This window comes from Delphinapterus leucas, chromosome 10, assembly GCF_059928025.1.
Source record: "Delphinapterus leucas isolate spDelLeu-1000000601 "Yukka" chromosome 10, BTC_Dleu_Yukka2, whole genome shotgun sequence".
Lineage (NCBI taxonomy): Eukaryota > Metazoa > Chordata > Mammalia > Artiodactyla > Monodontidae > Delphinapterus > Delphinapterus leucas.
In genome coordinates, this window is record NC_143138.1 from 93,771,911 (window position 1) to 93,916,089 (window position 144,179).

Genomic DNA, 144,179 nt, shown 5'->3' on the forward strand with positions numbered 1-144,179 from the left:
ACCCTACCTGGTGTCCCCAACAAGGAAATGTCAGGAGTAGCAAAGTAAGGCAGTCAGCCAGCCTTCAGGTTTGCCTCACTGGCTTCTAAGCCCGCCGGTTGGTAGTTCTCATATGAGATCTCAGGGATTGTCATAAGGGAACCTTGGGTGGCTTGAATCCTGATAAAATACCCTGCAAGGCTAAAGCGAAAGAACAGCGCAGGCACACAAGGTACCAAGGGAAAGCTTGTGAAGGAAGTGGGGGAGGCTTTGGCCTCTCCCGTCAGCCACCCTAAACAAACAAAACAGTAAAGGTAGTAATCTGCTCCATCACGGTCCCAACTTTAGCCATCCGAAGGAACTAACAGTTAACATTTTCAACTTCCATTTTCATCCTGAATCCATCACTCACTCTTAGAGATGGCCATTTTTTTTTTTAAAGATATTTTTTGATGTGGACCATTTTTACAGTCTTTTGATTGAATTTGTTACAGTATTACTTCTGTTTTGTTTCTTTTTTGGCCACGAGGCATGTGGGATCTTAGCTCCCCTGCCAGGGATTGAACCCTCACGCCCTGCATTGGAAGGCGAAGTCTTAACCACCGGAGTGCCAGGGAAGTCCAGAGATGGCCATTTTTAATGATTTTTAAGTTCCGAAAGTAGTTAACATTTATTTTCAACAGTATACATATTCATGTCCTGTTTTATCGACTGTAGATGGTATCTATTGCCTTCAGGCCATGAGTTATGAAGAACTCAGTGCAGTTTCTTTACTACCTTTATACCCACCACTCTCCCTTCCCTCTTTTTTTTTTTTTTTTTTTTTTTTTTGCGGTACGCGGGTCTCTTTCTGTTGTGGCCTCTCCCATTTCGGAGCACAGGCTCCGGATGCACAGGCTCAGCGGCCATGGCTCACGGGCCCAGCCGCTCCGCGGCATGTGGGATCTTCCCGGACCGGGGCACGAAGTCGTGTCCCCTGCATCGGCAGGCGGACTCTCAACCACTGCGCCACCAGGGAAGCCTTCACCAGTACGGTACTTTTAAAAAAAATCAGCGTGACCCTACAGTGACACATCATAATCACCCACAGTCCATAGTTTACATTATGGTTCACTCCTGGTGTTGTATATTCTATGGGTTTGGGCAAACGTATAAGGATACGTATCCATCATTGCAATATCATACAGTTATTTTCACTGCTCTAAAAATCCTCTGTGCTTTGCCTGTTCATCCCTCCTTCCCCTCAAGCCCTGGTGATCACTGATCTTTTTTACTGTCTCAGTTTTGCGTTTCGCAGAATGTCATATAGTTGGAATCACACTGTATGTAACCTTTTCAGATGGGCTTCTTTCACTTAGTAATGTGCATTTAAGGTACCTCCTTGTCTTTTCGTGGCTTAATAGCTCATTTCTTTTTAGTGCTGAATAATAACCCATTGTCTGGGTGTACCACAGTCTATTTACCCATTCACTTACTGAAGGACATCTTGGTTGCTTCCAAGTTTTGGCAGTTGTGAATAAAGCTGCTATAAACATCTCTATGCAAGTTACTGTATAGACATAAGTTTTCAACTCCTCTGGTTAAAGACCAGCTTTTAAAAAATAGAGTTTTCACTCTTTGCTTTTTGCTCTACATCGTAGGGGATTTTTTCAAGATTATCTTCTAGGTTGCTGTCTTGGTCCTCACTGTACCTTTTCTATTATCCAGCCAGTCCATCCAATAATTAACTTTGGTCAGATTCTTTTATTTGGCTTATGTCTTTCTCATATCAGCCTATATTATTTTATGGATGTAACATATTCTCAAGTAATTTTGATGGTCCTAATCAGTTTTTATTAAAAAATTAAATCTGCGTTTCCTGAATTTTTTTGCTTCCTTCCCGGGTCAGTTGTGTTTGTTCATCTTGACCCTTCACTGTTTTGGTTTTCCGTAATTATCTGGTGCAGCTGGTCTAAACGTAATTTGTGGCAGTTTGTATTTTCCAAAGATGGGCACACGAAACTATCCCCTCTCATATACTCTTCTTTTTTTTTTTTTTTTTTTTTTTTTTTTTTGCGGTACGCGGACCTTTCACTGTTGTGGCCTCTCCCGTTGCGGAGCACAGGCTCCGGACGCGCAGGCTCAGCGGCCATGGCTCATGGGCCCAGCCGCTCCGCGGCATGTGGGATCTTCCCGGACCGGGGCACGAAGCCGTGTCCCCTGCATCGGCAGGCGGACTCTCAACCACTGCACCACCAGGGAAGCCCTAATATACTCTTCTTAAACCTGATGCTTACACTGTTCCATCAAGAAGTGGGTCTATGTTCTTTCCCCTTGAACTGTCTGCAGTGGAAGTGATGCTATACGACTTCCAAAGCTAAGTCATAAAGACAATTCAGTATCTGCCTGGCTATTTCTCAGGATATGTCCCTTTGGAGCCCTGAGCTGCCATGTAAGAAGCCAAACTGCCCTGAAGCCACCACACTGGAGAGACCATCTGTAGAAATCACACAGAGATACCAAGCAGCCCCTGGTGATCTAGCCCCCATGTTTGAACTGCTCCAGTGCTGAGAAGAGCAGACACAGCTGTCTCCAGTGAATTCTGCCTCAACTGTAGATTTGTAAGCAAATAAATATTGTCATTGTTTTAAGTGAATTCTGCCTCAACTGTAGATTTGTAAGCAAATAAATATTGTCATTGTTTTAAGTTTTTGGTCGTTTGCAGCCCAGCAATACATGGCCAGAACACTGCTGTTAATCCCGTGATGGCCTCCCAGCTGCCCTTCCCTGTGGACTCCCACCCTCAAGCTTCTCTCATCCTTGGGAAGGATTGCTCTTTATCTGAGTGATTCCTCTCTATTCTTTTCTGTCTTCACCAAATTCCATTTTGCTTCTACCTTTTAGAATTCCGCCCCGCCCCCCCCCGCCCCCAGTTTTAGCTCTGCTCCTGGCTCCTTTATTTTGTTTTCCTTCATAGTTGTGGTTTCAGTGGTATAAAAAAATTTCTTTTATCTTCTCAACAGACCTTGGGTGGCTAAATTCTGTGCACCATTGACCAGAAGCCTTGAAAAAGTAACACACACACACACACACACACACACACACACGTATGTTTTCAAAATGGAACAAAAACTCTGAGTAGAAGTAACAAAGAAAAATTTTTGGTCATTCACACACAATGAGTTTTTAAGTACTGGGCTGAGAATTGAAGGAGGAAGTGAACGTTCAGCATGATGGAAAGCAAGGTTCCGGTATGAAAAGACTCCTTTATTTTGGTAAGAACACTTAACATGAGATCTATCCTCTTGGCAAGTTTTCAGTGTATAGTATATTATTGTTGACTGTTGGTACAATGTTATAGTGCACATCTCTTCTTACTTAACTAATTCTTCTTAACTGAAACGTCATGCCTGTTGACGAATAACTCCCCATATCCCCCTCCTCCTGGCCCCTGGTAACTGCTCTTCCAGTCACTGCTTTTATGAATTTGACTGTTTTAGAAATGTCATAGAAGTGGAATCATGCAATACGTGTCTCTCTGTAATGGCTATTGCGCTTGGTATAGTATCCTCTAGGTCCGCCCATGTTGTCACACATGGTATAATCTCCTTCTTTTCAAAGGCTGAATAGTATTCTGATGTATGTATATACCACGTGCCCCCAGTCAATGGAGAACACACGGAGAAGCCAAGAGTTTTCCATGAACCTTCAAGAGCCTGCTTGCCCTTATCTCCTTCTGGGGAAAATATTCCTACAAGGGGCTTTCTTCCAAGAGTTGTCGTATAATTTGAAAAATGAACTCACGTCTCAGGTCATGTGTCATTGGATCAGAAATGGCACCAAAGCTGTCTGAACATGAGAAACTCCACCCTCTGAGGCTGTGTGGGGTGTGAAACTGTTCAGAAGAGCATTCCACTCTGCTCGGTGAAGAGCTGACCAATCATAAGCCCTTTGGGGGGAAATATATATTCTAAATGAACAAACATAAAGATGGGTACTTGACTCGGGCTATCTCCTGAGCCTCAAGTCTCCGTGAACATTGATCAAAGAAGCATTGGGATGTAGATAGATTACATGGTTGGGGAAAAGTACCATGCTACCTCAGATTCCCTTGTATCCTTGCAATAACCTCCAATCTCAAAAGGAATCTCTGGGCATGTTTGCCAGGGACGACTTAAAGGAAACAGACTAATAGGGTGAGTGTAACAACCAAATTTAGAGTTTATGATTTACTTCTCTGTTCAGCATTAGGGCTTTGGAGAGGGCAACACACCTGTCATTGTTTGCAAAACACAAAGTGATTTGTAAATGGAGCTGAAGTCCTTGTTGAGGAACAGTGGGTGTTTGTTTTCGTCTGACCATCTGCCTCAGAGCCAATTGTTGAGAGGTGTCTTGTTTAAAATACAAAAATCTGTGTCGCACTGGATACCTGATTAACTAGACTCTTGAGGGAGGGAGTCCTGGAAATTTGCATTTTACGTTTCCTGAAGTTTGAGAACCCGTAAAATACAGGGAGCTTTCTTCAGAGGGTGTGTGTGTGTGTGTCTGGCATATGCACATCTGTGTGCCAAGGGTTTGTGGTAGCCATTCTTAGAAGAGATGGGGCCAATGCCATTGCCTAGAAAATATGGTGAAATCAGCATTTTATATCCAAAAGCTCAAATGACTCTTTGGGAAGCTCCCTTTGGGAATAAGAAGGAGGCAAGTGATGTCAGTTCCACCAGACTGCAGAGCCCACGCAGAGGCAGACCCTTTGAGGAGGGATGACCTCATGGGAGCATGTCTGTAAGAACTGGGTTCAAATATTGTGGAGTGCAGTGAAGGGCTCCGTGGGTCAAGGAAAGGAACAGACATCATCTACCTTTCTTCAGGGATGCACTGTCTAGGGCATGGAATTGGGCAAGCAAGAATCCACTCCCACCCTCAGCAACCCCACTTGACAGACCATGAGCTGGGCTATTTACCTGCCCACACAGGTGTGGCTCTATGGGTGGTCGACATATTGGAATACGTTTGTAATGGCGGCTCATTAGCCACTGCCTCAATCCTCCGCCTACTCAAGTGTCCCCTCTACCGCGATGACTCTGACCTGGCTTCCCCACCCTCCCCTCCAGTATCCATGATCTAATGAACAAAGGTTAGGTTCAGGAATGATGGGGGTCCCAGCACCCTGCACTGGCACTGCAGCTTGCTTGTCCTCTGATCGGTTGATACCCATGGTATACAGATGGTTCAATATTTTGGGTCACCCCATGTAGTGGGTGGCTCATTTCTGACAATGACATCAAGTAGTAGCTTGGAACATTAGCAGCTCTGGTCAACTCTGGACTCAGAAGTCAGGATGCTTCCTGTTGGAAGTCGAGCAGACCCCCTTCTTGGATCCTAAGATCCCCTCTAGAATCCTGCATGCCAAGGTAGAGAGAGCACCTCAACAGACAGATACCAGACTCCCTTCTAATCTTGATATATAAGGCTGTGAACGGGTCCTAATTCAATTTCAAAAATAAAGACATAAAGTTTCTGCTAACCCAGGGATCAGGAAGCAATTCATACTGGTTAAATAAGCATAAGGAATTATTATTCTTATTAAATTACCACATATGTCGCAGAAAGGTTACTGACAACAGATCATCAGGGACTGTGGTTTTCCTGGCCCATTTGAAGATCAGACCAGTAGAACAAACACTTCAAGAGGGTTTTGTTTTTTTCTGTTTTGTTCACTGAGATCCCAATGCCTAGGACCTAGGACAGTGCCTGACGCATAAGTGAGTCCTTGATCCATTTTTGCTATTATTATTACTTTTACTACCACGATTACCATTACTGACGAAAACTCACCAAACTGTCTAATAATGATTACCTCTCTGGAGAGGGAGTGAAGCTGGGGTGCCAGGGAGGGGATAGTGATTCATATTTTCTACTTTATACACATCTGGGTTGTTCAAAGTATTTACGCCAATCAGAAGCTACTTCTATTATATATATATTACGTAAATTATTTTATAAAAAATGCCTCTCATGTCAAAATTTATTTCCCCACGTGCCTTTATCTTCTCTTACAAGCAACCAGTGCAATAACAATGAACCCTTTTCAAAAAAATCTGAAAGGTCGATTCAAGTGTTTCTGTTCCACAGCATATTTTTGGCCCCAGAGCGGTATGTGGAACCCCATGTTATTAACAAAGTTTTCTTTGGATGCCCTGAGTCAGTCTTCCCTCAGCACATCCGCAGGGCAGACCACCTGCCTGGGTCTGGTCAACGCCGGTGGCGTTTTGGACGGACGTGTCTATCCTGAAAGCTTCCAGGCCGCCTTTGAACTTGTCTTGGCAGCCAATGAAAATCTCCCGGAGCATCCCAGACGATCCCGCTGCGCGTGGGAGCAGTGGTCCCTCCTCCCGCAGCCAGGAGGAGCCCTGCAGTGCGCCCGGCAGCCGCCAGCTGGAGCTCAAAGGCAGCGGCGCCTCTCCGAGACCGCGGGGAGCCTCGCAGCGGGGGGCGCGTCTGCTCCGCCCGCCCCTCTGCCTGTGTGCATCCCGCCTGCCCGAATCAGAGGCATCCTTTCCGAAGCTGGACGAAGTTCACCTCCATCTCCCTTTTCTACGCTTGTCTCTTTATTCCATTACCAAAGGTTGCTTTAGGACTTTAATAAAACCAAACTGAAACGTTGTCAGAGAAGAGGGATCCGAACGTGGAGAGGACTGGAAACTGGCGTTCATTCATTGGGAAACATTTACAGATCCCCCTACCAGGGGTCAGACCCGCAGCTGGAGGCTTGGGACGCCAAGTTGAGTAAGACAATCCCTGCTTTCAGAGGGCCTCAGCCTTGTAAATAATAGGGTAAAAGACGGTTCAGGGAAACCATCTGGTTCTGCTTTTGACTGAAACACCAAAATAATAGATGTCACATGTCAAGGAGATGTGTCAGGTCGCCGTGCAGGATGTGCAAAAAGGGATGGCTTGGAGGTGCTGAACTCCTCCCACTGAGGGTAGGAAAGGGACCCAGAGGGGGAAATTAAAGGAAAAAGTGTTTGGAGAGAGAACCGTGGATGAGTTGAGTCCTTTCGTTCTCATTAACTTAAACCTAGGGAAAGGGGCTTTAAAGGGACCCCTTGGAGAGGCCGCCTGGGAAATCTAAAACGTGTGGCACTGGGTTGACTAGCTGTTCTGACCGAAGAGAAAAAGGTGTTACCACACTGGGGGCAATCTTATCCCCACAGTTTGTGAAGGCAAATTTCAGTGAGTGTTCTCAGGGGACCAGATGTGGATCCCCTGTGGAGAGAACGGCAGTGGAGCTGTCTTAGGTCTTGTCTGTGGCGACCTCCTGGTGGAGTGAGGAGATCTCAGCAGAAAAAAGGCTCCTGGGTGCTCTGATTCTAAAAGAAGGCAACCTTAAGCCACCTGCTGAAATAGAGATGCACTTGCCTGAATCCAGTGAACTGCAGGTGAGATGTTTCCAGTGCTCCGTGAGGGAAACCATCAGCCTGAAATATCTACCGCACCCAGAGAGTGCCAGCACCTACTGTGGCCTCGTGGGTCAAGTCAACACTTTCCAGCCCCCCACACCCGGCTCCCTGCGTCCAGAGAGGCCTGGAACAGATGCTCCCTCACATCCCTCAGAAGGAACCAGCCCAGCTGACACCTTGATCTCAGACTTCCAGCCTCCAGACTGTAAAACAAAACATTGCTGTTGTTTAAGCCACCCAGTCTGTGATCCTTTTTCACAGCGGCCCTGGGAAGCGAATACACCGGGAAACAGAAGCAGGCAATCTTGTCCTATATCCCTTCCCAAAGGTCCAGTCTGCAGCTGGCTCAAACTAGGCAGCAGGAGAAATTTTACCTGAAATAATTTTTTTGGTCAGTTTCTTAAAACTGAATATATTTGTTACTGAACCTGAAGTGTGCGCAGCCATTTAAAGTGACAGCAGGTTGTTTTTTATGGTGTAAGAATAACGGGTGCAGGGGAAGAAGCACTGCACCGAGCAATGGCCTAGCAAGGGGGAGGGATGCTGGGTGCCGCAATAAAGGGGTGCATTTCCTGGTGAGAAGATAAACCCGATAACAAACCAACAGTAATTTATTTGCTTTTTAGTACTGCTGTGCTGCAGTATTGAAAATGTCAGTGATAAAATACTCCTCCTACCTGGGGGGCCCCTCCTGCCACTCCCACCATTGCCCCAGATTGGATTTGAAGGACAGGACAGTGGGAAATAGGAAAAAAACAAAAGAACGAATGTCGAATCTGGTGGTTTTTCAGCTGGGGGCAATCTTGTCCCCGAGGAATATCTGGCCGTGTCTGGAGCCGTTTTTGATTGTCATAACGGGGCGAGGGTGAAAGGTCAACATCATCATTCCTTGGGTTCTGACCAGTCTGGGATCTCAGCATGTTGTTAACATCCTCCACCGCGGTGGGGCCTTAGTTTCTGCAAAACTTCGAGATCTGTGTCAGGTTGTTAGGTATATCCCTTGAGGAGGAACTAGGACTCTGTTTTGTTGCTGAACTATTGTTTTCTTGACTGCTTTTCTTTTGTTCCTGTCTTCCCTTGTTTACTTCAGATCATTAGTTACTGAGACCTGCTCAAAGATCAACATTGTGGCCAGGCTGAGATCACAAAATGGCTTAGGCCAAAAATGGCTTCTCTTAGGTCAAGAAAGCCAGGCCTAGTTCTCTTTCTCCAGGACCGCCACCCCCTTCCCTATCTGCTTACACTTTTACCCCCGAGACCATAACACTGACCAGTAATCAAATCCACCAAAAAGCACAGATGACCTGGATGAAGGAGAGATCTATTTGAAAAAAGTTAATGCTTCTATCCAGTACCTGTATTCTTTTCTTTTTCTATTGTTTCTTCTACTTTGTTGCATTTTATTTCATTTCTTTACCTCACTTGGTTCCTTTCATAGACAGTTGAAACTAAAGCCCAGAAGAGGAAAGTGACTTGCCCAAGGTCACTGTTTAGGTTTTAAAGCCAGAATAAGAACTTTTTATTCAAGGTAAGGCTTTTCCTTGCCAGCAGAGTGCTCTTTGCATCACCCTGAGCATCTGTTTAGTATCTGTTTTCCACCCTTGGAATTCTCAAATCATTGACTTTTCTTACAACGGGGTTGACGAGTTCAGTTTTAGAATAATGAGGAGTGTTCCTTCTAAAGAGAATTCCCTAACTGGTTCTTGCTTTCCTTTTCCCGAGGTTGACGCTCTCTTTTTAAAAGACAAAGCTGGCATTCTGCCCCTTGTCAATTTTGAAGGGCTCTCTCTGTGACCTGGGCTGACGTCCATGGCTAAGGAAAGATTCTGGCTCTTTGACTGACTTGGCCAAGATGCGGCCATGTCCTGTGGAGAAGGCTCAGGTGCTGTCATTTTAAAATGCTGTGAAACTGATAATTAGGCCAGTGGGAGCATATGGAATGTGTCACACCCGTCTTATTCCTTGTCCAAAACTATTATCTCATTAGACAAATATGAGGCTGACAAAACAGACAGCTAAGAGATGAGACCCTAACTACTCATTTTCTCAGAATGACTTTATTAGTTTAAGTAGAAATGGTCCCTGTTCTTAAGATTACAACTGAAAATCATGTCGCTAGCTGTGATATTTCCTCCTCCGTGCCTCAGTTTTCTTCTCTCTCTCTCTCTTTTTTTGAGATCGACACAGCACAAGCTTTATTCAGTGGCCAAAGAATGGAGGATCTGGAACTAAGTTCACAGATCAACTTCTCACCCACCTGGGGAGAGTTATTTATTTTATTGTATTTATTTATTTTTTAATTTTTTAAACTTTTTATTTTATATTAGAGTATAGTTGATTAACAATGTTGTGTTAGTTTCAAGTGTACAGCAAAGTGATTCAGCTATACACATACATGTATCTATTCTTTTTCAAATTCTTTTTCTGATAGCCAAAACTAGAATGGTCTTCAAGGATGCGTCCAGGTCTGATGCCATTTCTTATACAACAGCCATGTAGCAAACACATGGGTTATTCTGATCACTTGCCTTGTCCTCTTCATCCACATTCCCAGGACAATGGGATTCCTGACCTTTACGCATGACTTGGGAATATATCTGAGCACATGATCCTGCATTCCCATTTTTATTATTTATTTATTTACATATTTTTTAACATCTTTATTGCAGTATAATTGCCTTACATTCTTGTTTTAGTTTCTGCTGTATAACAAAGTGAATCAGCTCTACGTATACATATATCCCCATATCCCCTCCCTCTTGCATCTCCCTCCCACTCTCCATATCCCACCCTTCTAGGTGGTCACAAAGCACCGTGCTGATCTCCCTGTGCTATGTGGCTGCTTCCCACTAGATAGCTATTTTACACTTGGTAGTGTATATATGTCCATGCCACTCCCTCACTTCGTCCCAGCTTACCCTTCCCCCTCCCGGTGTCCTCAAGTCCATTCTCTACATCTGTGTCTTTATTCCTGTCCTGCCCCAAGGTTCTTCAGAACCTTTTATTTTTTTTTCTTTTTAGATTCCATATATATGTGTTAGCATACGGTATTTGTTTGTCACTTTCTGACTTACATCACTCTGTATGACAGATTCTGGGTCCATCCACCTCACTACAAATAACTCAACTTCGTTTCTTTTTATGGCTGAGTAATATTCCATTGTATATATGTGCCACATCTTTATCCATTCATCTGTCGATGGACACTTAGGTTGCTTCCATGTCCTGGGTATTGTGAATAAAGCTGCAGTGAACATTGTGGTACATAACTCTTTTTGAATTATGGTTTTCTCAGGGTATATGCCCAGTAGTGGGGTTGCTGGGCCATATGGTAGTTCTACTTTTAGTTTTTTAAGGAACCTCCATACTGTTCTCCATAGTGGCTGTATCAATTTGCATTCCCACCAACAGTGTAGAAGGGTTCTTTTTTCTCCACATCCTCTCCAGCATTTACTGTTTGTAGATTTTTTGATGATGGCCATTCTGATTGGTGTGAAGTGATACCTCATTGTAGTTTTGATTTGCATTTCTCTAATGATTAGTGATGTTGAGCATCCTTTGATGTGTTTGTTGGCAATCTGTATATCTTCTTTGGAGAAATGTCTATTTATGTCTTCTGCCCATTTTTGGGTTGGGTTGTTTGTTTTTTTGATATTGAGCTGCATAGGCTGCTTGTATATTTTGGAGAATAATCCTTTGTCAGTTGCTTCATTGGCAAATATTTTCTCCCATTCTGAGGGTTGTCTTTTCGTCTTGTGTATGCTTTGCTTTGCTTTGCAAAAGCTTTTAAGTTTCATTAGGTCCCATTTGTTTATTTTTGTTTCCATTTCTCTAGGAGGTGGGTCGAAAAGGATCTTGCTGTGATTTATGTCTTAGAGTATTCTGCCTATGTTTTCCTCTAAGAGTTTTACAGTGTCTGACCTTACATTTAGGTCTTTAATCCATTTTGAGTTTATTTTTGTGTATGGTGTTAGGGAGTGTTCTAATTTCATTCTTTTACATGTAGCTGTCCAGTTTTCCCAGCACCACTTATTGAAGAGGCTTTCTTTTCTCCACTCTATATTCTTGCCTCCTTTATCAAAGATAAGGTGACCATAGATGTGTGGGTTTATGTCTGGGCTTTCTATCCTGTTCCATTGATCTATCTTTCTGTTTTTGTGCCAGTACCATACTGTCTTGATTACTGTAGCTTTGTAGTATAGTCTGAAGCCAGGGAGCCTGATTCCTCCAGCTCCGTTTCTCTTTCTCAAGATTGCTTTGGCCATTCGGGGTCCTTTGTGTTTCCATACAAATTGTGAAATTGTTTGTCCTAGTTCTGTGAAAAATGCCATTGGTAGTTTGATAAGGATTGCATTGAATCTGTAGATTGCTTTGGGTAGTATAGTCATTTTCACAATGTTGATTCTTCCAATCCAAGAACATGGTATATCTCTCCATCTCTTTGTATAATTTTAATTTCTTTCATCAGTGTCTTATAGTTTTCTGTGTACAGGTCTTTTTTCTCCTTAGGTATGTTTATTCCTAGGTATTTTATCCTTTTTGTTGCAGTGGTAAATGGGAGTGTTTCCTTAATTCCTCTTACAGATTTTTCATCTTTAGTGTATAGGAAGAATTCCCATTTTTAAAACTTAACTCTAGATAAAGTTCAAAGGGAAGAGTACCCACAGGACTTTGTATATGATGGACTGACTCCAGAAGAAAATGCCTCTTCAGTTAAAATATCAAATAAGGGTGGTATCCTTACCCCTATTTTACAAATGAGAAACTGAGCGCCTGAATTGCTAACCAAATGTCCTGAGTCGCTATGTTCCAGAAATAATAACTAGCATTTAGTGAATGTGAATGCTGCACCGGGTGCTATAATAAGAGTTTCATGTGAATTCATTTACTCTTCACAATAACCTTTTTTATTTGCTGATAGCAATATTACCTCCCTTTACAGTAATTAGAGGCACAGAGAGGTTAGACAGCTTGCACAGTTCACACAGCTGATAGGTAGAGGAGCTGTGATCAGAAGGTTCATTCTATACTATGAACACTATACACAAAAAGTATATCATCTTGCCTTTCATTATCTTACTTAATATAATTTACTATTATTTTATTTAATTCTCACTTTAGTGCTATGAATTAGGTACTATCAGTAGTGTGCCAGTAAATGTCTAACAACTGGCTCTCCAGGGAAGGGTAAATTGTAGCCTAAATTGTAGTGTTTGCCAATTTCCATGGTGCAAATACTCCCAGAGTGGTTAATTTCAAGCTACCAATGAGAATCGATGAACTCGGAGTTGGGAAGAAATGTTCTCCATTATATGGTATTTCCATCCTATGGATACACTACTTGTAAATAGCTTCAAGAATATAGCCAAGGGCTTCCCTGGTGGCACAGTGGTTAGGAATCTGCCTGCCAATGCAGGGAACACGGGTTCGAGCCCTGGTCTGGGAAGGTCCCACATGCCGTGGAGCGGCTAGGCCTGTGAGCCACAACCACTGAGCCTGTGCGTCTGGAGCCTGTGCTCCGCAACGGGAGAGGCCGCGACAGTGAGAGGCCCGTGCACCGCGTTGAAGAGTGGCCCCTGCTCGCCACAACTGGAGAAAGCCCTCACACAGAAATGAAGACTCAACACAGCAAAATAAATAAATAAATAAATTTATTTTAAAAAGAAAAGAATATAGCTAATAGTAAACTGTATTAAAGTGATTAGGAAATGATAAGTTTTGAATATCTATTTGAATATTTATGCCTTTCTTTTTAATGAAATGTATTTAACTATAACTGAACAAAGGAAGCTCTAGAATAATACCTACAACATGTTCCCATTTTTGTGCATAAGAGAAAATTCTCTACCCCGTATATGTGTATAAATGTTTGTTTGATCAAAAAAGAGTAAACTCTTAAAATGGGTTTTTCAGAGATGGGGAATTGAGGATGCCAATAGACAGATTCTCTTTTTCTTATCATACCTCTCTACTAGTTGATGGTTTTACAACCATCATATTGTGCTTTTATGATAAAAAATAATTTATAAAGTTTTCTTTTCTTTTTTTTTTTTTTTTGGCCCTGCTGCGTGGCTTGCGGGATCTCAGTTCCCCGACCAGGGATTGAACTCGATTGAACTTGGGCAGTGGAAGTGCTGAGTCCTCACCACTGGGAACACCTGATAAAAGGGGTTTTGTGTTTTTTTACTGTGAAACTAGAATCGGGAGGTAAGAAGTGACTTTTCTATTAAATGGTTTTAGAGGTGAAGGAAATTATGATAATTGTAAAGGTTGAGGAGTGTTCAACTTTTCATTTTGAAATTAGTTTGTTGACTTGTTCACTGTCTTTCTCTCTAGAACGGAAGGTCCGTGGCAGCCGACACCTAAGTGTGTCCAAAGTCTTGGGCCCAGCCACCAGCATCACTCCCTTACACTAGTATAAGAGCTTCTGAACCCACCTCACTGCTTCTGCTCTTTCCCTCTGTATTAATTTGCTAGGGCTGCCATACCAAAGGACCACAGACTGGGTGGCTCAAAACCACATATATGTATTGCCTCACAGTTCTGGAGGCCAGAAGTCCAAGATCAAGGTATTGGCAAGGTTGGGTCCTTCTGAGGCTGTGAGAGAGAATCTGTTCCAGTTTCTGGTGCCTCTCTTCCAATTCCTGGTGCCTCTCTTCCAGTTCCTGGTGGTTTGCTGGCAATTCCTTGGTGTTCCCTGGCTTGCAAGCTGCAACACTTCAGTCTCTGCTTCTGTTGTCCCATGGGTCTCTCCCCTCCTGTGTCTGTGTATCTTCTAGTCTTCTTGAGGAGAAGAAGTCATTTTGGATTAAGGGTCCACCATACTCCACTAAGACCATCTTAACTGATTACATTGGCAATGGCCCTGTTTCCAAAGAAGGCCACTCTCTGAGGTACTGGGAGTTAGGACTCCAATGTATCTTTCGTGGGGACACACTTCAACCCATAATGCCTTCCTACAGTCAGTTCTGCACGGAGCTGCCAGAGAAAACTTTTAAAAATATAAACTGGTTCACTCTCCGAGTTCCCCATCATATCAAGACCTGAACTAGGGCGACCATACCCTACTTCCTCTGGTCCCTGCATCTTTCTCCATCCATATCTCTTAGTATTAGGATTCTGAGCTAACCACACGGACTGTCTTTCTCTTCCTAGAGCATTCCATGTGCCTTTCCCCTTCAGAGTCTGTGCTGTTCCTTCTGTCTGAAACGTGCTTCCACCAGATGTGTGCCTGCCTCTCATTCTCATGTCCTCCAGGTCTTCCCATCCAGGGCCAACTCCTTTGAGAGGTCTACTCTGACCCTAACCCCTAGAACAGGGACCACTCCTGTGTCTTCTTGTTCAGTTTTCTTTATAATGCTCAGTACTACCTGGCATTATATCTTATATTTATTTGTTTATTATGTTACATATCTCCCCCCTGGAATGTAAGCTCCTCAGGGGAAGGTATTTTTTAAAATTTGAAAACCTTGCAGATATTTTAGTGTACTTTTTAGTTAAATTAAACTTTTGAACAGGTGACTCATTTACATGGTTGAAAGTGAAAATGATATAAAAAGATATCCAGAGAAGGCTCATTCCCATTTCTGGGAACTATCCAGTTTTTGACTATCCAGTTTCCCTGACCCCCATAGAAAACCATTTTTACTAGTCTCCCAGTATCTCTTTATGCAACTACATTACGTATTTGTATATATGTACATATATATTCTTGTTTTCCCATCTTATACTGAAGATGTCATTTAATACATAGTTGGCCTCTTGCATTTATGTTCCTTCAAAATATTTCCTGGACATCATTCCATATCAGTTTATATAGAACTTTCTCATTCTTTTTTAAACAGCTCTATAGTATTCCCTTTTGGAAACATACTGGAGTTATCACTTCTCTACTGATAAATACTTGTGGCTTCCATCTTTTATTACATACGACAGGGATTTCCATGCTGTATCCCCAGAGTTTTGAAGTCTTTCTGCACAGAGCGGACTGTCAATAAACAATTGTAGAGAGGATGAAAGATGAATGAACCAATATGAATGAGCCAAGGAGGGTAGTAGGAAAGGAGCCCAAGGGCGGCTCGCAGGTACGCGGTGCTGCACGGAGGCCCCAACAGGTGGCGCTGTAGGCGGCGGGCGCGCCTGGCCGGGGGGTGGGGGTGGGGGCCCGCCGCTCTTGCCGTGGGCGCAGACGGCAGCGCGGGGACAAGCGTGGGGGGTAGGGCAAGTCATATGACCCGTTCGGCTTCCTGGCTTCGGCCGCTGCCGCCGCCAGCCCGTGCCTGCCAGCGTCGAGCCGGGGTCCCGAGGAGCCGTTGGGGGGTTCGGGCCGAGGCCCACTTGTGTGGAGGTCGTCGTCACCGCTGCCTGCCCGCTCGCCCGTCTGTCCTTCCTCCCGGCCGCCATCATGCTGGCTCTCATCTCTCGCCTGCTGGACTGGTTCCGCTCGCTCTTCTGGAAGGAGGAGATGGAGCTGACGCTCGTAGGGCTGCAGTACTCGGGCAAGACCACCTTCGTCAATGTCATCGCGGTGAGTGCCCTCCCGCTCACCCGCCCGGGGCGCCGCAGCCCGCGCGTCCGGCGCGGGGTCCGCGGGCAGGCCTGGCTTGGGGGTCCCCTCTGCGCGGCGGGGCTCTTGGGAGTGTGTGTGTGTTGGGGGAGGGAGTAGCCATGCTTGTCACCTCCCCTAGGGTCAGGACTCGGAGCTTCGCGTGTGTTGGTGGCTGAAGTGTAGCGCTGAGATCGGCAGCTGAAGGGTTAATTCCATTTAGTAGTCTTCTTCCAAGCGCCGTGTTCTTAACGCGGCCGGGGTTTGGAAAGGGTGGAATTGGGCTTGTCACATTTTTAAGGCGCTTGGGGGATTGGGGTTTCCTTCGGGTTTGGTCTGTGAGGGCAGCGGAAGGGTTAACTCCAGCTTGTCACTTTCCTGAAGGGTGGGATTTGGCGACTCCGTGTGTCCCGTGAGAAAGCATAAAAATTGAGATCCTCTTAACTAGCCACTCGGGACGAAGAGCCCCGATGTAGGAAAGCAGGGGACCGGTGGGGACTCATTCCTGAATTCTGTGGGCAGCTTCTCCGCTGTAATTCAGTTACTGGTTTTCACCCGTTCCCCGAGGGGCCAAGATCAAGTTGATTGTGCTGCGCTCACCGGTAAAGCTGGGGAGGGACATTTCCAGCCAGTCCAAAGTAGTGCATAGCTTTTATTTTATTTTACTTTATTCTGTACTTTACATATCTAATTGAAGTATAATTGATTTATAAATGCACAGCTTTTATTAAGCCGAGCAATTAGGGGGTCTTTGCATTTCTAGAGCTAAATGTCCTCATCTAGGGGGTAAGATTTGCAGCCAGCGTAAAGTTAACTACGTTGAAAAAGCGGAGGTGGTCTTTTGTGATGGTGCTTCTTAAATGAAGGGAGGGGAAGGGTCTGGGCAGGAACGTAGCTTATTCCACGCCCAGGGAATGGGTGTCTGGGAGGGAAATTGCCCTGGGAACCTATATATAATGTGGTGTTTATTCAGCAGTGATTGAGGGGAAGGAGGATGATTCAATATTGCTTGTTTGGTTGGCTGGGGAAGAAATAAGAGCGAAAGATTCTCGTCAATCTTTATTTACAGCCCAGGAGTTGCTGTGCCTCAGTCTTAGCTGATAGGGGCTTGTGCTTGCCCAGCTACTCCAAAGAGAGATGGCAGCAGTTCCTCCACCGTTTAGATGATGGGTGAAAAAATAGGCGACTAGCTGTCCAACTGGTTGGGTTACTGGAATTATTCAAACACGCCTTCCTTGTTAGGGAACACAACTTGTGTAACTCGTGACTCTCAGTCCTTGCAGTTATAGAGCAACAGGAATGAGTAAGACTTCGAGAAATAGAGATAAGCAGAAATCCAAACCTCCTTTGAGGAATGTTGCATGGCCTACTTTTTGGGCTCTTTTTGTATAATATGATTGGGGGGGGTGCTTGAGATGACTTTTTTCAACAGTCATAGAAAAGTGGAATGTGTGTCTAGTACCACTAAAATTAGTAAGGAAAAACTTTGGGCTAAGTATCCATATTCTAACTTTTTTATGATGTGGAAAAGATCAGCCTGAGTGCAGCTGAGCTCATTTAACTGTAAATTTTCTGATATTCCTTTCAGATAAGAATTGGTGTCTCCTCCTAAATTCTATCTTTTTGACAAGACTGAATTAATTTATAGTGTATATAGGTGTATTACTACAGTCAGTCTTGTTTGTTGCAGAGAAGTAGTTATTCTTGGGAAACCTAAAAAAAGTTTAGTAAATCTTTGAGGAACTTCTAAAAATACAAGCTCGATTTTCATGCTTATGTTTCCAGTAGACAGTGTAGTTTAATATAATGAGCATGAACTTTGAAGTCAAGCATCCCTGGGTTTGCAGTCCGGCTCTGCCACTTAGCAGCCTTGTATCCTCTTTCAGTCCTTGATTTCCCATCTATTAAGAGGAGATAATAATGTGTTTCTTACAGAGTTGCTGTGAGTACATGAAATGACAGATGTTAAGTGACTTCAATCATGCCTGCCTATAGAAGGGGTTAGATAAATAGTAACTGATGTTATTATTTGTAGTGGGTATACTCGTTTAATGCAGAAACGATATTTTGAAAAATATTCAGGAAGGAATTAGCTGGGGTCATTTCCGTCTTTGAATTTGTGTATGTATCCAAATGTGGACTGCTGTAGTGGATTCCTAGATTGTGGCAAGTAATCACATCATGTCCTCCCCATTCCCCCCTTTTTTGCATTAGATTATTTTAACATCTGGAAAGCTGTTGAACTCAAAGTGAACTATTATTTTAACGTTAGACTCTTGGTTGCGTTTTGTTTTGGCCGCGTGGTGCGAGTTGGGGGATCTTAGTTCCCCGACCAGGGATTGAACTTGGATCTATGGCAGTGAGAGCTCTGAGTCCTAACCCCTGGACCGCCAGGGAATTCCCTATACCATTCTTTTTGAATGATACGATGTGGGTAGGTTCTGTTAAGAAAAAATAGTGACGGTAATTGTCCGTGGCCTTTAAGATGCTGGAAAAAAAGAGACCTCGGTAAATTTCATGCCTTTTTTTAAACCTCAGACTTTAATCTAATCTGTGGTTCCTATAGAATATTATTGAGGGTGAGGAAAAAGTTAGTAATTAAAAGTGAATTTACAGAGTTTTAGATAGAAACAGTGTGTCCAAAATAGTAAATTTAGCTTTATCTTAAAAAAAATCAACTGCATTATTCTTTGTATAAAGTGTTTGATTTATAGACTCAGAAATTCAGACGCGTTGACTCCTACGTGTTACTTTAGAAAGTTGGCCATTTATTTCTCAAATTCAACAAGTAACTTTCCAGGTAGGAAAAGCTTCAGGTGAAGCCAATTTTCTTAGGTAAAAATCAACTTTTTGTAAACGTCAAATTAAAATGTGTCTTTATTTTCTGCCTTAAAAGTTAAGAAAACTTTGAGTGATGTCATTTAACTTACTCAAAAGGTTTGTGAAGCTGAATTACTTATATGCAGGGTTTGGTCCATTCTGAAATTAGGCAGTTTGCTTACAGAGAGTTTCAGCCCTCAAATTCATATTCTTATGGTTTCAAACCCCAAATGATACTTCATGTTATCTAATGTTTTATGTAGAGACACTTAATATACATAGTGTTCTCTTTGTTTTGAACATTAAAAAACGAAAAGAAACACATCTAGTCTTTAATTTTTTTGATTAGTGTTAGGAAATGAAATACTGCCCATTGCTAAGTATTATGGCAGTTATTACGTAATAAAGCATGTGTCTTGTATGTGTAATGTATGTTGAGTAATCTTTATTTTTAACTGAGACCCTTAGATGGGTTATAGGATACTTATGAAGAAATGTTTAATAGGATTTACCAAAATGTTATGGGATAAGTTTTATAGACATTGTGTATTTTGAAATTAGTAGTATTATAAAAATTTGTCTACATTTTTGTGAAGTATCGAGAGCTCAAAGGTTAATCCAAGGAAAAGTTTATTACTGCTGAGAATTAGAAAAAGGAGATATTTGGAAAAATGGTAGAAATCTGGACCTAGAATAATTTTTTTAAGAGTTTGTAAAAACCTTAATTAAGTGGTCTAATTTTACCCTCGTTTTATAGTTGTAGGTAGGAGATCCAGAAAGGTTAAGTGAAATTCCTAAGGCTAATTAGTAGCAGAGATAAAATTAGAACCCATGGCCAGTGCACTTTCTGCTTATCTGCGTCTGTAGATTTACCTGAGGTTAGAACCATAGAGCTGTGAATTGGGAGCTCTTAATCCTTTAAACATCTTTTTTGAATATAAATATACTCCTCTTACGAATCTGGATAGCTTTTTAGATCCAGCCTTCTTAAGCATATTGACTAACATTTGAGGAATATACACACACACACACACACACACACACACACAGTGTTTGTGTATTTGAGGACATCAATTAGAGGAAAGAATGATAATCTATGGAAAGTAGCAATAGTGGAATATTATAATACTATGTTTGGACATTTAAATAACTGACTAACAGGCATTGTTGGGTTATTGAACTACGTTTAATATCTTTTAAGAGCAGAAATAGTTCTGTGATCAGAGTGCCTCTTATTGAATTACTTTGGGGTAAGAAGGGCAAAAATAGTTTTTAAAGAAAACATGCTCACCTGTAAAGTTTAGCAAATCTGAAACTTGACTGTAGGAGCTGGCCTTCCAGTGAGGTCATCTTCAGATACAGATTCAGAGTTGTGGAACAGGAGGCATCCTGCCAAGGAGCATTTCTTCAAAGTTCTTTACCCCCTTCCCCTTGTGTTTTCCATGCAGGCTTAGAATCTCAAAACAAAATGTTCTCGTTAAGAAGCTGTTAAGAGTGCATTAAGGCACTTTAAATCACTAACTTAGAGGATATTTCACAACTTAAAGCACTGTGTTTCTCAGAGATAAAGTGGAATGTCAGTGAACATGGATACAAAATGCATTGCACCTATTAAAGAATATTTACATATTATTTTTAGAAGGTCTTTTTTTTCCCTAATTATCAAAATAGCACAGGGTCATTAGTAGAAATTTGAAAAGAATACTATAAAATAGAAGAAACCGCTTGTTATCTCCACCATCCAAAGTTAACTACTGTCAGCATACCAGAGTATTTCCTTTTCATCTTTTTTTTTTTAAAAAAAAGTATGTATCTAAACGGCTAAAAAAGTCTTGAGATAATGTTTATAATGTTTGTATCCTGGTTTGTTTTCTTTTAATTACGGTGTACACATTTTTCTGTGTCTAAAACCATCTTTAATTCCTTCATAATTTATCCTGTTATAGCATATCGTGGATATACCACGTATATTTGATCATTTCCTCATTATTGGACAGTTGAGTGGTTTGCAGGGTTTTGCTGTTGTACATCAGTTTGATCTGCATTTCCTGAGGATGGGTTCCAGAGTTGGCGTCACTGGGTCAAGGGTGTGAACATATTTCATGTCAAATGGCCAAATTGCTTTCCAGAAAGTATGCACTCCTACTGAGAAGGTCTTCTGAACAAAACTTGGACTTCGTTTAAGCACTTTGTCCTGTGGTATTTTTAGGGCATACTTAGTTTTGTTGGTAAGGTAAAGTTAACCAGCAGTATTTTAAAACTATCCTGTCAGATAACTGCTCTGTTTCTTTGTTTAATGTTTTAAGAAGTACCTATTTATGCTTCAGCAACTGCTAAGACTGAGACTATAGAGAACATAATTCCTTTTTCAATTTTCTTTTTTACTAAACTTTGCAGGCAAGCCATATAAATACAGCTCATCCCCTTTAGCTATCACAGCCTAATTTGTTTTAAACTTCCTGGTGGATTGTCTTAGGGGTTTGTACTCCAGAATTACGGCATGTTTCCGTGCAGTCCTTACCTAATCTTGCCTATTATAGTGGGATGCTGCTCACTTTTTTTGCGGGGGGTGTATGAAAAGCAGTTTTTCCTAAACCAGAGTCTAAGAAAGTTTGCCAGGTAGACCACTTTTTGAAGCTATAGCATATGAAATTTTTACGTTTATAACTTGAGTATCATTTATACTTGTAAAAGTTTATTTATGTCTTTTGAACTCTTGTACGAAAAAAACAAAGGAAAGAAATATTAACCTGTCTGCTGAATAGGTCAAAATCAAACGATAATTTAAGGCATTTAGTTTTTCTGAGACAGGACAAACCAAAATTGAAATCTGTAATGGAGTGATTTGAGTTAATTTCTTTCTTCAAAGTAAAAACCACAAGTCTTACACTCTATTGTGCTATTTTTTTAAAGGTTACATTGTTTTTTGTTTTTAATAAATTTATTTATTTTATTTATTTATTTTTGATTGTGTTGGGTCTTCGTTGCTGTGCACAGGCTTTCTCTAGTTGTGGTGAGCAGGGGCTACTCTTCATTGCAGTGCGGGGGCTTCTCATTGCGGTGCTTCTCTTGTTGCGGAGCGCGGGCTCTTGGCGTGTGGGCTTCAGTAGTTGTGGCTCGCAGGCTCTAGAGCACAGGCTTAGTAGTTGTGGCACACGGACTCAGTTGCTCTGTGGCATGTGGGATCTTGCCAGACCAGGGCTCGAACCTGTGTCCCTTGCATTGGCAGGCGGATTCTTAACCACTCTCCCACCAGGGAAGTCCCGTTATATTGTTTCCTAAAATTAGATATTGGATCTTGTATTTGGATCTGATTTCATAGTTTTCCCAGTTTTATATAATAGAATAAGATTCTTTCTTCATATCCGGACAAACTTTTTTAAAAAATTAAAATATTAATAAAGCTTTAGGGTTCATTTAGAAATTATCTCTAAGAATACTGTATTTTTAAAAAATTATAATACTGGCAAAATAATTTTAGGATTCAGGTACCTAAGTAGTGACACTTCTCTTGAAAATTGAGGCCTTTCCTCTTAAACTGGGCTAGAAAAGTAATCATTTGTTGTTAAAATAAAATTGTATGATGATTGGCAAAATGCTTCTAAAAATGTCTTTTGTATCAATTTACTTGATGACAGTTACTTAAGCATCTACCAAAATAGTGTTACTATAAGAATATATTTTGAGCCTAAATTTGTTGGTATATGAATGTGGTATGGTTGAGTTTATTTGGAATATGTGTAAGTGGCTACATGAATTAGAATGCATGGAGGTTGGGAGTTGAAAGCCAGATTATTTAGGTCCAGATCCTGACTCTTAACACCTGTACTATTTTTGGCAAGTTATTTAACCGCTCAGTATCTGCTTCCTTACTTGTAAAATAGGAATAACAGTAGTTTCTACCTCATGGAGTTATTACGGGTTTATACTTCTAAAACACTGAACAGTGATCAAAATAAGGCATGTGTTAGCTGCTAGGTTACTATAACGTGATCTCCTGGAGAGCAGGGAATTCTCTCTTTTTTGTTACTGATGTGTTCCAAGTGTCTTAAACAGTTTCTGGCATACACTGGGTGCTAACATGTATTTTGCAATGGACAAATATTACATTTAAAATATAAAATTAAGAACAAGTGTCTTTATGAACCCATATTCATATTTCAGTATGCAAAGTGTAGCATAATGTTAGGAATGAGAGTTTTGGAGTCTGATAGATTTGGATTTGAATGTTGACTTGGCTATATATCACTTGTATTAGCATCTGTGTGTTTCATTTTTTCCTCCTCTGTAAAATGTAGATGGTCAAAGAACTGCCTCCTGGAGTGGTTTTCAGAATTAAACGAATGTATGTAAGGTGCTTAGCACTGTGCCTGGCACATAGAGAGCGCTCTAACTGGTAACTGTTACGTGTCAGCGGTGACATTTGATGTAATCATCAGCCTTTATGTTCAATTATTTTTTAGATTCCTCTTACTTATATTTAAATATTTGTAGCTTTTGTTTAGGAAGTAAGGTTTGGTTTTGTTTAATTCTTGGAAAAGTTTTGAGCACGTTATATTTTATCATGTTGAATTTTTTTGATAGCTGAGATGGGCTGGTAGAAAAAATGTTTTAGCCTCCTGGATAGGCTAGTTATTTTTGATGGACCTACTCATATAATTCTTCCTTTTAGAAAATGAGGTTAATAGATCTATATACTTCTCTTTGGACTGTGTGTGTGTGTCTGTGTATATATAATTGTATTATTTGTTATGGAAAGAATTTACAGGGAATTGGAAATATGAGTTGTTTTTTTGTTTGTCCCACCACTGACTAATGGCAGGACTGTGGACAAGTCATTTAACTTCTCTGTTCTTCGGTTTTGATGCTTGTGAAGAGTGAATAAGCACTGACAACCTTATTGTTTGAGAATTTAGTGGTGCTTTCCTGTATCTGGAATTGGAACTCTTACTCATAGATCAGAGAATAAAATAAAAGTATAAAGGCTCCAATATAAAATGCCGGTTATAAGATCCCAGCCTCTCGCCAGAAGAAAAACTGAGATGGTTTGCTGCTTTATTTAAGAGGTGGAAAGGTAGACGGATCCCAACAGGAAGAAAAGAGTGAACCTTTTGAGTAGTACCTGCCCTCTAGAATTCAGGTGTCCTGTACAAATGTATGCTTAGATGAACTTTCTAAATTTGTATTAAACCATAGTAGTGCTTTTTGTGTATGTTTGTTGTAATTTTTAAACCAGGATTTAAGATCCAAGTGGATTTTAGTCACTGTTGACAGCTGTAAATTTGCAAGCCCCAGCAGTCAGTATGCTGTGTCTGTGTTGGCCTGTTCCCCTAGATGAGAACTGGGCTCTGCAGACTGCATGCAGGCTGGGCCAGAAAGGGCTTTTGGCAGAGTTTCCTTTCTTAAGGTGGCTTAAGGTCTGGTTTAGACACTCATCACTAGGCTACCTTTTCTTTACTTTTTTTCTTGAAAGCTCATTTTGTCTGGAGAATGGTTTAACACAAATATATAGATTTGATCATTTCTGAAGTTTCTTTCAGAGGAAAAACTGGGAAATGGAGGAAATTCACTTTTTTCTCCCTCTATAATCTACCTGTTTCACTCTACTAGCTGTTGGTTTCCTTATTTTGATCTTATTATTTCTTCATTCAGCGGCTGAATTAAAAAACTTAAAACGTTTAAAAAAATACACAAAATCCATATTGTTTAAAAAAGTAGTGTGGATATACAGATTGGAAAAAATACTCTTTAATACCATTAAGATTTAATCACTATTAATATTAAGCTGTATATCCTTCAGATTTTTTCTCTCCCTTTATATATACAAATATCAGCTTTTAAAAAATTGATGTATTTGACATATAATATATTAATTTTAGTTGTATAATGTAACGATTCTATGTTTGTATATACTGTGAAATAATCACTACAGTAAGTCCAGTTAACATCACTACCATACATAGTTAGAATTTTTTTTCTTGTGATGATTACTCTCGTAGTAACTGCAAATATACAATACGGTATTCTTAACTATAGTCACTTTTCTGTACGTTTACATCTCATGACTTCTGTATGTATTTTGTAACTGGAAGTTTGTACCTTTTGATCTCCTTTCACCTCTTCCAGCCCCAATCTGTTCTCCGTCTATGAGTTGGGATTTTTTGTGTTTTGTTTTAGATTCCATATATGTGTCTTTCTCTGTCTCACTTATTTCACTTAGCATAATGCCCAGTATATGCTTTCTTGATAACATTGATGGGATCATGCTGTACATGCTGAGTGGTCTCGAGTAGTCTACTTGATTTACCTACTTTGACGGCTAATAGGCAACTCACATTCAGTCAGTTCAAGACGGAATTCCTGATCCCTTCCTCTCTCAATCCAAGGAACCAACATCTACCCTTATCTTAAAAATATTTTTTTAAAAAAGAAAAAAAGGATGTTACAGGCTTTAAATAACCCTTATGTGTACATTTTGGTTACAGGCATGATTTTCCACTGTTGAGTGATTGAAATGTTGGCGCCTAAAACTTTCATTTTGTAGTTTTCTTTGGAGTTCCAGGAAGTGGGCCAAATGATTTGACCAGCTTTAACCTTTACATTTTCCTGTCATCCTATGTATGGTAGGTATCTTCCCCAGTCAGGATTGATCATGTCACCTCCATTGTAATTTTCACCACACTTACCACCATCAGAGATTATCTTGCTTATTGTCTTCATCTGTCTTCTGAATATAAACTCCATAGGGGCAGGGCTTTTTCCTTTTTTCATTGGTGCATCCCAATGCAAAGAACAGTGCCTGGCACATAGTAAGCTCTCTAAATGTTGAGTGAATGAATGAATATAACAGCGAAGTAGTGTATCTATTCTTTTATACTCAGACTGTGTGCAAGGCATCATGGTAGGAGATGATTCATAAATGTATCAGGCAAGGTTATTTGTGGTAGAGTATTTGCCTCATAATAGCCATGTATAGGATAGAAATATTAAGTGCCTTAAAATTGGCACACAATGTTATGGGAATCTCCCCACCCTCACGGAAGACATCAGGGGAGTTTTAGAAAGGCAGTTTGCTGGCTTTGGGTGGGACTGTGTTGAGAATGGCCATGGAGCTGAGCTTTGAGTAGGGTGGTTTTCATTCATTCAGTGGATATTTGAATCAGTGTTCTAGGCAACATATGCATAATGAAGAACAAAAGAGATACGGTTCCTTCTGTTGTGGAGCTTCCAGTGCCACGAAGGAACAGTAGGAGAAGCAAAGGAGAAGCAAAGACACAGTTGAGGGCAAGAACTTTTGTCAGATTGAGTGTAACCTGCATGAAGGGAAAAAAACCCAAAAGCCTAGAAAAATAGGTTGAATCAGTTAACACAAAGCCTTGAGTAAATTTGAATCTGTAGGCATGGGGAGCCATTGAAGATTTTTGTTCATGGGAATGAAGACCTGTGTTTCCAAAGGATTAATTTAGTAGCAATATAGAGAGCATCAAGAAGGAAATTGGTTGCAAGATTATTACAGAAGTCTAGTTGAGAGATAATTAAGTGGGGTGGGGAGTAAGAGAAAGTAGTGAGCTTTATTATGGAAGTGGAGTGGGTACAGTTGAGCAGTTGAATCAGATGTACAGGGCAAAGGGGAATTTGTAGTCAAAGACCTTTTTAAGGATTTAAGTGGAAGATGGTGGAAGAGTGAGACGCGGAGATCACCTTCCTCCCCACAGATACACCAGAAATACATCTACACGTGGAACAACTCCTACAGAACACCTACTGAACGCTGGCAGAAGACCTCAGACCTCCTAAAAGGCAAGAAACTCCCCACATACCTGGGTAGGGTGACAGAAAAAAGAAAAAACAGACAAAAGAATAGGGACGGGACTTGCACCAGTGGGAGGGAGCTGTGAGGGAGGAAAGGTTTCCACACACTAGGAAGCCCCTTTGAGGGCGGAGACTGCGGGTGGCGGAGGGGGAAGCTTCGGAGCCGGAGCCGCGGAGGAGAGTGCAGCAACAGGGGTGCGGAGGGCAAAGCAGAGAGATTCCAGCACAGAGGATTGGTGCCAGTTGGCACTCACCAGCCCGAGAGGCTTGTCTGCTCACCTGCCGGGGCGGGTGGGGCTGGGAGCTGAGGCTCGGGCTTCGGTGGATCGCAGGGAGAGGGCTGGGGTTGGCGGCGTGAGCACAGCCTGCAGGGGGTTAGCGCACCACGGCTAGCCGGGAGGGAGTCCGGGGAAAAGTCTGGACCTGCCGAAGAGGCAAGAGACCTTTTCTTCCCTCTTTGTTTCCTGGTGCGCGAGGAGAGGGGATTAAGAGTGCTGCTTAAAGGAGCTCCAGAGACGGGCACAAGCCGCGGCTAAAAGCGCGGACCCCAGAGACGGGCATGAGATGCTAAGGCTGCTGCTGCCGCCACTAAGAAGCCTGTGTGCGAGCACAGGTCACTCTCCACACCCCCCTTCTGGGGAGCCTGTGCAGCCCGCCACTGCCAGGGTACCGGGATCTAGGGACAACCTCCCCGGGAGAACACAAGGCGCACCTGAGGCTGCTGCAATGTCCCACTGGCCTCTGCCGCCGCAAGCTCACCCCGCACTCCGTACCCCTCCCTCCCCCCGGCCTGAGTGAGCCAGAGCCCCCGAATCAGCGGCTCCTTTAACTCCGTCCTGTCTGAGCGAAGAACAGATGCCCTCCGGCGACCTACACGCAGAGGCGGGGCCAAATCCAAAGCAGAGCCACGGGGGCTGTGAGAACAAAGAAGAGAAAGGGAAATCTCTCCCAGCAGCCTCAGAAGCAGTGGATTAAAGCTCCACAATCAACTTGATGTACCCTGCATCTGTGGAATACCTGAACAGACAAAGAGTCATCCCAAATTGAGGAGGTGGACTCTGGAGAGCAAGATTTATTATTTTTTCCCCTTTTCCTCTTTTTGTGAGTATGTGTATGCTTCTGTGTCAGATTTTGTCTGTATAGCTTTGCTTCCACCATTTGTCCTAGGGTTCTATCCTTTTTTTTTTTTTAAATTTTTTTCTTAATAATTATTTTTTATTTTATTTTATCTTACTTTATTTTATTTTACTTTATCTTCTTTCTTTCTTTCCTTCCTTCCCACCCTCCCTCCCTCCCTCGCTCCTTTCTTTCTTTCTTTCTTTTTCTTTCTTTCTCCTTCCTTCCTTCCTTCCTTCCTTCTTTCCTTCCTCCCTCCCTCCCTCCCTCCCTACCTACCTACCTTCCATTCCTTCCTTCCTTCCTTTTCTCCCTTTTATTCTGAGCCGTGTGGATGAAAGGCACTTGGTGCTTCAGCCAGGAGTCAGTGCTGTGCCTCTGAGGTGGGAGAGCCAACTTCATGACACTGGTCCACAAGAGACCTCCCAGCTCCACACAATATCAAATGGCAAAAATCTCCCAGAGATCTCCATCACAACACCAGCACCCAGCTTCACTCAAATACCAGCAAGCTACAGTGCTGGACACCCTATGCCAAACAACTAGCAAGACAGGAACATAACCCCACCCATTAGCAGAGAGGCTGCCTAAAATCATAAGTCCACAGACACCCCAAAACACACCACCAGACGTGGACCTGCCCACCAGAAAGACAAGATCCAGCCTCATCCACCAGAACACAGGCACTAGTCCCCTCCACCAGGAAGCGTACACAACCCACTGAACCAACTTTAGCCACTGGGGACAGACACCAAAAACAACAGGAACTATGAACCTGCAGCCTGCAAAAAGGAGACCCCAAACACAGTAAGATAAGCAAAATGAGAAGACAGGAAAACACACGGCAGATGAAGGAGCAAGATAAAAGCCCAGCAGACCTAACAAATGAAGAGGAGATAGGCAGTCTACCTGAAAAAGAATTCAGAATAATGATAGTAAAGATGATCCAAAATCTTGGAAACAGAATAGACAAAATGCAAGAAACATTTAACAAGGACCTAGAAGAACTAAAGATGAAACAAGCAGCAATGAACAACACAATAAATGAAATTAAAAATACTCTAGATGGGATCAATAGCAGAATAACTGAGGCAGAAGAACGGATAAGTGACCTGGAAGATAAAATAGTGGAAATAACTACTGCAGAGCAAAATAAAGAAAAAAGAATGAAAAGAGCTGAGGACAGCCTCAGAGACCTCTGGGACAACATTAAATGAACCAACATTAGAATTATAGGGATTCCAGAAGAAGAAGAGAAAAAGAAAGGGACTGAGAAAATATTTGAAAAGATTATAGTTGAAAACTTCCCTAATACGGGAAAGGAAATAATTAATCAAGTCCAGGAAGCACAGAGAGTCCCAGACATAATAAATCCAAGGAGAAACATGCCAAGACACATATTATTCAAACTATCAAAAATTAAATACAAAGGACAAATATTAAAAGCAGCAAGGGAAAAAATACAAGTAACACATAAGGGAATCCCCATAAGGTTAACATAAGCTGATCTTTCAGCAGAAACTCTGTAAGCCAGAAGGGAGTGGCAGGACATATTTACAGTGATGAAGGAGAAAAATCTACAAACAAGATTACTCTACCCAGCAAGGATCTGATTCAGATTTGACAGAGAAATTAAAGGTTTACAGACAAGCAAAAGCTAAGAGAATTCAGCACCACCAAACCAGCTTTACAACAAATGTTAAAGAAACTTCTCTAGGCAGGAAAAAAAAGACAAGGAAAAGACATACAATGATAAAGCCAAAACACTTAAGAAAATGGTAACAGGAACATACATATTGATAATTACCTTAAATGTAAATGGACTAAATGATCCCACCAAAAGACACAGATTGGCTGAATGGATACAAAAACAAGACCCATATATATGCTGTCTATAAGAGACCCACTTCAAACCTAGAGACACATACAGACTAAAAGTAAGGGGATGGAAAAAGATATTCCATGGAAATGGAAACCAAAAGAAAGCTGGAGTAGCAATTCTCATATCAGACAAAATAGACTTTAAAATAAAGACTATTAGAAGAGACAAAGAAGGATACTACATAATGATCAAGGGATCGATCCAAGAAGATATAACAATTGTAAATATTTCTGCACCCAACATAGGAGCACCTCAATACATAAGGCAAATACTAACAGCCATAAAAGGGGAAGTCGACAGTAACACATTCATAGTAGGGGACTTTAACACCCCACTTTCACCAATGGACAGATCATCCAAAATGAAAATAAATAAGGAAACACAAGCTTTAAATGATACATTAAACAAGATGGACTTAATTGATATTTATAGGACATTCCATCCAAAAACAGAATACACATTTTTTCAAGTGCTCATGGAACATTCTCCAGGATAGATCATATCTTGGGTCACAAATCAAGCCTTGGTAAATTTAAGAAAATTGAAGTCGTATCAAGTATCTTTTCTGACCAAAACGCTGTGAGACTAGATATCAATTACATGAAAAGATCTGTAAAAAATACAAACACATGGAGACTAAACAATACATTACTTAATAACGAAGTGATCACTGAAGAAATCAAAGAGGAAATAAAAAAATACCTAGAAACAAATGACAATGGAGCCACGATGACCCAAAACCTATGGGATGCAGCAAAAGCAGTTCTAAGAGGGAAGTTTATAGCAATACAATCCTACGTTAAGAAACAGGAAACATCTCAAATACACAACCTAACCTTACACCTAAAGCAATTAGAGAAAGAAGAACAAATAAACCCCAAAGTTAGCAGAAGGAAAGAAATCATAAAAATCAGATCAGAAATAAATGAAAAAGAAATGAAGGAAATGATAGCAAAGATCAATAAAACTAAAAGCTGGTTCTTTGAGAAGATAAACAAAATTGATAAACCATTAGCTAGACTTATCAAGAAAAAAAGGGAGAAGACTCAAATCAATAGAATTAGAAATGATAAAAGAGAAGTAACAACTGACACTGCAGAAATACAAAAGATCATGAGAGGTTACTACAAGCAACTCTATGCCAATAAAATGGACAACCTGGAAGAAATGGACAAATTCTTAGAAATGCACAACCTACCAAGACTGAATCAGGAAGAAATAGAAAATATGAACAGACCAATCACAAGCACTGAAATTGAAACTGTGATTAAAAATTCCAAGAAACAAAAGCCCAGGACCAGATGGCTTCACAGGCGAATTCTATCAAACATTTAGAGAAGAGCTAACACCTATCCTTCTCAGACTCTTCCAAAATATAGCAGAGGGAGGAACACTCCCAAGCTCATTCTATGAGGCCACCATCACCCTGATACCAAAACCAGAAAATGATGTCACAAAGAAAGAAAATTACAGGCCAATATCACTGATGAACATAGATGCAAAAATCCTCAACAAAATACTAGCAAACAGAACCCAACAGCACATTAAAAGGATGATACACCATGATCAAGTGGAGTTTATTCCAGGAATGCAAGGATTCTTCAATATATGCAAATTAATCAATGTGATACACCATATTAACAAATTGAAGGAGAAAAACCATATGATCATCTCAATCGATGCAGAGAAAGCTTTCAACAAAATTCAACACCCATTTATGATAAAAACTGTGCAGAAAGTAGGCAAAGAGGGAACTTTCCTCAACGTAATAAAGGCCATATATGACAAACCCACAGGCAACTTCATCCTCAATGGTGAAAACTGAAAGCATTTCCACTAAGATCAGGAACAAGACAAGGTTGCCCACTCTCACCACTCTTATTCAACATAGTTTTGGAAGTTTTAGCCACAGCAATCAGAGAAGGAAAGGAAATAAAAGGAATCCAAATCGAAAAAGAAGTAAAGTTTTCACTGTTTGCAAATGACATGATACTGTACATAGAGAATCCTAAAGATGCTGCCAGAAAACTACTAGAGCTAATCAATGAATTTGGTAAAGTAGCAGGATACAAAATTAATGCACAGAAATCTCTTGCATTTCTATACACTAATGATGAAGACTCTGAAAGTGAAATCAAGAAAACACTCCCATTTACATTGCAACAAAAAGAATAAAGTATCTAGGAATAAACCTCCCTAAGGAGACAAAAGACCTATATGCAGAAAGTTATAAGACATTGATGAAAGAAATTAAGGATGATACAAATGGATGGAGCGATATACCATGTTCTTGGATTGGAAGAATCAACACTGTGAAAAAAACTATACTACCCAAAGCAATCTACAGATTCAATGCAATCCCTATCAAAGTACCACTGGCATTTTTCACAGAACTAGAACAAAAAATTTCACAATTTGTATGGAAACACAGAAGACCCCGAATAGCCATAGCAATCTTGAGAAAGAGAAACGGAGCTGGTGGAATCAGGCTCCGTGACTTCAGACTATATTACAAAGCTACAGTAATCAAGACAGTGTGGTACTGGCACAAAAACAGAAATATAGATCAGTGGAACAGGACAGAAAGCCCAGACATAAACCCACACACCTATGGTCACCTTATCTTTGATAAAGGAGGCAAGAATATACAGTGGAGAAGACAGCCTCTTCAATAAGTGGTGCTGGGAAAACTGGACAGCTACATGTAAAAGAATGAAATTAGAACACTCCCTAACAGCATACACAAAAATAAACTCAAAATGGATTAAAGACCTAAATGTAAGGCCAGACACTGTAAAACTCTTAGAGGAAAACATAGGCAGAACACTCTGTGACATAAATCACAGCAAGATCCTTTTTGACCCACCTTCTAGAGAAATGGAAATAGAAACAAAAATAAACAAATGGGACCTAATGAAACTTAAAAGCTTTTGCACTGCAAAGGAAACCATAAACAAGATGAAAAGACAGCCCTCAGAATGGGAGAAAATATTTGCAAATGAAGCAACTGACAAAGGATTAATCTCCAAAATTTATAAGCAGCTCATGCAGCTTAATATGAAAAAAACAACCCAATCCAAAAATGGGCAGAAGACCTAAATAGACATTTCTCCAAAGAAGATATACAGACTGCCAACAAACACATGAAAGAATGCTCAACATCATTAATCATTAGAGAAATGCAAATCAAAACTACAATGAGATATTATCTCATATCAGTCAGAATTTCCATCATCAAAAAATCTAGAAACAATAAATGCTGGAGACTGTGTGGAGGAAAGGGAACACTCTTGCACTGCTGGTGGGAATGTGAATTGGTACAGCCACTATGGAGAACAGTATGGAGGTTCCTTAAAGAACTACAAATAGAACTACCATATGACCCAGCAACCCCACTACTGGGCATATACCCTGAGAAAACCATAATTCAAAAAGAGTCATGTACCAAAATGTTCATTGCAGCTCTATTTACAATAGCCAGGAGATGGAAACAACATAAGTGTCCATCATTGGATGAATGGATAAATAAGATGTGGCACATATACACAATGGAATATTACTCAGCCATAAAAAGAAACGAAATTGAGCTATTTGTAATGAGGTGGATAGACCTAGAGTCTGTCATACAGAGTGAAGTAAGTCAGAAAGACAAAGACAAATACCGTATGCTAACACATATATATGGAATTTAAGGGGAAAAAAATGTCATGAAGAACCTAGGGGTAAGACAGGAATAAAGACACAGACCTACTAGAGAATGGACTTGAGGATATGGGGAGGGGGAAGGGTACACTTTGACAAAGCCAGAGAGTGGCGTGGACATATATACACTACCAAATGTGAAATAGATAGCTAGTGGGAAGCAGCCACATAGCACAGGGAGATTAGCTCGGTGCTTTGTGACCACCTAGAGGGGTGGGATAGGGAGGGTGGGAGGCAAGGAGACCTAAGAGGGAAGAGATATGGGAACATATGTATATGTATAACTGATTCACTTAGTTATAAAGAAGAAACTAACACACCATTGTAAAGCAGTTACACTCCAATAAAGATGTAAAAAAAGTTTTTTTTAAAAGGATTTAAGTGAATGGTGGGAAATGTGATTGTGTGATCAACAAGTAGCACATATTGGTGTAGAGAAGGTGGAATGGGTGAAGAGAAGGGGATAAGTTGAGTATAGAATGTATTATATAATTAATGATATAAAGGGAATGCTGTTTGGGAAGGGAATTAGTACTACTATATTTACGTACAGTGGCACTAAAACTGAGAATTGAAATTTCCTCCAAAATCTTGCCAGTGTTTTGTATGCAAGGACCAAGCAGAATATCTCCACTCTTTCAGAATTGCAGTTGGACTATCTTTTTTTTTTTTAATAAATTTATTTATTTTAGTTTTGGCTGAGTTGGGTCTTCGTTGCTGCGCGTGGGCTGTCTCTACTTAGGGCGAGTGGGGGCCCCTCTTCGTTGTGGTGTGTGGGCTTCTCATTGTGGTGGCTTCTCTTTGTTGTGGAGCACAGGCTCTAGGCATGCAGGCTCGGTAGTTGTGGCTCACGGGCTCTAGAGCGCAGGCTCAGTAGTTGTGATGCATGGGCTTAGTTGCTCCGCGGCATTTGGAATCTTCCTGGACCAAGGATCAAACCTGTGTTCCCTGCATTGGCAGGCGGATTCTTAACCACTACGCCACCAGGGAAGCCCCAGTTGGACTATCTTGATTTATTTTTGGTGCTTAGGTGCATTAATCTGTGCCCAGAATGCAGGCCTTCCATAACAGGTCCTTTCTGCTGCTGAGTGAAGGCTGTGTGTTCAGAGTGACTCATACTCTTTTATAGTCTTGGAAGCCCTTGCTACTTTGAAGAGGAATGTTTCTATCCCTGGAACATGTCTGGTTTAGTGTCTTTCTACTGAAGAGAAAAGTTGGTATGTGTTTTATTTTCTTTAAACATAAAGAGTATCCGATTTGTTGGGATTTTTTCTTAGGTGCTGGGTAAGCTTGTAGATAGTATTAGGCTCAGAATATCATTTTTTCTTTCTTGTCAGTTTACATTACTGATTATTTTACTGTGTGGTTGTGAAAACAAAGTGTGATCCTCAGTTCTCATCTCAGGCAGTTTGATGTCTGCTTAGAGCCTCACTTAGTGCAGTCTGTCGTGGATTTATAGTGCTCAAAGTGCTCAGACACATCAGTTCATCTTGGAACGTGGACATTACCATAAAACAAGACAGGAAGTGGCTGTGCCACCTACACTATGTCGTTCTCAAGGGTGGTTAACACAAAGAATGTTCCTATACCTCCTATTTCTTTTAATTTCTTTAATTCCTTTATTTTTGGCTGCATTGGGTCTTCATTGCTGTGCGTGGGCTTTCTCTAGTTGCGGCAAGCGGGGGCCACTCTTCGTTGCGGTGTGCGGGCTTCTCATTGCAGTGGCTTCTCTTGTGGCAGAGCACGGGCTCTAGGCACGCGGGCTTCAGTAGTTGTGGCACGTGGGCTCAGTAGTTGTGGCGCGCAGGCTCAGTAGTTGTGGTGCACGGGCTTAGTTGCTCCAAGGCATGTGGGATCTTCCTGGACCAGGGCTCGGACCCATGTCCCCTGCATTGGCAGGCGGATTCTTAACCACTGTGCCACCAGAGAAGCCCCATCCTACTATTTCTTAATCCTCCTTTTCCTTTATTTCCATCACACAGGGCATTCAAGAAAAATCTTTTCATTCATTTAGTTAATGAAACAGTTGACTGTTTTATGAAGTGCTTTCTCACACAATGCATTGTATGATTTTTTTTGGCTCCTTTGTTAAGTGGATATTCATTATATAGGGTAAAGGAAGGTTTAAGTGACACAGTTTTTAGATAGATCTGGAATTCAACTCCATTGCTCAGCCTGAATGTTATATTCCATAAAGAAGGCGAACTATGATGCATCCATGGTGACCGACAAATCCTTTAGGGTTTTACTTTGCCACCTGATAAGTACAGTTCTTCCAAGTCCTGTGACAGACTAGTTTGGAAATTGGACATGACCTTGCGTTGTTCCATATGTGATTTTAGCTTTCTTTGGCTGTTTGTTGCCAAATACTTTGTCTCCTTTACTGGTTGTTTAAATAGCCCCTATTTTATCGTTTCTAGGAGCATTTCTAAATCTTAGTGTTTTGTTGTGTTTTTGTGAGACTTAGGAGGGGGTCTTAAATTTGCCAGTGTGGGTGTGGGGAGAAGGATAGAGGAAGCAGGCCTTTGGAATCCATGTTAGACTGTGGTAATGAAGGAGAATGAGACACCCAAGATATCAACACCCCCCCCACTTTTATTTTGGCCTACAATACAGTTTTTATCTCCCGGTGTTCCTTTTCCCTTACATGACACTGTCTTACACATTGTTTAGGTCCCAGATCTGTGAAACCTTGCCCCAGCTCTTCTCCCAGGCAAAGTTAATTGTCCCTTGCTCTGTTGTCATAATACTTTGTTCAGAATTGTATTTGAGCCAGTTATCTAGGCCTGTGTGCCTAGAACCCATGCTCCACAACAAGAGAAACACTGCAATGAGAAGCCCGCGCACCGCAACAAAAAGTAGCCCCCGCTCTCCGCAACTAGAGAAAGCACATGTACAGCAACGAAGACCCAATGCAGCCAAAAATAAATAAGTTAAAAAAAAAAGAATGCCTAGGCTAGTCTTTAAAAGATAAGGGAGGATTGCCTATCTGTTTTATGAAATAATTGTGGAGCATGGTTTTAGTAGCTTCATTTATCTTCCAGATGGAAACGAGAACTGATAAGAGATCACGCATATGCTGTCATCAGGCAAGATATGGTGTAATCCTAGGTTACATTTAGAGGATTTTTCATTCTAACATTTAAGGGTTTCAAGTAGCAATAGTAGTCATGGATTAAGTTCTAAACTAGGAGATGGTTTCTTGGTACCTTCTAAGTAATGTCTTTGACATTTGTTTGATTGCAGATCTAAAAAGCCACTAATGGATATTACAGTTTCAGTGAGCAGTGAAATTTGTTTGCCTGGAAATAGATTGAGGCATACTCAGACAATTGTGTAAAACGTTGCCAACAGTTAGATTTCTTCATGGCCTAGAAAAACTCCTGTATAACTTCCCTTAAAGAAGTGGAGCTGGGCTTCCCTGGTGGTGCAGTGGTTGAGAGTCCGCTTGCCGATGCAGGGGACACGGGTTCGTGCCCCGGTCCGGGAGGATCCCACATGCCGCGGAGCGGCTGGGCCCGTGAGCCATGGCCGCTGAGCCTGCGCATCCGGAGCCTGTGCTCCGCAACGGGAGAGGCCACAACAGTGAGAGGCCCGCGTACCGCAAAAAAAAAAAAAAAAAAAGAAATGGAGCTGAACAGGAAGCAAAAGTAGTTAATGGATGATATTGGATCTGGGAGTTCTGAATGTGTCAGTTCAGTTCCTACAGGGTGTCCTGTCTAAGAGAAGTTAGGGGAATATGCGATACAGAGCTTGCAGGGCTCCTAGTGACCTTCTTACTCATATTCTTTCAGAGGTGGCAATGGTCATGGCATCATCTTCCTATACAGGACGTGATAGCTTGTTTTCTTCACTTTGGGGACCATGTGTGGCAGTTTTAAATTTAATGCTCTTTTGGTGCCTCAGGAACTAAGCTTCATGGGTAAATTCCAACACAGATTGATCTTGTCTTTATTTCTCTATTTAGAGAATATTGGAGCAGGTTTTCACACTGCTTAAAACTGAAATGTGGGTACAGTCAGAAGAGAAAAGACACCCTCGGGGAAGCAGCTGTATGTGTGGAACTGATTTGTTGTATTCTGAAAATTAGAAAAAATGGTTCCTGGGATACCAGGAACCATCGAGGAGTTATCACCAGTAACCTCCTGGCAGGGGAGCTTGGCATGCTCCCACTCCGCTACCTTTCCCCACCAATCTCTGTCTGGGCCTAGAGATTTCTATTTAAGAAGATTTAAAATTACTTATTCCATTTCTTTAATAAATAGAGGACTGTTAAAGTTTTTCTTCCTTGGTAAGTTTTGATAGATTGTAACTTTTAAGGAATTGGTCCATTGCACTGGAGTTGTTGAATTTGTGTGCATAGAGTTCATAGTATTTCCTTATTATCCCTTTAATGTCTGTAGAGTTTAGTGATATCTCTTCCTTCATTGTTGGTATCCATAATTTTTGTCTCCTCTTTTTTCATTTGTTAGTTTATCAGTTTTATTTATCTTTAGAGAACCAGCTCTTGGTTCCATTGATTTACTTCTATGGATTTTCTGTTCAGTGTTATTAATTACTGCTCTTACTATTTTCTTCTGCTTGTTTTGGATGTATTTTGCTCTCCCTCCCCCCCTCCCCAGTTTTATTGAGATATAATTGACATAAGCACTGGGTAAGTTTAAGGTATACAGCATAATGACTTGACTTTCATATATTGTGATGAAATGATTGTCACAAGTTTAGTTAATGCTCATCACCTCTAGATACAAAAAAAGAGGAAAAATTTTTTTTTCTTGTGATGATAACTCTTCGTATTTTACTCTCTTAACAACCTTCAAATATACCGTACAGTAGTGTTAACTATAGTCATCATGTTGTACATATCTTTTCTTTTTCTAAGTTGTTAATTTGATACCCTTCTTCTTTAATATAAACATTTGAGTCTTTGAATTTCCTTCTAAGCATTGCTTTAGCTGCATCCCACAAATTTGGATGTGTTTTTGATTTAGTTCCTTGAGACTTCCTCCTTGCCCCATAGATTATATATAATCAAGTATTTGGTTATTTCCAGATACTTTTGTATTAATTATTTCTAGTTTAATTCCATTGCAATCAGAGAACATACTTTGTATGACTTGAACCTTTTAAAATTGCTTAAGTGTTGTTTGATGGCCAGCATATGGTTTATCTTGAATGTTCCATGTTTACTTGAAAATAGTGTATATTCTGCCCTTTTTGAGTGGAGTGTTCTATAAATGTCAGTTAGAGCTAGTTGATTGTTGGTGATGTTAACTTCTGCACCCTTGCTTGTTTTCTTGCTATTTGTTCTATCAGTTAAGAGAGGAATCTTGAAGTCTCTATAATTGTGGGTTTATTTCTCCTTTTAGTTCCATCAGTTTTAAATTTATTTTGAAGCTTTGTTGTTAGGTGCATACATGTTTAGGATGTTATATGCTCTTGGTGAATTGATTTATCATTATTTAGGGTCCCTCTTTATCCTTGGTAATTTTTCTTGCTCTGAAGTCTGTTTTGATATTAATATAGCTACTCCAGCTTTCTTTTGGTTAGTCGTTGCATGGTGATACTCTTTCTAGCCTTTTCCTTTTAACCTACCTCTGTCATTATATTTGAAGTGGATGTCTTTTTTTTTTTTTTGCATTACGCAAGCCTCTCACTGTTGTGGCCTCTCCCGTTGCGGAGCACAGGCTCCGGATGCTCAGGCTCAGTGACCATGGCTCATGGGCCCAGCCGCTCCGCGGCATGTGGGATCTTCCCGGGCTGGGGCACGAACCCGTGTCCCCTGCATCGTCAGGCAGACTCTCAACCACTGTGCCACCAGGGAAGCCCTGGATTTCTTGAAGATAGCATATAGTTGGGTCTTTTTAAAAAAATGTATATTCCAACAGTCTGTCTTTTAGTTGGTGTGTTTAGACTACTTACTTTTACTGTAATTATTGGTATGTTTAGATTTAGTTCTACCATTTTGTTTGTCTCCTTTGATTTTTGTTCCCTTTTTCCTCTTCTGTTTTCTATTCATTCTTCAGTATTTTAATTTATTGAGGTTTTGACTGTTATCTTTGTATGGCTCCTTTAGTGGTTATTCTTGGGATTAAAATATACATACTTTACCTAGTGTACCTGAAATTAGTACATTATCACTTCATGTGGAATGTAGAAACCTTACCACCATATAGGTTCGTTTACCTTTTTCCCTTTATGTTGTGCTTGTCATATCATATCTACATACATTGAAAATCATACCAGACAATGTTGTAATTTTTACTTTCAACCATCAAACATTTTATAGTAAAGAGAAAGTAAATACTTTATTACATTTACCCAGATATTATCATTTCTTTTGCTTTCCTTTAATTACTGAAGCTCTAGGTTAGTTTCTTTTATGGCTGAAGAATTTCATTTAGTATTTCTTTTAGAGCATATCTGCCAGTTGCAAATTCTTTTAGTCTTCTTTCCTTTGAGGATGTCTTTATTATCTTCATTCCTAAAGGATGTTTTCCCTGGATATAGTGTTCTAGGTTGACAGTCCTTTTTTTTCACCCAGCACTTTTGAATAAGCATTTATTATTTGTGATGAGAAATTCATAATCATTCAAATTGTTATTCTCATGTCATATATCATTTCTCTCTGGCTACTTTCAAGATGTTTTTCTTTGTCTTTGGTCTCAGCAGTTCAATTATGATGTATCTGGGTGTGGATTTCTCTGAGCTTACCCCGCTTTGGGTTTGTTGCATTTCTTGAATCTGTAAGTTTGTCTTTTGGCAAATTTTGAACATTTTCAGCCATTTTCTCTCTCTTTTTCTTTATTGTGTAATTGACATCGAACATTATGTTAGTTTCAGGTGTGAAGTAAAATGATTCAATATTTGTATACATTGCAAAATGATTACTACAATAAGTGTAGTTAACCTCTGTCACCTTACATAGTTGCCAAGAAACTGTTTTTCTTGTGATGAGAACTTGAAAGATTTACTCTTAGCAACTTTCAGATATTTAATATAGTATTATTAACTTTTGTCACCATGCTGTACATTATATCCCCATGACTTACTTATTTTATAACTGGAAGTTTGTAACTTTTGACCCTTTCACTCATTTCTCTTACCCCCCCATCCCGCATTTCTGGCAACCAGCTGTTTGTTCTCTATCTATAAGCTTAGTTTTTTTGCTGTTTTGTTTTGTTTTTAGATTCCACATATAAGTGAGAGCTTTTAATATTTGTCTTTCTTTGTCTGACTTTTTTCACTTAGCATAATACCCTTGAGGTCCATCTGTGTTGTTCCAAATGGCAAGATCTCATTCTTTTTAAAGACTGAATAATGTTCCATTGTGCATGTGTTTGTATGGGTGTGCACATGTGTATATGTCTATTAATCTGTCACATTTAAAAAATCTTTTCATTCGACACTGGACACTTAGGTTGTTTCCGTATTTTGGCTGTTGTAAATAATGTTGCACTGAACATAAGGATGCATATATCTTCTTGGGTTAGAGTCTTCATTTGCTTCAGATAAATACCCAGAAGTGGAATTACTCGATCATATGGTAGTTCTGTTTTTAATTTTTTGAGGAACCTCCAGACTATTTTCCAAAGTGGCCCAAAGTGCCAATTTACATTACCACCAAGAGTGCACAAGGGTTTCCTTTTCTCCACATGCTTGCCAAAACTTGTTATTGCTTGTATTTTTGATAATAGCCATTCTAACAGGTGTGAGGTGATATTTTCTTGTAGTTTTAATTTGCATTTCCGTGATGATTAGTGATGCTGAGCACTGTTTCATGTACCTGTTGGCTATCTGTATCTCTTCTTCGGAAAAATGTGTTTTCAGATCTTCTGACCAGATTTTAACCAATTGCTTGTTTTGCTAGCTTTTGAGTTGTATGAGTTCTTACATTTTGGATATGGGCCCTTTATCAGATACATGATTTACACATATTTTTCCTATTTGGTAAGTTGCTTTTTCATTTGTTGATGGTTTCCTTTGCTGTGCAGAAGCTTTTTAGTTTGATGTAGTTTCACTTGTTTATTTTTGCTTTTGTTGCTTTTGGTGTTAGATTAAAAAAATTGTCACCAAGACCTGTGGCAAGGAGCCTAGTGCCTATGTCTTCCAGGAGCGTTATGGTTTGAGGTCTTTTATGTTCAAGTCCTTAATTCACTTTGAGTTAATTTTTTTTAATATGGTGTAAGACAGTGAGTGGTACAGTTTCATTCTTTGGTCAGTGAACCTGGACCACTATCCAGTTTTTTGGTTGTCCAGTTTTCCCAATGCCATTGATTGGAGTGACTGTCTTTTCCTTATTGTATATTCTTAGCTCCTTTGTCATAAATCAGTTTATTTCTGAGTTCTCTATTCTGTTCCATTGATCTTTGTGGTTTTTTTAGGCTCATACAATACTGTTTTGATTACTGCAGCTTTGTAATAGAGTATGAAATCAGGTAGCATGGTGCCTCTAAATTTGTTCTTTATTCTCAAGATTGTTTTAGCTCTTTGAAGTCTTTTGTGGTATCATTCTTTTTCTCTTATTCTTGGATTTCAATGACATGAATGTTAGACGTTTTTATAGTCTTATGGATCCTTGAGACTCTGTTCATTTTTTCCCCCAGTCTTTTTTTCTGTTTCTTTCAGCTTGGAATAATTTCTCTTGATCTATCTTCAACTTCATTGAGTTTTTTTCTGTCACCTCCATTCTTCTGTTAGCCCATCGATTGAGGTGGTTTTGGTTTTTTTGCTTTGTTTTTGTTTGTTTTAAATTTTGGTTATTGTATTTTTCAGTTCTAAGATTTCCACTTGGTTCTATTTTATGGCTTTTATTTACCCTCTGAAACTTTCTTTCCATTCATTTCAACAGTGTTTGCCCTTCTTGGAGTATGGTTATGATAGCTAGTCTTTGATATTTCCATTATTTGTGATATCTTGATGTTGGCATCTGTTCAGTGTGTTTTTGCCTTGCTACTTGAAATTTTCTTAATTCTTCACATATTCAGTTATTTTGGACAGTTTGAATATTATGAGACTCTGGGTTTTGTTTAAATTCTTTGGAGAATGTTGATTTGTTATTTTGTTTTAGCAGGCATTTGGCCCAGTTGGGTTCAGGCCACAAGCTCCAATCAACCTTCTTTGGTCTTTGGTTCTTATGTCAGTCCAGTTTGCAGTAGTACTGTTTGGATCATTCCTGCCTGTATGCTACTGAGGGGATTAACCAGAAATCTGGCTAGTGGTCTACTTCATAGTTTAGTTCTCAAGGCCTTTGTTTAGGGTCAGACCCACATATCACAGTTTGAGGATGAGCCCAGGAGTTCAGATACAACTTATGGGGTTCATTTCCCTAGTCCCTTTCTTTATGAATCTCCCTGATACTGACTCACAGGGCTCTCCCCCTCCCCGCTTCCTGATCCTCTGGCTATAAAGTTGTGTGTGGTTGGATGGAGTCAGTCTCCTTGCTTTGCTGTGCCCTTCCCTCAACTGAATCTCTCAGGAGCTAAGTGGTAGGAGAGAGAATAAAGACCAAAGGAAGGAAAAAAAAAAAATCAACAGGGATTTCTCCCTCTATCACCCCCAGTGCTCTTCTCATCCACCCCACCCCCAAGTACTTTCCACAGTTGCTATGGTTAGAGAAGATTCCTCCTCTCAAGGTACTTGCTTGGCCATAGCTACTGTTAGGTGCTCACAGCTTCAAGACTTGGTTTGTCTGGGGGCTATGGCAGGAGAAAGGATAAAACCCAGGGCATTTCTCCCACTTTCTCTGTCCTATTACCCACCTCCCTGCCCGCCCCCCCCCCCCACAAACACCCATACACAGTCCTCCTACCAAAAAGAGAAGACTCCTCTCTAAGCTTTTTCTGTTCATGCTTGGTATACATTTCTGGCAATTGGGCTGCCTTTGATCCAGGCTCTGGGAGATTGAGAGGGAAGAAAAAAAAGCAAAGAAGCAACTAGGAAATAGCATCAGATTGCTTATGTTGTGTTTTTTTTTTTGAGGATATATTTATTTAAAAAAAATTTTTTAATAGATGTTTATTGGAGTATAATTGCTTCACAATACTGTGTTTCTGTTGCACAACAAAGCAAATCAGCCATATGCATACACATGTCCCCATATCCCCTCCCTGTTGAGCCTCCCTCCCATCCTCCCTATCCCACCCCTCTAGGTCATCGCAAAGCACCGAGCTGATCTCCCTGGGCTATGGTGCTGCTTCCCACCAGCCAACTATTTTACATTCGGTAGTGTGTATATGTTGATGCTACCCCAGTTTCGCCCTCCCACGCCATGTCCTCAAGTCCATTCTCTGTGTCTACCTCTTTATTCCTGCCCTACAACTAGGTTCATCAGTACTTTTTTTTTTTTTAGATTTTATATATATGCCTTCGCATACGGTATTTGTTTTTCTCTTTCTGACTTCACTCTGTATGACAGACTCTGGGTCCATCCACCTCACTACAAATAACTCAATTTCGTTTCTTTTTATGTCGAGTAATATTCCATTGTATATATGTGCCACATTTTCTTTATCCATTCATCTGTCCACGGACACTTAGGTTGTTTCCATCTCCTGGCTATTGTAAATAGTGCTGCATTGAACATTGTGGTACATGACTCTTTTTGAATTATGGTTTTCTTAGGGTATATGCCCAGTAGTGGGATTGCTGTGTCGTATGACAGTTCTATGTTTACTTTTTTAAGGAACCTCCATGCTGTTCTCCATAGCGGTTGTATCAATTTACATTTCCACCAACAGTGCAGGAGGGTTCCCTTTTCACCACATCCTTTCCAGCATTTATTTTTTCTAGATTTTTTGATGATGGCCATTCTGACCAGCGTGAGGTGAATACCTCATTGTAGTTTTGATTTGCATTTCTCTAACAATTGGTGATGTTGGGCATCTTTTCATGTGCCTCTTGGCCATCTATTTGTCTTCCTTGGTGAAATGTCTATTTAGGTCTTCTGCCCATTTTTTAACTGGATTGTTTGTTTTTTTGATATTGAGCTCCATGAGCTGTTTGTATATTTTGGAGATTAATCCTTTGTCTGTTGTTTCATTTGTAAATATTTTCTCCCATTCTGAGGGTTGTCTTTTTGTCTTGTTTATGGTTTCCTTTGCTGTGCAAAAGCCTTTAAGTTTAATTAAGTCCAGTTTATTTGTGTTTTTATTTCTCTTACTCTAGGAGGTGGATTAAAAAAGATCTTGCTGTGATTTATGTCAAAGAGTGTTCTTCCTATGTTTTCCTCTAAGAGATTTATAGAGTCCAGTCTTAACATTTAGGTGTTTAATCCATTTTGAGTTTATTTTTGTATATGGTGTTAGGGAGTGTTCTAATGTCATTCTTTTACATGTAGCTGTCCAGTTTTCCCAGCACCACTTATTGAAGAGGCTGTCTTTTTTCCATTGTATGTTCTTGCCTCCTTTGTCGTAAATTAAGAGATTGCTTGTGTTTTGAGTTCTGATTTCGTTGTCTAATCTATCTGCTACACTTACTTTCAGAGTTCTCAGTTAGCTGCTGCATGCATTCTGTCCATGGTGTTTAGTTACATTCAGTGGAAGGGACAGGGTGGAGTGTGTTTACCTAATCTTAACCAGAACACTGTGAACTACTTTTTAATATCACATTTCATGGACCCTATGTGATGATGATGATAGCAAATATTCAATGCTTCCCCTGTACCTGTAACCAGTGCCCGAAACAGGCATTGTTCTAAATGGTGTATGTATTTTAAATCATTTAACTTGAGGTAGAGACTTGGTTATCTTCATTTTACATTTGGAGAAAGTGAGTTTCAATAAAGACTAGGCTTTTCGTTTTTTTTTGGCTGCATCGGGTCTTCGTTGCTGTGCACGGGCTTTCTCTAGTTGCGGCGAGCAGGGGCTACTCTTTGTTGCGGTGCACAGGCTTCTCATTGTGGTGGCTTCTCTTGTTGCGGAGCATGGGCTCTAGGCGCACAGGCTTCAGTAGTTGTGGCACACGGGCTTAGCTGCTCTGTGGCATGTGGGATCTTCCGGACCAGGGCTCAAATCTGTGTCCCCTGCAATGGCAGGGGGATTCTTAACCACTGTGCCACCAGGGAAGTCCCCTCTTATTTTGTTTTAAAAGAGTTCAAGATTCATTTTACCATTTGTAGGTTACAAGTTGTGATTTCCATCACAGTGTTTTTCTTAAGACTAAAAGGCTTTTGTTACGTATGTAACTCATTGATGTGTAGCATTTGGTTGGTTTTAGGAATCCCCTTTTTAAATTTGATAATAGAAGCCTATTTTAGGATTTGAAGGAAAGTTTTTCTTTTTATAATCTTTTTTGTTTTGAACAAGCTGTACATGCACACACAGAAGGGCATACAGTGAAAAATAAGTCTCTTTCTCATTTTAGTTCCATCAATACCCAGTTCTTCCCAGAAAGAGGGAAAGAAACTTTTAAATATAGAAAATCACTTATTTTGTTCAGTATAACTGACATATAGCACTGTATAAACTTAAGGTGTACCACATAATGATTTGACTTATGTACATCATGAGATGATTACCATAATAAATTTAGTGACATCTATCATCTCATATAAAATTAAAAGAAAAAAAATTCCCTTAGAACGCTTAGGACTTACTCTTTTAATAGTTTTCATATGTAACATCAGCATTATAATTAATTATATTAATCATGTTGTACATTACATCTCTAGTACTTATTTATCTCATAACTGGAAGTTTGTACCTTTTGACTGCCTTTATCCAATTCCCCCTCCCCCCACCCCTCACCTCTAGTAGCCACAAATCTGACCTCTAAAAAGAGTGTTTGCTTTTGAAGTATAATTGACCTGTAATACTATGTTAGTTCCTGATGCACAGTATAGTGACTTGATATTTCAGTACGTTACAAAATGATCATACCGTAAGTCATCATCTGTTACCATATATACTTATTACATTATTATTAACTGTATTCCCCCACTCTTGTACATTTCATCTCCATGAGTCATTTATTTTGTAACTGGAAGATTGTACCTCTTAATTTTCCTCAACTGTTTCACTCATCCCCTCCACCCTCCTCCTCTCTGTTTTCTCTGTATCTGTGGCTCTGTTTCTGTTTTGCTACGTTCATTTGTTTTGTTTTTTAGGTTCCACATATAAGTGAAATCATACTGTATTTGTCTTTCTCTGTCTGACTTATTTTGCTTAGCATGATATCCTCTAGGTCCATCCATGTTGTCACAAATGGCAAGATTTCATTCTTTTTTATACCTAGTATTCCATTGAATGTATATATATCTATACACACGCACGCACATATCACACCCATCACACCCCACATCTTTTTTATCCATTCATCTATTGGTGGGCACTTAAGGTTGCTTCCTTATCTTGGATATTGTCAATAATGCTGCAGTGAACATGGGGTGCATATATCTTTTCGAATTAGTGTTTTTGTTTTCTTTGCAAAAAACCCAGAAATGGAATTGCTGGATTGTATGGTAATTCAATTTTTGATTTTTTAAGGAACCTCCATACTATTCCATAGTGGCTATATCAATTTATATTCTCACTGACAGCACACAACAAGGGTTCCTTTTTCTCCACATCCTTGCCAGCACTTGTTATTTGATGTTTTTTGATAATAGCCACTTTGACAGGTGTGAGGTGATATCCTATTGTGGTTTTGATTTGCATTTCCCTGATGATTAGTGATGTTGAGCATCCTTTCATGTGTGTGTTGGCCATCTGTATGTGTTCTTTGAAAAAATGTTTATTCATGTCCTCTGCCCATTTTTTTTTTAATATTTATCTCTGCTGTTGAGGTCTTAAGATTAGCACCTTTCAACATTTTTATTTATTTGTTTATTTTTACATTTATTTTTGGCTGTGTTGGGTCTTCGTTTCTGTGCGAGGGCTTTCTCTAGTTGTGGCAGGCGGGGGCCACTCTTCATTGTGGTGTGCGGGCCTCTCACTATCGCGGCCTCTTATGTTGTGTAACACAGGCTTCAGACGCACAGGCTCAGTAGTTGTGGCTCACGGGCTTAGTTGCTCCACGGCATGTGGGATCTTCCCAGACCAGGGCTCGAACCCATGTCCCCTGCAGTGGCAGGCAGATTCTCAACCACGGCGCCACCAGGGAAGCCCTGCCCATTTTTAATTGGACTGTTTTTTGATGTTGAGTTTTATGAGTTCTTTGTATATTTTGGATATTAAATCCATATCATGTTATATTCTCCCATTCAGTAGGCAGCGTGTTTGTTTTGTTGATAGTTTCCTTTGCTGTGCAAAAGCTTTTTAGTTTGACGTAGTCACGTTTGTTCAGTTTTGCTTTTGTTTCCTTTCCCTGAGGAGACATACCCAAAAAAATACTGCTAAAGACTGATGTCAGGGGACTTCCCTGGTGGTCCAGTGGTTAAGACTCAACTCTCCCAATGCAGGGCGCCCAGGTTTGATCCCTGATTGGGGAACTAGATCCCATATGCCCCAACTAAAAGAGTCCTCATGCTGCAACTAAAGATCCTGCATACCTCGACGAAGATCCCGCGTGCTGCAACTAAGACCCAGCACAGCCCAATAGAAAAATAAATATTTTTTTTTTAAAAAAAGACTGATGTGAAAGAGCATATGGCCTATGTTTTCTTGTAGGTGTTTTATGACTTTAGTTCTTACACTTAATGTAGCTGTACAGTTTTCCCATCACTATTTATTGAAGAGGCTATCTTTTTCCCATCATGTATTCTTGCCTCCTTTGTCATAGATTAATTAATCTAGTGTGAAATCCAGCAAAGAGCATGTGTGCCCATGGTGCCGAAAGCCAAACTCTGATAGTGGTAGTTTGCAGCAAAGTAAGGATATGTTGCAGGACGCCAGCAAGGAAGTAGGAGGCAAGCCTCAGATCCACTCCAACTTGGTCTTTGAGTTAGTTTTTTGTTTTTGTTTTTTTAAAGGGGGGAGAACAAAGAAGCTGGGATTAATCATTGTCATGGGACATTTCTTACTTGAAGTTTTGGGAGTTTGGTTTATGAGTATCTGCCAAGTGGTCCATGGGTTGCGGGTCTGTTAGCTCATCTTGCCCTGGAGAACAACCTGAGTTTGTACGTTAATGATGATATGATGATATCTATGATAGCAGTTTTAGTACATTATCGATGTCATCGACAACAGCTGTTTCAGTCATCCAACTGGTTGATTAGTATTAAGTTAGCACAGCATTGAGGTCAGAGGAGACAAGAAAGGGAATAAAGTATAGGACAGAGAGATTAATGATAAACTTGGTAAGGGAACTTAGTTTTAGGGAGACTCAGTTTCAAGTGTGGGTTCATTTCTGGGCTCTCTGTTCTGTCCATTGATCTATGTGTCTGTTTTTCTGCCAGCACCATACTGTTTTGGTTATTGTAGCTCTGTAGAATAGCTTGAAATCAGGTAGTGTGATATCTTCAGCTTTGTTCTTCAAGATTGTTTTGGCTATTCAGAGTCTTTTGTGTTCTTATACAAATTTTAGAATTATTTGTTCTACTTCTGTGAAAAGTGCCATTGGTATTTTGATAGGAATTGCATTGAATCTGTAGATTATGTTAGGTAATATGGTTATTTTAACAATATTTATTCTTCCAATACATGACCATGGTATATCATCTTACATCTTGTGTCATCTTCCATTTATTTAATCAGTGTCTTACAGTTTTCTGAGTACAGGTCTTTTACCTCCTTAGGTAGGTTTATTCCTAGATATTTTATTCTTTTTGATGCAGTTGAAAATGGGATTTTTTTTCTTGCTTTCTCTTTCTGATAGTTCACTGTTAGTGTGTACAGACACAATAGATTTCTATATATTAACTTTGTATTCTGCAATTTTACTGAATTCATTGATGATTTTTTTTTTTTTTTTTGGCGGTATGCGGGCCTTTCACTGTTGTGGCCTCTCCTGTTGCGGAGCACAGGCTCCGGACGCGCAGGCTCAGCGGCCATGGCTCACAGGCCCATCCGCTCCCCGGCATGTGGGATCTTCCCGGACCGGAGCACGAACCCGTGTCCCCTGCATTGGTAGGCGGACTCTCAACCACTGCACCACCAGGGAAGCCCGATGAATTTTTTTTGGATGGTGTCTAGAATTTTTTATATGTACTATCGTATTATCTGCAAACAATGGCAGTTTTACTTTCTTTCCAGTTTGGATTCCTTTAATTTCTTTTTCTTGTCACTTTCTTTATGAAAAGGTATTTGTTACAAAGGAAAGTAAAAGTAAAAAAAGTAGTCGAATTGTCTAGAGACCAACCAGTAGTAATAGTATCAATGCCTGAAAATGTGACTTGTATGCTAATTCCCCTGACCCTCATGCTTCGGACTTCAGAACCTGCTTCATCCTACATGTAGAAGATTAGTAGACTTTTTTCATATAAAGATACAAGTATTTATTACAGATTTATAGTGGGCTCTTGATGTTCATGGGAAATACATCCAGACATATCAATGACTTGACAAGTTAGCAAATACTGTATTTGCTAAAGCTCTCCAGCACTGATTTCTTTTTGGGGCCCTTTTTTCATTGTTATTGCATCATCAGAATTTCTGACTGAGTGAAGATGCTGCACTGTGGTGTGGTTGCCCAGTGATTGACTAGGGATGCTTACTAGCAAATTGTTCTATAGACTAGCAAATTAATTTTCTTCAGCAGTTCTTTGGATGTAGATTTAGTAAAACCGTTACTAATGTGCTGTTAATGAAAGTCGTAGTGAACATAGGAAATAGTCATTAGAGACCTTTTGAAGTGAATTTTCTTCAGGAATAGAGGTTAGCAGGAATGAGAGTTTTCAGGCTCCTAATTGAAATTGTGGGTTTGAGAACATTTTAATCCTCAAGACTTGTCTTTGTAAAGGAGATTGCTGCATAGTAGCTCTATTGGTATTAGCAGGCAGTAGGGATTAATTAGTTGCTTGAAATGAGTTGAATTAGAGTGACAGGCATTTAATTACTTCCCTATGTCATTATGCTTAGTAAAAAGTTTTTTTTTTTTAATTCGGCTGTGATTTTCAATTAATTTATTTTATTTATTTTTGGCTGTGTTGGGTCTTCGTTTCTGTGTGAGGGCTTTCTCCAGTTGCGGCAAGCAGGGGTCACTCTTCATCGCGGTGCGCGGGCCTCTCACTATCACGGCCTCTCTTGCAGAGCTCAGGCTCCAGACGCGCAGGCTCAGTAGTTGTGGCTCACGGGCCTAGTTGCTCCGCGGTATGTGGGATCTTCCCAGACCAGGGATTGAACCCGTGTCCCCTGCATTGGCAGGCAGATTCTCAACCACTGTGCCACCAGGGAAGCCCACTTAGTAAAAAGTTTTTATCTAAAGAATTCTCATCTGTTATATTCAGATTTCATAGTTTCATATCAAAGAAAACATAGTGTCTTTCACCTAGTTTTAATGTTGCTACCTAAAAATAACTTTTAATTCATGTTGCTACTATTTGGGGTGTATAGATAAAACCTAACCAATAGTTAACTTTAAAAATAAACTATTCACCTGAAGTCCCTCCCAAGGCAAAACTGATTGCTTGCCAAATTACCATAAATTTACCATCAAAAAAGAACAAAACAAACCTGGCAATTTCAATCCTAAAACCTGGAGACTTGCCTAACTGGACCCTTTAAATGAGTGGTCTTCAGTCCACAAGTATATCAAGAGTGCGTCTGACAGCAGAGAGACAATTCTTGAGTGGTTTTTGAGGATCAGTATAGCAGTTAAGGGTTAAATATTACATATTATGCATCCGAGTGGGTCTGGGGCCTTAAATATCACTCCTTCAGAGAGGCTTTCCTTGGGTACCCAGTCATCCTGTATTATCTCCTCTGTAGGATATATTTGTTGTGTGATGTTTTTATATTTGTTTCCTAGTTACTTTTCTTTTCCTTTTCTCTGTTGTTGAATAAGTGAGTGAATAAATGAATGAATAAAAGCAGAGGCACAGTAGCTTTGTGGGTTGATAAAACCATAAAGGAGGGGGTGAACAATAATAGGTGTTTGTGAATCATTACAATACAGATTCATTATCTGTGTCTGCTGTTGATGATTGGATCATCTGCGAAGCAGGCTTTTATAATTGGCCTGCCGACGTTAGAACATCTAGACCAGAGTTTGTAAATGCCTAGCATGAGAGCCGCAAGCACTTCTCCCTCATCTGTGTGGATAACACAGATGAAAGAAGAGCACAACACTCACTGTGCCCAGGTGGAAGCCTCTGCCAGTCAGTTTGAGTTGGCAGACCAGATGGAAAACATTGGCATCTAGACCACAGTCTACACGGGGGCCTGTCCATGCCAGAATCTAGGGATGCCTTTATCTTTTTGGCTAGTGTTTTTTGAAGAGTTAGAAGTTTATTTTGAGTCAGTATTGTTGCAAATTATGCCATTTTTTGAAGGGTAATCCTGGAACTTTATGATTCTGTAGAAAGTTTTTATTACTTAATTTGCTTCAGAAAAATAGCTCTTCAGTTTGGTTTATTTGGAATGATGGCCCATTTTCAGAATCTGGGCCATTTGGAGATGAGAGGCCTTAATTGATTATGCCCCTAAGAAACCTAACATTTAAAAATTTTGCATGCTACTTAATTTTTTCTGGTAAGGACTGAAGAGAATCCCTCCCTCTCAGAACAAACAAAAAACACAAACAAACCCACTGGGATTTTGAGAGACATTATTCCTTGGTTACTAATATTTAAATCTCAAATGAATCTTAACATGTGCTTTTAAACTGACATCCTGTGGGAAGGAATTTTGTCTGTGGTTGGAAGTAACTCTGGCACATAAAACTGAGAACAAATTACTGTCTTTTGGGAAATTATTTAAAGAAATGTCCAAAATGTTCTAAAATAGAAAATGAACATTGTATGATCCTTGAAATACTGCTGTAGTGAATGATCTTTTCTAGCCCCTTAAAAAGAGGTTGTAGGGAGATATCCTTAGATACGATGTATGTGTTCACAGTGGTAACTACTGTATGAAACGTTTAGAAAGAAAAGAAGAAGAATTTGTGTTAGGTGGGACAGTTTTCCCCCAAAGTAAGAGGAATTTAGACTTGGAAGAGCACACTATGTTTAATTCATTTCCCAGCTTATAAATAAATATTAAAACATTGGAGTAGATTTTAAGATGCCAATTTTAAAGCCCAGAGGCATTTTCCTTATACTGAAACTATAAAACATGGATTTTTCTATTAGAAGACATTTGTAAGTTAGTATTCTATTCTAATATTCTAGAATATTAAAGGACAAAACAAGATTAGCAATGACTTGTTCCTGAACTAGTTGTCATAATTCCTTGTGATTGAATGTATTCATGAATTTCACTACTATTGTAGTAGGTAATTTATCTTCTAATTCTAGTTGTGTCCTAGATATGATATACAAGAAGATAGTATTTGATTATTCCATTTAAGAAATCTTTTATTTGGAAACAATTTCAAATTTACAGAAATTTTGCGGGAATAAAAGCATTCCAAAAAACATTTATATACCCTTTATTGAGGTCAAACATTTTACCTCATTTGCTTTATCATTCATGCACTGCGTGTGTCACCTGAGGTAAGTAAGGTCTATGCACCATGGCCCTTATTCCTAAATACTTAAGTTTGTGTTTTCTAAGCTTAGGAATTCCCTTGCATAACTAATTTAGTTGCCAACTTCATTATGTTAGAAAATGATACCTCACATTTTATCTCTTCCTGTTTTGTCACTTGACCCGATAATGTTGTTTATAGTGTTTTTGTTCTCCAGTTCAGGATCCAGTCTAGGGTCAGCCACTGCATTTAGTTGTCGTGTGGTTTTAGTCCCCTCTATCTAGTCTGAAACATTTTTACAACCTTGATCTTTTATGACATTGACATCTTTGAAAAATTACTCTCCCTCCCCCGCCTTTTTAAGAGAACGTTCCTCTGTTTTGGATGTTTCTTCATGATTAGATTATGAAGAAAATATGTTAGAAAGTGATAACCTCACATTTTACCTCTTCCTATTTTGTCACTTGACCCGATAATGTTGTTTATATTGTTTTTGTTCTCCAGTGCAGGATCCAGTCTAGGGTCAGGCACTGCATTTAGTTGTCATGTCTTTTTAGTCCCCTCTATCTAGTCTGAAACATTTTTACAGCCTTGATCTTTTATGACATTGACATCTTTGAAAAATTACCCTCCCTCCCCCGCCTTTTTAAGAGAATGTTCCTCTATTTTGGATCTTTCTTCATGATTAGATTTAGTTTATGCATTCTCAGTTAAAATACTATATGGGGGATATTGTGTCCTCGTAGTAATACTTCTGTAGGCACATGAAGTCCATCTGAGAAGCCCACGTGAAGTCAAGATGTTGTCTGATTTCTCCATTGTAGAATTGCTTGTTTTTCCCTCTGCAACTGATGTGTAGTTTGTGGGGTACACTTTAAGATCATGGAAATACCCTACTCCTCATCAAAAGTTCCCCTAGATCTACCTTTCATTTTAAATAACTTCAGTAAAAAATAGGTTGCCATTTTTTTAACTTTTGTAAATTGAAATAAAAGAGCAATATTATCAGTAATTCTACTTATTAGTGAAATATAAGAAGCGTAATAATGCTACAAACTAGGAAAATGGGTATTGATAATAACAGTTTTCCATTTGAATTAAAAGTTCTTGGAAAGAAAAATGACTAACTTGTGTATTTATTGGCCATGTCTTCTCACTTGTCAAGTGTGTAAACTTTGGCGATTAAACAATTGAGTCATAGTGTGAGATGACCACTCTGCTTAACATGCGAAAGTAGTTTCTTTGGCTGAAAGGAGAAATTTAGTATGAGTATTTTGTTGTGCTCTTTATTTCATTCTTTAGCTTGATAACTAAAGCCTTAAAAAATAAAAAGATTCTTAGAGAAAGAAACTGTGAGACATTTGTCAAAGCAGGTATTTTTCCACTTGTGTTTAAAGTTTATTGAATTGGATTGGACTGCTACTACAGAGGAACAGATTAAGCAAAGAGAAACTTCTACTACCATGTTAATAGCTTGATTTCCGCATTTGTTCATTTAAAAGAGCAACGGTAAAGTCTAATCTGTTCCATTTGGAGTCCCTACTTTAAAGCCCTGAAATGTATGAGTATTTCACTGTGTTCTCACTAGTGTCAGATATCATGGTATATAAGCAGCCAGTGCTGCATGGTACATCTCTGTACATTAACCTGTTTACAAAGAATAGACCCCTCCCCCATTCTTACTGTCTTAGAGTACACTCAATGAAGTGTCCTTTCACTAATACAGGTCCACTGCCTCCTGTTTTCTGCCTTCGTGGTGTTAACTTTTGCCTTGGTTGTTCTCTTTCCTTCCCCTTTTCTATTTGTCTCATTCCTACGATCTGCAGTAATAAATTTAGGTCAGCTCTGTTTGCTGAAGTTGACACTAACAAAACTTTATGGGACAAGGTCTGCTTTTAGCCTTTGGTATACTAATGAATTTTTGGCGGAAAAAAAAAGAGCCACATTTTTCCTACTGCTGTAGGCATTCATCTCTTAACTATATTTTAAATGAGAGGCCTATGAATAAAACATAAAACCATAAATGTTAGAGCTCGAAGTGATTTTGGAAATACTCTTCCAAGTACCTTTTTCTTTAGTAAGAAAGCTTAATCCTGAGGGTAAGATGACTTGCTTGTGGTTAGTAAGTAGTGTAATTGGTTGTAAGATTCCTGGACCTTGAGATAGTCTTTTTTTTCTACCATTTTATTTTGCTTCAATTTTATCTTGTCCGAAGCCAGATTCCAAAGATGCTACCTTGTGACTTTGGGTACACATTGATAACTGCAGTTCTGTCCACTGTCACAAAATCACAGTGAGTGCCACTTGTGATCTTGAATTTGTGTTATTAAGAGAAGGTCAGTTTATGTTTCATATCCTATTTAGGAAGACAGGTATGAAAGCATATTTTTACTTCTCTTCACAGATCTTAAAAAATGATGGGACTTTGAGCAAATGACTTAACCTATCTTTGCCTTGGTTTTCTCATCTGAAAAATGGGGATAATGCTACTTACTTCATAGGGTTGTTATAAGGATTAAGTAAGTTAATACTGATTAATATTTACTGAGTACTTAAAACAGTGCTTCACATTATTTAAGTGTTTGTTAAAATAAATAGCATGATTCACAAGTAAGTAGTACTTTTTTTTTTTTTTTTTTTTTTTTGCGGTACGCGGGCCTCTCACTGTTGTGGCCTCTCCCGTTGCAGAGCACAGGCTCCGGACGCGCAGGCTTAGCGGCCATGGCTCACGGGCCCAGCCGCTCTGCGGCATGCGGGATCTTCCCGGACCGGGGCACGAACCCGTGTCCCCTGCATCGGCAGGTGGACTCTCAACCACTGCGCCACCAGGGAAGCCCAAGTAGTACTTTTAAAGCATCTACTTGTTTCCTGAATTGCTAGTCTCAGCCTAGTGGCATTTTGACAGCATAGAAATAAATTCTGTTATTTAGAGCACAACTGCCAACTTAGTGGTTTAGTTATTCAACACAAACTTTGAAAAGTGACGATTAAGATTTGATACGAAGAAAGAAGTTGAAAATGCTTCCAAGTCTGTGAAGTTGTTATACCACAGAATCCATTCATAAAAGCTAATGAATGATTTTTGAACATTTTGCTGTACTCAAGACATTTGGGGATTAAAAACCTGAAGATTTGATTACCAAATTTTCAGCCATTGCAGATTAGCAGTGCCAGGTGAATTAGGGAAAGTTATTGTTAACATCTGCCAGCAGTGAGAAGTATGGTGAAGAGAGAGATGAACATTTATGAAAGTTCAGGGGCAGCCGTGTATACTACAGCCCCCTACATCATTTCATCATGGGCTGGTACTATAATTGATGGTCATAATCATAAAATTTTACTACCAGAAGAGCCCTTAAGGGTTATCAAATTTAGTTTTGTTTTTTTAAAAAAAATATTTTAAGTATTTTCACTTTTTTTTTTGGGGCCACACTGCGTGGCATGTGGGATCTTAGTTCCCCAACCAGGGATAGAACCTGAGCCCCCTGCAATGGAAGCACAGATTCTTTTTTTTTTTTTTAATATCTTTATTGGAGTATAATTGCTTTACATTGTTGTTTTAGTTTCTGCTTTATAACAAAGTGAATCAGCTATACATATACATATATCCCCATATCCCCTCTCTCTTGGGTCTCCCTCCCCCCATCCCTGTCCACCCCCTCTAGGTGGTCACAAAGCACCGAGCTGATCTCCCTGTGCTATGCGGCTGCTTCCCACTAGCTATCTGTTTTACATTTGGTAGTGTATATATGCCAGTGCTACTCTCTCACTTCGTCCCAGCTTACCCTTCCCCCCTCCCCTTGTCCTCATATCCATTCTCTACATCTGCGTCTTTATTCCTGTCCTTCCTTTAGGTTCTTCAGAACCTTTTTTTTAGATTCCATATATATGTGTTAACATACGGTATTTGTTTTTCTCTTTCTGACTTACTTCACTTTGTATGACAGACTCAAGGTCCATCTACCTCACTACAAATAACTCGATTTCCTTTCTTTTTATGGCTGAGTAATATTCCATTGTATATATGTGCCACATCTTCTTTATCCATTCATCTGTAGATGGACACTTAGGTTGCTTCCATGTCCTGGCTCTTGTAAATAGTGCTGCAGTGAACATTGTGGTATATGACTCTTTTTGAATTATGGTTTTCTCAGGGTATATGCCCAGTAGTGGGGTTGCTGGGTTGTATGGTACTTCTATTTTTAGTTTTTTAAGGAACCTCCACACTGTTCTCCATAGTGGCTGTACAAATTACATTCCCACCAACAGTGTAGGAGCATTCCCTTTTCTCCACACCCTCTCCAGCATTTATTGTTTGTAGATTTTTGGATGATGGCCAATCTGACTGGTGTGAGGTGATAGCTTATTGTAGTTTTGATTTGCATTTCTCTGGTGATTAGTGATGTTGAGCATCCTTTCATGTGTTTGTTGGCAATCTGTATATCTTCTTTGGAGAAATGTCTATTTAGGTCTTCTGCCCATTTTTGGATTGGGTTGTTTGTTTTTTTGATATTGAGCTCCATGAGCTGCTTGTATACTTTGGAGATTAATCCTTTGTCAGTTGCTTCATTTGCAAATATTTTCTCCCATTCTGAGGGCTGTCTTTTCGTCTTGTTTATGGTTTCCTTTGCTGTGCAAAAGCTTTTAAGTTTCATTAGGTCCCATTTGTTTATTTTTGTTTCTATTTCCATTTCTCTAGGAGGTGGGTCGAAAAGGATCTTGCTGTGATTTATGTCTTAGAGTGTTCTGCCTATGTTTTCCTCTAAGAGTTTTACAGTGTCTGGCCTTACATTTAGGTCTTTAATCCATTTTGAGTTTATTTTTGTGTATGGTGTTAGGGAGTGTTCTAATTTCATTCTTTTTCATGTAGCTGGGCAGTTTTCCCACCACCACTGATTGAAGAGGCTGTCTTTTCTCCACTCTATATTCTTGCCTCCTTTATCAAAGATAAGGTGACCATATGTGCATGGGTTTATGTCTGGGCTTTCTATCCTGTTCCATTGATCTATATTTCTGTTTTTGTGCCAGTACCACACGTCTTGATTACTGTAGCTTTGTAGTATAGTCTGAAGTCAGGGAGTCTGTTTCCTCCAGCTCCGTTTCTCTTTCTCAAGATTGCTTTGGCTATTCGGGATCTTTTGTGTTTCCATACAAATTGTGAAATTGTTTGTCCTAGTTCTGTGAAAAATGCCATTGGTAGTTTGATAGGGATTGCATTGAATCTGTAGATTATTTTGGGTAGTATAGTCATTTTTCAGTGTTGATTCTTCCAGTCCAAGAACATGGTATATCTCTTCATCTGTTTGTATCATCTTTAATTTCTTTCATCAGTGTCTTATAGTTTCCTGCATACAGGTCTTTTTTCTCCTTAGGTAGGTTTATTCCTAGGTATTTTATTCTTTTTGTTGCAGTGGTAAATGGGAGTGTTTTCTTAATTTCCCTTTCAGATTTTTCATCATTAGTGTATAGGAATGCAAGAGATTTCTGGGAAGCGCAGATTCTTAACCACGAGACTGCCAGGAAAGTCCCTAGTTTTCTCTTTTTACAATTTGTAAAATAACCCTGAAACACCAAGAACACATTAAATCATGTTCCATAGACTGTGAGAAGTTAACCAAGTATGTATTTCATTTTAGAAAGCTTTCTGTGCTTTTTTAAAAGTTTTGTTATCTAAAAACTTTAGCTACAATTTCTGGCTGCTTTATTATGTATAGCACCTTTTCCTAATATACCAAATAAATGAAGCATTATCTCATACACACCTCTCCTCAGATACTAATTAAAGCCTATTACAGTTCACAATGGCGATCTGTAAGACATGTAATCAGCAACTATTGAGCTTTGTGACCTTGGGAATTTATTTCTTGTTCTGTGAAGTGGTAGTGATAATTGCCTCCCTTTACATCATACATTTCTAAAAAGTGTAAAACACACAAAACGTTAAAATTACCATCTTAACTATTTTTGGGTGTACAGTGCTATTAAATACATTCACATTTTGTGTAACCATCACTGCTGTCCATCTATAGGACCTTTGATCTTCCCAACCTGAAATTCTGTACTCAGTAAGCATTAACTCCTTGTTTCCCCCTTCTCTAGCCTTTGGCAACTACCATTCTATTTTCTGTCTTAATGAATTTAACTACTCTAGGCTCCTTATTTAAATAGAATCATGAAGTATTTGTCTTTTTTCTGACTGCCTTACCCTTAGCATAATGTCTTCAAGGTTCATCCACGGTGTAGCATGAATAAGGTTGGGTTTTTTTAATGTCTTTATTGGAGTATAATTGTTTTACATTGTTGTGTTAGTTTCTGCTGTATAACAAAGTGAATCAGCAGTACGTATACGTATATCCCCATATCCCCTCCCTCTTATGCCTCCCTCCCACCCTCCCTGTCCCACTCCTCTAGGTGGTCACAAAGCACCGAGCTGATCTCCCTGTGCTATGCGGCTGCTTTCCCCTAGCTGTCTGTTTTACATTTGGTAGTGTATATGTGTCAGTGCTACTCTTCCACTTTGTCCCAGCTTACCCTTCCCCCTCCCCACGTACTCAAGTCCATGAATAAGGTTTTTAAGGCTGAAAAATACTGCATCGTAGGACTAGACCACACTTTATCTGCTCATCTGCAGGTGGACACTCAGGTGGCTTCCACTTTGTGGCTATTATGAATAATTCAGCTGTGAACGTGGTTATACAAATATTTCTTCAAGTTCCTGCTTTCATTTGGGTATATACCCAAATGAACTGGAATTGCTGGATCATGTGGTAATTCTATTTTTAATTTTTTGAGGAACTGCCATATTGTTTTTCATTCTCCAGCCCCTGACAGCCACTGATATTTTTACTGTTTTCATAGTTTTGACTTTTTCATAATGTGATATTGTTGGAATCATACAGTATGTAGTCTTTCCACATTGGGTCTTTCATTAAATACGCATTTGAGGCTTCTCCATGTCTCTTGTTGCTTAATAGCTAATTTCTTTTAGTACTGAATAATACTGCATTGTCTGGATATACCAGTCTATCCATTCACTTATTGAAGGACATCTTGGTTGCTCTCAGGTTTTAACACTTATAAATAACGATGCTGTAAGCATTTAATGTGTGAGTTTTTGTGTGGACTTAACTTTGCAGGTCCTTTGGGTAAATACCAAGGAGTGTCATTGTTGGATTGTATGGTAAGAGTATGTTTGGTTTTGTAAGAAACTGTCAAAGTGTCTTCCAAAGTGGCTGTACCATTTTGCAAACCTATCAGCAATGACTGAGAGTTTCTCTTGCTCTACATCCTCATCAGCATTTGGTGTTACCAAAGAATACCAGATTTGGGCCACTCTTATTGCTTTGTGGTGGTATCTCATTGTTTTAATTTGCATTTCTGTGGTGACACATGATGTGGTGCATCTTTTCATATGCTTATTTGCCATCTGTATATCTTCTTTGATGAGATGTCTGTTAAGATCTTTGGCTCATACTTTAATTGGATTGTTTGTTTTTGTACTGCTGAGTTTTAAAAGTTCTTTGTATATTTCCCATAACAGTCCTTTATAGAATATCTTTTGCACATATTTTTCTCTTATTCTGTGGCTTGTTTTCCGAGTCTCTTGGCATTGTCTTTTGCAGAGCAGAAGTTTTTAATGAAGTTATCTTATTATTTCTTTCATAGATTATGCCTTTGGTTTCGCCTTTGCCCATTTTCAGGTTATATTTTTTGTTCTTGTGTTATGGCTAGTTATGATATATGTAGTTTTGATATCATGACTAGATCTTCACACATATAAATCGTATATGTGAAAGTTGTGAAAATTATAATGTCTGTATGTATAAATAAAGTAGTGATTATGGTTGTGTTAACTTTCTTCCTTTCTCTCTCTTTCTCTTCTTTCCATCCTTTTCTTTTTTCTTTTTCTTTCTTTCTTTCTTTCTTTTTCTTTCCTTCCTTCCTCCCTCCCTCCCTCCCTCCCTCCCTCTCTCTCTCTCTGTCTTTCTCCTCTCTCTCTCTCTGTGTTTCACATTTTTTTGAGATTAGCCCAAACTCCACTGAACAGGAGGGGAAAATTTTTTTAAGTAGAACACTTTTGGGGTTATGTAGAAGAAATTAATTTGTAAAATTGGAATTCATTGTGCTTGGTACAATTGGTACTTGTAGACAGTTTTGGAATGAATGTGTGGCAAACAATTGGCCAGTGTTAGGGCCTTGAAAATAGTTCCATTTGTTTAATTACTCCCATGTTGATATCTTTCATAATCCCGAGCTGTACCTAATAAATAAGAGACCACTTGAGAAATAAACATTTGGCAAATAAAATATATGAATATGTAAATATATAAAATCTGTGTCAATTGTGACTCATTAGGTCTACTTCATAATTGCAGTCAAAATAAAGAATATGACAAGAAAGATGGAAGACCTGTTAGGAGAGAATTATGATACTTCACTCAACGATATAAGGGATTTGAATGTTTGAGTGGACAAACCATGTGCCTAGGTGGAGAGACTTGGTTAAGTATCAAGAGTTGATAAAGGGCAGTTAGTATTTTAACAGAATTATTAATTTCTAAAGTTTATTTCAAATGCGAGAGATGAAACACATTCCTGAACATTCCAACTTCTTGATCTCCTATATAGAATAATATGTAGGATAAGCTACAGTAATTCATGTAGTCCTAATTTATTTCCAATTAGAAATAGACTAATGGAAAAGAATTGAAGACTCAGATATAGAACTGTCTCTATATGGAATTTGGCATATCACATCAATCTAGTTAGGAAAGTGTGGATTTTTAAATTAGGAGTGAGGGCATCCCTGATGGCGTAGTGGTTAGGAATCTGCCTGCCACTGCAGGGGACACGGGTTGGACCCCTGGTCCGGGAAGACCCAACATGCTGCGGAGCAACTGGGTCTGTGCGCCACAACTACTGAGCCTGTGCTCTAGAGCCCCCCAAGCCACAACTACTGAGCCCACGTGCCACAACTACTGAAGCCCACGCACCTAGAGCCCGTTCTCTGCAGCAAGAGAAGCCACTGCAATGAGAAGCCCGTGCACCACAGCGAAGAGTAGCCCCAACTCGCCGCAACTAGAGAAAGCCTGTGCACAGCAAAGAGGACCCAACACAGCCAGAAATAAATAATAAGTATAAGTACATAAATATTAAATGAGGAGTGAGGTGATTATAGGTTATACATTTGTAAAAAGGACCTTTCTTGCATTGTATAATCAAATCCTAGATGGGTGAACATTTTAAATTTAAAAATATACTCTTAGAAGATATTTAATTTTAGTCCTCTGACAGGAAAGTCAGAAACCAAAAAGAGAATATAATTGATTACGTAAGGGAGGATCATGTTCATGAAGAAAACATTTTATAAGCCTTGTTAAAAGACTGACTCAGGAAAGCAACAGTGAATTTTAACAGTATTGTCAAAATAATTTCAATCCTAAAAATAGAAAACTTTGAACTTTTACTTCTGATTTACTTGTACCTTGTATGCAAAAATTCACGTATAGGTGCACGAATTAATAAATGTTCATATGTAGTTGTACAGTATTTCTTAAACTTAAAAATATGTAAAAATTATAGTAGTTTCAGAAGTATCTTTAATGGAAGACTGTGTCTTTGAATGAAAAAAATAATGCACCTCTTCAAGATTTATGGCTATTAGGAGTGTTTTCTTAAGGTATATTGTTATCGTCACTAAAAAATTAGTTATTTGCTAAGATGGGTACAGAGTAATGTTGATGTGAAAGGTTTGCAGTGTTACATGGTTTAATAAACAACGATTAGTCTAAAAATGTTTTCTTTCAGTCAGGTCAATTCAGTGAAGATATGATACCTACAGTGGGCTTCAACATGAGGAAAGTAACTAAAGGTAACGTCACAATAAAGGTACGTCAGCTTCTTGCCATACTTGATTTACATTGTTAGCAGATACGAACTAGGAATTTTTCTGTTTGTTTCTTTGCGTTTTACGTGAGTATTGGCAGTTCTTAATTAATGAGTGGGCATGTTCCAAAAGAGTGTAAATCAAGTTTTTTTCTTTCTTGCTCTAATAGATCAAAATGTGTGTGTTGAAATGTTGTTAAGTGCCCATAAAAAACTTAGCATATGGGTTGGCAGAAGTATTATTTGGGATTTAGGTGTTCCTAGGAAAGAAAAATCCCATCTTCAGAGTATTTGGGATGTGATATTATTACATTATTTCATGAATGATATTTTATATTGAAAGATAATGTTATAATGTTGGTAATTTAGTATTATATTTGTGGTAGCAAATATGGTAAACTAGTTTTCCCTTTCTTTGCTAATAAGCCCTAAAATTAAAGCTATAAAACAGTAAAAAGTTAACTAGTTTAACATAATTTTGTTTCTAGAATAAGTTTCATAGGTTTGAATTGTGGACTGTTGGACTGTTTTTTAATTTATTAGTAGTATTATTTTTGGCTTCCTTGTTCATGGGGGGAGTTTACTTCTATAGCCTGAACTTTATGGCCATTTTACCCAGTTCTTGTGGTTCACAGAAGCTGTTTACTAAATTCGTTCCATAGCTTATCTAATGAAGCTGCTAATTTTTCGTGTGTGTGTTCATGCATGTTTCCAGTGTCTATGGCTAAATTGGAAGCCTCCTAAAGATAAATATCATGACTTCAGACCTTTACATAGCCCTACAGAGTAGCCATAATAGTGAAATTACTGTGGGTAGTAGCTTTCATATGGGTAAAATAATTTTATATAAGAAAAGCACCTAGGTAGGAATGTTTTCTGTTATGTACAGAATAACTAAAAACGATTAGATGTTAATATATACCCAATCAGACAACTAAACTTAAATAGATTCTGAATGAACTGTTTTTTTCTGTCTTGGACTCCAAATATGGATGATGGCTGACTATGCAGATTCTAAGAGTGCTATTTCAAAAAATACGTATTTTCAATATTGGAAATTTATTGGTTAACAGGCAAAGAAAGTATTGCACAGAAACTAAACGTTCGCTCAAGCACCACCTATTAGATCTAATGTAAGCATATTAAGTATGAGCTTCAAGTTTAGAAGTGGCCCCAAGAACTTCCAGATTAAGAGCTTGTTTGGCCTCAAGTTTTTCAAAAGCAGTTTGGCTCTAACACTGTGGAAATGAGCATATCTGCTTGATCTTTCTCCCCTCCTTCTGCTGCTTTTTTCTTCAATGTGTTATTTGAAATATCTTTATTAAGAACTGTCTATCTTGATTTGAAGATTTGGGACATAGGAGGACAGCCCCGCTTCCGGAGCATGTGGGAACGGTACTGCAGAGGGGTCAACGCTATTGTGTAAGCTGCTTCCACGCCCCTCCCCCCCGTCTCCCCCCCTTGCAGTCAGTTTAGGTTTCAAGGGAAAAATGCTGGTTTTCATACTTTTAAAGGCTCAATTTTTATTTTGGGCAATAACAGTCTTTCTTAGATATTTTCTTAGTGTAATCCCATTAACATCAGACTTTAAAAATAGAATGAGAGTTTTATTTGCTTTTTATGTAGCTAAGAGCTAATGGATATAAATGTTTTACTATCATGTATTAGCCCCCTAAGAACAGTCTACCTATCTACTTATTTTATTGAAGTATAGTTGATTTTCAGTATTGTGTTGGTTTCAGGTATACAGCATAGTGATTCAGTAGTTTTAATTATATTCCATTATAGGTTATTACAAGATAATGGGTATAATTCGCTGTGCTATACAGTATATCCTTGTTGCTTATCTAATTTTATATATAGTAGTTTGTAGAACAGTCTATTAGAAAGTATTTTTGGGTGCCAGCCTTTTAAAATCGAGGACTGTATTTTAATGAACAGTTACAGTAGTATAAATTAAGAAAATTAAAACATCTATTAATTGCGATCATCAAAGAATATGGTGGAGACATATTGAGATCACTTTATGTTTCTGTAAAGCTACATGATAGATGCCGCAGATCGTGAAAAGATAGAAGCCTCTCGAAATGAACTACATAATCTTCTAGATAAGCCACAGTTACAAGGAATTCCAGTGAGTATGGAGTACTGGTTAATTTTACATTATATAATTATAATATTTATAATTATTATTACAAGTATAATTACACATTTTTATTTATTGTGTTTGAAATCAGTAAAATGTCTTTTGTTTTAAAGCGTGGAAGGCTTACATTTACTGAGTATCTGCCACATACTGTGCAGTGTGCTGTTTATTCATTTCTTAACCAGCTGTTTATTGAACTGTATGTAGTAGGAGCAGTGCTTAGTCCTGGGGAAATAGTAGTGAGCAGAAGTGAAAAGAAACATGCTGCCTACAATCATGGAGCTTATGGTTTAGTAGGAAGCTAGGTGGATGATATGAAATCATTTGAATAATACGGCTGTGATCAGTGCTACAGGGGAGAGGTACAAGGGGCTATTGAGTTGTAAGTTAGAGGGGAGATTTAATGTAGTTTGAGGGAAGAAGGAAGGATTCCCTGAGGAAGTGCTGCTTGAGCTGAGATGTGAGGATGTGTAGGCATGTGAGGGATGTGACAGCTGGAGGAAAAGGGAGTTGCAGGCAGAGGCTCTTTGGTAGGAGGAGGTGGTGCACTGGGAGGAAGCCAGTGTTTCTTGAGCACAGAGGAGAGTGAGGAGGGTGGGGTGGAGTGTGGCGAGCTTGCGGTGGCCTGGACACTAGAAGAGGCTGTGTGGGGCGGGACTGGTTGTTTCTCTTTATTTATTTATTTTAACATCTTTACTGGAGTATAATTGCTTTACAGTGATGTGTTTCTGCTGTATAACAAAGTGAATCAGCTATACATATACATATATCCCCATATCCCCTCCCTCTTGGGTCTCCCTCCCACCCTCCCTATCCCACCCCTCTAGGTGGACACAAAGCACCAAGCTGATCTCCCTGTGCTGTGCACCTGCTTCCCTCTAGCTATCTGTTTTACGTTTGGTACTGTATGTATGTCCATGCCACTGTCTCACTTTGTCCAAGCTTACCCTTCCCCCTCCCCATATCCTCAAGTCCATTCTCTAGTAGGTCTGCATCTTTATTCCCGTCTTGCCCCTAGGTTCTTCTGATCACTTTTTTTTCTTTTTTTAGATTCCATGTATATATGTGTTAGCATTGGTATTTGTTTTTCTCTTTCTGACTTACTTCACTCTGTATGACAGTCTCTAGGTCCATCCACCTCACTACAAATAACTCAATTTCGTTCCTTTTTATGGTTGAGTAATATTCCATTGTATATATGTGCCACATCTTCTTTATCCATTCATCCGATGATGGATACTTAGGTTGCTTCCACCTCCTGGCTATTGTTAAAAGAGCTGCAATGAACATTTTGGTACATGACTCTTTTTGAATTATCGTTTTCTCAGGGTATATGCCCAGTAGTGGGATTGCTGGGTCGTATGGTAGTTCTCTTTTTAGTTTTTTAAAGAACCTCCATACTGTTCTCCATAGTGGCTGTACCAATTTACATTCCCACCAACACTGCAAGAGGGTTTCCTTTTCTCCACACCCCATCCAGCATTTATTGTTTCTAGATTTTTTGATGAGGGACATTCTGACCGGTGTGAGATGATATCTCATTGTAGTTTTGATTTGCATTTCTCTCATGATTAATGATGTTGAGCATTCTGTCATGTGTTTGTTGGCAATCTGTATATCTTTGGAGAAATGTCTATTTAGGTCTTCTGCCCATTTTTGGATTGGGTTGTTTGTTTTTTTGATATTGAGCTCCATGAGTTGCTTGTACGATTTGGAGATTAATCCTTTGTCAGTTGCTTCATTTGCAAATATTTTCTCCCATTCTGAGGGCTGTCTTTTCATCTTGTTTATGGTTTCCTTTGCTGTGCAAAAGCTTTTAAGTTTCATTAGGTCCCATTTGTTTATTTTTGTTTTTATTTCCATTTCTCTAGGAGGTGGGTCAAAAAGGATCTTGCTGTGATTTATGTCACAGAGTGTTCTGCCTATGTTTTCCTCTAAGAGTTTTACAGTGTCTGGCCTTACATTTAGGTCTTTAATCCATTTTGAGTTTATTTTTGTGTATGGTGTTAGGGAGTGTTCTAATTTCATTCTTTTTCATGTAGCTGGGCAGTTTTCCCACCACCACTGATTGAAGAGGCTGTCTTTTCTCCACTCTATATTCTTGCCTCCTTTATCAAAGATAAGGTGACCATATGTGCGTGGGTTTATGTCTGGGCTTTCTATCCTGTTCCATTGATCTATATTTCTGTTTTTGTGCCAGTACCACACTGTCTCGATTACTGTAGCTTTGTAGTATAGTCTGAAGTCAGGGAGCCTGATTCCTCCAGCTCCGTTTCTCTTTCTCAAGATTGCTTTGGCTATTTGGGGTCTTTTGTGTTTCCATACAAATTGTGAAATTGTTTGTCCTAGTTCTGTGAAAAATGCCATTGGTAGTTTGATAGGGATTGCATTGAATCTGTAGATTGCTTTGGGTAGTATAGTCATTTTCACAATGTTGTTTCTTCCAATCCAAGAACATGGTATATCTCTTCATCTGTTCGTATCATCGTTAATTTCTTTCATCAGTGTCTTATAATTTTCTGCATATAGGTCTTTTGTCTCCTTAGGTAGGTATTCCTAGGTATTTTATTCTTTTTGTTGCAGTGGTAAATGGGAGAGTTTTCTTAATTTCCCTTTCAGATTTTTCATCATTAGTGTATAGGAATGCAAGAGATTTCTGTGCATTAATTTTGTATCCTGCTACTTTACCAAATTCATTGATTAGCTCTAGTAGTTTTCGGGTAGCATCTTTAGGATTCTCTATGTATAGTGTCATGTCATCGGCAGACAGTGACAGCTTTACTTCTTCTTTTCCGATTTGGATTCCTTTTATTTCTTCTCTGATTGCTGTGGCTAAAACTTCCAAACCTATGTTAAATAATAGTGGTGAGAGTGGGCAACCTTGTCTTCTTCCTGATCTTAGTGGAAATGCTTTCAGTTTTCACCATTGAGGATGAAGTTGGCTGTGGGTTTGTCATACATGGCCTTTATTATGTTGTGGAAAGTTCCCTCTATGCCTACTTTCTGCAGGGTTTTTATCATAAATGGGTGTTGAATTTTGTCAGAAGCTTTCCCTGCATCGATTGAGTTGATCATATGGTTTTTCTCCTTCAGTTTGTTAATGTGGTGTATCACGTTGATTGATTTGCGTATATTGAAGAGTCCTTGTATTCCTGGGATAAACCCCACTTGATCATGCTGTATAATCCTTTTATGTGCTGTTGGATTCTGTTTGCTAGTATTTGTTGAGGATTTTTGCATCTATGTTCATCAGTGATATTGGCCTGTAGTTTTCTTTCTTTGTGGCATCTCTGTCTGGTTTTGGTATCAGGGTGATTGTGGCCTCATAGAATGAGTTTGGGAGTGTTCCTCCCTCTGCTATATTTTGGAAGAGTTTGAGAAGGATGGGTGTTAGCTCTTCTCTAAATGTTTGATAGAATTCACCTGTGAAGCTATCTGGTCCTGGGCTTTTGTTTGTTGGAAGATTTTTAAGCACAGTTTCAACTTCAGTGCTGTGATTGGTCTGTTCATATTTTCTTTTTCTTCCTGATTCAGTCTCGGAAGGTTGTGCATTTCTAAGAATTTGTCCATTTCTTCCAGGTTGTCCATTTTATTGGCATATCGTTGCTTGTAGTAATCTCTCATGATCCTTTGTATTTCTGCAGTGTCAGTTGTTACTTCTCTTTTTTCATTTCTAATTCTATTGATTTGAGTCTTCTCCCTTTTTTTCTTGATAAGTCTGGCTAATGGTTTATCAATTTTGTTTATCTTCTCAAAGAACCAGCTTTTAGTTTTATTGATCTTTGCTATCATTTCCTTCATTTCTTTTTCATTTATTTCTGATCTGATTTTTATGATTTCTTTCCTTCTGCTAACTTTGGGGTTTATTTGTTCTTCTTTCTCTAATTGCTTTAGGTGTAAGGTTAGGTTGTTTATTTGAGATGTTGTTTGTTTCTTAAGGTAGGCTTGTATAGCTATAAACTTCCCTCTTAGAACTGCTTTTGCTGCATTCCATAGGTTTGGGGTCCTCGTGTTTTCATTGTCATTTGTTTCTAGGTATTTTTTGATTTCCTCTTTGATTTCTTCAGTGATCTCTTGGTTATGAAGTAGTGTGTTGTTTAGCCTCCATATGTTTTTATTTCTTACAGATTTTCCCCTGTAATTGATATCTAGTCTCATAGCGTTGTGGTCGGAAAAGATACTTGATATGATTTCAGTTTTCTTAAATTTACCAAGGCTTGATTTGTGACCCAAGATGTGATCTATCCTGGAGAATATTCCATGAGCAGTTGAGAAGAATGTGTATTCTGTTGTTTTTGGATGGAATGTCCTGTAAATATCAATTAAGTCCATCTTGTTTAATATATCATTTAAAGCTTGTGTTTCCTTATTTATTTTCATTTTGGATGATCTGTCCATTGATGAAAGTGGGGTGTTAAAGTCCCCTACTATGAATGTGTTACTGTCGACTTCCCCTTTTATGGCTGTTAGTATTTGCCTTATGTATTGAGGTGCTCCTATGTTGGGTGCAGAAATATTTACAATTGTTATATCTTCTTCTTGGATCGATCCCTTGATCATTATGTAGTATCCTTCTTTGTCTCTTCTAATAGTCTTTATTTTAAAGTGTATTTTGTCTGATATGAGAATTGCTACTCCAGCTTTCTTTTGATTTCCATTTGCATGGAATATCTTTTTCCATCCCCTCACTTTCAGTCTGTATGTGTCCCTAGGTCTGAAGTGGGTCTCTTGTAGACAGTATATATGCGGGTCTTGTTTTTGTATGCATTCAGCCAGTCTATGTCTTTTGGTTGGAGCATTTAACCATTTACATTTAAGGTAATTATCAATATGTATGTTCCTGTTACCATTTTCTTAAGTGTTTTGGCTTTATTATTGTATGTCTTTTCCTTGTCTTTTTTTTCCTGCCTAGAGAAGTTTCTTTAACATTTGTTGTAAAGCTGGTTTGGTGGTGCTGAATTCTCTTAGCTTTTGCTTGTCTGTAAACCTTTAATTTCTCTGTCAAATCTGAATGAGATCCTTGCTGGGTAGAGTAATCTTGTTTGTAGATTTTTCTCTTTCATCACTGTAAATATGTCCTGCCACTCCCTTCTGGCTTACAGAGTTTCTGCTGAAAGATCAGCTTATGTTAACCTTATGGGGATTCCCTTATGTGTTACTTGTATTTTTTCCCTTGCTGCTTTTAATATTTGTCCTTTGTATTTAATTTTTGATAGTTTGAATAATATGTGTCTTGGCATGTTTCTCCTTGGATTTATTATGTCTGGGACTCTCTGTGCTTCCTGGACTTGATTAACTATTTCCTTTCCCGTATTAGGGAAGTTTTCAACTATAATCTTTTCAAATATTTTCTCAGTCCCTTTCTTTTTCTCTTCTTCTTCTGGCACCCCTATAATTCGAATGTTGGTGTGTTTAATGTTGTCCCAGTTGTGTCTGAGACTGTCCTCAATTCTTTTCATTCTTTTTTCTTTATTTTGCTCTGCAGTAGTTATTTCCACTATTTTATCTTCCAGGTCACTTATCCGTTCTTCTGCCTCAGTTATTCTGCTATTGATCCCTTCCAGAGAATTTTTAATTTCATTTATTGTGTTGTTCATCGCTGCTTGTTTCATCTTTAGTTCTTCTAGGTCCTTGTTAAACATTTCTTGTATTTTCTTCATTCTATTTCCAAGATTTTGGATCATCTTTACTATCATTATTTTGAATTCTTTCTCGGGTAGACTGCCTATTTCCTCATTTGTTAGGTCTGGTGGGTTTTTGCCTGGCTCCTACATCTGCTGTGTGTTTCTCTGTCTTCTCATTTTGCTTATCTTACTGTGTTTGGGGTCTCCTTTTTGCAGGCTGCATGTTCGTAGTTCCCGTTGTTTTTGGTGTCTGTCCCCAGTGGCTAAAGTTGGTTCAGTGGGTTGTGTAGGCTTCCTGGTGGAGGGGACTAGTGCCTGTGTTCTGGTGGATGAGGATGTTGTTTTTCTGGTGGGCAGGTCCACGTCTGGTGGTGTGTTTTGGGGTATCTGTGGCCTTATTATGATTTTAGGCAGCCTCTCTGCTAATGGGTGGGGTTGTGTTCCTGTCTTGCTAGTTGTTTGGCATAGGGTGTCCAGCACTGTAGCTTGCTGGTTGTTGAGGGAAGCTGCGTCTTGGTGTTGAGATGGAGATCTCTGGGAGATATTCACCATTTGATATTGTGTGGAGCTGGGAGGTCTCTTGTGGACCAGTGTCCTGAACTTGGCTCTCCCACCTCAGTGGCACAGCCCTGACAACTGGCTGGAGAACCAAGAGCCTTTCATCCACACAGCTCAGAAGAAAAGGGAGAAAAAAAAGAAAGAAAGAAACAAGAAGATAAAATAAAATAGCCATTAAAATAAAAAATAATTATTAAGAAAAAAATGTTTTAAGTAAAAAAAAATGGACAGACAGAACCGTAGGACAAATGATAAAAGCAAAGCTATACAGACAAAGTCACACACAGTTGCATATACATACACACTCAGAAAAAGAGATAAAGAGAAACAATATATATATAGCATTGCTCCCAAAGTCCACCTCCTCAATTTGGGCTGATTCGTTGTCTGTTCAGGCATTCCACAGATGCAGGGTACATCAAGTTGTTTGTGGAGATTTAATCCGCTGCTCCTGAGGCTGCTGGGAGAGATTTCCCTTTCTCTTCTTTGTTCGCACAGCTCTGAGAGGTCAGTTTTGGATTTGGCCCTGCCTCTGTGTGTAGGTCGCCTGAGGGCGTCTGTTCTTCTCTCAGACAGGATGGGGTAAAAGGAGCAGCTGATTCAGGGACTCTGGCTCACTCAGGCCGGTGGGAGGGAGGGGTACGGATGCGGGGCGAGCCTGCAACGGCAGAGACCGGCGTGACGTTGCACCAGCCTGAGGCGCGCCGTGCGTTCTCCCGGGGAAGTTGTCCCTGGATCCCGGGACCCTGGCAGTGGCGGGCTGCACAGGCTCCCGTGAGGTGAGGTGTGGATAGTGACCTGTGCTCGCACACAGGCTTCTTGGTGGCGGCAGCAGCAGCCTTAGCGTCTGGTGCCCGTCTCTGGGGTCCGCACTTTTAGCCGCGGCTTGCACCCGTCTCTGGAGCTCATTTAGGTGGTGCTCTGAATCCCCTCTCCTCGCGCACCAGGAAACAATGGTCTCTTGCCTCTTAGGCAGGTCCAGACTTTTTCCCGGACTCCCTCCCGGCTAGCCGTGGTGCACTAACCCCCTTCAGGCTGTGTTTACGCAGCCAACCCCAGTCCTCTCCCTGTGCTCCGACCCTGAGCCTCAGCTCCCAGACCCGCCCGCCCCGGCGGGTGAGCAGACAAGCCTTTCGGGCTGGTGAGTGCCAGTCGGTACCGATCCTCTGTTGGGAATCTCTCCGCTTTGCCCTCCACACCCCTGTTCCTGCGCTCTCCTCCATGGCTCTGAAGCTCCCCCCCTCTGCCACCCGCAGTCTCTGCCCACGAAGGGGGCTTCCTAGTGTGTGGAAACCTTTCCTCCTTCACAGCTCCCTCCCACTGGTGCAGGTTCATCCCGGTTCTTTGTCTCTGTTTATTCTTTTTTCTTTTGTCCTACCCAGGTACGTGGGGAGTTTCTTGCCTTTTGGGAGGTCTGAGGTCTTCTCCCAGCGTTCAGTCGGTGTTCTGTAGGAGCAGTTCCACGTGTAGATGTATTTCTGATGTATCTATGGGGAGGAAGGTGATCTCTGCGTGTGACTCTTCCGCCATCTTGAAGCTCCCTGGGTGTTTTGTTGTTGTTGTTGTTGTTGTTGTTTGCGGTACGCGGGCCTCTCGCTGTTGTGGCCTCTCCCGTTGCGGAGCACAGGCTCTGGACTCGCGGGCTCAGCGGCCATGGCTCACGGGCCCAGCAGCTCTGCGGCATGTGGGATCTTCCTGGACCGGGGCATGAACCCACATCCCCTGCATCGGCAGGCGGATTCTCAACCACTGTGCCACCAGGGAAGCCGTCCCTGGATGTTTTTAAATGATGAGATTTATCATCTAAATCATTCTGATGTCACTTTAAGAATGGATTGAAGCGTGACTATAAGGAGGACAGTTTTAGGAAGCTATTGAAGTTGTCTTGGCAAAATAGAGTACCATGGATTAGGGTGGTCGTAGACAAGGTTGTGAGAAGGAAATAGACTGGAAGGATCTTTAGGAAGAGTGGCCACCAGACTTGGTAATGTTTTACATGGGAAGATATAAAGAATAATTCCTAGTTCCTGGCTCTTTTAGTTAGATGGAAGGTGGTGCCATTTGTTGAGCTAAGGGATGCTGAAAAGGACTAGGCTTTACCCTTATGACCAGTTCACGAGTGTCAGATCCTCGAGGTATGTTGTCTCAGTTAATCCTCACAAGGTATTGAGGTCGATGGTGTGATCCCTCCTTTGTAATAGCTGTTACTCACTCAAGATCACATGGTCATTAGCATTTTGGCACAGCTAGGTTTTGACTCCATGTCTTTCTGACTTCAAAGTCTATTCTTCTTCTATGTTAACAACTAGTTCTACATACCATGAGTAAAAGAATCAGTCTTATCTTGGTCACCGTAAGAGTTCTTAGTTGCAAGCAATAGAAAGCTGATTTAAGTAGAAAGGAATTTACTGAAAGGATATTGGGTAGCTCACTGAGTCTGGGATAAGGCTGCCCATAACCGTCTTCAGAAAATAGGCTGGAACAAGGGAGGCTCAGCAGCTGCTAGGACCACATCCAGACTTACACCATCGAGTAAGTCCGGTGACTTCACGCCATTTCTGAACACCAGACACAGTTGCTCCGATTGGAAGGTCATTTAGTTGATGCCTGTTCCCTAGCAGAATGGATTCTCTATCCCCACTTTCTTGCAGTACTGACTCTGCATTCATAGTTCTGGTTGATCCTAGATTATGTGTCCATTCTCTAGCAGAAAGGAAGGCTGGAAAAGAAATTGTCTACAGAAGCAAGAAGCTTTATTGGGAGGCAGGTTCATAAGGTGGAAGATTTCTTAAATGTAGGAAGAGGGCTAAGATGTCAGGCAACCCCAAAACTGACAACTGATCACAAATGACCATGATGCAGTTTTTAAAACTCACACAGGTCCAGGTTGAGAACGTGGGGTGACTTAAATAAGAGTGTAGAGAGGGGTAAGAGTTGGGGAGGGGAGGACGGGCTGACCGAAGGTGTTGAGATTTGGCTTTTGGCTCTCTGACCCCTGTGATTTAGCATTCCCCGGGGAGCTCCTGGTGACCCTGGCTGTCTGTCTCCGTCCTTGGCTCTTTCTCCTTCGTGAGAACTAAGCGTCTAGGGCCTAGAAATAGAATCAGTCACCGTGTTTGGAGTTAGGGGTCGGGGTAGGGGCATGTATTAAGTGAAAGAAATAGGTTTGATAAGTGTTTAACAAGATGACAAGGTAGACATGGCGTGTACTTTCTTAGGATTGGTCAAAGATACAGTTTCTTAGAGAACGTTGACTCAGTAAGGATGTTATCAAATACTCATTTGAGTTATATGTACTCATAGGTTTTGCTTTTCGTAAGGCAGAAAGGATGTACCTGGGAAAGATAGAGTGATGACTGGGACGCCCCTCTCCGCTTTCCTTGTTTTTCAAAGCACGTCTACCAATCAGATGGTGATATTTATTCTCAGAGTTTATGGCTACTGCATTTATTCTGATCCCCAGGCTTATCCATTATCTTAGAATATTTATACATTATATTTTATAGGATGGGTGTAGAATTTTAAAGGCTTATTTACATGTTTACTGTTAGATTAATGACTAACAGATAAAAATAGTTTAAACTCATTCCTCCACCCTTGGTTGTTAAGATCATATTCACTTCTTGGTAAAGATTTATTAAGAAATAGCAGAATGTATACCGTAGACTTAGAATATTTCAAATAGAAGTTGGCAGCCACATATTGAATTAAGGACATGTGCATGGTAGGAGTTAGAGTAAATTCTAATTTGAATGATTAAATGAATGAGATAGGCCACCAGTCACATAAATATACTTTAATTATGGCATGACGTAACATCCTGATTTTAATGTCTACAGATATGCATATGGTATGCTTCTGTGACATTTTCTTACGTAAAATTTACTCAGTATCTTTTCTTTTTAAAGGTGCTAGTACTTGGAAACAAGAGAGATCTTCCTAATGCCTTGGATGAGAAACAGCTAATTGAAAAAATGTATGTCTTAAGAATGAATGATGGTTTTTTAAAAATAATTTGGTTCTAAATTATACTGTTTTGCTCACTGCTTTGTTTAGCATTGCTGTATTATTCAGTAATGATCATAGTCACGTTTTGGAGTACATAAACTTGACATACTAGAAAAGTGAACCCGTGAATTTTTTTTTCCCCCTTAAACATTGTTTTTTTAATGAATGAATGAATTAATTTTTGGCTGCATTGGTTCTTTGTTGTGGTGCACAGGCTTCTCATTGCAGTGGCTTCTCTTGTTGTGGAGCACGGGCTCTAGGCTTGCGGGCTTCAGTAGTTGTGGCACATGGGTTCAGTAGTTGTGGTACACGGGCTTAGTTGCTCCGTGGCATGTGGGATCTTCCCAGAACAGGGCTTGAACCCTTGTCCCCTGCATTGGCAGGTGGATTCTTAATCCCTGCGCCACCTGGGAAGTCCCCGTAAAATTTTAGTATCAGTAAAATAATTTCTTCTGTATAGTAATTCAAAAAACAGGCAAAATTGAACAGTGAGTGAAAAGATGACAGTTGTTTTAAGCACAGACTTATTTTCTTAATTCTGCTTTTTATAGGAATCTGTCTGCTATTCAGGATAGAGAAATTTGCTGCTATTCAATTTCTTGCAAAGAAAAGGATAATATAGGTAAGAAATGACTGGTGTTTGTGGAAGAAGTGGGTATCATTAGGAGGGATGTCTCATGCTTTTTACTGTTTATTATCTCCATTTCTGTTTAAGTGATTTCCCTTATAAAGTACTATTGCTTTTGCCTCAGGAAAAAGAGTATACATTATACCTTTTGACAACAAATATAATATCCTGAATCTGCTCCACGCTATTTAAAGAAGTAAATGCAAAAGAGACACGAAGTTAAGCATTATGTGATATCAATTTATTGTATTAATTTTTGCAGAGCTAGTGTCCAGCTGTGCATTATAACAGGATGATGTTTTTTAAATAAGACTTTACAAAAATTGGTCTATAGGCATTATTATGATTTTGCATGTGTCAAAATCAAAATATATTACTGCAGTATGTTAGCTCTCTAAAGGATAAGCCCAGAATACCCTTTATCTACTTAATGTCTGTATTAATTTCCTAGGACTGCCATAGCAAAGTACCAGTCCTGCTTAGCTGCCTTGTCCTATCAGTCTAAGTGCCTGTCCTGGCTATTCTCGGCCACTGTAGCTTCAGTTGCCACCTCTACGATGCTGTCTTGCCAGTCTCCATCTCTTCCTCAGATCTGTACAGATGAAACTACCTGCTGGACATCTCCATGTGCTACCTTCTCCATCTCAAACTTGGTGTGCCTACTGCCGAATTCTTAGTCTTTTTTCCTCAAGCCTGTTCTTCCTTTAGCTACTGTTAGTCAGCAGCTCCATGACACACACACTTACTCAGGCCAGAAGATTCTTTCTCACCCCCTGCATTTGCTCAGTCCTGTTAGGTTCTATATTTTGAACATGCTCCTCATTTTATTTCTCTCCATTCCTACAGCACTTGATTTGCTTCAGGCCTTCGGCCCTTTCCTGTTCCTGTTGTGATAGTCTCTATAATGGCAGCCTTCCAAGTTGCCCTCCTCGGTTGCCATTGTTGAACTTACTACAATAAACTTAACAGTTTACAATAAACAGTATGGTTTCCCTGCTTAACATTCTCCAATGACTTCCTGTTGACTTGAGAATAAAATCCAAACTTCTGAGCATCTTAGAATGGCACACAAGGTTATCTGGCTCCCTCTAGGCCTGTGGTTCTCAACTGAAAACAGCTGAGCTCCACAGGGGACATTTGGAGATAATCTGGAGCCATTACTTGTCACAGCTGAGGATGGGGGGTGGTGATAATGGCATCTTGTGGTCAAGGTTATAGATGTTGCAGAATATTGTACTATGCACAGCAAAGAGTTATCCAGCCCCAGATGTGAAAAGGGTGAGCTTGAGAACCCCTGCTCTAGCCGTAGCAATGAGTGGCACCCCCGCTTACCCATCCCTGTGCTTCAGCCACATCTTATCACTTGTAATCCAGCCAGAGCTCCACATAGTTTCATGCCTCTGCTTATGCTATGCGTTTTGCTCTTTCTTTTGCCTGGAATTCTGCGGAGGCTGTCCTCCAAACCCAGACGACTACCTGCATGTTTTCCAGCATACTGAAAGCTCCTCGAGGGCGGAGAGTGGTTTTCCCCTCTCTTTGCATCCTGGAGCTTCACACACAATACCTGATCTTACAGGCAATCAGTAAACTTTTGAATGAATAAAGGAAGGCACAAGCTGTTCTGTACACAATTTAGCTTTTAAATTGGAGACTCTTCAGTCTCTCGTGTTTCCAGATTAACCTCTTGAAGGTCAGGGAATGAAGACTAGTAGGATAGATACAGATATCTGTATAACTATAGTAGTATAGAGGCAGAAAAGTAGAGGGCAGGCCCAGGATATGCTTTGAAATAGCTGCGTTTTAAATATTCTCTGATATTTAGTTTCTTAACTTTGGTATCGTAACATCTTCACTTTTTTCCCCTCCATCTTTAGATATCACACTTCAGTGGCTTATTCAACATTCAAAATCTAGAAGAAGCTGAAGCATCTCCTGAAGTCTTCCAGTCCTTCCTGGCTACAATCCTAGAATTATTGTCCGTTCCTCTGAAGTACTTCCCAGAATATGGTCCTTCCTAAACCCAAGAAATTGCCTTTTTCAGAGTTTATTTCTCATGTGCACTGCTGAAGATGTGTATCCTTAATCCTTCATAAAGAATCAGCTAGAGTTGTCATGATAAAGTCAGCACACAAAAAGGCTTCTTATACATACTTGTCTTAAACAGTGTGTAGAGCTTTTTTAAAAAAAACCACACTTTTGACCATCTTAAATCAAGAAAAATTGCATATTTCTGTTCTGGTCTTTCTGGGCCAGGTTTTTATATTGGTTTTCAGTAAATGTCTGTCTATGATATTTCATTATAGAGTCCAGTAGCTTAATACTGATACTGACTTGATAACAGCATGAAGTTTCTAGTGCCACACACAGTATTTAGAAAACCTTTAGCCTGACTCATGTGGGGTAGAAACAAAATGTTTACGCATCTCACAAATGCATGTGAAATGTATAATTACACCTTAGGAATTTCAGAAATGGTCTGTAGAGAGTGAATAGAGGCACCAGATCTATGTTGTTGTTCCTTCTTTACACTGGCCAGATCTTGGGCAATGAATTTTAAACACATTCTGCTTTCTGAGAGTTCTTCTCCAGATAGCAGTTGGGGGTACGGGAGGAACTGAGGCATGCTGTTTTGTATCTGTCCAGATAATTACTTCTATATTTTTTCTTTTCTTTTTCCTGGTTCAACACACTTTTTTAAGGGGTTGGGGATTGATTTTCTCAAAAGCTTTCATGAATTTAGAGCATTCCAGCCAATATAATAAACGTGTTAAGAATGTCAGACTGTTCAAACACCTGTCTGTTCTTTCTCTCTCCAGTCACTAAACCAGTGCTGCTGCATGGCACTCTAACTCTTGACTTTTTATATTCAGTCATAAAGTTGACTTTCAGCACAATAGATACTTATAAACAAATTAAAATTCTTATTTTTCTCTCTTATCAATGTAAGGTTTGGCACTCTTTTGTCTGGTGCCATTAGACATCTTGTTTATTGTGACAACTCTAGACCTGCCTGCTTTATCTGATGTAATCATGCACAACGGCTGCAGGTTGTTGAATAATCACACAGAGGTGAGGAAGTGATGCTGTCTGTTGTTTGCTTCTATGATACAGAGATGTATAAAACTTACCTGAACATGTTTTGTAGTTTAGTGATCTCCATGCACATAAAGGGACATATTAAAACTGGAGCACTTGTAAATTGTTACGTAGCCCACTGTAGTAGATAAAACTCTATGGTACACTTGCTTATGTGTTGCCTCACACTATGTGTGATTTTGTTTCTTTTGTTAAGCAGCACTCATGTAGACAGTGCATTTCCAAACATGTTGAGCACTCAAAGTGCAGTCAACAGTAAGTTCTTTTAATGATATCAGTTTTAATTTATAGACTGCCATGGCCTTAATGATATTCTGTACAAAATACTGCACCGTGTTGCACAGACACTATTTGCTTTTCTCCATTCACATTTTTATGAGTAGAATCTTGGCTTTTAAAATTCTGTTCTTATTCTTTGAAGCATGTTGCATACTTCCCTGATGGGATGGATGGTTCTGTAAATGAAGGGATATTTAAACTTGCTACTGTACTTCAACACCATTAATGGTCACTGTGAACCATTACAAAGAATGTGGCAATTTGCTTGTGCCTAAAAGGAGGAATCAGAACTAGAATGTGTGACTCTGTGGGGACCGCGTAGGTTCATTAATTGACCTACAGCTAAACCGTAATGTGTTTGTGTGTCTGTTCATTGCTTCCAGGGTTTCAAGACATCCAGACACTACTACCAACATTTTCCTGTGCATTAACCTCTGCATGTGGAACCTAACAGTTACTGAACTTTGTAAATATGTGAATTTTTTTATTTAGGTGGATGCGTTTTTTGTCTGTTTACTGCTCTTCTTAGCTTTATTCAATAAACTTGCATTTTGAGGGTTGTATTGACGGTTTTAACTTAAAATGTCCATCATGCTGGAAGGTGCTGACTTTTTTGGAAGGGGGTGGAAAGAAGGTTACCATGAGCAGGGTCTGTAGACCATGTGCTAGAAAGAAATCAGCTCAGCTCTTAAAGAATTGGGTCTGTGAGCTAGTTAAAATAGAAACAAACTTTTAAATATCCACAGAATTGACCTTGCGATGGGGCAAGGGGTGGGGTGGAGGAAATGCTACTACTTGTAAACTGTCATAATACACCAAATTTAGGACTTTTTAAAAATAAGTATTGACTTAGTTAAACATTTTGTAATCTGGTTTTAAAAATCATAACAAAACTATTAATAAACTGAAATTACAAGATATGTCTACTTGCTGACTTCAGTTCCAGAATGAAAAGATTTAAAGTATCAAACCTGGTAGTTTTTCCCAAAGAGGCACACTTTCAAAGTAAAACATTTGACCTGTTTTGTATAGTATGTTATCTTTTGCACTATAGAAGTGAACGTTTATCCCATCAAAGCTCTTGGGGAAACGATTTTATGTATTTTTACTCAGAGAAGTTCAACTCGGCTCTTCCTCCATATGCACGCCGTCCTTCTGTGCAGCCAAATTGTGTTGGTCAGTTGGATGTGTGATCTTGCACTTCTAGGATAGAAGTACTTGGGTATCAGGTTTAAATTCTTTTATTGAATCAGTGGAGCCATTTAGTCAAGCTATCAGCTTGATTGTTTTCTCAACAGCTTCCTATAAAGAGATTTTCGAAAGAGGAGTGTGTTGAGGGCGTGGCTGGGGAGAGGATATACGTTTAGCTTGCTTCACCCTGTTTCTGAGTCTTATGTGCTTTCAGAAATTGAGACTTCTAAAATTAGTTCCTTTGGGGACTTTCCTGGTGGTCCAGTGATTAAGACTTCGCCTTCCAATGCAGGGGGTGAGGTTCGATCCCTGGTCGGGGAGCTAAGGTCCCATATGCCTCGCTGCCAAAAAACCAAAACATAAAACAGAAGCAATGTTGTAACAAATTCAATAAAGACTTTAAAAATGGTCCACATCAGGGCTTCCCTGGTAGCGCAGTGGTTAAGAATCCGCCTGCCAGTGCAGGGGACACGGGTTCGAGCCCTGGTCCGGGAATCTCACGTGTCGCGGAGCAACTAAGCCCGTGCGCCACAACCACTGAGCCTGCGCTCTGGAGCCCGCGAGCCACAACTACTGAAGCCCACGTGCCACAACTGCCGAGGCCCGCGCACCTAGAGCCCGTGCTCCGCAATGGAGAGGCCACTGTAACGAGAAGCCCGCACGCCACAATGAAGAGTAGCCCCCGCTCGCCGCAACTAGAGAAAGCCTGCGCGCAGCAATGAAGACCCAACGGAGCCATAAATTAAAAAGTTCCACGTCAAAAAAAAAAAATCTTAATAAAGTAAAATTAGTCCCTTCGATTCTGTCAAGTAAATTGGGTGTATTGGACTCTGTCTGCTTTTGTGTTTATTGTTTCTGACTGAGGAACTAATTGCCTTGTGTATTCTATTCATGCAGGATCCAGTTACCCTGAAATCTTGTTGCTTTGGTAATTCCAACCTCTTCAGGGGTTGGCGGATTGAGAACTGGAGCGGCTAATTTACTGTAGCCAGAACCATATCTGTAATACCCAATTGGCTGAATTTTGTTCTCTAAAAAATGTGCCATTGGGGGAACCACCATGTTCAGTACGTGAAATATGTTCATTTTCTTAGAAAGTTTAAAGGTTGTACCCTCAGCAGCATGTATATCAGTGAAGATACTTGAAAAGGAAGACAGTTAAAGCAAACACTAGGCTTGCCTGTCTTCCCTTCAGCTTGCAGTTCTACAAATGTACAACCCACGGCAGGTGCTTCCTGTTGATTAGTAAATATCCTCCACACAATTTCTGTTTAAAATTCAGCTATTAATAAAAGTGGGTACTTTTGTCATTGCCGCCTCTTGAATGTTCTTAGGGAAACTGAAGCAAGTCATTGACATGCTAGACAGACTCAGTGGAAAGTTCCTTAATCTGAGCAACAGCAGTAGTCATTCATTCTTCCATCTCATTAACAAGCTCTCTCTGTGAGGTAATTCTATTTTAAAATCCCAAGGTAGCTGGTGATTTAGGTAATGCACATTTCCTGGCAGGAATCGGGAGGGGGAGGGGACCTTAGCCTCATTTTACTGGGGCTTGCAGGTCTTGCATTCATAAAAGGGTTGTGGTGGGGAAAGAATTGTCAGCTTAAAATGCTCACTTGGTTCTGTCAGGAGTGCTGGATCGGCATTTAAGAGAATGAATTCTTTGCTGTTAACTGATTGTGTGACCGTGGTGAGTTGCTAAACGCCCTCTGGCTCCGTAGTTTTCCATTCTGCAAAATGAAGAGTAGAGGATTTCTAATATTATTTCTCCTACTCACAGGCTGTGTGGTTTTAACAGCCTAGAGATTTGGCTGGTGGTGAAACAGAAAGCAGGGAAGAGAGATGAAAAAGCCCACTGCTCCTAGTGTCTGTCCTAGTGATTGTGTTAGTGTTGCGTGTGTTCCTTCTGCTTGAAAATAATCCTGAAACCACAGAAATGTTTACATTTTGTAACTTTTAACATAGTTAAGGGCTGGAGATCACAGACATTTTACAGAATGATGTAATAACTTACATTTTGTTCGAAGGAAATGCTGTAACCACACGGGCTTATACTTTGAAAGCCATTTAAAAATTTTAAAGCATTTCTCCCAGACTGCAGAAAAACGTGTATTCTGGTATACAATGTGGAAAAATATAAACCACAGATATACTACCAATTTGGGGGCAAATGTTTAGAGCGAGTGTTTCAACACTTTATAACTGCTGTGTTGCTAAGTTCTGCTAAAATTTATTTAGAGCTTGGAGAAACGGGGGGCAGTTAGAAAATAGTCCTTTAAAATAGCAAGTGGGGGGAATCCCCCAACAAAATCAATGTGTTCCCTTTTGAACATGGGAAATAGAACATCAACAGATTGCTAATTATATTATGTCTCCAACCAGCTCTTATATAATCCACAGCTTTGGCCTACCCTCAGTTTTTTACAATTTGTATCACATAATGTACAACCTTGTTTCTACATTTTCAGAGTCCATCTTTTGTTTGTTTTCAGTACGCGGGCCTCTCACTGTTGTCGCCTCTCCCGTTGCGGAGCACAGGCTCCGGGCACACAGGCTCAGCGGCCATGGCTCACGGGCCCAGCCGCTCCATGGCATGTGGGATCTTCTCGGACCGGGTCACGAACCCGCGTCCCCTGCATTGGCAGGCGGATTCCCAACCACTGCGCCACCAGGGAAGCCCCGGAGTCCATCATTTTTATCTACTGTTACCCAATACATGAATTAGATGACTCCTTTTTCTATTTGTATCATCCCCTAAAGAAAAAAATTGTCATACCATGAGCCAATTTATGAAATTGCTAGCTCTCCTCTCCCTTCAAAGAAGGGTTAGGAACTTATTCCTACTTTTTCTGGGCGCGTCAGTAACTTAAGGGCTGGGGCATGGCACGTGAATGGTGATGAAAATCAGTTCTTGATGGAAAGTTGCAGTGTTTGATTTAGTGGTATAGTAGTTGGAACACGTGGGCAAGGGACTTCCCTGGTGGTGCAGTGGTTATGAATCCGCCTGCCAATGCAGGGAACATGGGTTCGATCCCTGGTCCGGGAAGATCCCACATGCCGCGGAGCAGCTAAGCCCGTGTGCCACAACTACTGAGCCTGTGCTCCAGAGCCTGCGAGCCACAACTACTGAAGCCAGTGCACCTAGAGCCTGTGCTCTGCAACAAAGAGAAGCCACCGCAATGAGAAGGCCGTGCACCGCAATGAAGAGTAGCCCCCGCTTGCCGCAACTAGGGAAAGGCCGCGCACAACAACGAAGACCCAGCACAGCCAAAACTAAATAAATTATTTAAAAAAATAAAAGTGTGGGCCAGAAAGCTCATCATATTTTCTCCAAGTTCCATTTGTTTTTTGAATAAGTTGATTTTTCATATGTATGTTACATGTTTCAAAAATTGAAAATACATAAAAAGACGTAGGAACTCTTGATCCCACCCATGACTGAGTAACCACTCTTCCACTACCACCTGGTCTTATAGGTCACCCTTATATCAATTTCTTATTTATCTTTCTAGTGTTTTATACAAAATACAGGAAACAAATAGAAATATATACTTTTTAAAAAGTCTCTTGTATAGGAGGTATTTGAACATAGCTTTTTTCCATTTGCTATGTACGAGTGATATTTCCACAGCCCTATGTAGAGAATTCCTCATTTTCTTTGACAGTAGTATGGTTCCCATTTCACTGTGTGTGGTTTTCACTGTGTCGGGTTTCCGTAATTTATTTAACTGGTCCTTACTGATAGACATTTGGGTTGTTTATATAACCTTTTGCGCTTTTTTTCCCTTTTAAATTTATTTATTTATTTATGGCTGCGTTGGGTCTTCGTTGCTGCGCACAGGCTTTCTCTGGTTGGGGCGAGCGGGGGCTCCGCTTCATTGTGGTGCGCGGCCTTCTCATGGCAGTGGCTTATCTTGTTGCGGAGCACGGGCTCTAGGCGCACGGGCTTCAGTAGTTGTGGCTCGCGGGCTCTAGAGCGCAGGCTCAGTAGTTGTGGCGCACGGGCTTAGTTGCTCCGCGGCATGTGGGATCTCTCCGGACCAGGGCTCGGACCCATGTCCCCTGCATTGGCAGGCGGATTCCCAACCACTGTGCCACCAGGGAAGCCCCCATAACTTCTTAGAGTAGAAAAATCCCTCCTTTTTATAGACTACTCTAGTCCTGATATTTAATATAGGAAGCTCTGGGACTACCCTTTAGGGTCATCAAAGGGCCACAGCGGGCTTCCCTGGTGGCGCAGTGGTTGAGAGTCCGCCTGCCGATGCAGGGGACACGGGTTTGTGCCCCGCTCCGGGAAGATCCCACGTGCCGCGGAGCGGCTGGGCCCGTGAGCCATGGCCGCTGAGCTTTCGCGTCCGGAGCCTGTGCTCCGCAACGGGAGAGGCCACAGCGGTGAGAGGCCCATGTACCTACAAAAAAAAAAAAAAGAAAGAAGGCCAGAGCTTTTTTTTCTGGCTTTGCAGTTTTAGGAAACTAGTGCGTTGATTCACCCCCTCAGCCTCACAAAACTGATCCCCAAAACTGTAATGTCTATTTATTTACAGTGGAGGATATCTTTAAAGGCACTGAAATAGAGGTAAGCAGTCATCTCCTTCAACTATCAAAGTAAGAGGGTGATTGAATTAGGATGACCTTTTGGGACGTAACCCAAATCACACAGATTTAGGACCTTGATGTGTGGAAGCTGGAACAGGTTAAGTTAAATAGAACTGGAATTAGACGAGGATTCAAAGCTTTTTCAACTGTTCTTAGACTGTGGTAACTTTTAGCCCTTGTCCTATTTTATGCTCGGTTGACTTAGACACATTTTTCTCCTAAAATAGTGCTTTGAAAATTGTAGGGGCTTAGTTATTTAATTCATCCAACAAACCTCCGCCTTATATGTTCCAGGTACTTTTACTAGTTGCTGGTCTTAACACAGAGTAGATGAGTAGTAATAATAGGCCTCACCATGTATGTGGCACTGTTGTAGGTATACTATATACAATAAAGAATTTAACTCTCACAACCGTATGTGGTAAGTACTGTTTTTATCACCCTCATTTTACAGATGAGAAAACAGGTCCTGAAAAGTAACTTCCCAAGGTTACTCAGAGGGCAGCGCTGAGATATGAACACCTGGCAGCTGGACTTCTGAGTCTGGGTTCGTAGCTGTTACCTCTTTGGCGTCACCCATTTTTACCACGGCGCATTTCAGTGTTCTTTTTAATCAGTCCCCTGATGCTTTTGTGAGCTTATGTGTGGAAGAACCTATCACAAAACAGTCTCTTAAGGAGTTGATTTTTAAGGTTGGGTTTTCTAGTTAGATACGGGTGTAGTTCCAGTCTTAGCCACATTTACCTTCGGGGGAGTCTAGTCTAATCTAAAGGGCTAGCACAAGATTTTCGTTGTTGTTGAGTTTAATTCAAGAAGGAGATATTTTCTGAACCTGGCCCCTAAATCCTAGGCTGTGCCTTGCAGGACACTAGTGTCAGCATTGCTGCTTTGGGAAGAATAGAGAAGGACCCGTCTGTCTTTGCTTTGAGGGCCAGCTAGTTACAGTAAATTTCTGGGACTAAAGTGTGAGAAAGCAGGGCAGTAGCGCTTTTTCTGCCTAGAGCCAACTAGCTTGGAGGACTTGAGACCCGCAACCTGACTTCTTCCCTTATGGCTTATGAAACAGAGCATATAAGGTTTTCTGCGAATGTTAAATGAGTACACTTGAAAGTAGTTTGAAACTCGCCAGACATATACAGTTGGCAGGTATTGTCAGTCTGACCATGAAAAGCATCTTTCAAAAGTTAGATGGTTTTCTCTGGTTACGAAAAAAGATTTGTTTTTATTAGACCTTGTCTCTAATGTGAAAACAGGAGCTATTATCAATGTGGTCTGTAGTTGACTGTGGTGAGTTAAGATTTGCAGTAAAATAACTTAGGGAGGAAACATACAACGCGGTCCTTAGTATTCACATTCAGTTTGCAAGTTCCAAGAAGGCGGATCTGAAAGTTGAGGATCAAGCGCTGGTGTTGGACTTTCAGCAGGGTCCCTAGGTGCCTTTCACAGAGGAAAAGAATCTGTATAGGCAAAAGACCCACACTCCAAGTCTTTACACTCTTTTCAATGCTTGGGCAGGCCTATCTCAGGATTTTGGACAGGAATACGGCTCAGCCAACAATAAGGGCCTTACTATGTGCCCGCTACCTTGTGTTAGAGTCAAATGTTTCTTTGGGTTCCTTCTCAGTCCCCATTATACCTCCTCTGTGTTGCTAAAAGTCCTCTGACTCTGAGAATGTGATGAATGTGCCACGTGACAACTTTATCATCCTTAATCACTCCCTTGGTCACTCAGCCAATCTCTGATTTGGCCACCCGTCAGGCCTTGCTTCCCAAGCTTTTCGGGAACCTCGGTATATAAAAGGCACATGGTCTAAGCTTATGGAGGGCAAACCCTAGCAGACATTTTCAAATGCAGCAAGCAAAAGAAAACAAACCCCCCCAACTGCTCAGTCATCACATGAAAGCAGTAGACCTTCCGAGCTGACATTTGCCACCTCATTAATTATGGGAAGCAGATACAGAGGGGTGAAGTGACCAGGAATCTATCCCACACCTCAAAGAATAGGTCACTGCTACACTGTACAGGAGAGATGGTGGCAGTGGGAGGGGCAGGAGGGGACATGATTAAATAGATCTAGTAAAAATACTTCGGTGGTGGCAGCGACAGCCTTCACTCCTACCGCTGTATCTTTTTTTAAAAAGATCCTATTTCCGAGACAAAGGCAATGTGACCTAACTCAATATTTCCTGAGATTGCCGGATGCTAAGAATTGCTCAAGAACACTTGTTATACACACATTCTCGGGACACTCCATTGGAGTTCGATAGGTCTAGGACAGGACCTGGGAACAATCACCGTGAGCATTTCTTCCAAGTTAGGGTGTTTCAATAAAGAAAGTGTTAAAAGACTACAAATTAGGATGTTTTAACAAAAAGAATTCAGGATACCGTTTTGTGCAGTCTTAAGCTTAAGGATAGTATCACCCCTACCACATAACATCCCCTACCACATAACATCCTCTACCACATAACAGACAAATTAAAAATCCTGTCCTACAGAAATGTCCTTTTTCCTCCTCGTTCCTTACGTCTTTTATCTGTCACCATCCCTAACGTAGAGCTGGAGTAGTTTTCCTCCATCCTAGCTCTGGGAGAAACAGGCTCTACGCGGAACCGGTTGGGCCCCGGGCCACGTCCCTGTCCCGCGGCCGTCCGCTCCCGTGCCGCGCTCCCATTGGTTGAAAGTTCCCTCGTCCGGAGCCCGAGCGGTCCCTACTCGCCACGCCAGCCCATCCGAATCCTCCCGCCCAGGGGGCGGGGCCAGGAGGGCGGGGCGGAAGGAGGGCGGGGCCTCGCGGCGCTGGAGACGTACGGGTGGCCTATGGCGCGGGAGGGGGTCAGCTGCCGCGCCCCGCGAGGCCGGGCCGGGGCCGGGCCAATCCGGGCGACGGGGCGGGCGAACGTGGGGCCTGGCCGCCCGGGCCCGAGGTGCTGGGGGTGTGGGGATAATGGGCCAGTTCCTGGTGCGTCACGAGGGAGTTCCTTAAAGGGGAAGTGAGCGGAGCTACTGGGTGGACGTGGGGTGCGGTGGTCGGCGGGGAAGGCCCCCCGCGTTTGTAAATAATGCCCGCGGTGCCCGCGCGACCATGCAATGGCGAGCGTTCGTCCTGGGGCTGGTGCTCCTCCGGCTTGGCCTCCACGGAGTGCTGTGGATCGTCTTCGGGCTGGGGCCCAGCATGGGCTTCTACCAGCGCTTCCCGCTCAGCTTCGGCTTCCAGCGCCTGAGAGGCCCCGACGGCCCCGAGTCTCCCGCCTCGGGGCCCGCGGGCCGGCCCGGGACGCCCGGGGGGCCGTCGGGGCCATCGTGGCTGCAGCCGCAGGTCCCTGGGGCGGCGGCGGGGCGGCGGCGGGCTCCGCGTCGGCCCGGGCCGGACGTCTGCGGGCCAGGCCACTGGGGCTACGTGCTGGGCGGCCGGGGCCGCGGCCGGGACGAGTATGAGAAGCGCTACAGCGGCGCCTTCCCGCCGCAGCTGCGCGCCCAGATGCGCGACCTGGCGCGGGGCATGTTCGTGTTCGGCTACGACAACTACATGGCGCACGCCTTCCCCGAGGACGAGCTCAACCCCATCCACTGCCGCGGCCGAGGACCCGACCGCGGGGACCCGTGAGTAGCCCGCGCCGGCCCGACGCCCAGGACCGTGCGCCGCACGCGCTTCCTTCCGTTCTCCCGGCGGGTGCAGCCTTCATTCCTCCGGGTCCCCCCATTGGTGCCCGGGCGTTTAGGGTCCTGGGGGCAGCGCCCACCCGTCCTGCGCCTCGGCTGACCGACCCCCTTTGAGGTCGGCCTGGGCTGGGGGTTGCGTGGACGGCCCGGTGGCTGTCCTTCTCTTGCTTCTCCTGGAATCTCTGTTACTGGACAGCTGCCAGCGCAGTCTCTTTTACAGATGGGGAAACTGAGGCCCAGAGACCGGAAAGGACAGTGGCAGTACCGAGGGGTGGCTTGGGGGGGCCTTAGACTTCCGTCTCCAATCCTTTCTCCAAGTGAAAGTCAAATCAAAATGAAATCCCTTGTAAGCGCAGCTTCGAAACGGCGCTTATCTCCCTCCACCTAGCCAACTCCAACTTTACCGTATAAAGATATAAAAATTCAGGAGTTGACCCTGAGAAGGGACTTTCTAAAGCCACCTAGTGAGTTCGAGGCAGAGCAGGGCTACAGCCTTTCTCCTTTGTCACAGGGGTGGCTCCTTAGGCTGAGGATGGTTAGGTGGAAGGGAGAGAGAGAGGCTGGGTGGCCCAGATTTGGGGTCCTGATGCTCAAGATGACATTCCTTGCTCTGTAGGGTCTGTTCCATAAATTCCCCCACCCTGGTGGCAGGGCTGTCAGGGAAGATCTACCAGCCTTTCCCCTTCCATCAGCCGTGTTTGCAGAGGCTGAGCTTCAAGGGTTACTGCTGTTGACATCAGAGTCCAAGAGGACAGCACACCCAGCCAAGGACCTCCTAGCTGGAGGGAACCGGTGTGCCTTGACACTGACCCTGTTAGGCTGGATATGACTGCCTTTCTCTCGGCCGCTCCCCTCAGCTGGCAGTGGAGGAGTTGAGCTGCTTGGTCCCTTTGGACATTTGAGGCCTGTGTTTTCCTTCACCTGATGAAAAGCAGTAGAGTCCAGTCCTTAGGTCCTAAAAAGGAAGCCCATACACTAAAGGGACTTAAGGAGTTTTAAAAATGGTTGGATTATCTACAGATTCTTGTCTTAAATTGCATTTGGAGAGCATGATTTTTAGTGAAGCCAGGGGGACATCCCAGGTTAACTTAAAAAAGACTTGGCCTTTTTAAAGTTGTAGGAAACTGACGAGTTATATTTTTCATGTTTCACTGTGTCAGCCTTTATACATAGAAATGTATTTTCTGTCTCAATTTTTTTTTTTTTGAGAAAAATTTTAAGTAAGTTTTTTAAAAAAAAGAGTACTAGGCCTTTCCAGATTTTAGGAAATTGAGTTGTTTTGCTTCTCTAGTTTTCTTTGCTTGGGGAGGACATCTGCTGACGAGTGGTTTGGTTTGACTGTTCAGTGACAGTCTGGATAAGTTGAGGTCAGGTTGCTTTGAGACAGATATACTGCTTTTGGAAAGATGGAATTCGAGATATTGAGGGGATGCCATGTGGGAAGGGTTGTGCCCTTTCGGTTGGTCAGCCTTGGTGTCTTTGAGAAGGTGAAAGAGCTCTGGGGTTATGGTAGCCTTGAGTAGACCCTCACGCTGGCCGCTTGTAAAGAGTGGAAAGTTAATTTTTCTTAGTCCTTTTCCTTTCACTTAACTCCTCTCAGACTTTAGTGTTTTCAGGAAAAGAGCAGGCCACATTTACATCCCTGAAATAAATAACTGGTAATAAAAAGTCTTTCAGATATTTATTTTAAGCAAATGTATTCTAATGATTACTGTCAAGTGAATTCTAATGACTCACTTAAAAAAGAGAGTAACTTAGCCATTAGAATATTATGTAAAAAGTACAGAAACAAAGCATGAGTGCTAAATGTGCCTGTCTTCTCTTTTTAGTCACGTTTATTTGAGGCTTATTTTACCTGTCTTGTTTGACTGGAGGTAGGATGAAGAGTATTGACATGAAGTAAATAAAACCGGAACACTTTTTTAAAAATAGCAAACGTTTCTGTCCAGCTACAAATCACTATGTAAACTCAGTTCCTCTCACATCCCCGATTTGGGTTGGAGGATCCAAATTCAAAAGTTTCTTCAAGTAAGATTGGATATTGAAATTTTGCAGTCTCATGAATAATAACGTTAGTTCAGACCTCGGGTGCATGACCCTTCTTTGTTTTCTCCCCAACCATATTGCTGTTCAAACAAAAAAGCAAATCAAACCAAACTGATGCTGGCCCCTAAACCGACTCATGCCTAGGCACCCCTAGTTTAAGATGGCCTCCTCTGCATTCCCCTTTCTTCCTAAAATCTTGGCTTCCTTCAGAGTCAGGCTCAAGTCATTTTCCATGACGCCATTGAACTGTTTGAAGATGACTGTCCTTGATCTACTCAGTTCTCTTTTCGGTTCCTTTCCTTTGAGCTGCTTTTCCACCTTTTAATATCGTGTGAGACTTGAGTACTGTTGTGTGTTCACCTTCCTTTCCCTTTGTCTTGTCTCCCCAGATTGTCAATCCCTGGAACACAGGGACTGTTTCTTATATTACCTCTGTGCCTACACAGCACCAGGTAGATTTCTGAACAGCTGTTACAGGTTAAGTATATGTGGAATTTTTTTTTTCTTTCTTACACATGCGTTTAATTTTGAACATGCTATGTTAGCATTATGTTAGCTGCGTCGCCAGAAATTTTCTGTGAAAGGCCATAGTTTTCTCCATCTTCTCTGTGTGGGGGTAATAAGAACCTTAAAAATGCAGCGTGGGGTGAATGTCACAAACAGGCACACAGGGTAACTTAAGTGGAGAGCCATCGTGGTTCGGCAGCTGGTTATGTGGAAAGATGGGCACTTTTGAACCCAGCCTTGTACCTGAAGTTTGAGTTCTTGGTCAGGCTGGCCATAGATCAAGAAGGTTTGCACAGGACAGACGGATCGCCGTCTCGCCTGGACGGTGGGCTGGCCTCAATGGATGCCCGATAATCGGTGCTGTTAGGCCAACAGGCTTCTGTGGAGTCTCCTGTTTCCTTCCTGCCCTCCCCATTTTTCTTTTTTCTAGTTTGGCACATTTTGAAAGAGTGTGTAACAATCTGGTAGAAAAGAATTTGGAAGTGTTTTCATGAACGCCTTAGATCTTTGAGTGGATTTGCCCGAGTGGAGAGAAGGAACCACCAGTTACTACAAACACGTTTTTTCTTGTGCCAACTCTTATAATTGTTCTTTGTCGTGGCTGCTTGGGCGTTCTATTGAGAAGTGTTTTAAAACTGGGTCCGTTGTAGTTAGAGCCTGAAAGGAAAAGCACAGTAAACCATGGGAAGGAGTGCAGTGCTCCAGATTAGTCCTCCCTTCCAGGGCTGGTGCAGGTGGAAAGGGTGATACGCCACAGAGGAGGGTGTCCCACAGGGGAGGGTGGTCACACGGGGTTCACCCAGCATCCAGCCTGGAGGCTAAGTGATGAGGGACCCGTTTTGTGATGAGATGGGTTGTTGGAGGCAGCTCTTGGTTTCTGAGCAGCAGACCAGTGGAGGTAAATATTTAAGCTCAGTAGAATGTTCTTGAGTGGGCAGCATTGAGGATCTCCCTATCTCCTTTGGCCTTCCCCTCCAGCTTTTGACACTTCCTATATCCTCTCTGGCTGGCACTGCCCTTGAAGGGCTGAGCTTAACCCACAGCTCTCGTCTTCAGAGGACCTTCTGCAATCATATTCATGTATTCAGAAAGAACCGACAGCTAGAAGCAGCAGGTGCGGTTCTTCAGCAGGTGTGGTGTGCTGGCCTCGCGGCTTGGGAGAGACATGTGAGAGCCCTGGTTCCTAGATCGTCCCTTCTAGATAGTTTGTTTCAAAAAAAAAGGAGGTACAATTTTGCCCTACATTCTTTGTCCTAGATTAAGTGACATAATCAGCCTAAAACAAAGGCTCAGGTAAAATCGGATGTGAGGTGTGTTTCACGTGGGGCCCACTTCGCCCCAGCTGAGGCACATAGGAGGCCTCTCAGAGAGCGGGGCGAGCAACAGGAACACGGAGATGCTGCCCGCAGGGAAGTGAGACAGGACCCATCAGAGAGAGCCACGGAGCAGGTAACGTGGTCTGGGCTTTGATGGAAGACGTCATAATGACGGTGAATCAGTTGCTGAAGATAAAACTAGGGTGTTTCCACTGTGGTTTTTCATAAACATAATCTTGAGACAGTCATCCTCTTTCTCTCCTGACTTACATCTTTTTCATCTTTTTCGTTTCTCTCCTTACTTTCAAATCTTTTCAAGCTTCTGCAGTTGCTTTCTGGGTTTGTGGGAACGGGACAGGAATAGCTGAACTCCCTAGAATTTGTCAAGCTGACTTTATGACTTGCACTATTTCTCCGTCCCCACCTTTCCCAGATGTATTAGTATTATCTTTGTCGTTTTTAGTGCTATAAAGAGCTGTCAGCTACCCTCATTGCAGCCCTGAAGTTGGTGTCTTAAGATTGTTTCAGAGTGGGCGACTGGTGTTGATCATGGGGCAGGAGGTGTGTGGTAGAATCATTAATGCAGCTGCAGTTACGAGAAGCCCTGGCTTGGTTCATGGTAAAACAACAGCTCCTCACAACTGATGGAGCTGGTGGGGATTCTTTGGGTGGTATGTTAGGGAAAAAATGATACAAAGCAGTTAATTTATTCCCCCACCCCAAGGACAGATGAGTGACACTGAGCCTGTAACTGAGGTATTTATTTGCTGCTTTGTGTGTGTAATCTGCGCCAGTGTCTGATTTCTGTATTAAAGTTTTATTTGCAGGTCATGTGACAGGGCCTCTCCTTTTTCATTCCTAATGATTTCGAAATCAGAGCTTTTTGAAGCTGGACGGAAAGGTCATTTGTGCTGTTAAAACTGTATCTTGGAGAGGGCAATGACTCTTGTTTCCCATTTCCTTACTTCCTGTTTTGTGTTCTTTCCACTATAGTATAAGCGTGTGTGTCTCTGCTATTCTGTGACACTATAGAGACTGTCCCTTGTGAGGCAGAAGGACCATTGCCATACTGATCCACCCACAGTAGTCCCTGAATAAATAAGTTTCCAGCCATTTTAGTTTCTGATGAGTGTTTGGTTTTGTTGTCTCTTTTATCTTTTAACAGTACCTTTGTTTAGGGCTTCCCTGGTGGCGCAGTGGTTGAGAGCCTGCCTGCCGATGCAGGGGACACGGGTTCGTGCCCCAGTCCGGGAAAATCCCACATGCTGCGGAGCGGCTGGGCCTGTGAGCCATGGCTGCTGAGCCTGCGCGTCCGGAGCCTGTGCTCCACAACGGGAGAGGCCACAACAGTGAGAGGCCCGTGTACCGCAAAAAAAAAAAAAAAAAAAAAAAAAAAAGTACCTTTGTTTAATTTTAATTTTCTTTCTTTTTCAGTTCAAATCTGAACATCAATGATGTCCTAGGGAATTATTCACTGACTCTTGTTGATGCGTTGGATACACTTGCAGTAAGTGTTCAGCTTTATTATTATTTTTAAAAATTAATTAAGATATTTTGGAGTTAATTACCCTTACTTTCCCCCAGGGATGAGAATTCCAGGAAACGTGATTCTCAACATGTATTCATAGCTCTGATAGCTATTGTTTATTTTAATGAGCTTAATGCCGAGAGCAAGAAGAACATTGAAGGTTAGATGAGGGGAAATGTGATTCCCCTAAAAAAGCAGAGGAGAAAGTGTGATCGTTGGGCTTCCCTGGTGGTGCACTGGTGAAGAATCCACCTGCCAATGCAGGAGTCACGGTTTCGAGCCCTAGTCCGGGAAGATCCCACATGCCGTGGAGCAACTAAGCCCGTGCGCCACAAGTACTGAGCCTGCTGCTCTCTAGAGCCCGTAAGCCACAACTACTGAGCCCGTGTGCCACAACTACTGAAGCCCTTGCTCCTAGAGCCCGTGCTCCACAACAAGAGAGGCCGCTGCAATGAGAAGCCCGCACACCGCAACTAGAGAAAGCCCATGCGCAGCAACAGAGACCCAGTGCAGCCAAAAATTAATTAATTAATAAATAAATTAAAAAAAAATGTTTTTTTAAAAAAAAGAAAATGTGATTGTTTTGGGGGAAACCTATTTTTCTGCAGGGTCCCCACTATTTTATTCCTTAAAGGAACCAGTATACAGTTACTGTAGTTAAGATTTCAGAAGTAAAAGACAGGATCTCAGGATTTCAAGATCTCCAGGGGACCAGATCCCCTGAAATGTGCCCCAGCTACTGGCTCCCCAAAATCAAGTCTGAGCCCTGGTTCCAGCCCCTGCTCAGAGACCCTCTGTGTAAACAGTCTTGTTTTATTTGCTGTCCGTGTTTTGTGGACACTACCCCCTCCAGACTTGGGCTGCCAGCTCAGGAGCAGCCTTTACATGCTCAGCCCTTGGTTTCCCTCAAGGCAGCTGGAGGCCTCTAGACAGATGAGCCAAAGCACGTGGAAGGCCGTCAGGCACCATGCGTGGTTCTTACTGCCAGGCTGCCGTGTGCGCTTGGTGTGCCTCACGACCCTTTGCTGTAGAACACAGCAAGGGACTATATCCCAGCATAGCGGTGAAAAATTTCCTTAGTAAACACGATTCTACTGCCTCTTTGCTCTCCTCCGTTGTCCGGCACACCTTTACCGTAAGAAAATTTGTACTGTAGTTGGTTCCAAATCCTGCATTTTAACTTTCCTTAAACAGAGTTTGAAGCTGTCAGGAGTTAGAATTGGGTAACGCTAGCTAAGTTTGCATTACAGCTGTCCCAGATCTTGCTAGTAGTAGAATTACCGGAACTTGGGAAGAGCTGGAGCGGTCCTTCTCAATTCCCCTAGGCTCATGGTCTAACAGAGAGCCCGGGGTTTCATTCTGCCAGGCTGTAGTTGCACAGCAGTTTAGTTTCCCAATGTCTCCTTCTGAAGTGATTGCTACTCCCTGTCAGTCATCCACCATCACTGGTCAAAATGTGCCCGGACGGGTGTGTTCACCCTGATTAGAGTTAACTTGTTGAGGGGACCAGCGGCTGACTCAGGCTACAAGTGTTGCTTAAAAAAAAGTCCCAAGACTCATATATAGCTTATGAAAGCACACCTTTTCCCCCGACCCTCTCTCTTTTTGCCCCATTGTGTCTTTTTATCCGTCTGCCATGCTCTTGAAGTACAGAGACCTTGTCCCTGTTACAGTCACTGCACTCTGTCCATACCGCATGGTGTCTGATACATGATAGGAGGGCAAATACATGTTAAGAAAATGAATTTCTAGTAACCTGGCACTTCCCAACACAGATTCCAAGGGTGTTCTCCCTCAAAGAAGAATTCTGTTCCCAAATGAACTTGAGAAATTCTACCAGTCTGTCCCACTACTGGAGAGCCACCATGCACACCAGCAGTTTAAAGGCTCTGAGAAGTTCTGAGAAGTAAAGAAACCCAGTCCAGCTTTTCTTGAGCCTGAGTGAACGATTTCAGAGCCTCGTTACTCTGTTCCATAGCTGTCTAAAATGGCAAATTACAATATATCATTGAAAGCTGTTGGCTTCCTTTGCCGTCCTCCACGTGATCTGAGATCATATCAGCGCCTGCAGCTGCTATAACAGAGTTTGCTGCTGGTGAACATCTGTAGGGAAACAGACCCATCTCTGTGGTTTTCATTGTAGAACATCCGGTCTTTAAGGTACACTTCAGGCTTATTTTTCAGGTGTTACTTCTGTTGACGTTTCCCTTTTCTTTTGCTGACATTTTAAACAAACTTTAACAGGTGTGCTTTGGAAACCCTTGGACGATAGCACTCCCTTGACTGTTCGATGCAACTTGCAGCATGATCGCATAATCTTTTAAAAAGAAAGAACCGAAAGCCAGAAAAGAAACGTCTGTACTTGCTCTGCATGTAACAGCAAAATAACAATGAGGGGGAGAAAAAGAAAAAAAGATGCACTAGATCAATAAACACTAGGAAATAAGACATACTTGAAATAAGTAGTGTCTGAATGAAATTGTTTTTTCTTGTTTTTTTTTTTGGCTGTCTTTATGATATTGTTATAGTGCCAGGATTGTCATAAAATTTTGAACGGCATGAAAGCATTTCTATTCAGGTTATTTTTATCAAATTTTATGTCCAATTTGCACTTCATATAAGAGAGAAGCTTGGAATGATACCATATCCACACACCCAAAATAGGAATCCTAATTCTAGAACATTTCTTACAAAGGACGTAGAGCTGGTTATTTGTGTGTTTTGTTTGTTTTGAATGTCATTGGTCTTATGCTGTGCTCCAAAAGATAGTACCACTATTTCCCAAAGTGTTCAGACATCTGGGTAACAAGCAAGGAGTCAGTTTTCCAGATGTTTCGGTCTCCTGGGAGCTAAGCACCCAAGCTGTCGCATGATCTGAGGAGCAGAGGGAAAGCCATGTTTTTCGTTTCTTCAGTTTTTGGATTTATTGTTACTCATTTCAGGAGTTTCTGGAAGTGTAATGCCTTGCATGCTAAACAAGATCAGACAGAAGGTGAGGGAGAATGGGGCAGGACGAGGAGGGCTGCTAATGATTTTATGAGGAGTTACTGACACAGTTTTGCCACTTGGAGATAGGATGCTTGAGTTTGGTGGAAATGGGCTTGCCGTCTGTCCCAGAATGTGTTCTAAGAGATAACTGTGCTCTTCTGCCTTTTGTGTTCCTACTCCCACGAGTGGCAAAACCACACGTACAGACATTCAGATGAAGTGGCCCAGCTCCTGCGATCACGCAGCCTCAGTGTCATTTCAGGCCGTTGTAATGGTTTGTGTTCCTCTTTTTAAAGATAATGGGAAATTCATCCGAGTTCCAGAAAGCAGTCAAGTTAGTGATCAACACAGTGTCATTTGACAAAGATTCCACCGTCCAAGTCTTTGAGGCCACGATAAGGTAAAATAGTACATCAAACGGATTGAAGGCTGCTTTTGGGTGTGTAAGGAGAAAACTCCTGGAGGGTCCACCAGCCCTGGGGTCCAGGTAGGGAGTCCGTGCAGACCTTGTGGGCACTGTGTCCCTTTTTCATCTGCTTTGCATTGATCAAAACTGAAACAACTGCCATTTCATTAATTATATTTGGGGCCAAATAGAAAGACACATTGTAATGCAGGTTTAAGATAGATGTCCCTTTAAAGGAGTTTCTCATTATTTCACTTTATGTCTGGTCTCATTTCCTCCACTGTGTCCTAGGAAAACCCCTATATATTTCTGAAGGAATCATAGCTTCTCCTGTCACCCACCGCCTGCAGAAAACCACTGCTGACCATTTGGGTCTCCCTCCCTCTCCCTCCCTCTAATGTACGGGGCTCATGTTTTATACCTTGCCTTTTTAGTTTGATAGATTGCGACTGCCTTCCTATTCCATTTAAACTTTGAAAGTTGTATCACTGCATAACATTCCAGATGTAGCGTTTATTTAAAATTAAAGTTATGAAAACATTTGTTCTGAAAAATGTCACAATCTGTTTCACCTCATTGGAGGGGGACCTGAACTCGTGGCTGCTGAAGGGTGAGATCTAAGCTGGGGGCGCCTGCCTCTCAGTCGGGTCATTCTCTCCTTCTCCTTCTCCTTCTCTTCCCCACCTTGCCTGTTTAGCAGAAGTTGGAGAATTTGACGTTACTTGGCAGCCAGAACTACAAAAGTTACTTAGTGTTTGCTGTCTTGCTCTTTTCTGTTTTTTATTTTGCTAAGTTTTTTCCCCATGTGAGAGAAACCAAGAGTAGTTTATTCATACTAAAAGGTGTTATTTATTCTGGGAATGATTAGGATACTCCCTTCTGATGAGATGATGAAAATGACTAAACATTGTTACTACTTCAAGTGGGATTATTCTCAGTAGCCTCAGAAGAATGGTTCGCTTTCTCCCTTTCCATAATGCTGTTAGCTAACAATTGATCGTTTACTATCACGGCTGGAAAGAAATTCAGGGGGTCATTAAGTCCAGTCCCTCTGATTTCAGGCAGTGCCAAGTCCATAGGGGATTCAAGCCTGCTTCTGTCATTCTGAGCTGCATTGTACACATTTACAACCAACGTGATTTTATTCTTCTTTTGTTCTTCCTGTCACTAGGGTCCTGGGAAGCCTTCTTTCTGCCCACAGAATAATAACTGACTCCAAGCAGCCCTTTGGTGACATGACGATTAAGGATTATGATAATGAGTTGTTGCATATGGCTCACGACCTGGCCGTGCGGCTCCTCCCTGCCTTTGAAAACACCAGGACAGGGATCCCCTACCCTCGGGTAGGTAGACGGCGTCAACAACTCACCACCTTCCCGAATTAAAACTCTTTGTTGATGAATTTATTTGCGGGAAGGAGTGGGGCTGATGCGGAAGAGGAAAGCCATGTCCTTGAGAGAATTTGGCCCTAAATATGATAGAAATGGTTTTTAATTCATTCAGCATTTACTGGACACCTGTTGTGTGCTGGGCATACAGTGACATTTTTTTTTTTTTTTTTTTCGGTACGTGGGCCTCTCACTGTTGTGGCCTCTCCCGTTGCGGAGCACAGGCTCCAGACGCACAGGCTCAGCGGCCATGGCTCACGGGCCCAGCCGCTCTGCGGCATGTGGGATCTTCCCGGACCGGGGCACGAACCCGTGTCCGCTGCATCGGCAGGCGGACTCTCAACCACTACGCCACCAGGGAAGCCCACAGTGACATATTTGACTTAATCCTTTCCCTTAAGGAAGTTATGTTCCTGTGCTCTGTATTCTTAACCCTTTTTGCAGGTGGGATTTATATCCTCTGCTGCAAAACAGTGGGGGCAGTTTGTCTTCATTTCTGACTTGGGTCCATTTCCCCACATGTACGCTGTAGGAGCTCAGCAAATGTTCTTTTGGACACTTCATGTGGATCTTTCAAATAAAGCCTTTACAGACCAGTAAGTTAGCTGCTGATTTAAATGCAAGGTCTGGAATGAGATTCTGTCTTTGTGGCATCTGACTTACTGAGTCCAGAACCCCTCTGAGAATTGAGTCAGCCTTTGGGTCAGCAACCAGTGGAGAATTGCCAGACCACTGAGCCTCGGTGATCAAACAGGCTGTCACTTGCTCGCTGGGTTCATTTCTCTCCCAGTCCAAGATTTGTTAATGTTTGCTGAGCAGGAGTGAGTTCATAGCAGCTCACTTAAAATTTCTACGTGGTTCCACAGCTTGCCTTTGCCCCCAGTGCCAAAGCCTGGTGCTGCGTCACCATGAAGAGAACCTGCTGGGAAGAGGCAGATTAGTGAATAGCGTTACAATGATTCCCCCAAGACTTGCTCTTATTAATAACACAGGGCTCTGGTGTTCGTGCTGTCTTGTTTGTGTCTTAAACTTACTCCCATTTTCCTTTTGGATGTAAAGTGGGAGGCAGCGGGCTGACTCCCCCTGTAGTGAGCTTGGTTCATTAGTGGAGTGTGGTCGCTGTAACCTGGTCTTCTAGCCCTGTGGGTTCCTTGAGTTCTGCCACAAATCCTTTGTCTCTTCCTGTCCCCAGGTGAATCTAAAGACAGGCGTTCCTCCTGACAGCAATAATGAGACGTGCACGGCCGGCGCTGGTTCCCTGCTGGTGGAATTTGGGATTCTGAGTCGACTGCTGGGGGATTCCACGTTTGAGTGGGTGGCCAGGCGAGCCGTGAAAGCCCTTTGGAACCTGCGGAGCAACGATACGGGATTGTTAGGTGTGGGGCACCTGTGAGGCCCTTGGCACTGTGCACATCGCCCCCTTTCCTTTCCTCTTCTCTGGGGCCCTCCCTCCTTTCCACTCCTTCTTCCTTGTACCACTGAACCTGAAAATTGACAGCTCAGAGAGAAGGGCCCTCCCTCAGTGTCTGCCACATCTGATTTCTCCCTGTGACTTTTCACTTAGAGGGTGGGTGGAAGGTTTGATGGGACAGAATAATGCTCTTCCTCTTTGAGGGCTCCCTTCTGATCTGAATCCCTTGGCATATTCCACTTGAAAATGATTGTTCAATGCTATAGAAAGAACTGCCTCGGAGGTAGATTATATTGCTTCAGTATAAGGTTCCAAAGATAGGAGTTTAGAGTTAACTGGTAGAGTGACTTCCTCTTTTCAAAAAATCACGGCATGTGGTAGTAGGTTAAAAGCCCAGATTAAACCTGTATTAGATTTTATTTTTTTCCCTTGAGAATTTTGATCAAGATGTTATTAAAAAATTATTACGGAAAATTTCAAACATAGCGAAGTAGGAAAAAGTATAATGAATAATGAACCCCTATGTGCTCATTATTTATCTTCAATGATTATCAGTAGTTTACTAGCTCGAGATGTTATTTTAAAATAGGTTGTTTGCCTCTTGTAACTGTTTGTCTTATTTTGAGAAATATTTTCTTTTTGTCATCAGGAAGGAACTGGATTGGTGGTCCTGGAGCCTAGAGTGTCATTGCAAAAGCACTGCTTTTTAGAAGTGATCTTCGATTACTGTTCCTTCCTCAATTTATTTACAAATTTTTTGTATTTAACAATAACAGTAGAAACAAAACAGTTGCCCCGTCACCCCATTACCAGTGTCACCCCAAACTGTCAACTTTAAAATTTTCCATAGGCCCTTGCAGCCTGTTATGTGCAACTTTTTTTTTTTTTTTTTTTTTTTTGCGGTACGCGGGCCTCTCACTGTTGTGGCCTCTTCCGTTGCGGAGCACAGGCTGCGGACACGCAGGCTCAGCAGCCATGGCTCACGAGCCCAGCCGCTCTGCGGCATGCGGGATCTTCCCGGACCGGGGCACGAACCTGCGTCCCCTGCATCGGCAGGCAGACTCTCAACCACCACGCCACCAGGGAAGCCCCATGTGCAACTTTTGTATACTTTCAAATTATAATATAGATATTTTTATTCTGCCTTTCATTTGGCAAATCCTGCAGGTGGTTTCAAGTTGTTATCTTGTTTTCACAGTTATTGTCTTTAAAATCTATATGACAGTCCATTAACTCTTCTGATGTTGGACATTCGGATTATTTCTGTTTTTGTTTTTTTTTTTCCATTTTACAGATAATGTAAATTATATAATCCATCATTCTCTGATGAACAACACCCTTTAGGCTTTTGAAATGCATTGTCAATCTGGAAAAACAACACGACAAGCCTAGTTTTCTTGTGCATTAAACGGTTTCCCCATTTTTGTGTCAGTGTTGAAACACTGTATGTTCAGGAAGCTCCGGCCGTGCATGCTGCTGATAGGACCGATAAAGACGAGAGGGCCACGCATTCATCCCTCCTCTTCCTGTGAGGGACGAAAGTGCTGAGGAGCAGTGGGGCTGAAGTAGGAGGCCCCCCTGCCCCCCACCCGGGGGCCCTGACGAGCTTGCTTGTTTTCACAGGCAATGTTGTGAACATTCAGACGGGCCATTGGGTCGGAAAGCAGAGTGGCTTGGGTGCCGGACTGGACTCCTTCTATGAATACCTCTTGAAATCGTACATTCTCTTTGGAGAAAAAGAAGACCTAGAAATGTTTAATGCTGTATATAAGAGTATTCAGAACTACTTAAGAAGAGGGTATGTCTCCTCACCATCTCTCTTACTGTCCCGTCAAGCAAATAGAATGTATTGTGAAATGTTCGTATTTTTCTCAACATAGATTCACAGGGTCTTTTGGTCTCTGCCCTCATTTTACTGCCTCCTAGTTGTTTGTTAGTCATTTGAGGGGGTGGTGAAGAGGTGTATTAGCTATTAACTGCTGCGTAACAAATTACCCTGAAACCTAGTGGCTTAAAACAGCAAACATTATCTCACCCATTTTCTGAGGGTCAGGAAGCCAGGAGCAGCTGGGCTGATCCAGGGGCTCTCACGAGGTCATCCACAAGCTATTGGTGAGGGCTGCAGCCTTGTCACAGCTCACTCAGGGCTGGAGGGTCCCCTCCTAGGCTTCAGTTCTTCACGTGCTGTGGCTGGAAGTGTCAGTTCCTTGCCATATGGGCCTCTTTGTAGGCAGCTCATGGCAGCTGGCTTCCTCAGAATGAGTGATCTGAGAGAGATGGAAAGAGAGCCACCAGAATGGATGCCATATGCTTTCATGCCCTAACCTCAGAATGACAACCAGCACTTCTGCTGGACACTGTTGGTCACACAGACCAGGGCTGATGTAGTCTGTGAGGGTACTGCACAAGGGTGTGACAGCCAGGAGGCAGGGGTCACTGGGGGCCGCCTGGAGACTGGCTGCCACAAGAGTGACACATCCCTAGGTTTCGCTGGTTTTAATTGCACATAGAGCTGTAATGCGGCACAGCTGTATTGGTTCTTTCACTTTCTAAAGAAGTTGGGATTGATCTTTATACTTGATGAGAGAAAGGACAGTTACCACCTTCTTTTCCCTCTGTGTTTGTTTAAAACAGCTTTGTCTGCCACTTGTCAGTTGTGCATTCAGGATGGCAGAAGAGAAGTGCCATTCGAAGCTGCAGAGGCCTCGACCCTGGTGCCACCTCTGTCTTCCCTGGGTCTTCCCTTGTGCACATGTGTGTGTTAAGTGGCCAGTGCAAGTGATAGCTACTAGTTGCCTGCCCATTTCTACCCTAGCTGTTGTAGGATCATTCAAGTGATGTGTTTTAGTAAGAGGCTGTTTGGCCAGAGTTCAATCCTTTTCGATTTTTAAAGCCCCTGAATTTACTAAATTAGTAGTAATCACTGAGCTTCTTGCTCTGAGGTGTTCCTCCAGGCCCATGGTGTAGGATTTTATTAGAGAAGAGACTCTTTTTGTGTGTGCAGAAATAACCAGACTTCGCCACTCAGGTCAAAACTGACCCATGCTATATACCAAATTACGTGGAAGTATTTCTCAAACCTGATTGTCAAAGTGCTTTCTGCAAAATGCAGTGCAATCCCAATGTGTTACCATGGCTGAGTTTAGAACTTTTATCCTTTAGTAAGTGTCATCTTATGCTAGAGTCTTGTATTGAGAGGTAGAGGCAGCCTGTCTCCAAAGGTTTAAAGAATGAGTGAGGAGAAAAGGTTAATGTTGATTCCATCTAAGTGACACTGCCAGGGGCTGCTGGGGGGACAGAGCCTGAGCTGTTCCTCTTTCTTCCCCTTCGGCCGCTCTGCGTGGCTCCTCAGTCGGGAAGCCTGTAACGAGGGGGAAGGGGACCCGCCCCTCTACGTCAACGTGAACATGTCCAGCGGGCAGCTGATGAACACGTGGATCGACTCTCTGCAGGCGTTCTTCCCAGGACTGCAGGTATTTCGCAGTCCTGTTTGCTAAGCAATAGCAGTCAGTGGAAAAGGGCTTTCTCCCCCCTCTGTTTTCTTTTTATGGTACCAGAACATTCTCTGGCTCCTTCAGATTTGGGAGGTGAATAGCACAGTACATCCCCACTATTCTCTTTGGACATTACTCCACGCTAAACCAGTGCAAAGCCATGCCAGAAAAGTAACGGTGTGTGACTTTTGGGTGATTCATGTCTCAGTTGTCCATTCTCCATTCACGAGTACAGCTAGCCTCTTGTCCTGTGCAGTTCTCAGGGCTTTGGCATTGATGGCCAGATGGGGGGTGCGGGGTCTGTCTGGGAAGCTCCTTTTGGGTTGGTTTTGTCTCCAGCCACGTTTGTAGGTCAGGTGACCAGTGTGGGGAGGGGGAAACCCAGGGCCTGTGTCACGTCTTGCCGCTCTGAGAACAGTGTCTTAGCCTGGTGACCTGCGCCTTCCCTGTAGGTTCTGATAGGAGACGTGGAAGACGCCATCTGCCTGCACGCCTTCTACTACGCCATATGGAAGCGCTACGGGGCCCTCCCCGAGAGGTACAACTGGCAGCTGCAGGCCCCCGACGTGCTCTTCTATCCACTGAGACCTGAGCTGGTGGAGTCTACGTATCTCCTCTACCAGGTACGAGAGCTTGTTGAACAGTAGTTTGTGTTGAAATGCTGGGAAGACCTGTAGCAGTTGGTTCGTAGGGAACACTTGCTGACAGGTGGGGAATAGTGTTATTTCACAGCGACCGTTAGAGTGACCACCGGCCCAGAGCCTTGTTAGCGCTCAGTGTCTGTCCTGGTCTCACGGGACAGGGAAGACGTCTGCGGTCATGTACGCGTTTGCCCTACATTCTGCAAAGCTGAGTCGTATCTTTACTGCAGGGCTTGTTTCTCACATCCTTCAATCAAGAGGAAGATTTGGTACTCTCTGTTTTCCAAATTTATTTGACCAAACAACTCTTGTTGGGGGATGCATTTCTGTTCTCATGTACTGTGGAACCCTGGTCTGTGTAAAGTATTCAGACAGAAAAATTATTTTTCTTAGTTGGAAAGGGAATCATCTGGGATTGCCTGAGTGCCTACTTTTGTTTAATCGTTCAAAAACACATACAGTGTTCCTCTTTTGTGGAATTACTTGAATGCCAGAGGAAATGTCACTCTAACTGTGAAGAATCTTCTCCCCGACGGTTTAAGGGCGATATTTATACCTCTGGGCGTGCCATACATATATACACATCGAGAGTTGTCAGCCATTCGCAAATTCAGCAGCACGAGCTGCTCACTTTCCAAGAAGCTGGCCCTCCGTGCGTTCGGCAGACACGTGTAGTGGGCAGGCCCTCACAAGGAGACCTCATGAGCTCTGGTAGTAGGATTAGTAGTTTAGATTTATTCCATAGTTTTTTTTAGCACCGAATCCTTGCCATTTGTTCTGAAAAAGGGAGAAATCCTATGCAACTGGTAACTGACTTCAGGTGTAGAGAGACCTTGTGAGTTGTATGTAAGCTCTCAGGGGTGGGGAGGTAGCCTCTGATTTTGCCTCCCGGATCCCAGATCCCAGGGTAGGGTCCGGCCACTCACGCTGCGAGGGTGACACACTCGGGTGCTGGCTGCGTTCTCCTCTTAAGCTTAGGTCTGTTGCCTTTGGGTTGATGCCTCTTTGTTTTGTCACTGCTTCTTTCTTCTTGCAGCTTCTTCCTCATGTTGACTACTTTCTTAGGATCCAGAGAAATCTGTGGCTTTCTGGCCCTGCCTTCGGAAGCTGCTCCGTGTGCCCTGACCCTGTGCTCGTTTGCTTTTGTTGCTGCACGGTTGGCACTGGGCACGAATTATAGGTGATCCCCAACTTTCAAACTAGTTTTGGGATAAAAGTCTCATCTTCCCAGAGACTTTTCTTTTTCCCCTAACGAAACCATCTATGAGCATGTGACAGAAGAGGAAGCAACAACCTAGGGACTGAGTTCCTAGGGTGATTAGAGAGCACAGCATGTGGAGGCCTCTTTAGATACTTTGAGAGTCTTCTTGTCCCCTAGCCCTTCTCATGGTGCTGTGGGTGGAACAGGGGCAATGTCCTGTTTCCCTGTGCTTGCAGCTTAAGTGTCTAGCCAGTTCTGAGGCAACACAGAAACTGGATTTGTTCTGTGTTCTGAGGCGTTGTTTCATTTCTGATCATGATGGGGATCACGAGAGCCAAAGGCAGGGAGTTGATGTGCTCTGGGGCAGATCTTCTTGCCCCCCCCCACTCCCCGTTCAAGTTAAGCAGATTGGAGGTGCGCTTTGATGTGAACCGACAGAACACCTTAATCCTGTAACATTCGCGACCCTTCAGGATAAAGTGAACTGGCCCGTGCCTACCTTTGGACAGTGATTCATCTCCTCGGGACCGTCCTGCAATCACCGCGATGTGTGTTGACGGCGTGTCTTCCAGGCCCCCGCTGGATCACATTCTCTCGTGTTCTCTCTAGGCAACCAAGAATCCCTTCTACCTCCATGTAGGAATGGACATTCTGCAGAGTCTGGAAAAGTACACAAAAGTCAAGTTAGTTTTCTAAGTTCCTTCCTTTTTCTTTTGGCCACTTTTGATTTCATTTGAGTTGTGCTGAGGTAATAGTATTCTATTTTGCATTTTACTTTTTAGAACAGGTCGTTAATGTTAATTTTGTAGGGAAATTGCTTACTTTTTGTGTAGTAGAACCTGCCCATTATAGTGGGAATTAAAATTTATTTTTCACCTTTATTCCTGTAGGGTTCCAGCAGACTATATGAGCTCTTTTTAAGTAACTTAGTTCCCCTGTTATACAAATAATATATATACTAAAAAGTTCATGGAATATAGAAAATATTGAGGTAGAATATTATCACTGTAATCTCCACCTGCAGAGATAACTACCATCAGCATTGAAGTATATAGTTTTATACTCTTTTATATATTGAAGTATATAGTTTTATACTCTTTTATATATTGAAGTATATAGTTTTATACTCTTTTATATATTGAAGTGTATAGTTTTATACTCTTTTATATATTGAAGTATATAGTTTTATACTCTTATATATTGAAGTATATAGTTTTATACTCTTTTATATATTGAAGTATATAGTTTTATACTCTTTTATATATTGAAGTATATAGTTTTATACTCTTTTATATATTGAAGTATATAGTTTTGTACTCTTTTATATATTGAAGTATATAGTTTTATACTCTTATATATTGAAGTATATAGTTTTATACTCTTATATATTGAAGTATATAGTTTTATACTCTTTTATATATTGAAGTATATAGTTTTATACTCTTATATATTGAAGTATATAGTTTTATACTCTTTTATATATTGAAGTATATAGTTTTATACTCTTATATATTGAAGTGTATAGTTTTATACTCTTTTATATATTGAAGTATATAGTTTTATACTCTTATATATTGAAGTATATAATTTTGTACTCTTTTATATATTGAAGTATATAGTTTTGTACTCTTTTATATATTGAAGTATATAGTTTTATACTCTTTTATATATTTATATATAAATCTATAATGTGTGTATATACGTATAAAAACTCTATTTTAGTTTTTTGAGATGTGCTTTTTTTACCTAGCTATAATATCATGAGTATTTTCTTTCAAAATATTGTCTTAGACTATCAAATGATTAGTCAGTCTATACAAGTATTGGGACACGAAATTTAAATCAGTCCTTTTGAATTTGCTGTGAGTCATTTTCTTGGTGTCCTGTTATGCTTTTGGCAAATACTCTCCTCCACCCCCGCCCCCTTCCGGTACCATTAACCTGATGATTCGGCAGCCAGACCACTTTTTAATGAAGTTTGCAGACAATCTAGGCTGAGAAAGGACAGCCCTTAAACCTACCCTAATTTGTTTCTCACGTGGTGCTTGACGCCTTGGTTGTTCTGTGAATAGGCTACTTCTGCCTCTTCAGTTAACAAGCAGGTGGGAAGGAGCAGAGGCGGGCCTCACTGGATGATTGTTTTGTAGGTGCGGCTATGCTACGCTGCATCATGTCATCGACAAATCCAAAGAGGACCGGATGGAGAGCTTCTTCCTCAGCGAGACCTGTAAATACTTGTATCTGGTATGTGCCCCATTCTGCTGACAGCGAGCATTCCTCCGCCTTCCATCTAACATACGCCACCAGGCGCTGCTCCAGGCTGGGCGTTTCGCTGGCTCAGGGGCGCAGTACTGTCGGGAGCAAAGGCACGTTGCTGTCTGCTCCGTGGTTCCTGACCTCGTAGAGGAGGCAGTGCCGAGTACACACATAGACACTCTTTGGGTTACACGTTGTGTGAAGTGCAGGTAACGATTCCTGGGGGACCCTCGTTAGTGTGGTGGTCACGAGGCTTCCCTGAGGAAGACCGCAGAGTCTCAGCTCTTACTTCCCCCCTGACCTGGGCGCTCTCAGTGAGACCCACAGTCCGGCCGGGTCTCTGTCCATACACACGTCCGTACGTGTTTAGGGAGAGACTGAAGTTTTGGACCTGGAAGGAACCTTCGAGATCATCTAGTCAGCGTTCATTCTTCCTCTCAGGGGAAGTGCCAGAGGTCAGGTGACTTGCCGGGGTTCTCGGGGTGACGACATGGCAGAGCCGCGGCTTGAGCCCTGGGCCCGATTCCTTGTCCAGTGCTCTTTCCGCATGGCTGCTTGGCCACGGGCGTGCACGGCATCTGTGTAGTGCACCTGGCCGCTCTCCTCCCCTCTGTCACTGGCTCGTATGGCTACACGCAAAAGAATACTTTCTCAGGGCTCAGAGGGTTGGGATTTCCTGGTGGGGAAACAGCGTGGAGAATTTAGGCCGAGATCCAGAGATACCCATCAGTAGTGATAGGTTCGTTTTATCCAGTTCAGTGGTCCCCAAGCCCCGGGGTCGGCTGGATTGGAGTCACACTGTTAAGATTACAGCCATGTTGAATGGGAATCTTCAGAAGCAGGCTCAGGAGCCTGTAATGTTGACAGGTGCCTCTCATGGTCCTGTACAAAGCCGGGTTTCGGCAGCCCCGGTCTAGTCCTCTCAGATTACACTGCTGCTGGTGTCACTTCTCGTGGCAGGCAGAGGAGGTGTGCCCGCCCTCTGGCCGCGTGGTCCTGCCACCAGGTCCTGTGGGCACCGAGGTCTCCCACACCGCACAGTGCGGCCAGTGCGGTCGGCTGCCGAGAGCCTGGCGGGCATCCCGTCCGGCAGCCGTGGGGTCCGGGGTATTCATGGGGCAAGCTCTGGAGCGAATGAATGGAGGAGACCCCCAAGGTGTTCCTGTAGAAAGAACTCAGGGTTGGGGGGGTGGTGGCGGAGGGGGAGGACCCAGGCCGACCCTGTTCTCCTCCTGGGAGCCGTGTGAACACGGAGCAGCTGTGCCAAGTGTTCTCCCTCGTTTGTAAAATACCTGAGGTGCCTGTGAGGTTTCCTCCGTCTCTAAGAGTTCTGCGTTCTTCCTCATGCATCGTTTACTGCATGCCTGGGTTAGGGGTTCTTTCTAGATGCCCCCGCTGCGCCCTCCTCCACCCCCCATGCCCGCTGCTGAAGGAAGGACTGCCTGGGGTGCCCTGTGCCCTCAGAGCCCACACAGGAGTGCGCTACGCGGTGGCACGTGTGTCAGGTCCTGGGGACCTGGTGAAGGATAAACCACGGACCTCCTTCTCTCCAGGCTTTTTCAGTTTCAGGCCTAGGTGGGTGTGAGCTGGGGGTAGTTCCAGGATTCCAGCGCTGGAACTCTCCGGAGAGCATGGGGGCATCATCTAGGGCTTTTACAGATTAGTGGTGCTTGGGTCTTAGCCCCGGGCTTTCTAATCTCTAGGTCTGGGCGGGATCGGGGAAGTCCAGGCGTCTGAATTTCAACACAACTGGGGATTCCGCCCCGCAGCCTGAGTTGGCCTGAGAGCCAGGCAGGTTCTTGTCCCTAAGTAGTCTGAACTCAGCCGCCCTATGAATTGGTTCCAAACCTGCTACAATTGTGTCTGTTTTCTTTTCTTTTTTCTACTAGCTCTTTGATGAGGAGAATCCAGTACACAAATCTGGAACCAGATACATGTTTACAACTGAGGGACACATTGTATCTGTGGACGCACATCTCCGGGAGTCACCCTGGAAGGAGTTCTTTTCTGAAGAGGGAGGGCGGGACCCAGTGGGAAAGTCGGGGCACAGGCCGAGACCTCATGAGCTAAAAGTCATCAACTCCAGCTCCAATGTAAGTTGCTTTCTCCAGGGGTGGTTTGCAATTGGAGGAAGAGAAAACACTACTCATAACATTATCATCCAGAGTGTCTGACAGAATATTCATGGCACACTCAGGTTGGGTAATTTGAGAAGAGTTTCAGAAAGAGGCCATTTCTGTAGCTATAGATAAGACCCTGAAATTTATATTAGGCCATGGAGTGCAGATTAAGCGAACAAAGCGTGATTGAGAGGAAAGGGTAAAACAGAAGGAGAGAGAATAATCATAGCCAGCATTTATTTATAGAGCTTACCACATGCTAAGCACTGTGCTAAATGCTTAAGTATGTTAACTTCTCATAGCAGCCCTGTGAGGGGTAGGTATCGTAATATCCCTACTTCACAGACAGAAAAAGGGAGGTACAGAGAGGGTCAGGTCACACGGTGGAGCCGCGTGGTGGAGCCCGGATTTGTACTGAAGGAGACACTTGTCTGATAGACCCGATTCCATTGTGCCGGGCACCGGGGATGCGGGCCGGTCAGAGGGGTCCTGGTGCTGGACGGGCCCAGGGCCCAGTGTAGAGACCGGTTCCCCCGGGGTGCTTGTCAGTAGGAGGCTGTGTGAAGTGCTGTTGAAACACTGAAGAGGGAGGAATTATTCTGCCAGGAAAACAAGGAGGGCTTCACTCAGGAGGTTGCCTCTCAGTAGCTCCTGGAATGATGAGGGGGGGCTTCCCAGGAGGGACGCTCTGGCAGAAGGCACAGCACCTACAAAAAGCACGAGTGGGGGATGTTGGGACCAACTGAAGAACCTGTCAGTCTCGATCTTGCAAAGTTGAGGAGCAGGGCGTGTGAGTTCAGGTACAGAGCAGCGAGCAAATGTTTCTTTGAGGAAGAGTGTGAATATATGTGGAAACTTTCCAGGCAGCACGTTTGGTTCTCAAACTTAAATCCCCTTTGAGAGAGAGAAAAGCAAAAAAGCCTTTAATTTAAAAAAATAAGTAAATAAGTAACACTCTTAAGCATTTAGGTTTTAGCTGTGGATGAGAAGAGCAACAGACTCAGAAAAACAACAGTATTTTCAAGTAGCTAAAACATTTTTTGTGATTCTGGGTGGATTGAGGACCCAAGGGGTGCAGGTTTTAGTCTCGGCCCCTCTTCACTTGGGTGCATGTGTTTTAGCCTCCTTGGGTTTCCATTTCTTCACCTGTGAAGTGAGGAAATTAAATTACATCAGTGGTCCTCAACTGGAGGTGACTTTGCTCCTCAAGGGACATTGAGCAATGTCTGGAGACAATCTTGGTTGTCACAGCTGGGGCTTAGGGGCAGGGGGCATATAGCGGGAGAGCCCAGGGATGCTGTTGACCATCCCGCAGTGCACGGGACAGGCCCCAAGTGTTGACAGTGCCAGGATGAGAAACCCCAGGGGAGGTCACCCAGTCACATCTGAGGAATTAACACATGGCGTCTTAACTCAAAATTCGAATTGTCCCTCATTTACTTTCTTTCTAGTGCAATCGTGTTCCTGACGAGAGGCGATATTCCCTGCCCTTAAAGAGCGTCTACATGCGACAGATTGACCAGATGGTTGGCTTGATTTGATCTGCTCTCCCCTGTGTGGCCTCATCTGAAACTGGACCTAAAACAGCTGAACCCAGGCCAGGCTGAGACCCAGTCCGAAGTGGAGGAGGCTAGGCGTCTGGCTGTCCACGATGGTGTAGGAATCTCTGTCCAGCTCCCCAGCCGCACCTGGTAGATTCTTGGATACTTTAGCGTTTCTCTTCTGTTCAATAAAATGCCCTGTTTGTCTTAAGGATATACTTTGAAGTGAGAAGGTACGTAGGAGTTGGCTTCTTACGACGTGCTGATGTTACTGTGCACCGTGGATGGGCCTCTTTGGCTGGATCTCCAGACCTTCCTACTGTGGAATCCGTCGAGTCTTCTCTGCCGGCGCTTGTCGACCGCTGCCTGGCCGCCTCTCTGCCAGAGGAATGTGAATGAATTTCTGTGCAGCAGGGCCTGCGGTTCCCCTGACATCCCTGTTTACTGCATTTTGTCATCCTCTCTCTCTGATTGGATAATTGGGCTGTCTCCCAGGTCTCCACCCACGATTGTCGGTCACATGGGGAAAAATCATCCAGCTATGCATTTGCGCCCCATGCAGTTCGTCACAGTGTTGACAGGTTATTTGCTCACGAATTTATCCGAATTCTAACAGGCAGTCTCTTAAGTTGTCGCCTCACAGTTTAAGAGCTTAACAGGTAGATCTTTTGGATGGTGTTCTACATTTATTATGAACTCACCTGAGGATCTCCCATAGTTTCAGAACCAGGTGCCTTTCAAGGGAGAGAAAAATACCTATGATCGTCTGAGCTTTCATCTGTCTTATATTTACTAACCAAGGATTATCAGTTCCGACCATGTTTGGGTTGGAATTGTTTCGTTTTTGTTTCCTGTGTCTAGTGCCAATCAGCTAAGTCAGGGAGAAAGAAATGATCAGATGACTTTCTGGCATCCTTGAGCCATTTCTCTGTGCAATGCAGGCTTTTGATGGGTGCCTTATACTCTTTTGGTTTGGGCCACTGGATGTCACAGCTGCTGCTGTGATTTTAACCGCCTTGTTTTGTATTGCTACATGGTGTGACCACAGCGAAAGGGGCATGGGATGGATATCAGGCAGGTTCTGGAAACTTCTTGGTCAGTCCTTGCCTTTCAACCTGATATTTTAAGCAAGCATACATAAAGAGGAAGTTGTGCTAAAACGCCTCTTTTCTTTGTTGGTATTATTTCTTTAGTGAGCACGGAACTGTGTCTCTTTGAACTTGTGCAGAGGGCTCAGAGAAAGCAGAGGTGGGTTTGAACCCTGAGCTTTGGCTTCCCTGTAACGTCAGAGGTTGAAATGAACCTCAATAGAAAGGGTAGGAAGTCTCTTAAAAACCTCCAGTTTCACCTGTCGTGTGGCTCACCCGTCACCGCTAGGATACTTCAAATGATTTTATTTTAGTCTTTTTAAAGCTAGAAAGGAATGCTGTGTAAGCCATTGCATTTTCAGTCAAAAGGGAGGAATTTTATTCTTGAAAATTTAAGTGTTGCTGGTTTTAAAATAGATATCTAATTCAGTTCTTTGAGGTTTTTAGAAGAGGGATTTTCAGTAATAAACGTCACCTCTGTCTTTTAAACATTTACTGTGCAAATGTTTTAAAGGAAAAAAAATCAAATGCTTCTGTTTTACATTTTTTCTTCATTTCAGAAGCATTCTGTTTATCAACATTGTCTCATCTACTGAACAGAAAAGTTTCTTTGAGAATACTCTATATATTTAAAATATTTTCATTGCCTCAGTCAACCCAAAATATCCCCTTTTAAAGACACACACCTGCATGAGCATCCCTGCACCTGTTCTCCAGGTAAACCAAGGTGGGACTATAAATGAGCTGTTTGGGAGAATGGGGCACCTCAGGGAAGAAAGTGGGCCCTTTGTGATCACACTGTTAGGTTATCGCACCCCAATGTTCCCCCTCCTCTGGGCTCAGGTATCCCATCTCCCTCCCGCTCTGGAACAGGGACCTGGGCCTGAGTGCCACAGAGGCACCTCACGGCTACAGGCTGGCATGAGACATGTTTTGTATTAAGTCTCAGACCTTCTTGGCTTCCAGGCACTGGACTTGTACCACTCGTGAGTCCGAGGGTGAGCGACCCATTCTCACCCTGGTTGCTGAGCTTCCAGACTGCCCAGTCTAAAGTTGGATGCCACGTAGTCAGTGACTAGATGCCAGAGTGCCCGCCTCGTGGCTAGTTACAGAGAAGGGCCTTTGAGCCACGTTCAAAACTTGCTTTCTCTTTAAAGGTCAGAGTGTCAACAACTGTGATATGTCCTTCAGGGTCTTTGCTGTTTCTTCTGCGTCGTGGGAGATCAGGAAGGCGAGGGCTGAGGAGGGGAGTGTCAGAGAAATTCCCTTGTGATTTGCCCTAGGAGCACCCTGATTCCAAACATTCCATGCTTTGGAACAGCTGACAGCTTGCACCATCCTTGCAATCCTGTGTGTAGCTAATGTCTAGACTCTGCTTTGGTTCACACAATGAAAGTGGTTTTGCCAAACCTTTGTGGGAAGCTACCTTATAGCTACCTTAAATCTCCCACCACAGAGTTCTAAATTGTTCCAGGGTAGGCTTCGCTGGCTGAGATGCTGTGACTGAGGAACTCCATTTCCTGGAGGAGGAGGTGACGAAGGAAGTGTTTGCTAGCTCTCCAATTGTCCTGGCCTTTGTGGAAATCCAGCTTCCATGTTCAAATCTTCCCTTCAGAACTTGGAAATCTTCCGTCAGAACTTGCTCTGTGTGACTGCTCTGTGCAACTGAATCCCCAGGTCCTGAGGCTGTCCTGGACCATGGGGCGTGTGCACATCAGTCCAGTAGTTTTCTGTGTGTTTATGCACCAGGATGGTGTCTGTGCAGATGGAAATTAGCTCCCTGGCTGGATACGTGCAATCTGAGGGTCTCAGCTTGATTCCTCTCGCCTCCCTGCTGTGTCCTCCACCAAAGAAAAACATCCCTCTCAGCTATTTTCTTAGCTCAGTTACTGAATGAATTCAAACTGTAATCCTTCACTTTGGGTTTTGTAGACAAAATATCAGAAATTCTTTTTTTCTAGAGGTCTTTCTTTCTTTTTGCCGACCGCAAATTTAATGCTGGTGACCAGGTCGGGCCGGATGATTGCCCCAGCCCTAGAGTGGCTGAGCAGGGACTTTAGAAAAAAAAAAAGTCTTGATCTTTCTTTCGTTTTCCATTCCCAGACATCCAGCTCCTTCTCTAGTGCCTGTTCCTGCAGGGCAGGGACTCTTGTGAAAGTGAGAAGGTGAGTCGGCTGGGCTGTGTGTCCCCAGGTTTTGTAGGGCTCAGGGTTAGTTCCCCCTTGAATTTACATGTGAATCTGGCGAGAATGTTAAGTACCCGTGGACCTTCTTGATTTGTTACCCCCCTTCCCTCTTACTGAGAGGCAGAGAAATAATATTTTTAAAGGTATTTTGTTTTAGTTTTAAATAGCAAAACACAGGCTGCATTTTTATTTATTATGCACAAGAAAGGTAAATATGTTTTTACACACACAAAAAAATCTAGAGTTGGAAACTCTGGGAAAAACCTATTGAAATATACAAATGCTTCTCTCTGTAACGTGCAATATGCTTTGCAACTATAGATGATATTTTATGTTTAATCTGTAAATAAGAAATGTATTTAAATTAAAAGGGAGCTTTTTTTAAAAGGACCAAATGTTCTTTATAAATGTACTAAGAAATATCTTGCTCTTTGAAATTTATTAGGATTTTTATGAGTAATTTTTATTAAAAGATTCTTTTTTTTTTGAGTTGTCATTTTGTTTCTCCTTTATATACTCACACATACACATTATATAGAGGATAAAGAGGGGAGCAGAGTCTATAAAACAGGATGAATAAAAACTTTATTTTGTTTCCTTACAGCTAAGCCCTGAGTAATACCACTTCAGGCTTGTCTGTCATACCTTCATTTAACCGTCCTTCACGTATGGGTCAGAGCCACTTTTAATGACCTTTGTCCTATCCCTACCCTCTTCACCTTAGCCTCCTTTCTCCCAGGCCTGACTCACTCTCAATTCTTGCTGCCATTTACCTGAGTCTCTCTAGAGCCTGGAAGGAATTCTTGGTGTTAACCTTAAGCAAGGCAATTCCTTTCTCCTATCTTTTTACAGGTTAAGACGGGATTAATGGTCCAGGGGAAGCACGACCTAGGAGGGTTTCAGAGGGATGGCCTCTGTGCCTACTGCTGCCTGAATCTTGATGGGGTCTTGAAGGGGATTGCTGATTCTGATTCTGCCCCTGTGACATCCTGGTGTCCCAGCTCTGTGTCATTGCAATTTTGATGGGGCTTTATAAAAATCCTGAATTGCAAAGGGTGAAGGGCAGTCCCGAGTTCGGAAGCACCTGCTGATCTCAGAACACATGCAGGGTGATCTCAGAACAAGGCAGGGTGAGTGTGTGTATGAAGTCCCATGGGTTTGTAATCCTCTTGACTTCAAGTCCAAGCAGGCCCAGTATGCCAGTGGACAGCTGAAGGGCCATAGATCACGCCTCAGCCCCGCCTTCCCTCTCCAAGATGCAGAGCCCTGGTAGCTGGAGCCCTCAGTCAGCTGTGGAGCAAGTGGACTGGAGCATCCTGTGTGGACAGCGCTGGAGGGTGTCGGGGTGAGGGTAGGGACTCCGGATCCACGCTCTTTGGGGTAAGTCCTAGCTCTGCCACTGACGAGCTTTGTGCCAAGTTACACAGTTATACCATCCATTTTCAGTTTTCCCATCCATTACATGGGATGGTGATAACAGTCCACATGCACAGAGTGGACTGAGTGGATCATTATGTGTAAAGTGCTTAACATGGCACCTGGCACACGGCAGGCTCTGTGTGTGTGTTTCCTTTAATCATGGCCAAATTGGATTTGATACCCAGGACAAGCCCTACGGTCTTTTTTTTAAATTATTTTTTGACTGCGTAGGGTCTTTGTTACTGCGTGCAGGCTTTCTCTAGTTGCGGCGAGCAGGGACTACCCTTCGTTTTGGTGCACGGGCTTCTCATTGCGGTGGCTTCTCTTGTTGCAGAGCACAGGCTCTAGGTGCGTGGGCTTCAGTAGTTGCAGCATGTGGGTTCAGTAGCTGCGGCATGCAGGCCCTAGAGCACGTGGGCTTCAGTAGTTGCGGCGTGTGGGCTCAGTAGTTGTAGTGTGTTGGGCTCTAGGGCATGCAGGCTCAGTAGTTGTGGCTCGCAGGCTCTAGAGCACAGGCTCAGTAGTTGTGGCTTGCAGGCTTCAGTAGTTGTGGCACGTGGGCTTCAGTGGCTGTGGCTCATGGGCTCTAGAGCGCAGGCTCAATAGTTGTGGCACAGGGGCTTAGTTGCTCCGTGGCATGTGGGATCTTCCCAGACAGGGGATTGAACCCGTGTCCCCTGCATTGGCAGGCGGATTCTTAATCACTGCGCCACCAGGGAAGTCCAGCCCTACAGTCTTTAAACAGGGACCCCAGGGAGGGATAAGAACTGGGACTGGCTCGGAGAGGCCCGGGCCAGAGGCTTTCCCCACAGCTCAGAATAATCTCCGTGCCTGTGTGGGGATGTGGGAAGGAGGCAGGGAGGCCAGCTGGGGGTCCACATGGCCTCCACACAACAGAAATGCCCTCTTTGAAGAGCTTGGTCCTCCTCAAATATCCACCTTTCCAAGGCGGGGATTTCTGGCATCATGGGGTACATTGAGGAAGCTCTACTCTGAAGGGAGCAGGGTGAAGGGCATCTTCAGTGGCAGGCTGATCAAATTCTTGGAGAAAACTGCCCTGTTATTTGAAAAGCTTGACACCTGCTTAGCGAGATAACCAAAAGGGAGCCTAGAGCCGGCTTCCATTGCTGGAAAACCCATCTGGGCCACCCTAAACTGATTTTGTGGGTAAATAAGGACATTTTAAAATGAAACTGAAAGTTACTCTCTTAAATATATTTGTTTAAATCTAAAAACCATTGCAATTTGTTACCTACCATCACCTATTTAAAAGTACTTTCAAACAAGTTCTTCTTTATTCCTTTTTCACCACAGAATTTTCTACTGATTTAATATATTTCAGTCCTTTAAAGTTTTGCTGCCCACCCACTCAAACCGTGCCACAAAAACATACATAGTTTGACAAATAGAAGGTCTAACAAATTTTCTGTGATCATAAAACTCCAAGTATTAAAAAATTTCTTCAGGATTGAACTAACATTACAATTACTATATAAATAACGTAAATATGTATTTTGCTAATTATTAAAAAGGTAAAATTCTTTTGGAAAAATTTCCTTTTATTAAATAACTTGTTTTTTTTCTCTCTCTCTCTAATTGAATTGTATGTCTCTGGATGAACACTACTTATTGCCAGAATGAGATGGGTTTTAGAATCAATTATCCTATTTGTCATTTTTATAGATGTAACCTCATTCACATAAATAAGTGGATAGAAGTACAAAGAGTTTTTATAGCTATTATATATAAATATCTATAGCTATAGATATCTTAATTCTTTGAACTTAGCGATATGCCAAAAATTACCCAGTAGTTTATGATCAGAACTTAATTTTTAGAATCCATTTGCTGACAAATAAATTGGGCTCTCTTTCAATTCTGTTGCAAGCAAAGAATTGGAAACCAGTGACTTGCAAAAAGATTTGTTATTCAGTTATTAGAGTCATTCACTTTCGCACTTTCTGTTATGTATTCCAGAAAGGCCTTCCAAGATTTGTCAAATGATTATTTTTTGTACCTGTTATTTTTCAATTTAGAGGCACCTTGTGTAACCTGAAATACTCAAAAGTGCTGGGAAATTTTAAAATATTATTAAATGCAATATTATCTCTGATAATACATTAAAAAAAATAAGTGCCTTTATCTTATGACCTCCCTTAAATATGTTTGCATCAAAACCTTGAAGCTGTAGACTTATTCAATTTAGAAAAATCATTTAACATAATTGGCTAAGCGGATGCTTGTTTTCAAGGTAATTGGCCCTATCAGGCTTATTTGCTCACCGGAAATGTCTGATTTCATTTTTCAGTCCTAATAGTTGTGGTAATGCATGTCCAGTAATAGCCATCTCCCTTCCGAGTTCTAGGATGGAGAGATGCTGGCAGGAAGTCGCGCTGTAGTTTGCTGCAGGAATGGAACGTATGGAGACAACCTCTGGAGCAAGGCAGTGTTTGCCAACAAGGAGGGAAGGGAAAAGGCAGGTTATTACATGAAAAATATTTCACACGGACCCTTTGGTGACCCAGAATAAAAACTCGCCATGGCTGTGCAACCAGAGTGGTGAGATTCTGGGTTTGTGAGAGGCGTGCCCTCTGATAAAGTAGAAGAGGGGATTGTGGGTGCTGAGAACTGGTAGATCGTAGGTCAGGTCTCAAGCTGATCGATTTTAGGTGAAAGGATCAATACAAATGCATATTTTTACCCTGAGGATCTGGAAATGGATTCCCTGAGAGCTAATGGTGTGCAGAGTTCAGAGTGCCTCCAATACACCTGGAGTGCCTGTGAAAACACAGATTGCTGGGCCATACCCCACAGTTTATGACTCAGTAGGTCTAGGGTGAGACCTGAGAATCTGCATTGCTAACAAGTTTCCAGGTGAGGCTGATGCTGCCAATCTGGGGACCACAGTTTGAGAGCCCTGCTTAGAGCTTTCCCTGCAGCCATGCCCCTTGGAAAATCTTGCAGTAGGAAGGACACTGTCGACTTTTCTATGTCTTGCAGGGGTTGATCCAAGTTTTAGAGGGATCCCTTTAAGAAAAATAATATAAAGTTTTGAAAGTGAATGTAAAAGTGAATATGTATGTAGGAAGAGAAGTCTAGCAAATCACAACTATTAAAACACTAACAAATAATAACATAAAAATCCATAAAAATTACAATGTTTTAATTAAAATTACCTGATTCAGCTTTTCTGTTCCTCCATTTTTTGGTTACATACCCTTTGCTTACTCTCTGTACTTACATTCACATTAATATGTAAATTAATTAATGTATGTAATTTTGTGGCTCACATTTGTACACCCCTCTCCTAACACACACCCTCAACCCTCTGGTTACGGAACCTCAGCTTCCTGGCAGCCAGAGCAAAGAGGGAAAGTAGTTGGGTTCTTGGCCTCTTGTTATCTAACCAAGCTGAGCCTACTTCTTCAACAGGAGACGTGTGGTTCTGAGGCAGACGAGTTTATGTGGATATACATAGGGGATATTCCACTATACTCCTGATTGCATTTTATAAAAACTACTAAGATAGCAGCAGCCAGTATTTACTGCTTGCATTTTCTGCCTCAAACATAGCAAGCTTTTCCCATGCATTATCTCAGTGAACACTTAGACTAAGCCAATGGGAGAGGGTCCATCATTACTCCCATTCTGCACACGAGGAAACAGATTCAGAGAAGTGGAGGATCTCAGCCCAAGGTCACCCAGCCAGTAGGTGGCTTCCGCATCCAGATCTTAAACCGTAGCTGTATCATTCCAGTTGGCTTTCTGGATCCGTAGATACAGAGGGACAACTTCACTGTGATGTTTTTGTTTTTTTGCAGTACGCGGGCCTCTCACTGTTGTGGCCTCTCCCGTTGCGGAGCACAGGCTCCGGATGCGCGGGCTCAGCGGCCATGGCTTACGGGCCCAGCCGCTCTGCGGCATGTGGGATCCTCCCGGACCGGGGCACGAACCCGTGTCCCCGGCATCGGCAGGCGGACTCTCAACCACTGCGCCACCAGGGAAGCCCTCACTGTGATGTTTTATATAAGGGACTGGAGCGTCATCAGGTTTTGGCATCCTTGGGGGTCCTGTAACGAACCCCCCACAGATACCGAGTGATGACTGTATATTCACGGGGGCCGTTTCTTGGATTGGCTTCCTGTAAGTTGACTAATATTGAATGGTGGTCTGTAGTTTTTTTAATGAGCTGATAAAAATCCTCAGATAAAAATTATATAGTGATTGAATTTATAAAACAGATGACCCCACATACAGACAAACAACCCAGAACTCATAGCTCTGGTGAAGTAGGGGTGGTAACAGGGACTCTCCCCGCTTGGCACGTACACCCTAACTTCCCTGCTTCCCCAGCCAGGCCAGTTTTACAAGATCCAGGGTCCCCTGGAAACCACTGAGACAGCTGCTTGCTCTGCCTTCTTCGCTAGTAAGGTGGTTTTATTTTTCAGGGTTTTAATATGTTCTGTGGTCTGTATCCCGACCCCCCGACCCCCAAATGGCCTCAGCCTCAACCACCAGTCTCGGTTGCCTGTCTCTCCTCAGTAGGAGGGCTTCAGAATTCTAAGACATGATTTGGATTATCAACATCATTGCCTCCACAATGTGTAAGCCTGGTTCTGGGGCAGGAGGGAGATACAGAAGCACAGGCTTCTGCCACTCAGGTGCCCAAGGGAAAACCACTTATCTTCAGTTTACACAAGAGTAGGGCTGCTGTCAGAAATGCATGAAGTCAGGACTCAGCTACTTACTAGCGAAATGCAAAGCCAAACTACTGCACACCCTTGAGTTCTGCAAAACTTAAGGATGTCTTTACCAAGGATGTCTTTACCAAGGATGGTAAAGACATCCTTGGTAGGGATGCCCCTTGAAGGGGGCATCTTCACACCGCTGGGGGGAATGCAAACTTGCAGAACCACTCTGGGGAAGCGTTTGGCCTCACCCAGCAGAGTGGGATGTGGCCCTGGCTCAGCAGGCTGGGCTGCAGCTTCTGGCTGTAGCAGGCTGTGCAGTGCACGCTCGGGTTGCCATGGAATTGTGCAGTGGGGTGGACCCGGCAGTTCCACTCCTCAGCAGGCCATCTTTAGCAAGAGTCCGCAGACTATGGGACCATAGCCCGAATCTGGCCTGCCATCTGCTTTGGTTTTCTTTTGTTAAAATTTCGTTGCAGCACGGTTGTGTTATCTGTTGTGTTCTGTTGACATCGGGTCCTGGTTGCTTTCCTGATACAATGGCAGAGTTGGATAGCTGCGAGAGACAGAGACTGACTGGCTTGTAAAGTCCCAAATATCTACCGTATGTCCGTTTACAGAAAACGTGCTCCCACTTCCAGTCTGGAGGATTCCCTTGCATGTGGGAATCAGGTGACATATGAGACTGTTCATAGCAGCATTGTTTGCCAATGTGAAAAACTGGAAAAGACCCAAACGTTCATCAAAAGGAGTTGATTTGGGGCTTCCCTGGTGGCACAGTGGTTGGGGGTCCGCCTGCCGATGCAGGGGACACGGGTTCGTGCCCCGGTCCGGGAAGATCCCACATGCCGCGGAGCGGCTGGGCCCGTGAGCCATGGCCGCTGAGCCTGCGCGTCTGGAGCCTGTGCTCCACAACGGGAGAGGCCACAACAGTGAGGGGCCCGCGTACCGCAAAAAAAAAAAAAAAAAAAAAAGGGAGTTGATTTGTATCAATACAATGGATTATTATAGAGCAGAGACAGAGCAGAGAAGCTCCATTTATGTGCAGTTCAAAAGCAACTCAAACTAAACATATGCTTAGAAATACAAAACTTGTGGGAAGCTGTAAAGAAAAACAAGGGAACGATTATCATAAAAGTTAGCCTAGGGGTCATCCCTGGAGAGGATGTGCTTGGAGAGGCACACCGGGGTCCTGGCAATGCTCATTCTTAGTTGCATGAATGCTCACCTTATTTTTATTCTTTATGCGGTCCACATATTTTAGGTGTTCTCAGTGTTTATGTCAAATTTCATAATAAATTTGTTGTATGTGAAATTGGTTTCCCAAATCTTGAAATGCAAGTCATAATTCAGTTCTGGTACAGCATAAAAAAATGGCAAAATGTTCATCAAAATAGGGGAAAATAAAAGAATGTGCATCATTTGGTGGAGAAATCTACCAAGTATTTTGGTCCTCCTCCAGGCCTTTGAGTTCTGCTACACCTATGCCAGCATTAGTCTTTCCTTGCCTTTCATGGTCACAAACAAAGACAGTGGTTTGTGGTCAATGGGTTTGCAGCCCAGTTTTTTTTTTTTCTTTTTAACTTTTTATTTTATATTGGAGTATAGTTGATTAACAATGTTGAGTTAGTTTCAGGTGTATAGCAAAGTGATTCAGTTATACATGTATCTGTTCTTTTTCAATCTTTTTTTCCCGTTTAGGTTGTTACATAATACTGAGCAGAGTTCCCTGTGCTATACAGTAGGTCCTTGTTGGTTATCCATTTTAAATATAGCAGTGTGTACATGTCAATCCCAAACTCTCTAACTATTCCTCCCTGCCACCATTCCCCCGGTAACCATAAGTTCCTTCTCTAAGTCTGTGAGTCTGTTTCTGTTTTGCAAATAAGTTCATTTGTATCATTTTTTTTAAATTCCGCATATAAGTGATATTATACGATATTTCACTTTCTCTGTCTGCTTTACTTCACTCAGTATGACAATCTCTAGGTCCATTCATGTTGTGCAGCCCAGTTTTGAATGGGCGTCCAGGAGGGAAAGCCTTTAAGTAGCGTGGCCCCGTTTTGACAGTGATATTTGAAGAAAATGCACTTGTATGCCCAGCACAAAGCCACTGAAACTCAATGCAACGCTGAATCTCAGAGCGTGTCTCCCAAACACCTGCTTCAGACCCACCTGGCTGATGGAGGGGTGCAGAGCGGGAAGGCTGGTGGCTGACAGGAGGAATCAAATTTTCATGGCCCTGAGGAAAGGCTCCCAAGTATAGCCTCAGGTTTTAGGCCTGAGCCTTCACAAACCATCCACTCTGAAAAAAGGGCATTTTTCTACCAGTGGGCTTCAAAAGATCCTGTGTGATTCACATTCTACAATATATAAATTGTTGTATGTTCTGTTTACTTCCACAAGAGACCACTATTGCTTCACTTTTCCTAATGGTGCTTTTAAAAAAGTATAGTTTTAGCCACCAGTGATATAGAAAAATACAGTGTTGGCATGTTTTAAACGCAGCGTGGAAAAATGTCATTTCATGGTCCTTTGGAATCTTGTACTGAATTCTTGGCAGGCTGCTCGTTGAAATATGAGTGATGGTGAAAATGACAATGAGGATACTGGGCCTCTCTGTAGAGACTTCCTCCCAGGATCAAGTTCTTTCATATATATTATTCAGTTAAGACTCACAGTGCCGTGTGTCTTGGGGTTCCTGTTTTCCAGAGAGCACAGCTGGGGAAACACCATGAGTTGTATAGTCAGGTGATGGTGCTTCAGAACAATGGGAAGTAAGAACAGGGGAAACTTCCAGACTGTTCTTTTGGAAGCACACCAGGCCTTCCTCAGTGTTCAGGTGGGTGATTTGATTTTCATCTCAATTTGCTTTCAGCTTGATATGGAATTGGGCACGTACATCATTCTAGAGAAAGCTTGGGAAGGAGGTCTCTCAGTGCCTTGGGAATTTCCCAGATGACTGCTTCCTCGGACTGTCCTTCCTCACAGCCTCTCACAAGCAGCCTCGGACTCTGGATATTAGAAGCTTCTGGGTCCCGTGGAACCTTACCTCCTAGAGCCTTCTGCTCCTCACTGCCCTGCCTTGTTTCCATTATCCCATTTGGCAGACAGAGGGCAGTATTTGCAGTCAAAACTGTGGGTTTGATTCTGGCTCCTTATTGCTGGGCGAGCTGGTAGTAAACCTCTCTGAGCCTCAGTTTCCTCATCTGTGAAATGGGGCTAATTATACTCATCTCATAGGGTTTGGCAGGGATTCAAGCAGTTGTGTGTGTAAAGGGCCTGACACGCAGTGGATGCACCTGCTTAGCAAATCCTTCTTCCGTTTCTTCCTCTCTTGCCCTTGATCAGCTGCTTCTGTGGTTATGGGCCCTGAGTCTAAGAGAACTCAGAGAATACTTGTTACTGACCTAATTATGTTCAAGTACAACCCAGCAGTCCTTGGGGCAGTGGGTCTCACATTTAAATAAGAGTCTCCTGTTCAATTTGGAGATGCTCGGCCAGGCGGGTCTTTGTGGCGATCTGCCTCAGGAGAGCATGGCTGGCCGTTGGCCCTCCTGCCACCTCCAGCTCCGGAACCTGGCTGGGTAATCCAGATTGCCCTCACCAATATGGGTGTCATCCAATGCATGGCGGGCCTGATGAGAATGGAAGGACAAAGTCACTCTCTGCTGAGTAAAGGCGTCCGTCTTTCCCCTGCCCTTGGACTGCTGGTTCTCAGGTCTTTATAAGTCATCTTCAGGGACTTAAACCACTGGCTCTCCTGGTTCTCAGGCCTTCAGACTTGGACTAGAACTACCCCACCAGCTTCCTGGGCCTCCAGCTTGCGGTCGGCAGATCCTGGGACGTCTTGGCCTCCATAACCAGGTGATGCCAATTCCTCACAAATCTCTTTCTATGTACCTTAAAAAAAAATCCCTTGGTATGATTGCTAAACAATTCCTGAGTCAGAAGCTGCTTTTCAACAGTCTCTCCAGGGGGTTATGAGGTTGGTGGTCAGAGGATCACGGTTTGAGAGCCACAACTCTGGGAGTTTGCTGGCGGGGAGCCGCACCCCGTCCTGTATCTCAAGGCTTCCCTTCAGGGACTGATTGATTAAAATTTGCGAATCTGGCTCTTCCAGGCAGCTCCCCGCTGTACCGTCCCGTAGACCCCGGGGCACACGGTAGCTGCCGGCAACACTGGAAATACCGTTAGATACAGCTTGGTTCTCAAGCTGTGGTTCCAGAAGCAGCCCCAGCAGGCCCTGGAAACTTAGTCAGAATGCAAATTCAGCCCCCGTCCCCAGGATTTAGGGACTGGGACCCCCTGGGGCTGGGGCCTGCCGTCTGTGCATTAAGGGGACTTAGGGGTTATGCAGTAAGTGGCAGGTCGCCATCCCGGGAGGGCCAGTGAGGCTTCCTCCCAACCTGCTGGGACAGGTCCCCGCATCTCTCCAGTTCCTGCTGGAGGCCTGGGTGCTGGGGCTTGTTCTCCGCTCTCCTGAGTGCACAGGTGCTGAGCATTTGTTAAGCACCTACCGGGTGTACTGGTCATTTATTCTCCCCTCCAACATGCCCCATCACCTAAACCCTTTATTACTTCTGGTTGAGAGGCAGGTTTGCTGTTTCTGATTCATTCTTTCTTTTATTGAACAAATAAAATATTCAACAGCTATAATGTGCCAGGCACTCTTCGGGGTACCAGGGATATACTGATGAGATTGTGCCTTTGCAGAAATACGTAAATTTACGCTATGATGTCAAAGCGTGGTAGGAGCTTTGAGGGCAAAGTAGGGTAAGAGGATAGAATTTTGGGTGGGGGATGAAGTGGGAGAGGGGAGGAGAAGCTGTTCTTTTCTTGGAGGATATACAGGACTGTATTTTGCTGCCCTTTTAATCCTTGTTCTGGGAAGGGCACCCTGGTCTTCATCCCTGCTCATCTAAAAAGATTCCTCTCTCCTCACCCATGGTTTGCGAGTGGGGGGAGGCACGTGACCAAAGTCTGGCCAGTCAGAGTGTTCATCTCCCTGCCCCCAACAGTGGATGCTTCAGCAGTGGGCTCCAAGCTACCCTAACGAGACTGAGCCCTGAGGCTTTTCCGAGAAACTGGTGCAGAGAGAAAGAAGTTTAAAACCCCCTTTTAGTAACTGCTGAAGTCATTGAGCTGTGAGGATTTCAGGCTCGGGGTTTTCAGAGGCTGCCATGCAGGACGAGCTTTCCTGAGAAACAAAGCCCACACAGAGAAAGTGGAGCTGAGGTGAGGCGAGAGTCCTGATCATGTTGTTTGAGCTACTAGGTCTAGCCGTGCTTGAAGCCTTTACTCCTGGGATTTTCAGTTGGATGAGCCAGTACTTTACTTTTTCGGCTAGAATCTCTTTCAGTCCCTTGAGTCATGACACCAAACTCGGGAAACATGGTTCAACTCCCAGTTCTGCCACTTTCAGGCTGATTGAGTCTTGACCTCTTCTGTTACAAGGGCTGGTGGAGAGAGAATTCAACAAGGGCAGAGAATTGGCCGGGCAGCTGCCACAGCCCTTGGCCCATAGTAGGAGTTCAGTGAGGGTTGGCTGCATAGCAGAGAATAAGTAGCTGTCACGCTAATTTCTTTTTACCTTAGCTTGTGTTCATATTTTGCGTTTCGGAAACACGTGACTGAATTCCCGATGGCGGGGTGAGCGGCTGTGCTAATTTACATCTCTATTCTGACAGTCCAGATGGTACAGTGCAATCCTTCCGTCTTCGCATCCCCCCAAAGACGCACAGGTTTGCCAAAGAGAGACATTTTTCTTTTTCTCAATGAAATACAATTACATGGAATTCATGGCATTGATGATATTCATTGTCTCAAATTACACTGTTTCCTGGTGCTGGGTTGAGAGCTATATACTAAAGTACTGATAAGGATATTCTCTTTCTAACCCAAACTGTATGCAGATAGGTGACACCTTCTAAGGGCAATAATTTCTCTTTTCTCAGGAGTATGAGAAATCAGTCATTCTGAGGCTAATCTACATTGCATGTACTCTTCACACATCCATCAATTTCAAAATAGATTTCAACTAGCAAAATAAAATTCTCTCAGCCCACACAGCGAGGTGGTTTGATTTTAGTAATATGCAAAGCAGGGGTGAGGGAGGTGAGGGAGAAGAATCGCCAGGCTTGGCCCAGGGTAAATGTGCTGGTAACTGGAGGAGACGGGAAGCACTTCCTCGAGCTGAGAACAGTCTGGGAGGGGAGCCGCTGGGGGTTGGGGTGCTGGAAAAGCAGTCTGGACCGACCAGTCCTTAGACTTGGAATCCTCCCGAGTAACAGAAAGAGGCCATTTGGAGCCCTTGGGGCTCTGCCAACACCATTACCATAGTTAGCATCCATCTAGGGCAGCGTTTCTCAACTTTGTTTTTGCGTTATTGCCCCCCCGCTAAGGAGCCTCTCAGACTTTTTCTTTCTGATCCTCTCCAGCCGCCCACAATGAAACTTTAGTACCGCTGGTAGGCTGGATACCTGTTTATGTGCTGTCTGTGTACCTGTGCTTTATGTATAAAAATAATACGATTTTGTTTGTCTCCAAGAACCATTCCGCTCTCTTGGCAATTTTGTTCACATTAAGTATTCATGATCTAGGCTCGGTTCTGAGTGCCTCCCTATATTAGCTAATTTAATTCTGCTGCCACCTGAGGGCAATTCTCTGAAGAAGGGACAGCTGTGCATCTCTAGGGGCCAATGCTCTCATTGGTGCTTTGCGGGTGCGGAGGGGGGTAGGAATGGGTGCCCCTCCCCGGAAGGGAGAGCTGGGTGGGGCTGCCACAGAGCCTCCAGCTATCACCTTGCTGAGTACCTGTTTGGTTTATTTTCAGAAGTTTAAAAATGTCCCTCCTGGTCTTGGCTGAGGCCTGGTTCTGGGGATAACCTCCAGGTAGAGACCCGAGTCTCCTCTGGCTACTGAATCGGCACTTCCCTAATATTTGTCATCTTCAGTCTTGGTGTTCCCACAAGTGATCTTTCTCAATGTTTAATTCTCTCTTCACTGTCTGCATCTGCTTCTTCGTGTTCTCACTGGTGTCTGGCTCAGTGGAAACCATCAGGTCCTCAAAATCTGCTCTGTTCCCTTGGCATTGCTGAGGGTGAAGGGAAAGGGCGAGTGAGCTTCTGGCGGCAGCCCTCTAGCTGTCAGAAGCGAAGCCGGCCACTTCCCTAGCGACCCCTAGCGGTCCCTGTCTGCTGGTATTCACGACCCTGTGTAGTTCCCACGCCGTGTGCCTGGGCTGGACGTAGGCGTCTCTCTGGAAGCTCACAGGGCTCCTAGGTGTAATCTGCTAGTGCAGCTCCTGAGCCCAGTGGGCGAATCACCAAGCACAGCGAGGAACTGTGACGTTGCCTGCAAGGCCTTTTGCAGGGTGGGCACCTGTCAGCAGGTGCTTTGACTGAATGGAATATGGCAGAAATGGTGGCTGTCCCTTCCAAGTTTAGGTTATCAATGACTGTGACTTCTGTCTTGCTGGCAGTCTTTCTTGCCTTCTCACTTGCTTGCTCTGGTGTGCACTGCCCTGTGTGATGAGAAACTGAAGAAGGCCACTGGCTAACAGCTCAGGAGGAGCTGCATCCTGCCAGCAACCACCAGGGTGAGCTTGGAAGCTGGTTCTTCTCTAGCTGAGTCTTAAGTTGACTACAGCCTTGTGAGGGAACCAGGGCCAGAGAACCCCATTAAGCCTCTCCCAAATTCCTGACACACACAAACTGTAATATAATAAAAAGTTTTAAAGTGTTTTAAAGTGCTAAGTTTGTGGGTAAGTTGTTACACAGCAGTATCTAACTAATACAAAAGTCCTGGGAGGTGGAAAGTGAGGCAGAGCCTGTGTTGTGCTTCTGTGAAACGTAGTATTCTATGGTAATCATTTTCCCCAGCCATTAAAAACTAGTCATGAACATGGTTTTTCATAAATGCATCATAATTATATATATATAATTATATAACCTTTGATCCACATCACTGTTCACTTCCTAGGATTTTTTTTCTAGAAGTGGAATTATTAGGAAACAAACATGTTTATGATTTTGGGTATATATTGCTTGATTGGCCTCTGGAAGGCTTGTATCATTTTATAATCACACCAATAGAGTATGATCATACATCTATAAAGCTTATTCCAGACTGAAAATCTTTCTTTCTGTTTGACTAAGAAGACTTTGTATTTGTTTCTGGATATGCACACTCTAGCTTGGCACCTGACATGTAGTAAGGCCCATTTAGAGATTAATAAGTGATGGGAAAGCCTTTGTGAGGGCCGGATAATCCTTGTTTCAAGATTCTTTGTTTCCAGGACTGTCAGCTCATTGGACATCTACTGCTCTTCAGTTTGTGACTTCTTTTTTTTTTTATTAGTTAATTTATGTATTTTTGGCTGTGTTGGGTCCTCGTTGCTGTGCATGGGGTTTCTCTAGTTGCGGCGAGAGGGGGCTACTCCTTGTTGTGGTGCGTGGACTTCTCATCGCAGTAGCTTCTCTTGTTGTGGATCACGGGCTCTAGGCGTGCAGGCTTCAGTAGTTGTGGCATGCGGGCTCAGTAGTTGTGGCTCGAGGGCTGTAGAGCACAGGCTCAGTAGTTGTGGCACACGGGCTTAGTTGCTCCACGACATGTGGGATCTTCACGGACCAGGGCTTGAACCTGTGTCCCCTGCATTGGCAGGCGGATTCTTAACCACTGTGCCACCAGGGAAGTCCCAGTTTGTGACTTCTGACCAAGTGGGTAGAAAAGTGCAGTGGATCAGAATGCATGCATCAGAATCACCTGGAAGGCTTGTTAAAACACAGATTGCTGGGCCCCACTCCTAGAGATTCTGAATGAGCACATCTGGGTTGGGGCCTGGGAGCCTCTGATGAGCTCCTGGGTGATGCCTGGTCCCTGGACCACACTTGTAATAGAACTAGAGTAGTGGACGTGCCCTACTGTTTGGTCTGCTCCTCCTAACCCTCTTTGGGTACCACCTCCTCCCCACTCTCTGTGATTTAGGTGGGGCTGCCAACCAAGGGTGCCTGATCATCTCTGCACTAGGGTGGAAATGGGTCTCAGGTTGGTCTGAGAACCAGGGAGTGGTCCATGGCTTGATGTGTGACCTGGACGGGGCTATTCAGAGTGGTTTTTGGAGGGATTTAGATGGATACTAGATGAGAGAGGAAATGTCCCTTCTCTTGAGGCTACAGAGGATCAAGTGAGCCCTGAGCTTGCCTGAGAATGAAGTCAGCAAAGGGAAAGCAGAGCCAGGGAGCTGGAGGAAAACATTCTCTTCAGGACAGACTTTGAGCCCCATATCTAGTCCTGCCATGGACTTCCTAGAAATGGGAACCAGTACACTCCTCCTTTGCTTAAGCTTGTTTGAGTTTGATTTCTGTCTTTTACAATTAGAAGAGAGTCCCGGTGCAGGACTCCTATAAGCTGGAATGTGGGAGGATGCTAATGTGTGGACGTAAGCACCAACCCCCTGCTCGTGGGCGTCTCTCTGTAAACTCACATGTAAAAGAAAACTTTTGCACTGGATGTTTGTTAAGAATGGCAAGGCAGAGTTTATTTGAGTTACTGCAACTGGGGGAGAGAGACTCCAGTATAGAAAGGAGCTAGGAATTCAGAGCCAATGAGCAGAGTGAGGGGGGCCAGTGGATGGAAAATAACTAAGAGAAAATTAATTAATAGCAAGGGCGGGGAGATTCTTGCTAAACGGACATAGTATTCTTTGCTAAAACTGGGGTCAGCTGGCCAAGGATGTGGAAGGTCAAGGTCAAGGCCTAGTTGATAAGAGGGCTCAGAGGACCCTGAGTAAAGGTTGATCAAGGAGGGAGTCCTCGTCACAGAGGAATCCTAAGTACGGTCTGCTAGCGCGGCTCCTAAGGGCGTGGGCGCAGGAAGGAACCAGGACGCTGCCTGCAGGGATACTCACAGGGTGGACCCTGTCAGCAGAGATCTCTGCAGATGGTCAGAAGTATCGTCAGCCCACTTTTCTGTCTCAGGTTTGCCCAAGAAGTGCCTGCACACAGAGTAGGTTCAGCGAAGGTTTGTGGAATGACCCTCTGCTTACCTGAGGCTGAGGAAGAGGTGGCCTGAGTTCCCTTTAGGAGGGGACAAGTTTTTGATTCCACAAGAAACAGAACTGATGATGAAGCAGCTTCTGGAAGAAAGGCTCTATGAGTTTAATTTGCAGAGATTGATGGTGTGCAATTGATCTGAGTTTTTGATAGAGGAAGGGTTTGATGGGAAGAGGGTGCCATAGGTTCCTGGGAAGCAAGAACAAAGGACAGAGATAGTCAGTTATAGGTACTGAAGACAGACAGAACCACGCTGGGTCTTGAGGGGATCTCTGGAGCCAGAAACATGTTTGTTAATCAAGCGGCGTGATCTCCATTTTGTGCTGGTCTCATTCCCTCCAGATAGCCACCTCTTCCTCCTCTTGGCATTTTTCTCTTAATATCCTCACCCCATGCAACATCTCACTGGTCCATTCCTTCCTTCTGTTTGTTTATTTATCTGTTAAACAAATATTTACTGCTAGACATTGGCAACATTAAGTGTTAGGAACCAATGGTGATTTGAGAAGCAGATATAATCCCTGTTCTCATGGGGTTGCAGTTGAGAGGGACAGAGAAACATTAATCAAATAAGCACCCAAATGCGTACTTAGAAATTCCCAAAGGAGCTGAGAAGCAGACCCATGCACAGCACCCAGCTCAAGGTTTTTATTGACACAACTTTACTTCTGACTGCCTGCATTAATGGGACTTAACCAGTTCAGAAAGTTGCAGCTACAAATAGCTGTGCTGTTTGAGAAAATCTGTTTATCCAAACTGAGACCTCCCAGGTAGCTCCCACTAGGGTAAATGTCTCTTTCTCAGGGCAATAAGTTTCTTAACTAGACTCGTCTAATGACATTTCAAGACTGTGTCAAAACCCTTGCCTGGCTGTGTCTGCCAATCCTAAATGATTGTTACGAACTTTGCCCATGACCCATCAGACCTTGTATTAGCTAGTGGCAACCTGTGGTATAGCACTGGGAGCTCAGCTCGTTGCTCTGTGATGACCTAGATGGGTGGGATGTGGAAGGTCCAAGAGGGAGGGGATGTTGTTGTACATATAGCTGATTCACTTGATTGTACAGCAGAAACTAACACAACATTGTAAAACAATTTTACTCCAATTAAAAAAAAAGTGCTCACACACACACACACACACACATGCACACACAAAAGGACCGCCTTAAACCAGTTCCCCCAAGTTTCCTAAATATTCCAGCTGTGTCTCCCCACTCTGAGATGTTACCACAGTTTTGACAAGGCTGTGCTCTCCCTTGTTGTGAGGGCAATGAACTTGAAGTTGGAAAGATGATGATGGGGCTTCCCTGGTGGCGCAGTGATTGAGAGTCCGCCTGCCGATGCAGGGGACACGGGTTCGTGCCCCGGTGCGGGAGGATCCCACATGCCGCGGAGCGGCTGGGCCCGTGAGCCATGGCCACTGAGCCTGCGCGTCTGGAGCCTGTGCTCCGCAACGGGAGAGGCCACAACAGTGAGAGGCCCGCGTACCGCAAAAAAAAAAAAAAAAAAAAGATGATGATGGGGCTCTGAAGGTGTGGACTACAATCCTAAAACACCTTAACAGCAAGGGATTGGGACCCAAACTGGAGGTTTCCTTGGAGAAGTAACGCTTGAGCTGAGTTCTAAAGGATGTACAAGAGCGAATATGGTAGAGAGAGAGAGGAGGATGAAGGAGGGCAAGGAATAGGAAAGGAAGAACATGCAAAGGCCCTGGGGCAGGAGGGAGCGTAGAGCTTCAAGGGACAAGGACAGGTCAGATTGGCCAGAGCCCAGAGGGCAAGGGCCTCACAATGAGAGTTTAGGCTGGGAAAGTAGGAGGGAGCAAACCACACAGGGCCTTATCAGCTGACCAATTTTGTGATTGTGTCCTTCATCTGGAGAGCACTGAGAAGCCACTGACAGATGTTTTTAGTTCAACTTTTATTTTCATTAGTGCTCACCGTCTGCAATCAGCAAGGAGAATTAATTAGGAGGCCACAGTGTTTATCCTGGGTAGAAACAGCCAGAATAGCTTGCATTAGGGGATGAGAGGGCTAGCAGAGAGATGGCAAGAAGAAAGTGGATGGATTTGGGAGGTCTGTAAAACTGAGGGCTGGAGAAATTAAGTCACTTGACCAAACTCACATAGTGGCTATTTAAACTTATATTAATACATTTTAATATATTAAAATATGTTTCTCAGTGGCATCAGCCACATGATGAGAGCTCCTGAGACACACGGGGTACTTTATTGGACAGGCAGATTATAGATCACTTCCATCGTCACAGAAAGGGTTGCTGGACAGTGCTCCCCTAGCATCCAGGTCTCTTGAAGTTCCTTGCCTAAAGCATGGACGGCTTCCCTGCTCAGTATGGAGACTCAGTGCTCAGGGTCTGAGGTCAGCAACTCTAGGCTGTGCTTGACCCGCAGGTGCTCCCCAGGTGCTCCTAAAACAGAGCAGAGTCCAGAGCAGCTTTGTTATTCCTGCCCTCTTCACTACAGGGTAGTGACTGAGGAGTCTTAGCAGCTGTGCCAAAGATGCTCATGTGAATCTCATCACAGAGCCACCGGGGCTGCATGGAGACCCAGAGGGAACGAGCACGGACCCTTCTTCATGCACAACCAGCGCTCAGGGGTTTGCCCAGCTTCTGAATATATTGACATGCAGCACACACATCTCACGGCTGGAACTGCCCATTCCTGAATTAGATAAAAGATGTCAGAAGAATAATAAAGTTACTTTTGGCGAGTACATATTATCTATAATGAAATAAAATGGAATTGTAGAAACTACAACTCAATCTTCCATCTCAGAGGTTTATTAACTCAAATCCCCCTAGAATCAGTAGCAGGATCTGGGAGTGTAATAAAATGGACTCATTTTTCACACTTTTTTTTTCCTCGAGTGCTGGTGGTGTAAAAAGAACAATATTAAAAACAAGCAAAAAACAAGCATTTGTTTACATTTCCCCTGCTAATTTAAGACTGATTTTTGTGGCGATTTTTGTAACAATCCTGTTGTTTTGGAATAGTGGCTTCCATCTCACTTTAGTCTAGAGCCAAGATAGCAAATCCATGGCATATGTCTTTTCTCCCCCATCCCTTGCAGACATCATTAATCTATCACAGAACTCTTTCCCTATGATTTCAGACATGGCCTTAGAGTCTTTCTCTCCTCAACAGTCCTAGGAGGGGAGAGAATGGGTCACAAACCTAGTTGCTATCCTTGGGTTAGGGACGGGTATTTTATCTGAAATGGAGGAAGATAAATATTCATTTCTCAGAATGGTGGTAGAAAGTTGTTCAGAGCTGTTTACTTCTGTGAAAGAGGGGAACATTCTTGCTATTTTGGGGGTCATTAAAGAGGAATGGTTTATCCCAGTCAACCCGGCAGTGGCTAAATTGTTGTAGTAGCATCACGGAGAATAATGGGAACCCTCAACATGATGGGGAACGTATTTCTCAGCAATTCCACAGGCTTTTTTTTGTCCTGGAAAACTCATTTATTTAATATTTTACAGCCAGAGCCCTACTGATGAGACCTAGGGCTGTTCCTCACCCAAATTTGGCAGAAAGCATGTGGTGTCTCAGATCTGGTTCTGAGTCCATTGGCTTTCTTGCAAACCGCCTGCCGGGCATCCCACTCAAACAATCAAACTGACTAAGGTAGAATGAAAGATTTCTGGAACTTGGGAGATTCATGAGTGAGTAAATAAATGAACATAGCCCGGTGTTCCCCAAAATGAGTTCCAGGGAACCGTTCTCCAAGTGTTAATAGGAGTTATAGGTTAGAACAGTTTCATGGTCAACCATGTTTTGGACGTGCTGGTTTAACCAACGTGAAGTAAGCTTCTTTAACGTAGGACTTCTCAGAGCTCTTATGTATCAATGTATCTTGTGATTCACCAACAGGGTGATGCAACATGCAGCATGTTCCAAACATGTCTGATCACAGGAGACTTCCTATTTTTTTTTCTAAATATATGAAATATATGAAACATCTTGTAAGACTAGTATTCCAAGAAACACATTCTGGGAAGTACCAGCCTGGTCCAAACTCCTCATTGTACAGATTGTGAGAAATGAGTCCCAAAGAGGTTAGCATGACTTTCTCAAGGTTTTGTAGGATGGTGGTTAGGCTGGGATTCAAACTTGTCTGAGGTCAGTGCTTGGGCCACTACATCATGTCACTTCTTGGAGAGTTGGAAGTACCTTGTATCTCATCCTTCTACAAGAGACCCTGGGTTAATGCTGCCCCTTCCAGGCAGACTATTAGTACATAATATAAGGAAAGTTGGCTGAAGCAGTCTCTGAAACATGCTACCAGGACCATCAGGTTCATGGTTTGTCACCAGCAGAGGCTCCAAGTGGGGGGGGGGTCTTTGTTAACCTTGTTCATGTAATTATGAAAATTGAGTGCCATTATTTTTGTTCGTAAATAGCACTGCACAGTCTCATCTATTGATCCAAAGCCTTTTTGTGGAGTCTGGCTATTCTACTTGTTGGCAACAATGAGTGGCTTCAATTGTGAGTCCCATGAAGGTACAGAGGCGATTTGGGACATTCTCTTGGGCCTCATTATATCATGGCAGGTGCTTAATTAAACTGTACGTTAACGTCATGGGAGCCCCTCAGAAAAATCCCTTACCTAGGCCTTGAGACCCCTGAACTATGTAATGATGTCTTCATTTCATACGTGATCGATGGAATTGATGAACCGTAGCTACTTTCTAACAATCTTTTGTTGGGGTCTCCTAAGCTTTCTGTGTCTTTTCCCAGAGATAGGCTGCATATCTATCTGCACAAAATAAGAGAATTCTTAATGTTTGCAAGCCCTCTACTGAGCACGCCTCGGTTTAAAAATCACACTTGCTCGTTATGCCTCCTCTTTGGCGTGTTCCCATACATATTAGGGAGAAGCTTGTGCTTTATATCCCAAAAAAGGCCCAAGAGAGTAGAGATTGGATAGCACCACAGCCTCACAGTTTCTTCCCAGGGAAAAACACTACAAGCCATCAGATTACCCTTCTCCCTGGAGCCCAATTGTACCTGAAAGATTTTCTGTCCTGCCTCATTGCTGCGTGGGCTCTGCATGCCCTGGGGACCAGTGATATTCAGACTGTCAAGGAAACCAAACTTTCCCAGAGGAGCAGGGAAAATCTGGATGTAGCTTAGCAGGGCTTCTGGCGGCAACGATGAGAGAGGAAAGCCATTTTGCCACTTGGTGATTCTTGATGTCCCACAATTTCTGTCTTGGTGTGGTCAGATGGGCTTGAAGTACTGTTTAGACCCGAGGGAAGCAGCCGAGGTCTGGCAGTGTCAGGACGGTGCTCTTGGCCTGGCTTACGCCACTCTGTTCTCCAGACTTTGATAGAGTTTGTTGGCTCTCACCAGGTTCATAGGTCACCTGGCTTTCTGTTCTCTTGTTCTAGGCGCTACGACTGTGTACGAGTTGCTGTAACACATAGTGATTTATGCCCATGGATTCTGTGGGTCAGGAAAGCAGACAAGGTATAGTTCCTCCTAGGTGGCACATCGGTGTTCCAGGATGTCAGGGTCTCAGTTGGGAAGACTCAGAGTTTGGTGGTCATGCAACTGCAGGGGGCTGGTCTCTCCCAAAGGCTCATTCCTGCACATTTGTGGTATCTGGATGAGGATGATTCAGGTTCTGGACCTGGCGTGGCTTCCTGACAGCGTAGCAACTTCGGGGTCGTTAGACCTGAGGCTGAAGCTGCCTCACCTGCTATGACCCAGCCTCCAAATCCATCAGCAGCAACTCTGTTCTACTTTATTGGTTGAAGCCCCTGCAATCCTGCCTGGTTTCCAGGTTGGAGAGTCACAGTGCAGGCCATCTTTGGCATATGCAATTCTTCACCTCTCTTAGGAGTCCGACGGGAAGGGGCCAGGCTAAAGAAGGGGTGACAGCTTCCAATGTATGAACTGGAGAAGTGCCCATGTTACCCACTGGTGCTCGGAATTTCCTGGAGTCCTCTTCCTTCTGTAACAGGGAGATCTCCACAGGGAGTCATGAATCTTAAGCCAATTAGCGCACTAGCTAGCACGTAACAGTTTTTCCTAAGTGCTGACTCATGGGAGGCAGTTGTTAGCCTTTATGTGTAGCCTTTATATACTTTAGAAAAAGATGCCCTCTGGATATTTGGAGGGGCAAGCAGAGCCCCTTTTGCAGTGTACTTACTGCACCACCACATGTAACAGTCCAGGTAACTACTACTGATGTAATTGGTTTTACCATTAAAAAAGCAGTCAAAGCTTTTAGCAGTCTCCATGCCTCCTGGTTGCCTTCCGCAGTGTCCATTCCTAGCTGCACTTTTCACTGGACCCACGCTCCTCCCCTTCCCAAAGCTCTCCCCTTTCCCTGAGACATGGCTCTCTCTGTAGCAGTTCACCCACTTGGTGAGGAGAGGGCAACTTTGCAGGAATGCTGATGGCTTAATGGAATGAAATACGTGTTTTACATACTTCTGAACAATTTTTAGATTTTTAACTTCAAATGTAATAGATAAGTCTTCTAAAAATTCAAGGAAACAGTATAGAAAGGTAAAAAAATAGTAACTCAGAACTCTCTTTACTTGTGGGGATTTCCAGCAATATAGTAGACCTCTGTGGAAGTAGGGTAGAGGGTATGTGTAGGTACGTGTGTGAGAGAGAGATTGAGAGAGAGAGACAGAGAGATGTGAAGAATTGCCAAGTAAAATATAGGACCCTCAGTTAAATTAGAATTTCAGATGAATAATGAATTTCTTTTTCATATATCTCAAATATGTTAATCTAAAATTTTAATTTAACTGGCATCTTGTATTTTATTTGTTAAATCTAACAACCCTATTTCTGTGATGTGCGAGTGGGGAGTATATGCTGTGTGTGTGTACATGGTGTGTGTGTGTACATGGTGTGTGTGTGTGTACCTGGGGTGTGTGTACATGGTATATGTGTGTACATGGGTGTGTGTATGTACATGGTGCGTGTGTGTATTATATGTGTGGGGTATGCGTTTGGGTGGGGGATTGGGAGGGTTGGTCAGAAGAGAGAGGAGATATAGGAAACCTGAAGGGGGTTTTGTAAAGTCCCCAAATCAGCCTTGTAACGTACAGATTTTTGTTTTTGTACTTTTAATACTTTGTTGTAACTTACTGGTTTACATGTCCAGATCCCCACCGGACAGAGAGAGTCAAGAGCTGAGTCTTGTTTGTCTGTAGTCCCTGCATGTGGCATAGAGTACACATTTAGTAGCATACACGTAGATCTGGGTGCTCTCAGACTTTAGAACAGTTAGTATCTTTTGGGGCTGCTGTCACAGCTGGGTGGCATATAAACAATGGAAACTTATTTCTCACAGTTCTGGAGGAAGTCCAAGATCAAGGTGTCAGCATGGTTGGGTTCCGGTGGGAGCCCTCTTACTGGTTCATAGGTGGTGCCTTCTCACTGTGTCCTCACATGGTGGAAGAGGTGAGGGAGCTCTCTGTGGTCTCTTTTATAAGGGCACTAATCTCATTCATGAGGGCTCAACCCTTGTGTCCTAACCAACGCCCAGAGACCCCCCCATCTAATACCATCACCTTGGGGGTTAGGATTTCAACATATGAATTTTGGTAGGTTACAGACATTCAGACGACAGCAGTCTGGGATTTAATTCTGGTGCATCGCTCTCCCTGAATATCAGCCGTGAAGCCATCCACTGCTTGCTTTGAATATCTCGTCTTTAGTATGTGGTAGAGGAGCCTTTGTTTCCCAATGTTGGGCCATCAGAGTCACCTGGAAAGTTTGTTTAAAACACAGGTTTGTGGACTCCACCCCTCCAAGAGGTGCAGGAAGCCTTGAGTGAGAGGGAATGACGTATAGGAATTGAAGGAACAGTAAGTGTTCATGTTTAATTATCTCCTCTTATAAAAGGAAAAAAATAACAGAATCAGACCTATGAGCTATTCTATGAATGAATGTGTGTGTGTGTGTGTGTGTGTGTGCAAATCACACACACACACAGGCAACACAGTGTGAAAAGTGAACCTTGGTTCATATATTTCATAAAGATTTTTCTGAATCCATGTTGGTGCTACCGCTAGTGAATCACTTGCCTTGAGCAAATGTGAAGTCATAAAGGTCAGCCTGCAGTGAGCTGGACTCAAAAATGTCTGTAAGGAAAATTGAGGGAAACAAAGAGTTTATTTTCCAGTAGTAAAGCCCAACTAGGCTTTTCAGAGCAAAGATGTAGCTTCAATCCGATAAAAGTACCTCTGTACTGGCTTTAGACATAGAGGGCTTCCACTGATGGAATGAATTCTTCTAAAAGTAATATTAAAAATTTACAAAGAAAGAAGCCATGAGGTGGGAGAAAAGTAGCATTTGAGTCTTTGAGTTCAAAGTTCATGAGGTTAAAAATTCTCTTAGATTTTTCTTTAGTGTTCTCTCCAAAAAAAACCAATTCAAAAACAACAGGATTACTCAAAACAGGTTACTCAAAAAAAAAAAAAAATCAACTCTGTGAATACAGTAAAAACCGTTGAATCATATACTTTAAATGGATGAATTGTGTGGTACGTGAATTAAATACTGATAAAGCTTTTATAAATAAATTTTTAAAAATCAGGAGAACCAAATTCCATAAGCACTAAGCTCTCTGTAAGAACCAGGTCATTTTCACTGGAAATTAACAGTCTGATGATAAATCTTCTGGCAGTTTATCTTCTAAGTATGACCTTGTTGAAGGATCAGGGCTGCCCTGGTGGCGCAGTGGTTGAGAGTCCGCCTGCCGATGCAGGGGACGCCGGTTCGTGCCCCGGTCCGGGAAGACCCCACATGCCGCGGAGCGGCTGGGCCCGTGAGCCATGGCCGCTGAGCCTGCGCGTCCGGAGCCTGTGCTCCGCAGCGGGAGAGGCCACAGCAGTGAGGCCCGCGTAACGCAAAAAAAATAAATAAATAAAAATTGATGTAAGTGATAAAACTTTTAAAAATGCTATGAGATGGATGGTACTCTTGAAAATACTAAGAGAGCAGAGTTTTAGAAAACATTAATGGCAAAGAGATGTCAAATTATTCATTATCATTTTTCTTTTGTTTCTCCATTTAATTTATTACCTGCTGCCTACTTGGGCGTAGTGGAGGGGGGAAGGGTAGCTAGGGATGAGAAATACTGACTAGTGGGTTGCTGTTAATTTTTCATAAGTCTCATTTACTGAAATCTGTAAGTTGAACATGGCTGCTCTTTGAAATGCCCTGGTCCCTCAGAGGTCAATCAAGCTCTTAATCACGTAAAAAGAGCGGAAGCCACTGAAAAAGAGACACGGGCTACAGAGAACTACACGTGCTCCCTTTCACAGGGTACAAAATATGGAATTCGATGTCTTCTTCACAAACCTCGTCTAATAACACTGCGCATCTGAGGGCCTTGGGGGAGGGAAATGAAACATATTTTTAAGCGAGAAAAACGGAAGTCCTAAATGATCATTGTTAGATGAACAACAGAAAAAAATCAAGATCTCAACAGCACGATGAAAGGCAAATTATACTGTTCACATTGATTGCTTTTCCTCCCTTTTTTCAAGTGATTTATTATCCTTTGATATTACAGTCAGTCAGCTGGCTTGCTACAGCATCAATATTTGATCTTGGCGTAATGTTTTTCACAACTGCTTTTCGCTATAGCCAGGCATCTTTGCTTTTTGCCTCCATCTTTCCTTGATGGAAACGAGGAGGTAAACGTTAGGTGTGTGAAGAGAAAGGAAATCATTGACCTGTAAATTATCCAAGCGAGGGAAAGCCCCAAGGATTAAAACATATCAGCAGGGAGAAGCTCCAGATCTGTATTTCCCAGGTGCTATATTTGGTTTGTCCTTTTTCAGTTTTTGTGTCTAGTTGCTGGAGAGAATCAGGGTAGCATGGCGCTTATTTTGTCTCTAAATTGCAGTCTTTTTGTACTTTAGTTCTGATTAAAGCGAGCTCTGCAAGGAGGGGACTGGATTTTCGACAGTCATTGTGCGTGTCAAAATTCAGGTCCAATAGAGTGGCTGGGACAGTGCATGCATTCAGCTGCTCTGTGGGACCATCCGTGGTGCAAATTCTCCCCAAAAGGGTGCCACTGTGAGAACCTGGCAGCCAACACTCCTAGCAGCCTGGGTTTGAGAGGATGGGTCTGGCACGAGGGAGCTGGACGGGGCATTGGCAGCCTCCACTGCACCCAGTGACTTGAGTTCTGAACGTGTTCTGAAGTCAACAAATCTAGTCCAGCTTCCGTAAGAGATAACCTTCCAAACACCCACGCAGTGTCTTATCCCCGCTCTCTGTTGCATTCTTATTTTCTCCAGGTTAACTTGGTTTTAACCAATGCTCATAAGACATGGTTTAAAGTCTCACAGTCTCCCTCATCTCTCACTTCTGCAGTCACCATTCCAGGTTGAAATCTTGGCTTCTGCTGGGGTCCATGTGGGACGTGATGGTGGGGGAGAAGCGGGGGGCAGGGGAGGGGAAGTTACATCCCTTTACTCATCCACAAAGCAGGGAGTGTAGTGTTTCCTATCTTATGGGGTGTCGGGAGGAGGCCATGAATGGTGCTTGAGCAGGAGTTAGCACAGTGCCTGACACAAGCCCATCATTCAGAGCATAATGGCTATTATTACTTCTCTTTAAGAAAATTGTTTGAAATCACTCATGGTGGCTGCTGGCCTTCCCCCTGGCCCAGAAGCCTCGTCTTTCTGTTCTTACTGGTCTGGTCCATTGCCTTGCTCTGACCTTGGGTTTCCAAAACCAGGCTGTGCATCACAGCTAGATGCTGACGAGACTCAGTATTAGCGCTGCCACTTGCCTTGGGTGATGTCTCTGAGCTTCAGTTATTTCCTGGAAAAAAATGTACCTTCCTCACAGTGTTCTGGGGTCAAATGAGACCGCGTGTGCGGGGCTGGCACATAGCAGCTTGTGACGCGGTAAACGATGACTACCGTTTTCCCCGTCTCAGATGCTCCTTCTGCCTCACTCCCTTCTGTTGGCTTGCTTTATAAATTCTCATTTGCCTCAAGTCTCAGTTCGCATGTTGCTTTCTCAAGAAAGCCTTCCTGGATCACCGTATCTGAAAGACATACCTGGCTGTTACTCATGCCATCTGCTGGACTGTAATGACTTCTTTATGGTGGGTACCTATTTACTACCTCTATGGTGGGTACCTATTTACTGTCTCCCCTACCGCTTTCTGCAGTGTCCCTAGCGCTTAGTACATAGGGCACACTCAATACATAGTCATTGAATGAAGACATCGTAATTGTTATCACTGTGACAGAGAAGGCTAAAGCAGGGCTCAAGTGAGTTTTCCATCCCTAGAATTTTCAAACACAGAACGCTCACCCTCATACGGCTCTAAGTAAACTCCCAAGCGCCAGAGTGTGTGTTTCTGTGACTGCAGGGCTGAATCCATGGTCACTGCTCAGGGCCTTCTGCATGGAAGTAGGAATCTGAAATTCTATCCCCATTCTATTCTCTGTCTCTGAGTTTCATCCTGATCTGTTTCTCACCCATCCACCAGCTTTCCTGCTGAAAATGGTTCATGTTTGTTCAGCACGTATCATGTGCCAACCACCTGCACGATGCTTTATATGTGTTATCTTCCAAATCATCACAACCACCCTTTGTGATCGAATCACGAGTTTTCCTAGTTTACAGAATTCCTAGTTACAGTTGGTTCCAATAGCGCTGGGCTCTGACCATGGATCTTGAACAGAGAGAGAGGGCAGGAAGCCAGGAGAAAGCAACTATGGGCAAGAATGGAAATGCAGGATAAATTGGCAATGGGGCTAAAACTGATCAGACATGAGTCGAGAAAGCATGTTGCCAATCCCAAATCCAGGAAGCTCAACCTGCTTCAGGAGCCCACGGTGCCCAGGAACCAGGATCAAGGACAAGTCGCCAGTCCTGACGGTGGACACACAAGGGCATCCTCCCCAAGCTCCATGTGACATGGAGATCTCGGTCATTTCCTGCTGGGGCAGCCTCCTGCAATTAGGTCCCCATGGCATGTCCAACCCAAGGGTTGTGGTGAAATGGGGATGGGAAAACGGAGAAGGCAGGTAGAGGGAATGAAGACAGATTCTGCCCGGGCTGGGGTGGGATGGGATGGGGTAGCATTCAGCAGTAAAGGCATCCACAGATACAAAACATATTTTCAAAAGCATCTTCACCAGGGCTGTTCTTTGAAAATGGAACCGAAACCTCTCAAATGTCAAGAGGTGTGGTTTTTGCCAAGGCCACAGAATGCTGAGGACTGCAAGGAAAGATTGTTACTACAAAAAGGTGCTAAATTCTGGAGTAGGGTTTAATTATACCTGTGGTGTTTCTGACATGGTGTGTGTGTGGGAAGCTCTGCCTGTCTCTCTATTCCTTTTATTATCTTGTCTACAGGTTAATTTTTCCCACCACGGGGCTCCTTAGTCATCTTTCCAATCCCCCAATTCCCTCTGGGATGCAGTCTCTGGCGAGGCATTCCACTGCTAATAAAGGTTGCCCCCTGAGTCCCTGACTATTAGTAATCAAATTCCTGGCCATAGCTAATTGTCAGGTTGAGGCTGAGTCTGTACAGCACAGATATGTTTGTGCTCTATAGAAACGCATCTACCACAAGCGTTTTCCCCAGTGCATGTGGGAGCTGAAGAAAGTGGGAAGCATGGTTGCATTTCAGGCTGCCTCATGTGATCTCTCTTGATGGATTTGCTCTTCTCAGCTGCCGGCATATCTTTAATGCTGTATTTGATATGGTCCATCTCCCAACCTCTCTGGCTGTTCTTCATTTGTTTTGCCGGCTTCTTCTGAATATTTTATAATTTACCAGTGTATTTACCAGTGCCTCTGGAGCTCATCGGGAACTCTATCAGTGGGGTTCTTTCTCTGGATATCAGTTCATCAAGCAGTGCTGAGCTCTCAAGACCAAGTCAAGGCCATGTTTCCTCTGCTCAGACCCTCCAAGGGGTGTCCCATCTCATTCGTTGGAAATCCAGTGGTCTGACCAAGGCATACAGAGACTTGCATTTTCTGGCCTCTGTCTCTCTCTCAGATAACATCTTCTCAACAGTCTCGCTGGACTAACTCCACTCCTGCCCTATTGACCTCCTTGCTGTTTCTATTGGATTTCTGTTGCTGCATAATGAATTACTATAATTGTAGCCGCTCAAAACATCCCACGCCCCCATACCCCATGTGTTATTATCTTACAGCTTTGTAGGTCAGAACTACGGGTGGGCTGAGCCACTTTGTCTGCTTAGGCTAAAATCAGCTTGTCTGCTGGGCTCTTTGTCTGGGGGCTCTGGGGAAAAGTTTACTCCAAAATTCATTCAGCTTATGGGCAGAGTTCATTTCCTTGTGGTTGGAGGACTGAGGTCCCCGCTTCCTTGCTGGCTGTCAGCTGAGAGCTACTCTTAGCTCCTGGAGGCCACCCAAATTCCTTGCCGTG

The 144,179-nt window shown here is 42.6% G+C and overlaps 2 protein-coding genes and 1 long non-coding RNA gene across 4 annotated transcripts; all 3 read left to right on the forward strand.

The window, feature by feature from the left end:
• The first annotated feature begins 15,648 nt into the window (after positions 1 to 15,648).
• ARL8B (ARF like GTPase 8B) lies at positions 15,649 to 81,044 on the forward strand. Of its 2 annotated transcripts, XR_016394753.1 has the most exons (8): positions 15,794 to 15,948; positions 62,609 to 62,689; positions 64,035 to 64,108; positions 64,727 to 64,820; positions 74,923 to 74,990; positions 75,574 to 75,644; positions 77,525 to 78,719; positions 79,409 to 81,044. XR_016394753.1 is itself a non-coding variant. In XM_022572500.2 (7 exons), the coding sequence occupies exons 1-7, from the start codon at positions 15,826 to 15,828 to the stop codon at positions 77,572 to 77,574; spliced, it is 561 nt and encodes a 186-aa protein (XP_022428208.2). In that variant the 5' UTR covers positions 15,649 to 15,825; the 3' UTR covers positions 77,575 to 81,044. The 2 variants fall into 2 exon arrangements, 1 of the variants encoding a protein (XP_022428208.2); XM_022572500.2 differs by having other exon boundaries at positions 15,649 to 15,948; positions 77,525 to 81,044.
• On the forward strand, positions 15,959 to 62,060 carry LOC149748311 (uncharacterized). Its single transcript, XR_016394754.1, has 2 exons — positions 15,959 to 25,409; positions 26,502 to 62,060. It is a non-coding gene; the product is annotated as an uncharacterized LOC149748311 (long non-coding RNA).
• A 6,704-nt stretch (positions 81,045 to 87,748) lies between the features above and the next one.
• On the forward strand, positions 87,749 to 111,537 carry EDEM1 (ER degradation enhancing alpha-mannosidase like protein 1). Its single transcript, XM_022572499.3, has 12 exons — positions 87,749 to 88,416; positions 93,780 to 93,852; positions 97,158 to 97,261; positions 98,439 to 98,610; positions 99,848 to 100,031; positions 101,690 to 101,864; positions 103,419 to 103,539; positions 104,013 to 104,183; positions 106,012 to 106,085; positions 107,550 to 107,646; positions 109,548 to 109,751; positions 111,230 to 111,537. The coding sequence occupies exons 1-12, from the start codon at positions 87,899 to 87,901 to the stop codon at positions 111,317 to 111,319; spliced, it is 1,983 nt and encodes a 660-aa protein (XP_022428207.1). The 5' UTR covers positions 87,749 to 87,898; the 3' UTR covers positions 111,320 to 111,537.
• Positions 111,538 to 144,179: the final 32,642 nt, after the last annotated feature.

Excerpts from the sequence above, each read along its gene's own strand:
- EDEM1 (XM_022572499.3), top strand. The coding sequence starts at position 87,899 with ATGCAATGGCGAGCGTTCGTCCTGGGGCTGGTGCTCCTCCGGCTTGGC. Across the intron at positions 93,853-97,157 it reads ATGCGTTGGATACACTTGCA|ATAATGGGAAATTCATCCGA; the intron begins GTAAGTGTTCAG and ends CTCTTTTTAAAG. Across the intron at positions 106,086-107,549 it reads GAAAAGTACACAAAAGTCAA|GTGCGGCTATGCTACGCTGC; the intron begins GTTAGTTTTCTA and ends ATTGTTTTGTAG.
- ARL8B (XM_022572500.2), top strand. The coding sequence starts at position 15,826 with ATGCTGGCTCTCATCTCTCGCCTGCTGGACTGGTTCCGCTCGCTCTTC. Across the intron at positions 62,690-64,034 it reads AAGGTAACGTCACAATAAAG|ATTTGGGACATAGGAGGACA; the intron begins GTACGTCAGCTT and ends CTTGATTTGAAG. Across the intron at positions 75,645-77,524 it reads CAAAGAAAAGGATAATATAG|ATATCACACTTCAGTGGCTT; the intron begins GTAAGAAATGAC and ends CTCCATCTTTAG.